The following is a 141,407-nucleotide window of genomic DNA, read 5'->3' as shown; positions in this document are numbered from 1 at the left end:
GCCCTGCTGCCCAATTTCTCATCCGTGGCACTGGAAGCGCTCGCTACCTGGAGGCAGTGAGGACCCAAAGATTTCATGCAAAAATCCATCCAGCTGAACAGGACTGTGGGAAGTGTACAAGCTTGCACTTCTTTTAACCTGGCTTCTGACTGTAAGAAAATTAACAACGGTTTAATTTTAGCATGGCCCAGTGATTACTTTTGGCATGAATTTCAATTGCATGTATCACCTTCAGCTAGCTGATGCTAAATGGGTTCAAACTTGACATTGTTTTGAACTGCCAGGCCTTGCTGCTCTTCGTGCTGTTCCTTTTTTGTGTCTGATCACAGGTTTCTCACACCTTTCTTTGGTTCATTGTCAAAAACCTTAAGAGCCCCTGGCAATTTCCTGTAGAGGAGTTAATGCACACAGCACTGCTCCACATAGCAGCCCTCCAAGCGTATGGGACAGAACCCCATCCCAGTAAGCAGGTATGGAAGATAAGCACAGTACATCACTTTATCAATATTAAATGCATTACTGATAGAACACACACAAAAGGAATCTGTGTAAGCATTTTTGTAACTTTATTGACTAGCTTTATTGCACGTACTTATTGAAGCCTCCATTATTTTACCCACCCAAGGTTTCCATAGTTATTTTTAATGCACATTAGAGATAACTTTCATTCCCATGACTTATTTTTTGCCCCCCTTTTTTAATGTAATGATTCTGAATCACCCAAGTAGGACATAACCCCTGAATTCATACGTGTAGACCATGCAGCACTCAGGGAGCAAGCCAGTGAGTGCTCTGCAAGCAGCATACTGATACTCCACATAGAGAGAAACATCATAGATCATTAACTTTAAACCTCAGTGGTCACTGAAATAAATATGTGAGACTGCAATTTTAGCTCAGTCAATCATAGTTTAACTTGATGAGAGCCAGGCTGCCTGGAATTCAAGCCTTTTTCTTCACTTCAGTTTCTTCCTTTCCTGCTGCTTCTTTCTCTTCCTTCTCCTCCTCTCCAGTTTCCTCAGCAGTTTCTTGAGACTCCTCTCCATCTTCAGCTGCTGTTTCTTCTCCTTCCTCCTCCTCACCTTCTTTGCCTTCTTCTGATTCTTCCTTTGCACCTTTCAAAGGCAAAAAAAAATTCCACATCTCCTACACTGCTTCAAATCAGCTCCCAGCTCCACTTCCACACAAGCCAGCATACCTGCACCCTTCATCCCCATGCATGCAGATGACAGCCAACCTAAGCTTGATGGGGCTAGCAGTGGATTTCTGTATGAAAGCAGGGACCTATCTAGGACACATAAAGGTGACAGACAAACCCACACAACTAGCTTACCCCAGATTTCAGATTGAGTTAAACACTTCATTTAACTCTTTTGAAAAATCAGTCCTGAGAAATACTAATTAACTGTAGGCTTATTGTTTAAGCCTTATCTAAATATTTGAGTTCAACAACAGCTTTTGCTATTGCTCTCCAGTTGGCTGTTCAGCCATTGCTTTACTGTAATGTTAACTAATTTGTGGAATATTTCAGTGGTAAACAATGCTTATCTGATATGTCTAAAGCCAGAGCTACACAACATTCCTTTATATTTTATCCTTTAAAAATGAGTTTATTAAATAAAAATAGGGTGGCAGCAATTAACTGGCTTAACTGGTTAAGAAAGCAGGAAAACTACCAGGCTACAGAAAGTGCTGCCTGCTGAGCCCATGGTTATGCCCCCAGAGATCAGCTAATGGCCCCATTTTTCCAGGCACTCCGATAGCATTTCAGGATTTTTCTTTCTTTTCTTACAAGGATATCTGTAACAGCTGAACATTGCTTGCTGCCAGATGAATACAGCATTACCTGCTTTTAATGTACTCTCATCTCTCTTAGAAAAACAGAATGGAAACAACCAACAGTTTCCAAAGGAATACAATCACCTCCATAATGTCTGCTACTGAACATTTACCTTGCCTTCTGTTCTAAATTCAGCTGTTCTTGCTCAAATACCATGGGCTTCATCCCTCCAATCTTTGTCTATGAAGGGATAGTGAGAGTTCTACTCATTAGAGCTAACTTACAGAATTTTGGGGTTTTACCCCTATATAAGCAGGGTGATGCATGGAAGAGAAGGCTTTGAAAGAAGCTGTAAGTACCTTCCTCCTCTTCTTCAGCCTCTTCACCTCCTGCTTCTTCCTCCTCACCTTCCTCTTTCTCTTCCTCCTCACCTTCCTCTGCAGGGGCTGCCTTGGCTTCTCCTGCTTTAGCAGCCTCAATTGTTTCCTCTATTTCAATCTGTTCTTCCTGGACATGACTGGAGTAGTACGTGGGGAAGGAACGGGCTGTCATCAAGTAGGAGGTGGACTGCAGCCCGCTGTAGGCAGACCTGCCGAAGGTGGGGGCAGTCTGGGTGTAGCCACTGGTGATGCTTCCAACACTGGTGAAACTGAGTCGGGTCTCTTCACCTTCCAGCAGTTTCCTAGCAGAAAAAAAAGCAAGCAGATGCATTAGCCACGCTGCAGTGTTCAGCAGACTCAATTATGGGCCAATATGCTTTGAGCAGCACAAGCCCTGGAGACTGCATGCTTGGGAGCGCAAATATAACCCCAGTAATGGTGTAGCAGTAGCAGCCTGATCTTCTAGGGAGAATTTTAAAGCTTCAGAGATGCATATTACTTAGAAATTAATAATTCCCACTGGAAGAAATAATGGGGAAAACACCCTAGGATTAGGTTTCTACAACAAGTATAGATATAGATGTGTTCTGATAACCTATATTGTTCCAAAGAACAGTATGGATGTAACAGCTCTGTGCCACAGTTAACTGCAAGACAACGTTTAGAGCCACCTTTAGTATTACCTTTGTGGCACTCATAGAAACCATTTGCTACTGGTATCACGGATAATTATTTTTTTTTGCTATTTAAAAGCAATTCTTGGCTTAGCAAGACACAGTTCTTGAGTTAGAAAGAAACCCCGTTGTTAAAAGTATCTAAGGGATTTCTAGTTCTGAGAATAAAGCCACCTGTATTAACAAGTCCTAATGATATAAAAGCATTTTAAAGTGAATAGATTTCTGAACTCCTAGGTAAAAACACACTTACACAGCTGAGTTCCTAATTCTGTATGCATATATATGCACAGTATGATGCTCATGTTTGCTATGCAGCACAGATTTTGCTTAACACAAGCTGTTACCTTAAAAGCTCTGCTTCTTCCAAACAGAAAGCCAATGAGAAAATCTGATTAAATTCTGCACTCTCTGCTAGAGGAAGGCTAAGTAGGAGTAACCATAGAAAGGAGAACCTGACCCATGTTATGACACATCCCCATCATACCTGTATGCAGCAATCTCAATGTCCAGGGCCATTTTCACGTTGAGCAGATCCTGGTATTCCTTTAGGTACCGAGCCATTTCACTCTTTGTGGTTCTCAATTCATTCTCTAGTTTGTTGATTGTATCCTGTTGGAAGGAAGAACACAGTAATGCAAAGACCTTTGTCTAGCAACAATGTCCTTGCTTGCAAGCAATTCCAGCATCCTCATCATTTCACCTTCCTGTCAGTAGGAGAACAGCTCCAAATTCCAAACTGCACAAAGCAGCACCACTTAGCAATGCCCACCTCAATGACACCTTCCACCCCTGCATCTCTATCGATAGCTTTATTCCCATCATCTAAGGAATAAAACTTCCTATGATTTAAGGGCTAAACCATTCATGAGCTGTGCATGCTCCATTATTTGACATCTGTGCTTCCCCCTCATGCTTTTTCTAACCTTAAGTGAATCCTCTGCTACTCTGTTGTTTGAGGACTGAAGCATCCACAAGCCGCATATGCCTCACTTTATTTCTGACATCTATGCATTCCCCTTATGCTCTCTCTACTACTAGGGCTATTTTCAAGCCAATTTTGATTATTGATTACTTAAGCACCAAAGCATCCATGAGCTGTGCACGCTTCACTTTATTTCTAACATCTATCCCCAGCATTACTGGGATATTTTAAGTGAATTTGTACTAATTCTCTTATTTAAGGACTAAGGCTGTGTGTCAGGCTTTGTTTTGCTGCTGGTTCTGACGCTCGTGCTTTCCCCCTTATGCTTTTTCTACCTTTCAGGCTATTTCTAAGCCGGTTTATAGCAGCAACCTTACGGTCCACAACACAAAGCGGCACGATGCCACGAGATAACGCTACGTGGCCGCATCCCCCCGCCCCCCACCCGCCCACCTGCAGCGCGGAGATGTCGGCGCTCTGTTTCTCCTCCAGCTCCTGCAGCTGCTTCTCCAGCGCCTCGTTCATGCCGCGGGTGGCCTCGATCTCCAGCGTCTTGGCCTTGAGCAGCCGGCGGCTCTCGGACACCTCGTCCTTGGCGGCGCGGACGGCGTCGGTATTCTTGGCGGCGCTTTCGCTGAGCACGGTGAAGCGGCTGCGGAACCATTCCTCGGCGTTCTGCATGTTGCGCGCCGCGAGCTTCTCGTACTGCGCGCGGATGTCGCGCAGCGCGGCCGACAGGTCGGGTTTGGCCGACACGTCCATCTCCACCGACAGGTGCGCGTACTGGATCTGAGCCTGCAGCTCGGCCAGCTCCTCCTCGTGCACCTTCTTCAGGAAGGCCAGCTCGTCCAGCAGGCTGTCCACGCGCTTCTCCAGCTCCGCCCGCGCCAGCGCCGCCTCGTCCGCCCCTTTGCGCACCTCCAGCAGCCGGGCCTCGGCGTCCTCGCGGCTCAGCACCTCCTCTTCGTAGCGAGCCTGCAGCCCCCTCAGGGTCTCCTCCAGGCTCTCCCTCTCGCCCTGCAGCGCCTGCTTCTCGCTCGTCGCCTCCTCGGCGGCCAAGCGCAGCTCGCGGATCTCCTGCTCGTAGAGGGCTCTGAAGCGGGACGGCTCGGCGTGCTTCTGCCGCAGCACCAGCAGCTCCGCCTCCAGCACTTTGTTCTGCTGCTCCAGCTCGTGCACCCGCTCGATGAAGCAGGCGAAGCGGTCATTCAGGTCCTGCAGCTGGGCCCGCTCCTGGCTGCGGATCGACTTGAGGTCGTTGCTGATGGCGGCCACCTGGCTCAGGTCGAGGCTGTCCACGGAGTGCAGGAGGGAACCCGAAGCGCTGGAGGCGGCGTAGCTGCGGCGCACCGACACGGAGGAGACGGGCGCGGAGAGGCTAGAATACGCCGAGCGCGCCGAGCTGTAACCGCCGCTCCGCATCGCGGAGACGTGCAGCCGCGGGCTGTCGGCATAGCGCCGCTTGTAGGAGGGGAAGAACGGGTCGTAGCCGTACGAGCTCATGACTGCGGGGGGCTCGGCAAGGGCTCTGCGGATCGGCGCCGCCCGAGCGCCGCTATTTATGGCCAGGGAGGGTGGGAGGAACGGCCGCTGGGCGGGGCCGGGGCGGAGCGCCGCGGGCGCGGCTGTGGTGTTGGTCGGTGTCTGCGATGCTCTGGGATGGTTTGTTCGGTCCGGTGCTCCCCAGGGACAGGGCTGAGCTGTCTGCAGGTTCTCTGGGGCTTCCTTCACCTGGCAGCTCCCTCGCGCTCGCCCCACACCTGCCCTGTGCCGCCTCCCTCAGAGCCGTGCCGCCATTTTCTCTCTATTCTCCCCTTCGCGCCGCTCTGACGGAGCCCCGGAGTTACAAAGCCCGACCTCGGACCGCGATATTAGACCATCACCGCAACCCCCTCTTGTACCTCAGAAACCCCCGAATGTGTGTATGAATAGCCCGTTTCTCCTTCCTTTCCCCTGTACGTTACAGTTACAGCGAGGGTCAGCCTTCTCCCTCTGTCCTCACCACGTGCCTCGTTACCAGTGGTTCCTAAGACCAGCTAATGGTGAAAGAAAACACAGTATGAGGTTTGTTGTACCAGCAACGTGTGCTGATTCCTGGCTACCTAGCTTTGCTTCATCCCTTGAAATACTCACAGAGGCAAATCTGCCCGAGGCTTGGACCATAAGGACTGAATATTTGGCATGCTCTGTCTACAGCAGAGACTAAAGCTGCACAGCTCCATCGCAGCTACCCCTGGCCCAGGTAATGAGCTGCTGTTAATTAAAATAAAACAGTATTAACATAGCAGAGTTTGCATCTGAACGGTAAAATAGGGAAACCTGGCCCAAATATTTCTATGGGTGCTGCAAAAGGCGTTGCTGTGTTGTCTCTCTGAGTCACAAGGGCTAATTTTAGTACAAAATATTTTCTTTCCATGTTTTGCTTAAGGAAGGAGTAAATACTGAAGCAAAGTTTACTAGAAGGAAGTACTGCAAAAAAAGTTTTCTTGCTCCCTAGAGAAAGGAGAAAGACCTTGATTTCATTGTTTTTCCTTCTGTCTTGTAGTGCTCTCAGAATATTACCTGTTGTTTGGTGTCACTTCCATAGGTTACAGTGTACTTAAAGATGAGGGGTATTAAGCTGTGAAAAGCAATGGTCCATCAAAGGCAGAAAGCTATAATCTCTTTCATTTGAGCTCATGCTTGATGGAATCAAGTATGCAAAGAGCAAATAAAAGCTCGCTCATTGCTCGTTCACAGTAAATCTGAGTTGTTTTGCAAATCTAAAATGTCCCCATGAAGATGGATGGAATTGCTCTCATTTTACAAGTGTTGCGAGTGAGGCTTCTACTTAAGTTTGATTCGAAAAAACCATTCCATGGCAGCTACATTCATGCATATTAGAACAGCTTGCCATTATTCAGGTATTAAATATGCAGGGCACAGCTGCACAGGTATGGTTTTATGTGCTAATAAATTGTAGCTTTAACTGGGTGGTTATTTTTCACTTTTGCCCCCAGAGAGGCAGTTTGTGTAGACTGCAGAGCACATGGAGAAATAAATGAGCAATGTAGGCACCGTAGCAGATGGGAAGATTCACAGTAGGTTTGGTTGGAAATTCAGTGAGCTTCTGAAATAACAAATAGTTATGGGATACTCGTTACTCTCTTCCAAATTCAATTTGAGCATAAGATTTAATTATTAATAGTATCGATTGCTATGCTATGTATTAATAAATGAACATACCTCAGCTTCTAAAACCCCTTCACTCAATATCCCAGGACAATAAGGGTTGTAGTTGTAGTCCATTATTATTCTTATTTGTATGTCTTTCTAATATAATTTTAGAGAGGGAAAATGATGGAAAACCCCTTCATCTTCTCCAGCAATGCCAAGATGTGAAGCCATGTCTGCAGGCAGCCCTGTAGTGTTGAATTTCAGCGTGACTCAGAGGTAAGGATGAGATTTTGTTACTATCATGAAGGGAAAACCAATGCTCATTGCATCCTACCTTGGAAATTCAAATTTTCAGGCACGGAGTTATTAACGTTGATTCTGGTTTTTGTGCTCTCTTTGTCTCTCTTTTATTCCTTTTTGCTATGTACCTTGTCTGTTTAAGACTGCTTTGAAAAAAAAGTAGACAGGCAGTCACTGAAGATGAGCTGAGTCACCCAACTGCTAGCATAACCTGTATTTCCATCTGCTGAAGTCACCTACAGCTGCTGTCTTGCTGTTTTAATTAGGTGTGAGTCTCACCATTTCATCTACTACAAACTTTAGAAAGAAGAATTGTAAGGCCAGGTTCATCCCTTGAAAACCTCCCCTGTATTGGCTGACCTAAATGAGAGTGGATTGCCATTAATATCATTTCTGTATTATTCAATATGATAAAATGGCAGCTGTGCAATCATTTACTAGTGCTGCGTAAGCAAAAGCAAATGTCTCCGGAACAGCACATCACTGTTGGCAAAATTCCCTTTCCTACAAGCATGAAGCCAGGAAAAGTTCAGGTCTAGGGCCAAACTTTCTCCTGTGGTAGGGCCTCATGAGTATCAGGGAATAAGCTGAGTGCAAGCAGAGTCAGTGAAGAATTCTCTTGTACTGGAAAACACTCAGGCATTGAAACCCAATGGGGTTTGTCTTTTGCTTATTTGTATCAAAGATTGGCTTCCCCAGCAGAAAATCTAGCAGGTGTGATTGGGGTTGGGATAGATGGGAGAAGCAACGTGCCTTGTCTGCACTTGGTCCTGTTTCAGAAACATAAAATGAGTTTGGTCTGCTCCACTTGAATTTGCACAAAAACTGCATGTTCATGAGCCAGAAAAACAAATACCTTGCTTATCCTTTTATTTTTTTTCTATTCTTTAAAAGCACAACTTGGAAAGTAGAGAATCAGGCATTCCCACTACAGAAGCTTCATAGCTCTGATGTGTAACATGCGACGCTGCACAATGCAATGTAAAATGAGAGGGTGAGAGCTTGTTGGGTGCGTGGTACCTATTTTCACAAAGCAGGCAGCTGAGAGATATTACACGTGGCAAAGTGTGATTAAGAAACTTGTTTTCTCAATTTTATTGCAAATCCAAAATTCCACACGTTAGCACTGACACCGTGTTTCATCGGTTGGTTTTTTTAATTGATAAGATTGATCAGAGCAGTTTTGAAGGAGAAGGGAAAGAGCTGGAAAAGGTCCACTGAAGCAGTTCATGTTTTGTGCCAGTACCTTCCTGCTGAGGGATTGCAGTAAAGCATGCATTCTGCTGAGCTGTCCCTATGGGTCCTTTTATTGATCTCAGCACAGAGAGCTCTGCTGTAAAAACTGAATAAGAGAATTCTCACTGAAGCTCCTGAGTAAGAAAAATCTGATTGAGGATTTCTGTTTTCCTACAATGTGTTTCTTTGTTTGTTTATAACTACTTCTCTCTTTTGTCCTCTTTGTGAGGATGAATGGGAACCTCAACTAATTTTCTGTGGGCTTTATTTCCACCTGTGCTGCAATTTCTGCATCTCTGAGGTATTTTGAATCTTTGACCGTAAGCTGAACGCACTTGAAAATCACTATTGTATGACACTTTTGAAAATCTGCTTCCTATATTCTAAATAGCCCTTTTAAAATGAGACAACGCCAACATGAATTGTTGAAGTCCATAAGGAATTTTGATCCCAAGGACTGGAATATAGGATCTGAAAGTCACAGAGTATTTATTTCTTTTGAACTGCTATTCGCTTTGTTTGCGCCACTACAGTAAGTGCCTGAGCAGCTTACATTATCTTATTAGCACAGCAATTCTGTTTTGCTGCACACAGTAGCATTAATTTGCTCACTTTGAGTTTGTTCTGCCTCTTGATTACAAGGACTAGAGGAAACAACAAGCCAGCTGAGCTCTATCAGTGAATCCTTCATTAGAAGATTCATTAGCTTTGTTTACTCTTTGGATTCAGGACTACAAAATCCGATTCCCTCCTGCAGTTTCAAGAGTTAGTTCTTAATTCCCAGAGTCAGCTACGTAGGTGATCTACTTTGGTTTGATTGCAGGAATTAAGTGTGAATAACAAAAAGTTACTGGAGAGGTAAGAAGACTACCGTGCCAGCTGCAGAACAACGTGCAGCAGTACAGCCCATTCAAAAAGAGATTATTTACTCCTTTATAGCACCTCATTGCATTGAATGGGCCCTTTGCCAACAACATGAGAAGTGAGGGGCTAGACTCCTAGCTGAGGGCCATTTTAGGAGCTTGCCTGCATTGGCAATGGCCCATCACTGCCCCTGAAGCCCTGACAGCTTAGGCTAGCTGAGGAGCTGAGCTCCATCTTTTCAAACGTGTTGTTTTGTTGTGAATGATTTCACCTGTCTTAAAGCTGTCAGCTGAAAAGTATTGTTTTATGATGCCATAAAATATGAAAGAATAATCGCAGACATTTCTCAGATAAATAAACTTCTGATGAATTGCAGCAGATTCCTTTTTGCCCCTCACGTGATTTGGTGTGAATTTCTGAGTCTGTGCTCATCAGTATTAACTCAGCCTTAATGGTTGTAACATCCCATTTACCCTGCAGTGTGCAGGATTGGAATCAGTCAGATTATGCAGTATACTGTATGTGCCCATCAATTTCCTCTGCACGGGTATTCCATGGCAGTAATGTGCTGGGGTTGGAAAAGAGCAATGGAATCAATGTCTGTCTTTTTATCTAGCTGACATTTGTAATTTCTATTGTGTTTTTCCTACCCAGTACTTTTCTAAGTCTCTTCTTGCTTGTTTTAAAATTGTCTTGGAAATATTTTTCCCCACATTACAGTGACATTGTAAAGAACATTTTAATAGTTTTCAGTTGTTGCTGTTTTTGAATTACTGTTTTTACCCAATTCTTTCTTAAGCTAATATTGAATTAAAATGCATGTGTGCGAGCTGGCTGAGAACAGTGTAAGTATCTAATATATCCTGAGCATCATGATTCAAATAGGAGTTCCACATATCTCTAAATGCCAAATTGCCAATGAATCCCAAAGGAATTTGCACCCAGCTCCTTAGAAAAAAATCAGTTTTTAGGATTCTTGCGGAAGTAGATGAGTATGTTGGTTACTGCACGTGCCTTCAGCTGTAGAAGCTGCTGAATATGTAAGCATACAAACCTTTACATCCCTGTGCTGTTACACAGTGGTGTTTTCTGCTTATGCTTGATTAGTGATACAGTGCAAAGAAGAGTCTGCATTTCCTACGCCGTTAAGAGTATATGAAAGGCTCACAAGGCAGCCATATGCCCTCTTTCCTTCCAAAAACTTTCCAGTATGCAGGACAATAAAAATGAAAAGGGAGACAGGTGTTTTTTTTTTTTTTTTTGTTTTTTTTTTTTTTTTTTGTTTTGTTTGTTTATAAAGTTTTTTTGTTTGTAAAGTGTTTATTTGTGATCTGCAAGCACGATTAAGAGGCAGTATCTTATATCTATGGTTTGTATGAACTCAAGCATAGTCTGTATTCCTCCTTACCAGGCTGTGTGCTTCAACTGATCAGGAATCTCAATGAGCAGCTGAGAAATTCATCCCCTATAGCTCATTTATATTTGAACTTTTGGGAGGTTTTTCTCCTTACCACATAGGTAGTAATAAGATTTATGTAGGGTATAAACAAATGCACTCCTACCTTTTCATACTTATATAATCTTTCCACGCACATATGCGCAAGCATTTCTTAGCAAGACATAAGCATGCCATTATTTAGTAGTCTGGCACATGCAGCTGACCATAAAACACAGATGGAAAGTCAGCCATAAAAGTGTCTGACTGTTGTACTGCAGTGTGTCCTCTGCTTCAGCTTCACAGCAGCGAGCTGAAGCACATGAATAAAAATGACTGAACTTCTGCAGCCAGTACACCCAATTTCCTACATCAGTTCTTGCATGAATCACATTCTTGGTACTGCCTTTGATAATCAAGGATGATAGTCAAGGGCATGCACCTGTTTGATGGAATATGGAATGCATCCCACTGCTCCAGTTTTACGCTAATATGGCTTCGCTGAAACGTTTGCAGAGGTCTGCAGAGGTTTAATCTCTGGCTCTGCTCCTAGAGAGAAAATGGCTTTGCAGCACTCTAATGCAGGACTATTTGTAAATTAAACTGCCTGGATGACAGTGCCCGTAAGGCTCTCGTGGCACATATTAGCAGTGAGGATTCAAGTGTTCTTGATTATAATTCTTAAGGGCAGATAAGAAGTTACTGGTTTTATATCTACCAATTTTTTTTCAAATAAATAGAAGCTTTCTGCTACCATTGAAACTGCTGTTAACTTTTCTTTTTGAATATGGAGGAGTAAAAAGAGAAACTCTGTGAGTCGGAGGCAAGTCTCAGGGTCTTCCATTCCTGAGTGATACAGAGGTAATTATTCCAGGTTTGGAGCTGTGACAAGTTCCCAGGCATCTCTCACATTGCTGTATCTGAAAAGCTATGATGTTATGTGACAGCCACCTCCTTCTGTGATAAAGAGCACTAAAATACAGTTAGTCTCTTGGTGTAGGAGAATATACCCAGCCTGAGAACAGTCTCAGTTTTCTGTTAGTAGCAAGAGCAAGTGCATGCTGAGGAACTTCAGGGAGCCTTGTGCAGGTAGGAAGCAATGCCTTCTGCCTCTGGGTATTCTGTCATCCTCACCTCAGGTCAGGATCTGTGATGCTCTGAAATATCTGTTCTCTTACATAATAACCTCCTAGGCCTTCCTGAGACTAGTGAAAACTGGAGAGCTAAATGTAGCTGTTCTTGTTTGTGCCTTCTCAGCACCTGCAGAATGTTTACATGAATCACTTTGCTGACTCTTCTCCGTTGGCTTAATCATATCACATTTTTCTAGTTTCTTTAATATAAATTCCTTAACTCTTTTCATTCTTTTGCCCTATCCAATCCTGTTCCCAAGGTAGTTCTCTCTATATTTCATTGTTACCAGGGGAGTTTGTTGCCTACTTTTTCCTGCAGATCTGGACCTGATCTCAGACCCTCAGGTTACTGACAACTTTCAGCACAGCTTTTACTTTTGTATCACAGAAACGTGTTCTTGAAACAGCCCCAGAAGCACTTGGCATCATAGCTGAGTTTGACATTGCCAAAGGCTACTCAGTCATTTGTTTGAATCCTCCCAAAATCTCTAAGGGTTGCTGTGGCTGCTGAGCAGATGGTTACAAGTGTTACCTTTTAAGTGGTAGCCTGCTTGGTGTCTGACAGCAGGACTGGTGAGATGTGCACTTCTATGAGCCCTGGTGTTTAACCAGTGAATTATTTGGCTTCCCTAGCAGGTGCATTGCAATTCAGATGAAATTCCTGCTGCAGCTCCAAGGAGTGCAGTTTCTGGATCTCCGGGGTAAGATAAGAGATAAATCTTCAAGGGTCTGCAGATTCACAAATAAAGCTGTCAGAACCAACTAGAAATGGTATTAACTTTGCTTTTCGAGGAGAGTAACTTGGCCATTTATTATAAGGTTGGATAAAGCTCTTGATGATGTTGTAGAAATAGCTTTGAGTAGACAGGGTATTAGGAAAGATGAGGCAGCCAGATCCTTTTATCTCGCATTTCTCTGCTTCTGTTGGTAGAATCTACAAGAGGATGTTTGTGAAGCTCTAACAGGGATATTTCAAATACTGCAGCCAAACATGAAAGGTCACGTTTCACCTTTCAGTACAGCAGGCTGCATTACAGAGTGATGGAGTTGGGTAGCAGGGTGAAACCCTTTTGTTTGCAGTGAAGGGTTTTAGGAATGGATTCTCCTGTGTTGTGATCTGATGACCTTTGGGAAAGCTGAGAGTTGGTTTGAGCTCTTTGACCTGCAGCACATCTAATTAATGGTTGTATGTCCTTGAATAGTGCTCTTTTTCTGGTAGGTTGGTATCAAAATAATAAAATGGATGTAAACAAGAAATAAAAAAAAAGAAAGAAAAAAAAAAAAAAAAAAAAAAGAGAGAGAATGGTTTGCTATAATCTCGTATCAAATATGTGATTTGCTAAGCTACCAAAGCAAGTGCTTTTCTTGCTAGCTCATGAGTTGCCACAGTTGGATCAGTTCAGGCATTGCAAACCCAACCTGTTTGGAAGTAGAATTCCTAGAACCTTTCAATTGACAAAGGCACAGGGGCAGAGTGACTTGTGCTTTTGGGAAAAAGGTTTCAAGCTACTTTTTCCAATTTCAGGGAAAGATGTTTTGTTCTTTCTAACAGCCATTGCAGTTTTTCGTTAGTTCCTTTTGTTAAATTGTCACGTAATCCACAATGTCTGATTCTGTTCTATCAACGTTAGGGACGTGTACCTCCGTGTGCCTGGGATGTGCCATTAATTCCATTTGTTAAAATGATTTGTGAGCATGGCAGGGCTCATTTCTACTAATGTCAGGAGAGAAGTGGAACCAGCTGGCTTCTTCCTGCAATTAATATGATCTTTAGATACAGGAACATCTGAAGTTTAGGTTAAGAACAGGAGGTTAAGTCCGGAGGTCAGACGCTGTTTAGATGCTGTGGCTCTGTGTGTTTTGCTAAGAGAAGCCTGTGTCAGCTCGCATCCCTGGAAACAGCTGCTCCTCCAGCACTGCGCAGCCAGCAGAAAACAATGGCTCTGTCTGTAGGCACAACGCAGTCAGAGAGGGGAAGGTGCACTTCTGGGCTGTCCCCTTCAGTACGTGTGTGTGTGGATGAGTGAGGGGGGAGGAAGGAGAAAGGGAGGAGTTGTTGTGTTAGTGCAGACCGAGCAGTGAGATGGGAGGCGGCCGATTGAGTTCAGTCCTCCTGGGTTTGCTACTGCTGTGCTCAGAGAAAAACGCATTGCAGATTTCATTTAGGCTGGCCAAGACAAACTGCATCTAGGGCTTGCCTTGAGGGGCAGAGTTACTATCCATATTATCTGACCTAAATCATTCCTTCAGGAGGCTTGTCATGCCTCAGAGCAGCCTGCCCTGGACTGAAAGTGCTGTGCACAGCGAGATGGGAAAATGCCTGAAGGAAGGGTTAATTCTGGATTTGCAGTTCCCTGGGGGTCAACCCCTGTGTTTGGAGCTCTGTCAGATCCTCTTGCTGGGAAATTACTCCCGTGGAGCTGCAATTTAGGGTTGAGGAAAGGACTGAAAGGGAACGGAAACTTTTTTTCCTGGGCTCTTCAAGCAATCTGCCTGCATGAGGTGACATAAAGGGCCTGAGATTGCTGTGTCACGGATAGCAGAGGCAGCTGCAACTTAAGGCGTTAAGTGAAGTTTCTCTGCACATCCATGGGGAAGGATGGGACATGGGAGGATTTTTGCAAATAGGAAAGGAGGGAGCAGCCTCTGTTGACTGGCCCTTGGCGGTGCCCTCTGCACGTCACTGCAGGGGTGTGGTGGTGGGATCCTGCACTGCTGTCTGAAGTGAGATTTCTGTACTGGCAGAGCCCAGCTATGAGCAGGGAGGTGAAGGAAGGGACGAAAGTGATTGAGTGGCTGCTGTGCAAGTGATTGGAGCGGAGCTTCGAGAAAGCATTACTCACTGCCTCTCCTCTGCTCCTGCTGGGGAGCTGCTGCTTCTGCAGCAGGTCCGGTTTCTGGCAGAAGTTCAGTACTGCACCAACTTTCCAAGAGAAGGGAGGGAGAGAGGAGGAGAGTCCCGCATAGAGGAGGAGCCACCACGGCCCAGGCTCCCTCTGGACATAAGCCTGACTGCTGCAAGAAAAGAACTGGAACGAGCAGATCTTCTCTTTCCTATTCAGGAGCAATGGCTGCTCTGCACCAACTTTTTCACAAATAACAGTAGTCGTCACTGGCTTTACTGCACACAAACCTCCCCCCAAAAGCTAGTGTTTGTGCTTGATACTGTGTAAAACTCTCCCCAAAGTAGCTAGAAATGATACAACAAGATGGGGCAGGTGATGGGAGTACCCAGGGGTTTAGAATGATTTTCTCCCAGGGGTGGTATTGCTGAAATACTCTGAGAGAAGGGTTGGGGTGAAATTGGGCAGTGAGGGGCATCTGTTTACCCCTCCCTAGAAATGAACATCTGTGAGGAAGGCGTTAAATCAGGAATAGAAAGGTAGGGTGCGTGTCAGCCAGGACAAAGCTAGTAGGAAGTGAGCAAATGGCTGAGAAGCAGCTGAGTGGGCTCTGTACCATTCACAGGTCTCTTCTTTGCTTCCCATGGCCTTTGCCAGGTGCTGCGTTCCTTGCAAGGTAGTGTTTGTGGACACAGAGTGCTTTTCCCCACTGAGTCCAGATTGCAGGAGCTGAGCCCACGTCTGCGGTGCGAGTGGGAAGGGCTATTTCCAACTCCAGTCTGTGTGATGGGGGTTAATTTCTCTGCCTGCAACTGACCTTCCTCACCAAGCAACTGAAATAAAGCACGAGATTCCTTTCCCACGCGCACCTTGCTTACACACCTCCTGCAGGAGAGCAGCTTCAGTCACATGGGTCTGTATATGTAACACTCTTTGGCCCTTTTGTTCCTTTTCCATCCTGTGCAAGTTATTGAAGGCGGTGGTTTACAGCTATGTGAGAATCAGACGGGGTGCGGGAGAGGAAGAGCAATCAGCTGCTCTGCTGCTCCCAGTGAGTAGGAGGTGAACGTGGCAGAGTGGGAGTTAATAGCTTTTCTGCAGCTCTGAGGGAACACGGTGGCATCTCCTGACTGCAGTGGGAAGATAAGGACTGGGGTATGGCAGCTTTGATGCTCTCTGGTGCACACGCAAGGGAATGGGATCCCATGGGTGCTCAGGGAAGGCAATGGGGGGGGAGGCTGTGATGCCTGTAGTTGTTTATTGCCAGGCAGGAGTGGATCAGCTCTCCGTGAAAGTGGGTCTGGCTTGGCTGCGGTCTCCTGCAGCTTAAAGGGAAGGGCGGTGACTGCTGCCACGCTCCCCTCTGCCGCAGGAGGATGCTGAGTCACTCCTGCAGCGCTGCTCCTGTTGGTTTGAACTTCCAATCCTTCCTCCTCACCGCAGTGAAACTGCTGGAGACAGGGCAGGCTCTTTTTTTTCCCCTCCAGCCTGACTTTTTTTCTCTCCCTCTTTTTATTTTCTTTTCTGGGTCCCAATCAAAGAAAGACATTGCTTTTAAACAAACAAACAAAGAAATATATGTAGCCACCATAAAGAGATGCTGAATATATTTTTTCCTTTGGTAGTGGATCTTTATGTTCCTCCAGAGGACAGCAAGTATATTTGCTGAATACAGAGAATGCTGCAGCAGTTTTCTTCTTTAGGGGAGCCCTGGGCTTTAAGTCAGCACTGGTTATCTAACGAGCAGGCATTTCTTGGGAAAAAGGCTGGGGTGGAGAGGAGATATGACATCTATATATTTTTTGCAAGCAGTAAAGTCCTCTGTACCACTACTTTCTCGTGTCTGCTATGCATGATGTTCCTTTAGCCTTTGTTTCCTTAGGGATTGCTCCAGAGCATCTCAGTGAAACTGCAGAGCTCCCAGTGTGCAGCTCTGGGGAAGCTGCTCTGCAGGAAGGTGAGCCTTGAGTCCCTGTTGCACTGAGGTAGGGGCGTGGGGAGAAGAGGGTGCTGTCTGATCGCTGTGAGCTTGCATAGAAAAAACTTCCCTTTCCAACTGCTGGTGGCAGGTAACATCTGCAGTGACTGGAATCCATTAAATGAAAGGTCCTGGTCTCAAAATCTATCTACTTGTTTGACTAAGCTTTCTCATCAGCGAATGATGATTCATTGCTTTGTGCCTTACACCTCCACACTGAACTCTCCTGTAATCTTACCTCCTTCATGTTATTACAGAGATAGTAGCACTACTTATTTCTTAAGATTAGCTCGTACTTCCTATTGTAAAATCCTGTTTTCATTTGTTCAGAACTCCTATATGTAATTTTTTTTTAAATTAACTTTTGCTTTAGAAGCCCTGCAGTCTTCCCAAATTTTAAAGCAGGACCTTGAAATTAAATGATGATGGGCTTTATTTCAGTTGTGTCTGTTGCAAAGAAGCCTTTTAAATATGATAATAAATATTTCCAGATCACTTGTAGAAACGCACAAATATACATATATATATATAGATACACTTATTCTCCTTTAGTGTTTAGTGCTCTGGACAGCATGCAATCCAATTTCTGCATGGATTAGCATTAGGTTTTCTATTTCTTTTTCCCATGGTGATCATGCTAATTTTAAAATGCATAAAATATTGACATACATGCAAGAAAAAAACACTCCACTGTTTAACTATTGAATGCCAACTCCTGCTCCTTCCAGTTGTAGGCAGCCCCACAATAACTCTGGCTCGTTGATTCTTCCCAGTCTGAAATCTAACCGTAGTCTTATAACAGATCCTTGAAAGCAGCAGTGTTTATCACCTACACAAAATAAATATCTTGATCATTTGTCCCTTCTGCTTTTAACTCCAGCATTAATTTTAGTTCACTGCTAGCCACAAATGTAAATCTAGCCAGCTGGCCTTGAGGCAAACCTGCTGTAAATCCCATCGTATCCTAATGCTATCATATTTGGGAACATGATTTTTGGGGGTAATTTGCTAGTGATAACTTCAATGCATTTCTGAGCTCTGCAGTTCTTGGGAACTGTGCTTGTCAGATGCAGGAAAAACTTGGTTTTTTTCATCCTGTATTTCAGAACCTGCTCACATAATTATTGTTTCCTTTTTCAAATCTATTTTCAGCTCAGCTGTTCCTAGCTGCAAATCTTGAGGAGTGTGCAGATGTTACACAATGAATAAGTCATCTTATGTGGAGGAAGACGAGAGGATTAAAGCAGACACTTGGAATTAGGAAATCTTTTTTTTGTTGAGTTCTGCAGTTTTCATGAAGTTATTTATATAGACAGAAGTATCTGTCTGCCTGAACGTCTGTTTCATCAGGCTTCAGTATCTCTCTGGAATAGCTTTAAGGGGATTACTCACGTTAATAAGGAGTGTGTGTAGCAGCACTGCAGGTCTTCCCTTCACTGTGTGTCTCTGTCTTCCTCCCACACTTAGCAAAGTCTCTGATCCTAGTAAACTGATTTAGAACATTTGGAATTGTTGCCTATGAATCTTCTCTGATAGCTAATGGGCAGATCATTCGTAGTGCACAAAAGGAGCATTAAAGACCCGGCTCTTGAAATGTAATAGTTTATCAAAGAAACAGAATTAAAGGATAAAGAAAAGGAAAGGGGAGGAGAAGCATCAAGGCTTTTCCAGCAATTTAATTTCTTTGTGTGTTTCTGTGTTTGACTGACTAACAGCGTAAAACATTGTCTTATTCTGGAGCTTTTCATCTGCAGATCTCAAGATGCACCAGGAATACTAATTGGGTAGCTTCAGAAGAAAGTTGAATTGTCCTACCTGAGTCGTGGTTTAAGAACATTCAAATGAAGAATACTTAGCTGTGTCTTTCCTGTAGTCTGTCAGTATTTGGAATGATTATGTTCAAGATGAAAACTCTTATTTCCCCTGGCTACTACACCAGACATGTAAACCTACCTTATTAAAGGACTAATTTACTTAACAAGGCACAAAATTGGCTTGCCATCCTATGAATAATTGGAATAAATATCTGCCATCTGAGCCCTTGCTGCAGTCACCAGTGCAGATTAGATTTGCAAGGTTTGGCTGCATCATGTTTTAAAGGGCTCACACACAGCTCACAATCTGCCTCGTGGGCCGGGGAGTCACAATGGGCCTCATCAGGAGCCCCTTTAGCACCCTGACCTTCACACTTGTGGAATTGGAGGTCTGGAACTAGGACAAGAATTTGGAAATAACTTTTTATTACATGAAATGACTTCACTGGGAGGGAAACAGAACAAACAGCAGAGTCCATCTGCTTGTTAGACAAGACTCATTAATGTCCAAGGCTATCTGCAGGATGTTGCCTATTACCTGCTGCCTTGCTCCGAGCTCAGCTTGGAATCTGTGATCTTCAGAGGCAAAGATGGCAGCGTGGCAGGAGTCTGTGGCAGACACAGGTACATTACTTCCCACAGAAGTTGGGCACTCATTTGAGGCTTTGGTTAAATCTTTCAATCTGCTGTTGTCATATCAACAAATAAATACAAAGAAAGACTCAGCATGATTGTTTATTTCAGATAGGTTGCCTTCAGGTTCTACAACTGCTGGCTTTCCCAATGAGATTGTTCCAACCACAGCGTTCTTCAAGGCAGTTCACTTAGAAGGCACATCATTGGACCAGTGCTGCAACTCAGATGATAGGTAAGTGCTGTAGCTTTCCTGCTTTTCTTGTAGCATGCTGTGAATTATTTATGCAATTTCTTTGTCCTGGCAGCTTCGAAGAGGGAAAAATGCTGTGCTTCATTATATGTGCTTCATTTATAGACCGAGGTAAAATTAGGTACAAAGCAGATGCATCAGCAGGTAGAACTGATTGTAAGCTATCATGAGGGGAGGTGTCCCTGCCTATAGCAGGGTGGTTGGAACTAGATGATCTTGAAGGTCTCTTCCAACCCAAATCATTCTATGACTCTATGACTGTGCACCTACATGGATCTCCTGCATTAGATGCATTAGATGAAATTGCAGCATGAGGAAATATGCCATAGCTCATCACAGTGGATCTGTTGGGTGTAGCAGGTATGTTTTTGTCTCACATCTCAGTGAATTTGGTGTTCTATTGGCAGAATAGCTTGGAAAACCCATCAGGTACGTACCAGTTTAAAGAGGTATTAAAGCATAAGCCTGACTTTAAAGAATGTAAAGTAGTCAATGAACAGTTCATTGGTGTGAACCAGCTGGCTCCTGTTTATACAGTATGTGAACTGCACAAAACATTAGTGCATGCATCCTCATCACCTCTAAGGGGATGGCTGGCCCACCATTACCCCTGTTTAGCACATGTGAATGGTACACATAAATACCAAAGAGTTAATCACATAATGTGGTTCTGCAATCCTCTGAGTTCCACAGAGCACCTTCTAGCAGTTTTGTAGTCCCAAAGATCTTTGTAGTTGTGGCTTTAAGTGATTTTCTGAGGATGTCCCCAGGAGAGTGGAAACTTGAATTTAGTCCAGTTTTACATCAACATTTTTACCCTAAAATGCCCTTTTCCTGTGGTGCCTTACTACTGGTTCTAGTGAAAAATAAGAGATGGGTACATATCTACATTCACAAAGTATGTGCATTTGACTTTTATATATAGTGATATTGTTGAAAGCAGGTGGTTTATCAGACATAGCCCCAAATTCTGCACATCTTTGCTTGTGCACTCTTTATTACTGGCTAAAATAATACCCTATAATTAAGTAGGCTACTAAAGAGCTTGTAGATTCTAACATATGCAGCTGCTACAACATTTTTAATTTGATTTGTTAAGGGGTAGAGACATCTCTATTAAGTTATCAGCCTATGAGAAATGTGGAATAGGAAGGACCATTAGCAAATGCCATATGCTAACCTCAGTCATGTCCACACTATAAGTTATGAACAAAGGCATATTCCCAAATGCAGTTAGCTCATATGGAAGAGACCTATAGGGTCATCACACCCATTGTTCATGTGGACTGAGGGAAGAGGGTTAGGTAAAGGAAAGAGGACGCAGACAGATGCAAAGCTGGGTGATGGATATGCCTGATTACAGCATGAACAATAGCTGAAGAGGAGGTCATGCAGAGCTTGCTGCTGCGAATTTACTCAAAATTTAATGAGCCCAATCTGCTACCTTTGCATCCAGCAGGAGTTTTGCCACTGATTGGAAAGACAGGAAAATAATGCCCAGTATCAGACACTGGCTAATATTAGCATAAGCTTTACTATTCCCCTTAAGAGGTAAAAAGCCACCAGTAAGAACACTTGCACATGCCCATGTTAGCACTTTACAGAAAGGTGGGCTGGTGTTAGAGCATCTTTCTCCTCTGCTCTAAAATGACTGCTCTACAGTTACACCTTGTGAATTATCCCTCAGATGTCCTGACTTTCAGTACTCTTCTCCCATGTAGTGGCCTAATTACTGGTCTACCTTCCTGCCCAGAAAGTAAAACCATAATCAAAGTGTCCTGAGGCTGCTCTAATTAGCCCTTAATTTCCAAAAACTAGGAATAAAACCCAATCAGACCCTTATTCTAGCTCTTTGGTTATACTGTTTCCTTCAAAAGCTTTTTAGGGGAGTTTCAGGTCTGTTTAGACTGCTCTAATTACATTATTTTGCTTTCACTTCATGAGGCATTGGGTATCTCTTCTCATGTTTGCTGGCTCAGGACAAGACTTCATTGTACCTCCACAGCAGAAATAACCCATCAAGAAGGAAGCTATCTAGAACATAATTACTTGCAGTCTTACTAAGTGACTTGGAGTCACATTTAAGGTTAAATTTCATCCTAGGTAGTTGTAAAAGCTGATTTGATTAATGGTATCATGCACAGAAGTCGCCTTTGCTATTAGATTACTGCTGCTTTTTTCCCCCTGATTTTTGCCAGTGTTTATTGATTGTGATGCTCCAGGCATAAATAAATAAACAAAATCACGTCCTGCTGTCCTGCCGCTAATCAATGGGTGGTTTTTACAAGCCTGCAGATCATGTTACAGGGGCAATAGCTAACGTGGGCTCAGCAGATGTGGCTGCAAGCTGTGATTTTTGCATGCAAAAGTGATTTAAAAATAAAACCATCTCCCTGCATCTGTGCTCTCTGGCTTTAAAAGTGGCCCTTCCTGCTCCATCTTTCACTAGAGGACAGCTGTTTCAACACCTTCCTATGCGATGTGGCTGCCACAACCACAGCTTTTCTGTGCTGTTCTTTGTCTCAGGCGAATAGAATTTCACATCACAAAAGCACACTGTAGCTCACCTTTGTGGGATGATGTCACTGGACAAATTGTTACAGTATGCACCAGCATGAATGATTAAATTATTGTTTTGCCCAATTCCTCTCCTGAAGGGACTAGCTGCAAGCAGCGTTGCACCCATTGCAGTTTTGATGGAGGGGAACAGTTTGGTGCCTGAGGACCACACATATTAAACTAACCTTCTATCCTAAATATCTGTCTATTCTATACTGTTTCAGTGCTCAGCAGTGCTTATTTCTTCACACCTGTGTCCTTACACTTGCTTACACTTAATACTTTCTATATTCTACTCTTTCACATTTGCAACAAATGTGTTCTTCTGAAATGCAAAGCTGTGGCAGAAATGGTTGTGTGGAGATGACTCTGTGATGACTGAAGCTGTGATGAATTTTTATTTTAGAATCAAGGAGGTTAACAAACATGAAAGAAAAAGCTGTTGAGTGGAACAGGCCTGTCTTATCAGGCTGCTAACATATTCTCAGCTTCATTTGCTTTGAATCACCGTGTTCCAGCAGACATCGTTTTTCAGCCCGGATGTTTTTCATTACTTTTAAATGGTAGGGATATCTGTTCATAGACCACAGGGCCACTGTGAGTAATGTTTTCAGAATAAGAACCATCCCAGAGGATTTCAGTTTTTAGTCACTGTAGCAGAAATCACAGCTAAGTCACAGCTTGCACCAGCGATGGAGCACCTGGTGGGAAGGCAGGATCAACCCAGGGGAGCTCAGGTGCATGCAGTGCAATTACCTGAAGGGCTGGAGCCAGGATCCAGCCCTCATTTAAGGGTTGGCAGTGGAGATAAGAGGATCTTGCTGGAGGTCTCTGCACACCTGAGGCCTTCTGAAGGAAAGCAGCCTCTTTCCTTTATTTTTGTGCCTACAGCTGTTGTGTTTGAGCAAATCCTCACTTGCTACAGCCTGGGACCTTGCTGCTCTGCTGTCATTGCTATGCTTTCCGCTGCATCACTATGGGCTAAATCTTGCTGGCTTCTATTTTAGTCAGAGCGTGAATAGGGTCAAGAGGGATTTGGCCTTATCTTTTTGTCACTGTAGTTGAGTCCAGCTGTGGGATGTCTGCAGAAACGTCAGTGTCAGTTGTCTCGCAATCAGCAGTGACAGCAAACATGATTCTGTTGTGTGTTTACAGATAACAGCCAACAAATTGACCTTATATATCAAGCATGTCAATAAATCAAGCAACTATTCTTCTGAAAAATAACTGCTCTTCTTCCTGTTCTCCCTTTTCTCTCTCCCCTTACACACGTGCTGTAGTGGTGCTAGCTTTAGACACTTCAGGTTTGGTTTAGATACCCTTCACAACCAAGTTACAAATCTTTCAGTTTTGAGTGTTTATTTTGAGGGTAAAAAGTCCAAAGTTGCTGCATGTTATTCCTATTTATGATTGGGCAATAAGGTCTCTTCCAAGCTGAGTTCTTTGCCTTCAGATGTCTTTTATTCCTTTACCAAAGAACAACAACAGAAAATACTTTATTTGTTATAAGTAGATTCACTTTCTCTACCCCATTCTGTATCATGATATTTATCTTATATGGTACATACTCTTTTCTGTACCACTCACTTCAGTATACTATCAGATCTCATCCTGAATTGTTCTCATTTAAATTTGATGTATGTTATGTCAAGTAATTTGGGAATTTTTTTTTTTTAATTTTTAGAACTAGGATAAAAATGAAAAACACTGAGGTGCCTTAGAGCTTGCATGTCTGAGACTTCAGCATTGGAAAGCATCAAGGATACGTTCAGGAATGGCAGACAACACATGGTGAGTAGCATCAGGGATATCTGGACTTTATTTCTTTAATGCCAGTGCCTCTGTATTTCTTGCTGGCATAATTTACAGTACCTTAAATGAATTAGTACCAGAGCTTCCCTGGTCTTGAAAGAATAACTATGCATCATCTTTGACACAGCAGCTAATCACATCCAAGAGAATTCTAAGGCATGTAGTCATAAATTCTGTTACTTAAGCTTAAGATAAAGATTGGTGGTGAAAAACTGGGTTGAGAGCCAAACAGAAGGTGCAGCTTGCAAAACATATCCTGGTGTTGGGGTTGAGTTCTGAAATTCACCAGGTCAAAGCATGCAGAAGTTGCTTTTAACTCAGGTGACCAGTAGTTCCTTCCTAAACTGTTGCACTCCCAAAGCTCATTAAACAAACCTCTAGGTCTAGTTGACCTCTAGGTCTCTTACCTTCAAGCCTTAGATCTGTTCATGTAGACCTCATTCTTGTTAAAGGCAAAATGACCAGAATTTCTAGTGGTTAGCCCCCAGATCATACTGGATGAGAAGCCAATTATTGGGTAACAGAAGCCAGCTTTTCAGGTATCCAATCAGCAACTGAAATGGAACAAAGTAAGAGAGCATCTTTAGCCAGCAGAAATTAAGCACACTATTTTTTATAGTGTCAACAGAATGAAGAAACTAATTTCTGGTCCATTTAGCTTTCTCCAGCCCTGTCCAGTAACACAGAGCCTTTAAGAAAATATCAAGTGCTCATGTCCTCCCCTGTTCTACATGGAATTTTCTGTTATTTTGCTTGCACTATTCCATTCTACAGCATAAAGTCCTACAACCAATTATCCCTGTTAGTAGACAAAGGCTTGCTGTCATTGCCAGTTATTGTGAAAGGCATCTCTAAATATAGGTATAAAAACTGTACAGCAGCCTTCCCTGACACTGCTTTGAATCTCTCTCCCTCTCCTATGTCTGTATAACCACCACTGATTCCACTGGCTAGGTTGAATCATTACTAAATTAACTGAGTGTAAAAGGAGAATCAGACCCACCCACTAAACAGAGAGCACTGTACTTTATTTTCATTCTGTTTGAAACAAGAGATTTGGTGCTTCAGCTGTCAGCAGTGAGACAGTAGTTTTCACCTGTGGAGCTCTTCCAGACAAGTGAGAGCACTGAGAAGCTACTGACAGCTTTTAATTTCTATTACTGGGAGCTTGAGGCATTGATGTGAATACAAAAGCACACTTTTGTGAGGTATGTGTGGCTTACACATAATGCCCCATTGCCATTCTTGTTTGTGTTTTCATGTGACATTTCTTCTTTGTTCCTTTAGCTGCATGCTCTCTAAAAGGAGCATCACTGCATTCCTCTGCATGGTGCTACACTTCATTTTGTTTTTCCCCCAGCAGCCTCAGGTGATTGGACTGTTAATGTAGTTAGGTAAGGAGTGGAAGGAAGGAAGAAATGTGGGCTCTGAAACAGAACGGCAAGGCACGTGTTTGTGCAGCACAACCCTTTTGTCCATTCTGCTTTGTCACTAACAAAGCCCCATGGGTTTCTCACTGTGTGCTCTGAGGCTCAGAATCTGGGCTGCCCTTCACAGGGTAGAGAGGATAATGCTGGCTTGGCTCTTCCCAAATTCAAATAGGTCTGACCTCTGGGACTGCTCCAATTTATTGCCTACAGCAGCTCCTTTGAAGGCCAGTGACAGACAACCTAGAATTGGTGAACTACAAAATATTTTCTCTGGATTTCCTTAAATCCTTGCATAGGAATTTTAGTCAGCATCAAGAAAGAAGAGACAAAGATGTAATAGGTGGATTTGTTTGGCAGACAAAACTTTGATGTTGGAAGAAATTCAGGTCAGCTGTGAAATGAAGATTTTAAGGAGTTTGTTTAGAAAATATTTCTGTGCTCCAGCTTCAGTAAAGTTCTACTTTTCCTTCATTCCTCCGGCTGAACTGTTTGCTGAGGGTTGACCTGAATTTACAAACAGCCGATCTTCCACCAAAAAATGCAGTTTATTTTTTTTTCAGTGACTTGAGAATATAAATTTCAACCAAGTATAACCAAAGAATTTGGGTGGAACCCATGCTTAAGTTTGCCATACAAATCAGATGGACTGGGGAAAACTGCACTGTCATGCAAGCCTTGTAGTGGATCTTTGCAGTGAACATCCAGCAATTAGGATTCTCAGGCAGGCATTTGCAAACCCCGTTCCTCTGCAGCAAACACTTGCAATGTGAAAAGTAACAAACCAAAATATTCTTTACAGATGCTTTTATATACAAACATATTGAGATTCTGAGGTAGGTGAATATAGATCCTTCACGTTCTGGTGCTTTTAGCTTGAACACCACAAAGTTTAATGCCTGCTTTTCTTTGCCCAGAGAAGGGTTAAGCTTTGTGTTTGCCGACAGCATTGCAGCAAAGGGGATAAAGTAAGCTTGAAGGGCAGAAATGATGTACTGCATCTTTAATAGGGTGTGTCTAATCCACTTGCTGCAGTCTCTGCTGCAGTGAGGTTCAATTTGGGCTCTGTCTGTCTTTGTTAACTCTCCTTATTTTATGATAATTGGAGATAGAACAAGAATGGCTGTTGATCTGAAGCTGACCAGTAGCCCATGAAGGGTGGGAGCCGTGGTGTAGCACACATCCCCAGCTCTGCCACCCATTGCTTAAACCAAAAACTTTTGTCAGTGATTCTGAGCTTTCGGTGAGTTTAAAGGTTCTGTTGCATACAGAAGGGGGCTAGGCAGGGATTTCTTACCCTGTTAGCAACTACATGTAGTCATCAAATGTGTTTTGCAGCAGTTGCTGAATGTTTCTGGATCGACTTGGCACTTATATAAAGGAGATTATTAGGCTATTGAATATCCCTGAGATTTTTAACAGTCCCTCAAACTCATTTTACCTGCAGTCATAAAAGGCTTCTTAAAGTGTTGAGAAGCAGGTGTTAGAGGATTAAAAGATCTTGAAATGTGTCCTCTGCCTTTGGGACTGCAGTGCTGACTGTACTGGGCAGGTCCAGAGCCACACACAAAGTCATTGCACATTGTATAAAGCTTTCTGTAGTCTCCTGAGTGCTTGCTCCCGTTATATATAAACATCCATCTAGGACAGAAGTATCATATTTAAAACCTGTGAATTTGTCTATTACCAACTTAGTGTTCGCAGCTATTTTTGTGTTCAAAGAAGACTTTTTAAAACTACCTTGTAATTTATTACTTCTCTGGCATATGGTGTTGCTATAAGAAGAGTTCCAATGTCACTAAATGTACTTGTGGTTTCACACCGAGATCTAATCCTTATAATTGAACTTCTGATCATAATGTGCATCTATGACTTGGTCTTTTTTCTACCGAGTCGAAGCAGTGTCAGCTATTTTGTGCATTGAAATCAAAAGGTGATATTTAACCAAATCTTAAATAATTGAGGCTATCATTTTAGTAGCAACTTGTGTATTCTAACAGACTCATGCTGCTAACACATTTGTATGCATGGGCTCCTGCAGAATATGTGGAGTCCACCAAAAACTAATCAGGCTTCTTGTTAATATTAAGGACAGTTTGCAAGACCAGCCTCTGTAATTATGAAGCAGCAGGCATAATTTCTGCTCATCTGTGAAGAATTCACAGTACTTCTGGCACTGAAAATGAGATAGCACTTGTTTAATCTCCTCCAATGTCGTGAGAGTTCTCTATTTGAAGTCCTGCAGAGACTTCAGAGGAGATTGCAGAACACGGAGTGGCTAGCATTTCACTTAGAGTTAGGGAGCACATATATTTCCAGAGGAAGTGCAGAGCCAGACTTCAAAGCTCATTGAGCAATGTTACCTCCGGAACAGCGCAAACCCCTTTAGATGACACAGTGCATCAGCCATAGGAGCAGTGAAATGCTGCTGATTCATCTCTATCTCTACTTTCTCTTACCTGAACTGGAGTGCCACCAAGCGTCAATCCGCAGGACGGCAGCAGCCCTGCCTGATCGAAACAGGCAGCTTCCAAACGATCCTTTCCAGGGAATGCAGTGTTCTGCAGCAGGTGGGACCAGAGCTAAAACATCACCTCTGAAACAGAAATACGAAGGCTTGAAGTTGGGATAACAGCATGGATTCTTCCAAAGCCTTAAAACTCACTGTAACTATCAGGAACAGATTTAGGAATGTTCTCAGCTTAAAACTGTTGGCTGATAGAAAAAATGGCTCAGTAGTTAATACACTGGGTACTGACCCTACAGCACAGCTAAGACCAGAAGGTAGTAGCAGGTGCTTTGTTTATGACCAATTCCTCACAATCCAGAGATGGAGTCTGAAAGCAAATGTGCAAAACTGGTGAGCTGGAAGGGACCTTATCTGTTGGCCTCTAAAACACTAGTCCTGTGGTGATAGATGGAGAAAAGGAAAGATGATACTAATACAAGATTGTGGCAGCCATGAATGATGAGACAATACATCATGTGAATGCATTAATCTTATGTAATTTCAGAGAAGGAAACTTGCCAAAACTGATGTAAATAGAAATCTGGAACATTTCTAGGTATATACCCTATTTGAATCTCATGTGGACTCTGCCAGGACTCACTGTGCTGGCTTTTTTTTTTTCGATAACACTCAAGGTGATCCACATTTGTCCTGCATTCCTTCCTCTGAGTTATAAGAGGGGTATAATGTCTGTATCAAGTAATCTGTATCACATCTGAGATCAAGTAATAGAAACGCTGTTCTCCTCCTGTCAGTAGAGATTTACTGGCTAATTGTACTGTGCTATTAAGCAGTGCTGTTAATAAGATTGGAATACTTGTTTAGGGAAGTAAGCCTACTGACTGAAATGAGAGTATGAGAGCAGATCCCACTCAGAATGGGGGCTGTAGCTAACTGAGAAATTGTTCCCTACAGTGTATTTTATGGTTTGCAATGGAACCTAAGTAGGCAAAAACTGGAAGTAGCCAAGCAGAAGGTAAAGCACTATGAATTTTCCTTCTTAGAAGAAGGAATGCAGAGAGCCCAGGGAAAACAATGGTGTGCCTCACCAGGAGATCTGCCTGTTCCCTGCAGTGCTGAAACAAACATTGCCAGGTTGGTGGGGCCAGGGATGGCTTCGTCAAATTGCAAATCAAATCTGCTTCTGCTTTCCTTCCCTCAAACAATATATTGAACTGCTACCCCTGAATCAGCCGTCCCATCTGGTACTCACTGAAACCAAAGAGCTGAATCACCAAACTGAATAGAGTTGGAGCTGGCTGCTTAATTGGTGGATTTATGTCTTAATATGGAGAAACGTTCAAAGCCCTGAGAGGTGTCAGCATGTCACTGAAGGCAGCAGAGTGGGACTGACTGACAGCAGCTGAGATCCAGCGCTCTCATTTGTTTTCTCATGCAGACTTTAGACAAGTAATTATAGATTGCACGTAAGCACACACACACAAAATGCTCTTAAGGACAAAAGACTCCATCTTTTTTGTGCAGTTTTTTTCTTTTATTTGTTATGCTGCGGTCTGGGTTAAAGGCCATCATCTGTGATCTCTCTACTTGTGCTACTGCGTAGAAGAATATAGGTCTGATTCTGGAGTCCTGCAGTGTTTAATCCTTCACTATGAGAGTTGGCAGTGGATCAGACGTTGTCTTGCTAAGATTAGTCTTCAATGTCAGTAAAGAAATAATACAATCAAGTCTTCCTCCCTTTCTTACCGTGCCGTTTTGATTAACAAATTAGTGTTTCTAGACCTCTGTGTTAGAGAAGACAGTTTGGGCAGTGTGTTGGCAATCTGTTCCTATATGATTTCTACACTAAACTCACTAATTAAAATCCAGAATAATAGGAAGACGGGGCTTTTTCTGATCTACTACAGAGAGTTACCATTTGCCAGCAAGTAATTTTATTTTCTTTTGCTTGGTTGGTTGCTTTTGCTTTGCCACAGGCAGCTCACATACCCTGAATGCCTGGCAACAGTGATCTGACGTCAGCCCAGGCACAGAGCAGCAGAAATAGTGCCTTGTCACTGTGTTCTCCTTGGGCGTGAGCTGCATTATGCTGTTGCAGGGACAGTCTGTCTTAAATCGCCTGCAGAGAGAAACGCCAATGAGGTGCTGAGCCCAGCTTGGGAGGGGGTCACAGGCAGTACTGGCCGTGGCAGCGTGGTGCATGCTGAGGGCACGGGTCTGAGCACAGCAGGAGCCGTTTCCTACTGGAACAAGTGACTCCTTGTCAGCTGCTGCCAACTGCTGTGCGTAGCAAAGTGGCAGAACTGCTGTCTTCCACAGTGCACAAAACCATCCCGTGCAAGGCAATGGTTCCCATTTTCTGTAGGACCCGTAGAGAATGTGCTGCACTGAGTCACTGCTCAGCCAGTTGGCACTATCACACCTCACCGGCTGTGCTGCTCCCACAGTGACTTGGAACGTGAAGTTTTACTGAAAAATAGGCAAGCAGAGTGCTCAAAATACAATGAGGATGGTGTAGTTTACAGAGAAGTATGCAGAAGTTATTTGTTGCATTGCTCTGAGGTTTATCTTCAATTTGCTTTGTAGGAATCACATAATCACTGTTTGAATTTTGAACTGCCTGTTCAGGCTTTGAAAAGCAAAGATGGTTGAAGTTGATGTGCTTGTCTATAAGAAATCCTTAAAGATCTTGATTCTACAAATGCCCTTTTTGTTTTCACACAGTAAATACTGAGAGTAGAACTGTCAATCAGTTACATCTCGTGTCATTTCTGTGTGCTGGAGGAGGTAGTTTTTCATGCAGAAGTTAGAAATCTCGTCTTTGCTGCAGAAATACTTGAGCTAGGCAAGTAATTTGGTAGGAAGCAACATTGCAGAAACTGAAATCCTGCATCCTGATTCATCAGTTGTACAAAATACATTTGTGGAGCAGTTTTCAACTGCTTTTCTTTTTCTCCTGCAAAGGGAGCAGGCCATTGCCCCCAGGTGAGCTGTAGCTTTGTCACAAAGGAGTCTGAGGGCAGAGAGCTCCGCAGAGCAAACTGTGCCCCACGTTGATCTCTTGGTGGCATCTAGTGTTTCCAATGTGTAACAGCATCTACTTGCAAAGGGGACTGCGGTAACCTTGAGGACTTCTCTTGAGATGAAACGTTTGTGGATCTCTTTTTGTGCCGCATATCAACTCCTGTGAGGGCTGTATGCTCAGACCTTTTAAAAGAAACGATTTCTAAAGCCCCCCTCCCTCTATCCCAGTGCTTTCCTTTGATTTTGGCACTTAGTGAGTTTTTTCTTCATCTTTGATACATCTGTCATTAATCCCCATTCTCAGGGATTTATGATCTCTGCTGCCCTCAGTTCTAAGCTGAGATTCTTTTCCCTCCCAGCAGCTGTAATAGTTTCGCTCCTCTGAAGGGATGAAACAATCTATTGGACCCTGTGTTAGAATTAACCTCATGCCTTTGAGCACTGAGACAACAGAAGGTGTCTGTGAATGTTACTGGCAGAACTGTGTTGAGGCTCCGTGCCCCTTTCATGAAAGGCAGAGGAAGAAGGCAGTATTGTCACAGCTGGGAGAAGTGGAATGTAAGCTGAGACTTGTGATAACACACAACATAGAGACTTCCCAGGAGCAGAGGAAGGAGGAGTATTGCTTTTATGCAAGGAATTATTGATTGCAGTCTGCTGAAGAGAAATATGACATTTGCTCACGAGTCCGAAGAATTATTGGAAGCTCATTTCCAGCCCTGAATATTTTGATTAAATCTGGCCACACAGCTCCCTGCTGAGGACACTTTCGGGAACAAGCTCTTCAGACATTAAAGATGTAAGAGTTGCATTAAAATATAAAATAGTCGATATCCATGATTCATCTGTGATGGATAGATACCACAGGCATTGCAAGAGGGCTTCTACTAATAGCCACTTTGGAATTAGCCAGTGATTCTTAATGAAAATGCCTGCCAGCACTTCCTCCTTTTAATCTTTCACATGAGCACAAAGAGGAGGGAGGACTGGGATCACTGGAACAAAAGTAAAATACAAAATGAGAGTTTGCCAGCATCTTGGTAGCTCCTGTTCTATTGCACTTGTGCCATAGTGACCCCAGTTGAGAGTTCTGGCCTACGTGGTAGGAAAGAAGCAGGAATAGAATGAAAGCAGGCTGAGTTTTTCCTACTGGTGTAAATAAGCAGAGTAAATGTCTGAGATGCCAGACTGCCAGTTGACCCAAATACATCCATCGTTGTACTTCATCTTTCAACTCAAGTGTTGCAAAATCTCTTTCTGTCTATGTAGAGTGCTAAAACCAAATTTCATCACAGCTTTCCTTGCTGTTCCATGCTTTGTAAATGGAGTAATTATAGATTCAGTGATCTTTTATCCTCTCATCTATTGCAATGAAGTGTCTCTTATGGGTGGGTGAATTGTGCCACAACAGCAGCAGCAATGTGTTCTCCCATCCTGAAATCAAGTGAGCTCTGTTTAATCTCACTGAGGATAAAACTGGTTTAATTTTCCATAGTAAATAGGAACAATATAGCACAACACACCCCACAGTATGTTAGCCTTGGAATTAAATATTTATCAGCTATACATTTCTACAAAACATTTATCTCCACAGCAATTATTCAGTCAGATAGAAGGAAGGAGCCCAGAAATATTCACAGTGTGAAATGGTGTCAGAAAACAAATATTGCCCTGGGGATGCTTTTTTTCTGTTTCAAATCTAGCAAAACTCTCTGCTCTCTTATCACAGTTCCAAACCATTCATGGAGCTGCTGTATTATACAGAAACAATGGTAGAAAGTGAGTAACTGTCACAATATAATAATGAATAGGCAGTTGAAAATATAACCCTATGACCATTTAGCTGTGTAGAAACCAGCAACTAGATGAAAGAAGAGTTAGCAGTTCATGGCTTTTTGGTAGACCAGTACCAGTGTGAGACAGGAGTGTAAATGAACCTAGCAGCTGTGAAATTCATCGTTCTTCATTTGATAGAGTTCCTCCTCCAGCCTCAATTTTTCTTGTCATAAAATAGCTAATGGGTAAAATAAAATGGCCAAAGCAGAGTATGGGAATCTGGAATCCTTAGGTTTGTGTTGCAGGCTCTGAACAAGTCTCTAATAATGGACTGATAGAAATGAGATTTTGCTCCTCACTTCACAGCGATTAGCCATGGAATCTAGTTCTAAATGGTGCTGCCATTGAAACTGTTCTTCCTCTATGATTTAGAGTGTCCCTTGAGAAAAAAACACAAGTGAAAATGGTTTATTTAAGCTCATACTCTGTATTTTCTTGGACTTTAGGCTGATTTACTGTGAAGAATGGAAATGGCTTTAGTTTGGAAGAAAGAGTTGCTTGCTTCTTGCTTTTTGTCATTCTTAATTTGTAAAGCTCCCATCAGTAGCTGAGGGAGTTCTGAATAACCCAGAATGTAACTGGGTACAAGACTGGGACACGAAGACAAATTTCCTTCTCTCTCCATCTCTGATGAAATACCAAACCAGTCACATGAGTTCATAATGACCGTTTCTAGTGGAAGTTTCTGTCCTGTTTCAGTCACGCACTGAAGATCTGCATCTTCCCCTCTGGCACAACATCAGCTCATGCAAAGAAGCACCAACATTGGTGAAGGACTGCTTGCTTCTATCAGCTGATGAAGTGTTCTGCTGTTTCCTTAATTGTGCTGACATTGCTCACAGTTTTATGGCAGGCTCCATTTAGGTAACACATAGCTCTTCAGATCCGTTGTTGACAGAACAAGGTTACAGAGATCTTTATCTTCACAGATTTTGCAATGAAAGCTTGAAGTCTATTTCTGTCAAACTTGCTTGTTCTGTTATTCCCTAGAAATAACCACAAATTTAAGTCTAGCAATTTTGATTGAGATTTTACCTGGGGCCACTGGCTTGCAAAACCTTTCATCAAACATGCAGCAATCTTTCTGAGAAAGGGAACAGCAAGATAACCTTTACCTATGCTTTCTGCTAATCTTTTTAAAAGGAGTTTGAAAGCAAGATAAAACAATTTAATATGCAGCTGTTGGGAAAGGTCTTGTTACCCCAAGTTGAAACATAGCAGTCAGGTGATCTCCAACTGAAGTTAATGTCACAACCCTATTTGTCATTGCTGAGACCAACATTTGAATGTCACAGCTCTATCTGTCATTGTTGAGATCAACATTTGGAGCATGAAGCGTGAAAAGCAAACAAGGCAGTTGATTTCAATGAAGCTGTGCTGATTTACATCCACTGAAGATCATGTCCACGGAATGAGTTACTAATGTGGCTTCCAACAGTAGCTCATTCCTGAGCTGAAGAGCAGAATTTAATGCTGGCCCACAGGGCTCTTTCTCAGTGCACGTGGCAGCAGTAAATGGGCTCAGGTGAATTACAGATGATGAAGATAGCTAGAAGCAGTTTTAAAGACAGATCTGTGAATGCTGCACACTTTGAGGTACCATATCTCCTTGCATTTTATATCAGGAACATTGAATTTGGGACTTAACAGAACCTACAGGAGTAAGGTTTTGGCCTGCTTGTATTGGTGCAGGTAAGTGAAAATGTTTCCGTGCATCATACAGCAGTGGAGATACTCTTAAGTGTTACAGACATCCTATTAACATTTGCACTTTCCTTGGCGTATTTTGCTTCACTGGAGTTTTGCAGCAATTGTAGAAGTTGATTGCATGATTGGTCCTTTGATTTGCATGGGTAGGATTCGTGTCTGAACAAAGGAAGAGATTACCATCTGGAGAAAATGCAGAGTAGATGGGAAGATTCTTCTATCAATCCTTACTAACAGACAGATGGAGGAGGAGTAGGGAAACTGCTTTGAAATTGTAATAAACTCAGACATAAAAATACAAAGCTATTAAAATGGAAACACCAACTAACTGATTACTCAGAACCTGTTCAGCTGACCTAGGGATACATCAAGGCAGACTTTTCCAAAGCTGCCTAAGGGTTGTTGCAGTCCCCATTCCTGTCTAATTGAAAAAGAGTCAGGTTTCAGTACTCAGATGGCTTTGGAATTTTTTGCACCAAATCATGAAACAGAGATGATTACTTTTCATCTGGAATTCCTTCTGAGAAAAAAGTGATAAGCCTGTCTAGTGAACCATTATGCTACACAGTGCTGTGTTACTGCAGCTCAGTAATGCATAACTACCAAAATCAACAGCTCTGACCATCAGGACTGAAGAAATGCAGGGGTGGCGTGGAGGAAATCCAGTGGAACTGCATAACTTTGTGGCTTCAGACTTGTCCCATGCTGGGGCTGCTGGTCATGCCAGCTGCTGCTGCTAAGGAGAAGCAAAGTCGTCTTGACCCCTCCAAGACTCCAAACTTACTCCACAGGATTTAGCATCTGAGGTACTTTCAAATTCCTACTAGACACCTTTCATGTCATTAAGCATCTGAACCCCTTTACAAATCTGTCCCCAAGACATGCATCAGTTTTGGAAAAGGAAACTCCATCATTACTTTTGGGATTTTTAGACAAAAGCCATAGCTTTACATAGCATCTTCTCTATCGGGTCTCTCAGAAACATTGCTTACCCACTCTTCTCCTCATTTGTCAACCCAAAATATCATGCAAGATGACAGTTTTTATCTCCCACGGAGTTTGCTACTCTGCCTTCTACAAAGAAATACTGTATGCCCTCCTTAAGAAGTGATTTGTGCTGTGTATAAATAAAACAGAGACAGGGAACACCCATTCACATCAGACCTTGGGTCAATGGGCTGCTCATAGAGCTGCTGTGTATTTTTTCCACTGAAGGAAGTGTTTCCTTCCATCGCTGCAGGAAGACAAAACAAACTGTATTTGCAGAAGAGCAAATCTTGCTTTTTCTTTACTCCTAAATCAGAGAGGACATTTCTGTATGAGTTTGTTGTACCTTAGTTCTATGTGATAATCAAAAGATGGGTACTGGCAGCTGTAAACCTCAGTGTAGATAAGGAACGCTTGCACTTTCTCACAGCTGTGTTGGTAGAGAACAATCCAGAAAAAACATTATTGGTGAAATCAGTGGTTTTGTTGAAAAGTTGCTTAGAAATATCACTGTTGCTTTAACAGAACAACAAAATGAGCCGACAGTGTGATAATGCAAGCTAGTATTGTTATACAAGCATTTGCCTTATTTGGGTAACGAAATATGCAGTGAAATAGTCAGCTACACATACATGTATCTGGGCTGCGAGATCTTCAGATAAAACAAAACACTATTGCATGATAAAACATGTACAGGCAGATAGAGAAAAGCTTCCATTGTAGTGTATGTATTTGCATATTTAATTGCATATATGGCTTCCTCTGTTGCTTTTAATTTATGACTTCTGCTGGTGATTGGAAAATGAGGGCCCATTTCTGATCTATACCTGATCATTCATCAGGTGGAGGGTTTGAATTGTGGTAGAAGGGTTTTTTGCTGTGTGGTCGTGCACTACAACTGTCCTGAACAAGAGTTTTATTATTTTCTCCACTGCTTCTCTTCTTTTGCTTAAATTACAGTGTGAGCTGCTTGATCCAAGTGCCACCTTTTTCTTTATCTATGCACAGAATCCAGCAAGATGAGAACTATTGCAGTCACCTGCCTGGATTCTAAGTGTTACCATAGGAAAAGCTTTCCATTGCCGTTTCCATTCACCCAGTGAAGGTCAGCACATTCTTCAGCTATTGAAGTTCTTACTTGGAACATAGGAGGGCACTAGAATTACATTTCTTCATCTCTAATTATGCACAAAGCAAGAGATGCAGTTAGGCAGTGCTTCAGAAATGTTTGTAGGACGCAGGGTTCTTTCTAACTTCAAGTTCTGAAATGCTCAGTTTAGAGAAAGGATTTACAGCTGTCAGATAAATGGCAACTATGGAATGTGAAAGTAATACAACATTCTCAGTGCCTATGAATGCCTGTGAATCCTGGTCACCCAAATTGCCCCCAAATTTGACATGTATATGCTGTACATAATGTACATAAATGCTGTAACATAACATCAATCTTGTGGGTTTGAGGTGGGATTTATGTAAAGAGAGATAATCTCTGCTGTAAACTTGATGATAATTTAATTATCTACCTTGCTGTCGTTAGAGGCAGAGAAGAACAGGGTCCAGGCTTTGCCATTAACATCCCTGTTTAAGCAGCACATAAGCACTGAAAGATAAAAAGAAAAATATTTGGTAAAATAAGATTAATAAAAGCCTTTCCTCAACAAAAGCTACTTTCAGTGGAAGCTGCAGCTTCCTGTTCCCTGTGCCCCCAACACTTGCAAATCATTGTATTTAACAAATCGTTCAACTATCTCCAGCTATTCTAGTTGCTGCTTGTCTGTCTTTCATGTTTTGCTCTGTTTTTCATTTGCTGCCAAGAATTTGCTTTACCTGGGCTGGAAAATACTGCTCAGTTCAGTCAGCTTAACTCTATCAACAGAAATCTTACAGTAAAATGAAGCTTTTAGGCAAGCAGACTCTCCATTAAAGAACCTCCAGCCAAAGGCCTTGGCAGCCACAATGTGGGTCTTCTTTGAAAACTCATGCCACTGTCTTCCTAACACTTTGCTGTTCTGGCCTCGGATCCGGCCACTTTCCACAGTCCCTCCCTGGTCATCTATGAGACACTCATCAAGCTGCTGCTTTATTTGGTGTGATGCTATGGAAAGCCATTAGGAATAGCATAAGGAAAAAGGGAAGGAAGCAAAGTTTATCAGCAAGGAAAGAGATTTTTTTTCCCCTCTTTCTAAAGAGAGTAAGTTTAACTAACTTTGGGTGTTATGATGTGAGGAATGTTTGGCTTGAAGTACTGAAGCTTTTACATGAAGAACACTTCAGGCATTGCTAAAAGAGCGAACAGCCTCATCCAGACAGTCTGGTATCAGAGCAGAGGGGCTCAGAACAACCACCACCCCTTTGACTGCCTTGATAGCATTATTGCATTGCTCTTTGGAGACCTCTTTAAGGTCTGGAGTGGTTGCAGCATTAACCTTATATAAGGAACAAGTGAATCTTCCAGAATTTGCAAAGGATTTGTAAAATATCTCAATATACCTTCTCCAAACTTTAAGAAGTTGTCAGGTGCCCCTGAGCTGGTGAGGGGGCCCTGGGCAGCACTGTGCAATTCCTGTCAGCACTCAGCTCCCCATGGAATCTCTATGGGACTACATTCAGTGGCACTATTGAATCTTCAGCTCGAGCAACTACAGGCTTTTATGGGTTAGAGCAAGGGCTTCAAGTACATCTCAGTACAGCATCTGATGCACAGGTGGCTGAGTTTAGTTAGGTTTTTATGAAAAACAAATGAGTTAACCAGTTCCAATTTCCACTGACATTCTCTGTGGAAGCTTCAGGTGCTGTGCAGGTATTGAAAGAGTCCACATTCAACCTCTAAGCTGCAGTGTTACAATGTTTGGTGGCTCAGAAGCATAGCTGGGAGCAGGTCAGTCCTGTTGTGAGCATCCCTTGGGAGCAGAGCACGTCACTGCAAGGCAGGGTTTGCCTTTTTAGTGAGGGTAACATTGCAGTGCATCACAGCTGGATGAGTAATGTGCTGTGCATGGGCTGAGCATCTGACCAGATCAGCAGGTATTATGAAAATGTTGTATGCTGGTACTGTGGCACGTGTAATGATATCAAGTGTACTTATGTTGGGCTGGCAAGGATCAAGGTTATTTGTTGGAGAGTGCAAATTACTAGTAATTAATTATTATTTATATTTCTCTACCACTTACAGGCGCCAGTGAAGATGAAGGCAAATTAAATTCAGTAGAAGCATAGATGGGAGAGGTATGTATGGGAAGCTGCTCTGAAGATGCACAAGGGATGCATCTGGGGCTCACATGAAGTGATCTGCCCAGGGCAGTGCAGCAGCTGAGCACAAGAGCTATCCCCAGTGCTTCTGACTTGTAATGTAAAGTAATGAAAAAAGCTGATCTCCCTGGATTTTCATGCTTCAGTGCAATGAAACAGGTGGTTGAGTTTTCAGGTATTCAGAACGCTTACAGTTTTCATCACCTGCCACGGGAGACAGGCATGCTGCAAAGGCAGAGATGACGTCTCGTTACTTCCCAAGGAGATGTAAGGACCCCGTAAGGACCGGGACATTCTCACTGCACCCCCGCTTAGAAATGACGGTGCGATTCTCAGTGGTGCTGCTGAGGCTATCGGCAGTGGGTGGTGCTGAGACGCAGCGCAGACAGCACAGCTCTGGAAGCCGGCCAGTCTGGTTCAGGTCAGAACCCCAGACCTGCACAGCAGGATCCGGGCAGGCACACAGCTTCTCTCTCCCTGTCACCACTTTTAAGCACTTTATCACGTCCCAGCTCACCGCACTTCAGTGCAGGCTGACATCATCAGGTGCCAACTCAAACAAGAACACCGGGTTTTTTTGTGTGTTTGGTTTCTGTTTTTGTTTTTGTTTTTTGCAAAGCGCAGCCCCGTGACCGCTTTTATTTATTTGTTCCCCAGATGCTTTGAATTCTTTTAAAACAGCCTTTTTTTTTTTTTTTCTTACTGATTTAGGGTTTGATATTAAAACACTCTTCTGGGAGCCTGGCAGCATCAGCACGGAGCGCAGCCGGGGCGGGGCGGAGCGGGGCGGGCCGAGCACAGCCGATCCGATCCGCCTCCCCTCGCTTCTCCCCTCCTCCGAGCCGCTCGGCTCGGCTCCGCTCGGCGCAGCGGGGAGGCTGCAAAGTTGAGAGCGGCTGTCGGGAAGTTCCGTAGCATGGCGGAGCGGGCCGGGCTGAGGCGGCGCGGAGGGGCGGAGGGCGAACGGCCGCTCTGAGCCGAGCCGTCGGGGAAGCGGCCGCCGGCATGGCCCGCTGGATCCCCACCAAGCGGGAGAAGTACGGGGTCGGTGAGTGCCAGCCCGGACCCCCGCCCCGTTCCCCTCCCGTGTCGCGGCTCCCGCGCGGCGCTTTGCTCCCCCCGCCCGCCGCAGCTCCTCTCTCTTTTCTTCTCCTTTGGATGCTTATTTCAGCCTCTTCTCTTTCAAGTTGCGGGTTTGCAGTCTTTGGACCCGCGCGAATAGAGGCAATGGTGCGCCTTCGGCTGCAGCCCGGGGAGCTGCGCTCAGCGCTGACCTTTGTGATTGAGGCTCTGCAGCGCTGTAACAGCGGCAGACGACGAACGGAGCTGCGCTCCCCGAAAGGAGATGCGCGTGGAAGCAGCGATGACAGGTTAAGAAGGTTGTAAGTTAGGATCGGAAACATCCCTGCTGGGATGACACCTTGTGCCTGCTGCCCTGCCCTCCTCATGGGGCTCACAGGGGATGTCTGAATGCTGGCTCCGTTTTCCTTAGGAGGAAGCAAACCCACAGACAAGTTCCCGTTTTCGTGAGAGCGTGACAAATTGAAAACCACACAGTTTTGAGCTCGATTGCAAGCTTTGGGCGCGGAACAGAAGGCAGGAAACCACTAATGACAGAAACAATCCCTTATAGTCGATTTCAGCTCTTATAGATCTTTTAACGAAGGGTGATCGTTTGTGCCCGGTGCATTCCACAACTGATGCAAGGAGAGTTTTTGATTGCAAGCATGCAGAAGGGTCGATTCCCTCAGGTCCTATGAGGTTGGTTGTTCAGTCTGTGAGCTGAAGAGGGAGGAACCCCGTCCTGCACGTTTGCACATTGAGCTTGAAGTGAATTATTTCCAGGTGGCTCTGCAAGGACTGCGGGTTCAGTTTGGCTAAATAAGTTCAGAGGAACTGCATGCAGCACAATCTTATCGAGGTATCAGTGAGGGTGTGGAATATCCTACAGCCTGAACTTTGTTTCTTTCTGGGTAGGGAACAGCCTGTTTGTATGTGGGAGAGCACGCGTATGACTTGGTGAGATTACTCTGGATGTCAGGGTTGAAAAATATTGGTATTATAATCAAGCACATATAGAATTGTAATCCGAATGGCTGAGCGAGATGTGTTTTATTTGTGTTGCTTTTGTTGTTGTTTTTAAAACATACCTTTCTGAGGCTCTTCTACCTGAAGAATGGCCTTGGGCAGGAGGATGAATCAGAGGCACTCCTCTCGTCAACATTTCTTCTTGCTTCCAGGGTGATTTTTTTGTGTTGTTGGTCTGAGCCAACTGCTGATTATGAAAGCTCCTCTCCGCAAAGGGCATTGGCTGGTGAGTAAGCAGGGTGGAGAACAAACTACCTCCTCCCTTATGTTACCAACCATAAGATGTGCTGGTAGGAAGTTCTCCATGTAGGTCTGTGTCTTTGCCAGCTGATCCTTATGTCCCTGAATGCGTTCATGGGCCCAACTGGTGTGGAGTTCATTGCCTTTATTTCATAACACAGCTGATAGGGTTAACCCACAGGCAGCAAGCAGAATTATTTATGCAGCGACAAACTTTGTCAGGCAGTGCTTGATACGTGGTGTTAATGAATCTTAATTCTGTCAATTTGGTATTCTCAGACTTGTCACTTTCCCTTCTACGGTTGTGCCCTGTGCTGTGCTGAAGCGTTGCACCCAGATGCCAATCCTCTTTGCTTCTGTGCTTAATTTGACTGTCAGAAATAACAGTAGGGTCTGCTCATCATAGATAGGTTAGGGGTGTATATGGCTGTTTTGTAGGGCCTTTAAGGAGGCTGTGATGCCCCATCCCTGCAGGCATTCAAGGCCAGGCTGGATGTGGCTCTGGGCAGCCTGCTCTGGTGGTTGGTGACCCTGCACACAGCAGGGGGTTGGAACCAGATGAGCGCTGTGGTCCTTTTCAACCCAGGCCATTCTGTGATTCTGTGATCCCATGAGATGGAAAAGGTCCACTTCTGTCTGGAAAACATAGGGGGCTTTGAGCGTTTTCTCTTGATACCTCAGTTTCAAGAGGCTGATGTGGATTGAAAGGAAACTGTGAGCTTCTCGTGTGGGTAAGAACTTCCATTCGCTGCTAGGGGGGAGGGTTGGTGGCTGTAAAGTATGAATACAGAAGGTTCACTGATTTTAGAAACAACAGACACATACTGTGATTGTTACCAAGCTGTGCTTTGGAAACTAATACAGAAAAACACAACCCTGTAAATCATACCAAAACACAAAGAAATTCCAAGAAGTTAACGTGTGATTCAGTGCCATGTGCCTAATGTTTGCAGTTCAGAATAGTTGATCATCTGCATCAGTCTACAGATCTGTTACTTGTGGGTTCAGATGGGTTTGCTGCCCTCCAGGAGTTTTGTTCTCAGTTGGTTAAGCCCAGAGACTGCCTTTAGCACCATTGATACAGATGGTGTATGGACTGAGTTTGAAGCTGCAGGCAGCAGAGAGGTTGGAAAACATCAAAATTGGAAATCACAGCATCCTAAGGGAAACATACATGAGATGCAGATGACTCACAGCTCCTCACTCCCAATGAATTTTCAACCCAATAACAGATCTGGGTTTGGGAGCTTCAGCTTTGTAAGGGGATGAAGATGCTGCTGAGGGTCTGATGGGCAGCATTATGCCTCTTGAAGCAGTGGGATTTCTGGGGTTTCATTAAGCTTCCTTGCAGTGTCCTTCACCTCTGGTTTGGGAAGGAAAGATGCTGAAGTTGGATGGTCTGCTCCAAATGAAATGAAATAGCCTGTTTGTGGAGTGGGGCTTCTTTAAAACAGTTGTCATTGCAGAGTGCCTTTCGTGCCAACTTTTTGTGTTGCAGGAAAGGATATCGGAATGACGCCCCAGTTTTCAGCTTCAGTTTTCTGCTTGTTTTAAAATCATTAACTTAGGGAATCCACAACGTAATTGTTTTTTCCTGCTGGCTGTAACACGGGATTGCATGAGCTTCAGCTTAAGTATTGCACTTCAGTTCTAAAAGCAATTCTTTCTTTAGTTATCATCTGCTCTTAACATGAAAGTGTTCTTTGAGGACTGGAAAAAAAAATGTACTAATGGCTTCAGCACCAAATATGAGAGAGTTTGGAGTCTGTGGAATCATTAACTATTCTATTCTGGTATAAATCCAGGCTGCTATCAGAAAAAGCCACTGCACCCCTTTTTCTGATTCCTACCTCGTGCAATAACAGTGTGAAGAAAAGGAGCAGTGCTGGTGTAAGCCAGCGCAGGGAACTGAGCCAGTTCAAAACCAGTTCAGAAAGAAAAAGTGCTGAGTTTCTAGCCAGAACAGTTTCCAGATGACTGTAACAGTGCATCAGGTACGTGGGCTTTCCATGTCACCTGTGTGAACAAACAGGATGAGAAGTGCTGTGTACGGTTCTGTGGTTGGTTTGGGTAGGTGTCTGTTCTTCAGATGGTCTTCCAGAGTGAGAAACCAGCTGGAGTTTGTTGGTGGCTTGCACTTGCATGCAGTGCTGTGGCTGTCTATTGAAATGTGTATGCACTCTGGTTTTGCAATAGGAGCTGCTCCATAGAGCTCGCATGCTGGGGCTGGGGGAGGACTGGGCAGGTTATCGCATCTGATCCTCTGCAGCTGGAGGCTCTCATGGAGCGTTCACTCCACATGCCACCAAATGGTTCAAGCCAGCAGCAAATATAGAGCTTGCAGCAGAAGTCTGAAAGCCACAATGTGTGTTGTTCTGCCTACAAAGGGCCAGAGAAACCAAAAGCATTATTTGCTGCCTGTGGTCTTCTCAAACTGTTACATGTGTAACTGAATATATTATTATGAGCCTGCAAAAACTTCACTGGTCAGTGAGGTGTATCAATGAATTCAGTGTATTTTTGTAATCTTTAGACTCTGAGCTAAATCATAATGTTTTATTCAGAAAATGTTGGGTTGGAGGGGAGCTGATGGAGCAAAGCAGTTCTGCAGCTCTGCAGAAAGTATTTGGGCTCATCTGGTGCATTTTAGAGGCAAGAAAAAGACTGGTGAACATTGGAGCAGCTTTGTTTCCCAAGCTTTCTCTGCCTCTTCACATCCCATTCCAGGGGTTTCTGTGTTGCATTTCAGCTCTGCACTCATGGGTGGCTCTTTGAGAGAGGATGGCTTGTTTTGACCCAGTTCCAAAGGAAACCAGTTTGCTATGGTTGAAATACCCTAGCCATGTTACCAATAGAAACTACCTGTTACAGGCACAAATAGCAGCCTTTCATCTGCAATCTATCATCTTTTATTTAGGGGGGGGGCATCAAATAGATTTTTTGGGTAAACTGACAGGTAATTACCCCTAGTAGTTATCGGTGACCTTTTAGACTCATTATATTTCTCTCTGCTGCAAGGAGCAGCACATAGGACTGCTCTTGCTGCAAAAAAGTATTTACTCTGTTGAAATACCATGTGGTGGTTGAGTTACAATCGGCTGCGTCATGTCTTAGGAATGGCAGTAATTTTTCAAATGTAAACCAGTGCCTGCCAGCTACAGTTGTGATTTATGTGAGCAGAAATGCAGAGAATCAGGGAGGAAGAGAGAGTGGTGCAGAAGATTTTCTTACTAATGGTTTGATTTGTGATCACTTCTGATGCATTTGGCCATCCGGTATTGGCTTCGTGTTCAAACTTCATATATCTTCCACAAAGTAGTCTTGAAATACAGCCTGTGATCACAGGAGTTGCACTACTGATTGTGGTACTTCACGTCAAATTAGAGCAGATGTCATATTTGTTTCAACTTGCTGCATGCTGCCCTATCTGCAGACTGCTGCTGAGTTTTAGGTACGCTCTGTGGTGTCCCACAGAGAGAAGGGCTCCAGGAAGATGCACGTTGAAATAGCCCAGATGAAGGAAAACTCTGTTACCTTTTGCAGGAAAGTGTGCTTAAGGATCTGAAAGTAGAAATTCAGAACTGCTTCACATCGGCTGCATGTGAGATGTTGCTTTCGAAGAGAGAAGGAAGAGGAACAAAACATTTAAATTATTGCAAACCCCTGCATGAGTATCATTCTTCAGTGGAAGGGTTATTTTGTTGTAGGCTAATCAGTTAGCAGTAAACTCAAGCAGAGTTGAAGGGCTGCTCATTGCCACGAGGACGCTGTCATCCTCTTCTGTTTCATTCAGCCTCATTCAGCAAAGCGCACTGCACTATTTGCTAACAAGCAGATTGGCAGCGATTTTAACAACTTTTCTTACGAGCTCTCAGGCTCAGCATTCTCACGCTGTCCTTCCTGATTTCTGCACTGTGTAGCGACAGCCTTCCAGTGGCTTTCACTCAACAAAAAATAAACTTGTGTGCTTTGAGATTTGTTTGTACGGGCATTCTTCTCCCCTGCATGGCTCTGAAAGGAACTTCCTCTCTGCTCAGTCAGTAAAAGAGGAGCCTACATGCACATCCAGTGCATGGGAAGTCTTTATATAGAAGATTCTGGGAGAGCCTTGAGCTCTCTCCTGAGATTTGTTTTTCATGTTGGCATATTTTTAAGTTTTGCTCCAGCTTGGTAGAAATTCTGAGTTACCCCAACAGAACAGCTCAGCTACGTGTAGAAGAATGGATGCTTTTAATTTAGTTTCTGAATTTAGCTGCTGTGTGTGAAGTTCATTTGGTGTGTGAGTTGACTGTACGGCTTCTTGCTCCCAGGGTCCTTGCTCATTTTTGTTATTCCATGTTAGCCTGAGTCTGTCTTCTCTTGCTTTCAGTGATTACTGTTTCCTATGTAGCTCCCTGTGAAACTAATCGTGTGGACTTCAAAGGCACTGCTGACAAGAACAAGACTTATAACCGTTCCTTGCCTTGTTCTTACTTTGAAAAGTAGGTGTGATATTTCTGCAAGCATCTTGTGACTTTGGGGTGCTTCGGTTCTTTGATATCAAGCCTAAAATGTGACTGCAAGCCTTGAGCTTAACAATGAACAAACCTCCAGATCTGCTCTTGTGAGGCATCCCAAACGGCCACTTGCCTTCAGGGGCTTTTGCTGAGCCGTCTCCTATTAATTAGGTGCAAGCCTAATTATTCAGAGGTGTCAGCAGGCTGTAGGTATCTGCAGCCACTCGAGGTGATTGTGTGAGTGGTTCTGTATTTCACACTGGTCTCTTGCATATTCTTGCAGGTCTTTTGCTATGGGGCTGTATTTGCTGGCACAAATGCAGTTAGGAACTAAGGCAATTTAAAAAAAAAAGTTAAGACAAATTCATAAATTGGAAAAGCTTCAACCAAGAGCTTATCAATCAGGAAGAAATAGAGGGAAAATAATCTTCCTGTGTCATTAGAAAGCTAAAAGATGCGCAGCGGAAGTTTCCCAAAGTTCCTTTAATTTAAATCAGCTTTTCTATTGCCAATTAACTCGTACTTAACTTGACTGATAGGACAGTTTGAGGTCAGTGCTTTTTGGGAAGGATCCTGTATAAGCTGCCATGGTTAGATGCAAACGTGGCCAGGTGTAAAAGCACCTCAGTCTGAAGACATAAATGCATTTATCCCTCACTACCACATGAGAGCTGTACTTTCATATGCACTGCATCTCATTTATTGTAGAATACCTAATATAATGTAATTAATTTTGGTCCATTTATCAAGAAAACTGTGCTAATAGAACTGCAAAACATAAATAGGAATTGCTGGACAGCTTGCTGGGCAGACAGTTCAAAGACTGAAGAAGTTGAGTGCTCGTTGGGTCAGTTGCAAATACAGTTTTTCAGCCTAAATGATAATGAATGTCGTTTTGGTACAGATTGTACCTCCTAGAAGGATCTCCCAGGAGTGGAGGACAGAATGCTGTTTGAAGGATGGCTTGTTCTGGCAGCCTCTGGAATCTCTTGGAAAGGTGTCTGGCATGTTGTCAGGATGGATGTAAAACAAGCTGTGATTGTTCCATGGAGAGTCTTCAGCCACTTCTTACACTCAAATTTTTGGAGGTGTTGCTACAATAAAAATGGACGTTGGTTTGGAAAGTGCTGAATCTGGCCAAAATGTTCACAGAGACCCAGTAGGAATAGTGATAATTCCATACTCTTGGGAAGCTTGGAACCTTAATCCTCCTTAGTGACAAAGCAGTTCAGCTTCAGCTATATAGTTCTAATATGGTTTCAGAATGTCATGAATAGTGGCCAGTTTGCTTGGAAAGAGTGTTTTTTGTTTGTTTGCTCTTCATACCAGTAATTAGCTCACATTAAGAATAGGTGAGAGAAGGAATTAGCCCTTATTCTTGCAGCACTTAAATTGCTCTGACAGTGTAATGGGACCTTCGGGCTGCCTAGAGATGCAGCTTAATGTGCAGGAAAAAAATAACGTAAGAAAATGAACGGAAGGCTGCTGTACCTGATTCCAAACTGTTTATCTCCTTGCAACTTGTGCTCTGTAGTTACGGTCTGTTTTCCCTTTGCTTGTTACCTGAGACACGTGGCAAGGTGAAAATGCTTGGGGTGGAAGGTCTCTGGCCATGAGGAGCTGTGTATCTCACCGTGCCACCTCAGTTCCCTGCGTGGGCTGTGGGTCGTTCTGCAGATTTGAATCAGTGAGACCACAGGCATCCATGAGAGAGAGATCCACGTGGAATGGGAAATGCTGAAGGTACAGAGGCCAACTGAAATCCCTATGGGTATCCCTATTAGAAACACTTCTTGTGTTAGCCCTGCCAGCATGACTTAGCTCAGGGGAGTTTGCACAGAGGTGCTGTCTGCTGGCAGCAGAGAGGCTTTTGGCAGCATCTCCTCTTTCTTGAAATAGAGAGGGCCAAGCCGTGCTATGAATTCATCTCATGCAAATTGTGGCAGAGCTCGTCTGTCTCTTTCTGAGCTCATGGATGGGAAGGGGAAATTATCAGCAGCCTGGGAACACTCATACACAAATCTCTGTCTGTCTTCCTGGTGAGCTGGGTTTGCAGCTGGTGGAATGGAATCCTTTAGCTTTATTCTCCCTATGGGTCTCTCAGCTTCAGTTCAGAGTCACTGTGTGGAGGTGTGATGCCAGCAAGATGCAATCCTGAAGTTTTAACTCAGGTGAACTTTATGGTGAGGATGAGCCTGTAGGCACACTTGGACTCTGTGCTCAAGTGTTTTACTCATTAGTGCTCCTCTCATCTCTGTCTTCACTCCCTCTGGAAGTTATGCATACAGTGAAAACTCATTAGATAGCAACACTGCATTCTGTACAGTAGTATTTCCAAGTTCTCTTTTTCTTTCCTTTGATGTTTTGCCCAGTAAGATCTAGGACAGTAATTTAAAGCCGGTGGCAAATTCACTTAATTCTTTTGAAAGTGCCTCACGCTTTCAAGTTGGGAATTAGCTGAGTGGTCCCATTTATCAAGGGATGGCTTTGGTGTTGGGATTTTGTTTCTGTTTCTACACATCTGCTTGAAAAGTTTGTTTCAGAAGTTACTCTAATTTCTGTGTCTGAATGGAAGTTGCGAAGTTGGAGGATTCTGGTTATATGGAACTCTTGTGATACCTTTGTAAACCAGACTGGTGCAGTTCAAGCCAGTGGCAAAACTCCTGATTTCTGTGGTCCCCTAAGAGATGAAGCAAGGTTATAATGATTGCTCGAAAGGACAAGGCTATGATTTGATACGTTTTGAGGATCTTTCAGGCCAGGTCCTGTGGCTCAAAGAAGTGCAATAAACCTGCAGGGCTCAGAAGATGTGACCTTGGAGAAATACTGAGCACCCTTTGACACTAAGATCTATAGGGCACCTGTCCTTTGGTGTCTGGTTCCTGTACCTCACTTGGGAAGGTCGCTGCCATGAAAGCAGTTGAATGTGTATCTTGGTTAAAAAAAAAAAAATAATAATTCTAATAATTAACACACCAGGAAGGTGTGTTCTGTGAAGTGAGAGCTGGTGGAAGGTGCGGCTTTGATAACTCTGGGATCTGAGATTTCTCTGTAGTGCAGCAGTAATTACAACATTGGCAGCTGTTGTTGCACCTTTCAGAACTGAGTACCGCTCAGATTAAAATGGCATCTTGGCGCCATTGGCTTCTTTTCTCCCTTGTTAACTGAAGGATAGCTGGCTTGATGAATGAGCAAAGAACTTCTGGCAGCTGGATTTTGAACCACAAAGTCATGGAACACCTTCCAGACCCAACAAACTGCGTGGTCATCTTTATGCACTTGGATGTGAGTAGGTTGGCTGCTCCTGCATGCACTCGTTCCAATGGACGCAGACGTGCTGTTGCAGTGTTATATCTGCACACACTGATCTAGCATATCATAATGCTTTAACCAATGCTTTGTAGTCTCTCTCCTAGGCACTGATAGAAAAGTAAGCCCAGAAAAGTCACTGTTCATCTGAAAACTGACTCTGAAGTCTTTTCAGTGTAGCTGGGGGTATCAGTGTGGTTCGGGTCACAGAAGCAGCTGCAGTGGGCAGAACAGCTTATGCTGAGATGACACTATTGCTTGGTATCCAAATAAGCATTATGTTCTGGATTTATATCTCTGTCCTTGATTGCAGTATAGATGTACCACAAGAACAGAATCTTCTTTATTTTCAGGCAGCTACTGTGGTGTAAACAATTTACTACAAATAATTGAAAAGATGAGTAACGGTAATTCTGTAGACATAAAAAGATGGAGCTTATTTCTTTTTTCTTTATATTTGTATGTCCTTTGCTTCAGCGGTTCTGAGTTATCTCAGTTTGTCTGATCTGAAGCTACTAAGGAGCTCTAATTAAAATCCATGGGCTAATTTGTCTTTGGATCTGCCACTTGCTGCAGAGTATTGTTGTGGTATGGAGTGTGGTTTTAGTCGGTGGGGTTGAAAGCCATAAGAGGCCATTAGATAATCCTGCTGGAACGCTGGTGTAATGCTTGTGAAGCCATTCCTATTCCCATGGGCTGAGGTTGTTAAGTTGGGTTTCTGCAAAGCAGACTTTTAAGAGATTAAACCATTGATCCTGGCATATGATCCCCAGTCTGTGGTGGGGAGAGAAAGGAATATCCTAATGTTGATGATGGCGTGACTGAAAGAGGAAATCTTTCCCAGTCCCAATCTGGCAGTGAGGCTATTTGTGCAGGGCAGACTCTGTTAAGCCTCAGATTGTTAGTCTTAGCATGCTTTTTATCTACTGTGCATCTAGAATGGCATTTTTCTGAGCTTGGCAGGTGAGCAGCTACCATCTTTTTTTGGATTTGGTTTTTGACAATCGTAGGATGGAATTCTGAGCGTCAGAAGCACATTGAGGACCGTGTGAATCCTCTTGCTATCATAACAGTTCTCAAAAGAAAGGAAATAATAGAGAAACAAACAGTAACAGAATTCAGCTTGGGTCATGCCATGTTCTCCTGTGCTAACTCAGCTAACTCAGAATGATTTTATGAATGAGTGAAAATTCTTCCAGATGTGTGCACATGTGTGAGGTCAACCCTGGAGCAATAAGCGTGCAGCGTGTTGAGAGCCCACCTCTGGCTCATGAGATGGTTTGCTCTGGAGCCGAATGGTGGCTGATAAGGAAAGCATTCCTGTCCAATAATGCCATTGTTGTGAGTTGTTTGCATCCAAAGTGCTAAGCATTCACTCAGAACTTTGCGGAATCAACGCTGAGTGTCAACATCAGCCAGTTCAGGAGTAGTCATTTTTTGCATAACAATATGTGTGGTTCGCAGTGTTGAACCACATCCTCTTATTTTTATTTTTTCAAACTGCATATAAATCTTAATTATGCTGTTTTCAGTTCTTCAGACATAAATTCCTGGGCAGTTACAAGAAGGTTTTTGCTCCGACATCAAAAAGCCTTTGTTCCCAATAAGAATTAATTCCTTGGACAGTTCCTTGGTTTTAAATAAAACCACTGTTTTTTTGGATATGTCTTGGCAACAGACAGCATACCAGGCTTCTCCAAATGGGGCTGTCCAGCCTAAATGCTGCTGCTTAACACGGGGTTGGTGCAGCATAAAAGCACATACTTCTATTTCCATACAGTAGTTTTTGACTCCTCTGTTGAAAGATGTAATGAGATGAAGTCTGGTTATTGCTCCAGCACTGAATGCGAGTCTTTGTTCAGAGGAAGCAAGGCACAGCCCTCTGCTATCAGATAGTGGTGAGGGCAGGCTTCAGAGAAGTGGCATTTGGAAGCTGTTATCGTGTCTTTGTAATGGGTGGAGGGGTGGTTATTTTGAGCCAAGTGAGAGATAACAGATCTTGCAGTGTTTTCCAGGCCAGTAATCCACATTTCCAGTGCATTTAAGCAAGTTACTCTACTTCGAATTGTACACAAAATGTTATGCTGCAGTTTCTGCCTCCTTCATTTTAGTTTCAGATGCTATAGCTAAGCTTCCCCTTTAGAGGAGTCCTGCAAATGAGTTATGGTTTTAAGATTAAAAAGGGTCAAGGAACTAATAGTTGGTTTTCATCTTTAATTGCTATCTTCAGATTAATTGCATGTGCTGTTCAGGTTTTTTTTTTTTTCTTGGTTTCTTTGCACATAGAAGAGAACAACTGCTACCCATCCCTGGAGGTGTTCCAGACCAGCTTGGATGGAGCCCTGGGCAACCTGGGCCAGTAGCAGATCTGGAGGTTGGTCCCCCCGTGGCAGGGGGTTGGAACTTGATGATCCTGGGGGTTCCTTCCAACCCAAAGCCATTCTATGACTCTACCTGCATGGCGTGTTGATATTAATTACTCTCTGCAGGACACGGCTCTTCCAATGAGGGCAGGTGTGTCTGCAGCACTGGAATTGGCTGCATTGCCACCTTCCTCCAAATGGCTGTTGGTGTTACGAGCTGAAGGCAATGAGCCTGACACTGTTTCACTGAAATATTTGCCAAAACTATATGTATAATTGTGCTTTGCCTGGTTTTCCACCCCATGCATGACACTGAGGCTTCTTACTGTTCAGGAACGCGCTGTGATTAATGCAGTGCCTTCGTACGCTTGGAGGAGTGACATAACCAAACCTGCTTTTCCCATCCTAACCCCACGCTGTGCTGGCCCGTATCAAACTCTGCCTTCAGAAACTCACTGCTGGCCTTCACGTGGGGCCCTGGCAATGCTGGAAAGCCCCAGCTGCCTCCAGGGCTTCCTTTGCAGCCCTTCTTGCTGGCGATGACTGCTGGGTGATGTTCCTGCACTGAGCAGCGTGTCCCAACATCCAGCCCTCCATCCCAGTTGCACAATGCTGGTGGAGCTCCTCCCGCTCTGTTTTGGGGATCTGCCTTCTGCCCTCAAGCATGAAAATTGCTTCTCCTTATCTCTCCCTGCATAACTCTGCCTGCTGTCACCGGCCATAAAGTTATCAGCTGCCCTCTTCAAACCAGCGCCAGGTTTTGCTGCTCTGCCCTTCCCTGCCAGTGAAGTGCAAGGGCTGGAGAAAATAATTCTTAAACTTGCTTTTTGTTTAACAAACTCCTTCACAAGAATGAAATAATGCCATACGTTGCCTGTAGTGATCATTAAAACCACCCAGTATCTCTTACCTGGATCATGATTTCTTTCTCTGTCTCTTTCCTCAAAATAAATTTGTTGAGACTTCAATGCTGCTTTTCTTTCAGGGTAATAAAAGAACAATTACTGTTCTGAAGTGAATTTCAAAGGACAAAATCTCAGCAAGTTTAGCTTGAAGGGAAAAGATTTATGTTCAATATTCCTACAAATTCTGGGGCAGAAGTCCCTTATTTCTTCCCTTCTTGCTGCACCATCAGGTTTTTCTATACAGAATTTCTATTTTTTCATGCTATGACAGTGTTTGTTATGTGCTGCTTCCTTTCTCTTTCAAGTTGAAAAGGGGTCAGATTAAATACACACGATGAAGAAGAGGCTAACTAGTTCAAATAGCTGTGGATGGACTGTTTCAGAGGGGTTGGCTTGAAGCAGCAGGAAGCATCAGTTGCAAACAGCAAAGCTCCCAGGGAAAATATGCCAGCAATTTGTCTTTTATAACCTTGCACATAACTGTTGGGTAGGAGTTCTTATGTACACTGGCCCTCTGTTCTTGTTTAATTCAATCTAGCAAAGCGAGATGGTACAAATCTTGCTTTTCTTTGATGTTCAGTGGTGAAAGCATGTTCATTTGGCTTATAAACGCTGTCTGTTGGGATGGGAAAGCTTTCATGGGAAGCAGGGGGAGAGAAGGAGCTGCAGTGGCTCTTTCTGCTGTGGCTGTTGTGTTATTTGAGGAGAAGGGAGCTGTGTTGCTTCTCCCTCTTCTTGTGCTCTTGGCTTTTGAATTAGCTGTCTGTGCTCTCCAAAGAAAGGCTGCTCTGATGCCCGCCCACCTTTCTGCTGGGCACTTGCTGCTGGTCAGACTGCTTTTGTCCAGAGCTGAGTGGCACTTTATGGAAAAATACAGACTTGCATTTATATAATGTCTGTTTGTCCCCAAAAAACCCAAGACATCTAGAAATCCCACGTGGGAATCCCTGTGTGTATAAGCATGTGTGCATTCCTAAAAAGCGGAGCACAGCCATGAAACCAGAATTCCAAACAGCATTTAAAGACAGAAAGCGAGGCAGCCTGGTTGTAACCACAGGAGGAAACTTCACAGGATAGAATGCAATCAGCTGAGCTGGAAATTGGCTGAGGTGCTGTGGTTTAAATCTCCTAACTCTGCCAGTGCTGAAGCATTGTCAGTGTCTGTCCATAGGCTTTGATGCTTGAACTCCACCTGGGGAACGACACCTCCTGAGCACTGCAGCATCCCCAGCTAGGAAGCCTGAATGGTTTTATTGATGCACACCACTTCCTGCTGCACATGGGGGAGATTTGGAGCTCTCCCATCCAGCCCTGCCTTAGGGCTAGGAGTGATTTGGCAGGGTTACTGCAGCAGGAGGCAAAGCTGCAGGGAGTTTGGTCTCCTTTGGGTTGGGCGCTGCACTTTAAGCTGACCTCTGCAAATCCTTGCAGAATTATTTGCTGCATCTAGCAGAATGGTTTCTTTTTAACTGAGCTGCATTCAACGTTAACCAGTTCTTCTCTCCAATTAATTTGTGACCTCGGCATCTGTCAATACATGCTGGAGCTCAATGGAATACTCTGAACTCCTCCTGCGTATGTTTGTGTTTTACTTTGCCCTTCAACATTATACAAGTTTTTCTGCAAAAATATTGATGGAAGTTTCTACTTTCGGGCCTTTTCTGGGGCCTTTCGGTGTCTGAACTGAATATGCAGCTCAGCAGTCCGTTCTGATTATCTTGGCTCACAGCTCTGCTGTGGGGAGGGAGGGGAAACCTGGATGTTGGAGTAATTAATGGTGTAGGAGCAAAAGTCCAGTAACACACCCATAGCCCTCCGGATGACTGTGTCGTAGATTGCACGTTGCACACGTGGATCTCTGCAGGCACTGGAGGGTACGGCCAGCATGACTTGGAGCCACCATGAGCACGCAGTGCCCTTGCAGTGTAGGAGCATCTGTGACCAGCGTTTATTTCAGATCCTGCAGGGGATTCTCACAGCCTGCCAGCCTCGCCTGGATTATTTATAGCTACAGTATTTTAAAGAAAGTTACCGTCTGTGAGATAATTTCCGGCGTGGTGAACCACAGTCGTTTGTTTGTGCTGGATCCTGGCCAGGAAGCAACGCACCTCATCGTGACGGAGCCGAGAGGTGCTCGATGCGAGTCGCCTGACGTAGGAGCCTGAGTTCGTGTGTTTAATTTGCAGTGTTCTTCACGTGCTGAGCCTCTGAAGCCAGATGAATTTCTCCATAGTCCTCTGAAAAAGTTTGTGCTGTTCTTGGGATAAAGCTTTCTAGAAGCAGTTAGAGATGTAAATGCAGTACATTTGAGAAGGCTCTGTTGCTACGTGTAAGAGGTGGATTTTATCATCTGTTCTTACACACCATTGTTTGAATACATAAGATAATGTCGCTAAGGAGTGGTGTAATGTGACTTGATTTATCAATTCATTCAACAGCAGCAAAGCGCTTTCCTTGCTGCTTTATGCACCTTTTTACTTTTATTGGTTGGGAAGCAAATTCAGCTTCAGCTTTCTTGCCTTGTCAGGCCTTGAGGAAGCTCTGAGGTCAGCTCTGCTTTGCCAGGTGGAAGGAAAGTTCCAGGGACAAGGCAGTTGAGAGGCATGGGCTTCTGGACTTAATCCTCTTCATGCTGGAAATCCGATAAGCATTCAGATTAGCTTTATCTTTGGTAGGGATTAAATTTGCAGAGAATCTCAAGTTTTCATGCTGAGGTTCTTGTCTAGGAAGACCCATTTGTAGCAAACAGCCTGAACTGTTTGATACAGCACAGTGCCACTTGTGCTTATGACAGAATATTTATAGTGTTTTACCTGTGCTTGTGAGTGCTGTGTCATAGTTAGCCCTGTGAAATGCTAATAAAAAATGACAATTATCTAATTGATCCAAAGCCTCTGCCTGGGGTAATAGAGACCTCTGGGCAGCTGTCATGGGCCTTTATTCCTATAGGTAAAAGACTGACCTGGGCTGGTAAGAAGGATGTTTGTGAAGCTTGCAGGAGCCAATGATAAAATCTGGACATAGATACGCTGCACACAGTGTGCCATACATACAGGATAGCTTACTAACTTTAGAGCACTTTTCCAAAATCCTATTCTGCCTTGGACAGCTGATAAGGTACAAGATCTCAGAATCTGATTACCTCAAGGTTTCCTGATGTGTTTTTCAACTCTCTCCCATCTCCTTCCTTTCTAGCAATCTACAACTATGATGCTGTCCAAGATGTGGAGCTCTCCCTGCAGGTCGGCGACACTGTTCACATTTTGGAGATGTACGAAGGTAGGTTGTGAATCACTCCCTACTACTTCTCAGTAGTTCATAAAATGGTCTGGGTTGAAAAGGACCACAAAGATCATCTGGTTTCAACCCCCTGCTGTGTGCAGGTCGCCAACCAGCAGCCCAGGCTGCCCAGAGCCACATCCAGCCTGGCCTTGAATGCCTGCAGGGATGGGGCATCCACAGCCTCCTTGGGCAGCCTGTGAACAGTGCATCACCACCCTCTGTGTTCTTGAAACTAAATATAACAACTCAGCATTTCTAGGGTGCAAACTTCAGATCAAGGTTTTGAACTTCTGATACATCTCCCATGCACAAAGCTTGGTGTGTGATGCTTGCTGGATGCGCTTAATTATTTTTTTTTTGTTAAAGAGTATTAAAATACACATCTCTGCTGTTCCTGGTAGAGGTTTGTCAAGGTAAGATTTCACCAGCAACTCAAGGCAGCACTGTTGGAGAAGGAAATGCTTTCCCTTCTGGCAGTTCATTCCTGGTTTTCCACCACACCTGTTTATCTCAGCTCCTCCTTATGCTAGGCCCAGTGCCTAGTCATGTGATGAACCAATCCAGCTGAAACAAGAAAAAAATAAGTAACTTTTAACCCCAATTAGTTCTTTGATCTGTCACAAAGGAGGTGGTAGATGAAAGAATGGAATGAAGCCATTTAATTAAAGAACAATCTAGTACCTACTTCATTTGAAATGTTGTGTCTGCGCTCCCCAAAGTCTAAATGCTCTTTCCAAAATAAAAATGTGCTCATTTTCATAAGCAGCATCAGTTTGGAAGAGACTCTTTGTACAAAATTTCTTCAGTATCACTGCTGTGACGAGCTGCTTGTTGAGCAATGTGTTCTCTTTCCATTTCTCTTTGTGACAATGGAAATGGGCAGCTGGTTCCCCTGTGGCACAGCAGACTATTTAGCATTTAGACTGATATATGTCAAAGTGGGGAGTATTTTTGGAGCTGGAGGTGAATATCCTGCTTAATACAACTAACTTAGGAGCTGCTTTATCAGTAAAAACTGCTGTAATGAAAAGGATGCATCTTGCATGATCCAAAATGTTGGAGCATTTTATTTCTTTGTTTTGTATAGGGGGGCTGTTGCTCAGCCCTATTGCTTGGTCTGTAATAAGCTGTTCAACAGGAGTGACATTCAAGAATAGGAAATGAGTAGATCCCTTTTTTACCTGAAACGTCCCACTTTGAAACTTCAGCCTGAGAGGACTGATGTGTAAATTGTTGGGGAAAGCAAATGCATCAGAGTTGCTTTCATATGCTGAGCCATCAGTGTGGCATCCTGGCTTGTGGCTGAGGACTTAGAAATTCCTGCAGAACTACTAGATACTTTTCCTGGAAACACAAGCCAAAAATTTGAGCCACACATTTATTTGTGGACCCAATGGAAAAAATACAGATTGTCTGAGATGGTGGCTCTGCTCTGGGACTGGTCTGATTTCCCATATAATTCATCTTAAAAACTTAGAACTCACTCTGCTTGGAAGGAAGCTCTGCTGACTTATTGTCTCTTTTGCTTTGTTTCCAGATATTTGTAGGTTGTGTTTCTGAGAATTAGTGTTCTTAAAAGAATACTTCCCTATTTCTTCTTATGCTAATGATGTCTACTTAGAAACATAACTCCAGTGTAATATAAGTGGGTTTTTGTTCCTGTAATCGCTGCTCTTATCTGGATACACAAGTCTCAATTAAAATAAAGTTCCCTTTAATCAAGATGTTGGCTTTGCAAGAAAGGCTCAGGGATGCCTCATTCAGTTCTTCTTTTGGGTGTAAGTTATCCCTGCAGCTCTTGGTGTGTTCTGCAGGGAATTAAGTGGGTCAGGGTTGTCCAAAGGGTCTTGTGTAATGGTAGCAGTGACTTGGAAAATCTTACTCCTTCCTATTGTTGCCTGTGTCAGACTGCACAGGAGCATCTTTGTGAGTTAGCAGAGGGCTGTTGTACTACAGTTCCCTTCCAGCTCTGTTGTCTAGAAAATTCTTCCATTTTTCCTCCTGGTTGAAGTCAGAATGTCTCTGTGTTCAGTGAAGGCTGTCTGTGCGTGAAACAGCCTTCACTTGAAAGCTCTCTATCTTCTGCATCTGGGTTTTGGCTAGCTCTGGCCTTGGAGAATTGGATTTAAGAAGTCCAGAGTTTGTTTCTAACAGTGAGGCTGCAAGGTTGAGGCTCACGCTCAGTTTTGTGTTAACAAATGTTATCTGACTCTCAGCTGGCCAAATAGCTTCAAGACATAACAGTGCTGCAGCTCAGCTGCTGGAGGAGCTGGGTGAGAAGCTAACAGCAATGAAGTGAATTTAAGTCGTGGGTGTAGTTTGTGGTGCAGACCTCTGTGCCGAGTGAAACTGCGATGTTTTTCCTTCTTTCCCTGGATAGCCGTCTGGCTGCAGGAGGGCGAGAGATCTTTGTACAAAAATGACTTCTTCCACTTGTAATAAGATAAATAGCACTTATCCTGCTGTTTGCTAAGTATTGCAAGATTGGGATCATTCTGCGGAGTCTGAGAGGAGAAGGAAACTTGCTGCCCTCAGAGCTTTGAAGACTTTCTTCAGGGCAGACTTCACTTTCTCTGGAAGTTCGCCCTTGAGTGGTGGTGAGCGAAGGAGGGTACATTTCTGTTCAGAGTTGAATCTTCCCTAATCTGCAATATATATCCTTACTTTTATGCAAATGGGAAATAGCCACATCATGGATAGAAGGAATGTGTGCCCACACGCTGTGATTCAGACCAGTCTCTTCTCCCTGATGCAAATAAGTTTGCATTGAATATGTTCCTGGTTTAGGTCTTTGTTCCTCTAACTGCAGTCAGCAAACAAAGCAAACCCATGTTTGTTCTCCAAGAGTGAGAAACTCTGGATCCATGACTCTGAATTGAATCTTCTTTGCTTAAATAAATGTATATATATTTTTAAAGGCATCTTCTTTGCCTGTTGTTCTCTTAAATCTCCTTGCCATTTTGATGCTTCCTGTGCCAGCTGACTGATCATAATCATCTTGGATCGGTGATGTCTATCTTGATAACTGAACACCATGATCTTTAACCTTCATGTTTTCCAAGAGGTAGGATTGGTGTTTTCAGTTTCCTAAGACTCTACCTGCATTCAGAGGAATCAAAAAGGGTTGCTCCAAGAGCATGGCTAACAGATTTGGGGTTGCTGAGTGTCTTGACTTTCAGAATGCAGATTTGCATTCTGTAGTAGAACTGTATAGGAGCTGTGTGTGCATAGCTGTCTTTGCCTCTGTGCTCTTCTGTCAGATGCTGCAAGCAATAATTCTGTGTTGGGAATTCATAAGCTTTGCAGAGCAAGGATTGTCACTCTGAAAATGGATAGCACAGGGTGGCCCGATGTTGTATTCAGCCCAATCAGTGTAACTCAAATAGAGGATGTCAGTTCATGCTGCCTTCTGTCTGAGGACCAAGCTTCCTACAGACAACAGAAATGTCTGCTCAGTAGCAGATCTCGAGTGAACACGATCAAGAGATAAATGCTGTAGGATTGCACTGAGAATGACAATGTGTACTTAACTGCTGTAGATAGGAAAAAAAACTGCTTTTGTTTCTCTTTGACAGGCTGGTACCGAGGATACACGCTCCGCAATAAATCAAAGAAGGTATGAGCTCACTTGTCAGTAGCTGATTTTCATTTTGCACCTCACCAGACCCCATCCAGCACTGTAAAGGCTGTGCTGCTGCTGTATTTCTGTTGTATGCAGGTCTCCTGACCAATACCTCTTTTCCTCAGCAATAGAAATAAATGCCCTTGAGGTGAATGTTTCAGACCCATTAATGAGGTACTTCCCCAATGTAGGCATGCGTAATGCAGTTTGAAGTGAGGAAGTTGACTGTTGTATATCTGTATATGCTAGCATATTGCTTCATTATTACAGTCTTGGACATGAACACATCCAGCATTAACTGTATGATTGAGCTAACTATATGATGGTGAGATCAGGATTTTAATTTGACTTAGAAAATATCCCAAAAATAACACACCTATGGATCACAGCCAGGCTGCTTGAGGTTTGCAAAATCAGCCTGAACAATGCATGGAATCTCTTTTCCCATAGGAGTCCTGCCACTTCTCATGTGGCAGGACTTTACTGAATCCATTTTTCAGCCCTAAAGGGGAGTGAATGCTCCTAGAAGGGTCAGTTCTGTTAAAGCTTGGGATTCCTACAGATGCTGTCATAAGCTGTGAGCTTTCCCAGAGAACCACAAATCCACTCTGTAGCAAGTGCATTGGGTACAACTGCTAGTCTGCAAGAGCTTACGGTGTTTTGCACAGGAAGATGAGTGTCAACACAGAGAAGCAACAGATTAACTTAGCTGGGGTGCTAACATCAAACAGAAGGCTTAAACACTGGCAGAGTTCTCCTGTATGCCCTGTCTGGCTGACCTAACACCTTTCTGTTGTGGGTAAACAGCAAATACCTGCTGCTTGTGCTCGTTACCCCTTCCCCTGCTTTTTTGTTGAAGGCACTTACATCATATGCTACAGTGTAATTTGTTGTTTGCTTTCACTTATTCTATTTATTTATTTTTAGGGCATTTTCCCAGAAACATATATCCACTTAAAAGAGGCAACCGTGAAGGACCGGGGGTAGGTTGGAGCTTTTTGAGATGTGCTCTGAGAACAGAACCAAAGAAACACCGTTTCATTTTGTTGTTGTTTTAAGAAAACACATTTAAAAAGAAAGCAGAAACTTTAGTGGTTGTTGTCATGAGTTTTGTTACTAGACTGTGCTAAGCTTCTGGATCTCGTTTGTTCTGAGCGTGGTACATCTCAAAACATCTGTGAGCAGAGAGGCAAGAGAATACTGTGTGCAAAAATAAAAGAGGTCTGTTAGACAAGTTAGTGGCAAGACAGGACAGACAAGTTACACGGAGCCCTCTGGGGAATCCTGCAAATCTTAACGTGTTCCTGCTCACAGCCAAGGAGCCAGCAGGAGTGTGGACTCCTTCCTGTCTTGGAAAACGCTGTAGGAAGTGACTCCTCATTTGATTCTTACAAAGGATTCTGTGATGAATCCTGTGTGCGGAAAATAGCAGTTGCAATAGGAAGAGATTTAAGAAAGTACTTTTTTCTTTTTTTTTTTCCTTAAGTGTATGTGGCCAAGTTACCACTGGAAGCAGTGATTGCTGAGAACTTCTGTCCATTTAGCAGTGAGTTCCTGGAATGGATCCATTGAACGTAACAAGACAGAAAGAAATTGGAATCATTTTCACATTAAAAATGGATAATGATGTGTTGGAGAACCAATGGAACAATGTAGAAACTGTGTGGAGTTCATACAATTCATAAGTGAATTGTATGAAAATCTAGGCTGCTTCTCCAGTTATGTATTTACAACTGAAAGATGTTTTATGACTGGGTATGGATATTAATTGTAACACCCTCTTTCTGTGTTCTCCATCTTTAGACAACATGAAACAGTGATTCCAGGTGAATTGCCGCTTGGGCAAGAGCTTACTTCCACCCTGAGGGAGTGGGCAGTTATCTGGCACAAGTTATATGTGGTAAGTCTGTTTCAGTGATTGGTGTTTGGTGGATGAAGTGGAAGAAGGGCTGTGCCGTGCGGGTTGAATTGCAGACAGCTTGCAAGTCTTTTAAAGGCTCTTATTTCCGTATGTGCAGCTGGAACCTGTGTGTCCATTTCTGCTCTTAAGAAAGGCTGAAAATGTTCAGCCCTCCTCTAGATAAGATCTACAAGCACAGAGGGAAGGGAGCTTCAATCCATGCTACAAAGTGTTCACTGTACGTAAATAATTGGGTGGTGATGCAGCACTGATGAAGACTTGACTGTCAGCATTGACCTGGCACAAGTCACACTCAGCATCGTGTGTGTGCGAGTCACAGTTTACAACCTGAATGAAGGTTCCTGCCTTCAGTATGAGGACAGAATGTCTCAGTGAAGTTAGGTGAGAACCCATCATGTTGTTCTAACGTTTAACAAGTAGAAGCTCTTTTTCTAGACATAGTGTAAGTACTGAATGGAATGGCTCACCCTTGCCGTGGAGTGCCTACGGGCCAAAAAGTCACGGGATGAGAAGTGAGCTGGGGTGGTGATCTGCTTGGTGGCCTGGCCATGTGATAAATCACTATGGAAAAGTCAAACCAAGTTAGTGCATGGATTTGATAGTTTTGCTCAGATAGGTGAAATTCTTGCACAGAGAAGCTGGTGTTCACAATGACTCGCTGTCTTTCAAAGGTGGTTGTTAAGGCATGCTAAGAAGAGTCAAACGATTTTTCTTTGGTCAGTAATGAGTTCAGCCTGCATGGTAGTGTGTGCTCTGAGACTCTAATTAAGATGAGAGAATTATTTTAAATTAGCTCTAACCATTCAGTATCCAGAGCAAGCTTTCCTATTGAAAATGTAGGGCCACAAGTATACTTTGTTTGTGGTCTACAAAACCACAAAAATTCATTCCACCCTCTTAATTTAATGAGAAAGCATATGTGACATTATTACTGTGTGAAAGCAGAACTTTTGATCCTGGCTTTATTTATAGGCTTTTATTTTTTTAATGCATTACTTGTTTCAGAATCTCTTTTTCCTACGAGCAGAAATCTTTCGCGTTCCTTTGATTAACCAACATAAGTCTTAAAATAGCCTTGGAAAATGTTGTGGTTTGAGATGGATTTATTTTATTTTCCCTTGCAGTATGTATTAAGAGAAAGAAGAATAAAGAAACAGGACACCACTGAAGGAGGAAGGGGATATTTGAGGACAGAAAGGAAATACAGAGGATTTCTTTATTTGGCAGCGCTTTATTTCCCCTTAATTTCTGTGTTTTTCTGCAGATCTTGTACCATCGGGTCTATCTCTACTGCAAACAAATACAAAAATGGGTGGCACTTTTAGCTTGGGCTGGTTAATAGCAGTTAACAAATGTAAACAGCCGGAGAGATAACTCAGGTTTAGCCAGCTGCCAAATTGAGGCCTGCTCTGAATTTCTCTAAAAGCTCACCCGAGTTGCATTCCTTTAGGCGACTTCAGCTGCAGGTTAACAGGGCGCTTTTATTTCTTCTTTCCTAAATACACCTGCTGTACCTTCCCTTTATCAACTGTAGACTAACCCAGCTTCCCCCAGAGCCTTCACCCAACTCCAGTGGAAGATGGGTCCCAGTTCGTAGCTGCCTTTGGGTTTCTGTTCTGAAGGGGCAAAATGGTGTCATTTCATCTTCTGCCTCCTTTACAGAATGGGGCAGTAACTTCACTGAGCCTCTTTGTCAGGTGTGTGTGAGCAGTTGGTGCTCACAGTTAAACATTAACAGTTGATACCACACGCTGCCATTAGTCAGCTGCTGGTGACTGTCCCTGCAGTACACAATTGACCAGTTCCTGCTTGCTGGTGGTAGAAAAAAAGCCCCATTCTTAACCACCATTTTAGAGCTGCATAACCATAAACTTTGTCCCAGTAGAGCTGATGTAAGTTGATTTATGGCACCTTCCTTCTGAAAATGAGCTGCCCTTGCAGCTGGCTGTGGGTCAGAATTGTTGTAGTGCCCAGCTAACTGGGTGCTGGTGAGTGAGGACAGGGCCTGGCTTCCTCCTTCAGTCTAACAGCTGATGCTTTAAAAGGCTTAATTACTCATCTAGGCACGTTCTGCTGCAAATATGGTTATTATCACATCACTATCCACTTTGTAATTACACTGTCAGCCTTGGAATCTGAAGCTCTATGAAGGAGGTGTGGGTAACTAATTTTTAAGATGTGGAACCAGTTAATAGCATAAAAAATATTTTCATTAATCAAAGATGATGACAGTAGAAATGGGAGAAGGAAACTTCACAATGCAGGTTTTGATGTCCTCTTTATGATTACAGATGCTGCATTTGTAACAAAAGATGAAAATGCGGCGACTTTGGCAAAGACAGATGAATACCTGGGTAGATTGGGCAGGTGGTATCTGGGGAGCTTCCTTCAGTCACATGGTCTGATTGCATTATTTGGTTGATCTCTGCCTTGGTGGGTTTTGAGCAACCAGTGTATAGAATTTTCAGAAACCTCTGTTGCCATTCTGCCTTTGCTAGTGCTTAAAAGCATTGTGTGATTCACAACTGCATTTTGCAGTCTGAATTCTGTGCAAACGCAAACAAAAACGAGTGCTCTGAAGAGCAGATAATCTTCACCCTTATTTGCTGATAGGCTCCAGTCAGGGAGATGATTGTGTTTCAGCAGAGCTACTCTGGTTTCCATGAGACTCTTGTCTGGAGGTCAGGCGTGGGCACAGCAATCCACTTGTGAGCTAGTGGTGAGTAGGAGAGGAACCTTGAAATACTGTGGCAGTGTATCTCAAATACTGCTGCATTTTGTTGCTGTTCCTTTTATGCGTAATAATTGGATTGAAGTGTTCTTTAGGCTGTAGAAGGTGTGAAGAGAAAGCTTATGGGCTTCAGTGTCATTATTATTTCTGTTTTGGTGTCACTGTTAGACTTCTGCAGGTAAAGAGTTTACCATAGAATCTTAGTATCTAAATAGGTGAAACAAACGGGAGGCATGCATAAAAAATGTGAGGCTATGTCACACTTTCTGAGAGTGACAGACCCCAAATCTTGAGGCACTTAAACCTTGGCAGTGCAAAGTGCTGGACAGTTTTCCCCATGGTTTAATCATGTTGTGTCATATGAAGCCTTTTGCTCAGATATTTTTAATTAAATGCAGCTTGTGTGGTGGATTCAGATGAGCACACTTCAGGAAGTTATCTGAGGTTGTAGTTTTCAGTTTATTATTTATGAGCTTAAAATGGTCCCTTTCCTTCCTGTAGGATAACAAAACAACACAGTTTCGTCATGTCCAACAGTTGACTTACAGCCTGATAGAGTGGAGATCACAGATACTATCTGGGACTCTTCCCAAAGATGAGCTGGCTGAACTCAAGAAGAAAGTCACTGCTAAAATTGACTATGGCAACAGGTAGACTCCAAACTACATCCAGAGGGCAGGGGAGGGTCCCAGATCCCACTGCAGGCTCTGGAACTGTTTTGAGGATGGATGTAAGTGGCTATTAATAGAAAATGGTGTAAAGAAGCACACAAGAACAACAGTGAATCAGGCTGTACGTTTTGCCTTGGAAAGGAGGTGATTGCAGCTTTCTGTTCCCATCAGAACGTGATTAATGTGACAGGTGGGCATGTAGCAGTTGGCTCTTCATATGCCAGCATTCTCTTTAAATTTGGCAGCAAAGCTTACCTGTCTTAATTCTGCAGAGATGCTGGCACATGGCTGCATTTCCCATGGAGCACAGTTTGTGCCCGGCTGACTGGAGCTGGGATTTGGATGCTGGTTGTGAACTAAACTGCTTTATCAGCAACTGAGCAATACAGTTCTATAGGCCACCAAAACGACATCTTTCGCTGGTTTATACAGAATAGGGATTGTCTCCAATACTCATTTATCTACCTGTCAGACTTGATTCAGGTCAAATAAGTCAATTAAAAAGAAAGCTTATGGCAAAGAATAATAATTAGCCACAACCCATGAGCTTCATAGAAATACCTACCATTTTATGTTAAATACACGTAAGTGAGAACAAGATGTCATCTTAGCACAGAGTTACATGGCTAATTATTTTTCCCTTTAATGGGGAAACTGGATATAGGGGATGAGGAAGTTCTATTTCTGAGTGGGAAAACCATTAATGTGATTATTAGAAGGAATAGAATCAATGAATATTGGCAGCCTGGTGCAGCCCACAGCTTGATCTGTCATTTGTGCTCTCTCAGTCACCTTTGCTTCTTACATACCGTGTTGCTGCTTTTGTCCTCTGGTTTGCATGCTACTCAGGATCCTGGGTTTGGACCTGGTTGTACGAGATGACAATGGGAACATCTTGGACCCAGATGAAACCAGCACAATCTCTCTTTTCAAGGCCCATGAAACTGCATCCAAAAGGATTGATGAAAGAATCCAGGAAGAAAAGGTACATCTCTTGCTGCTGGCTTTACCCTCCTCTCAGAACTAGTACCTGCTGTGTTTGTACGTTCCTCTTAGGGATATTGTGCTACTTTGGCAGCAGAACTGAAATGTTTTATGTTGTTTTTAATGGGAGCACTGTTCTTCTTTGCAGTCCCTGCAACAGAATTTGGAACTCCGAGGGCAGCCAATATTTAACACAACACACACTTACAGCCTCTATGTAAACTTCAAGAATTTTGTCTGTAATATTGGAGAAGATGCAGAGCTCTTAATGAGCCTCTATGACCCTGACCTCTCCAAATTCATCAGGTAGGGTGTTGGGGTTCTTTGTGTACACATGAGCAATTTAGTTGTTCTGAAGAAGCCAGTGCAAGTTAGAAAGCAAGAATCAGCAGAGAAGTGTTTTCAGTTCTGTTGGTTGCTGCTCCAGTAGTGATTTGAAAGGGGATTATTTAACTTCAGCTAAGAAGTGAAGACCATGAGCACTTGTACTCTGCTTCTTAAAGCTGGGTGTTTCTGTGATACAGTAGTGAAATCCCAGATTGTGTCTTTTATGTTCTTTAATTTCCGTTTCTTTCACTGTTTTGAGGCATTTGATTCATTGCTTCTCTTTTGATGTGATACACGCATATTGTTTTCTGTCAAATTAGTGCAAGTTCACACTTAAAAGCTGGCTATCTTGTACCAGTCAGGGAGGATACAAGGTATAAGGAGGCCTTTAGGTGTCAGGCACCATCTATCTCTATCACTGAAGTTATCAGGTGTGAAGATGCAGTCAGCTGAGAGTAGCCATTCCCCCTGTGCCTGGCTTCTGCCTTCAGTGAAACGAGCCTCTTGAGAATCATGTTGTCATTGCATATTTTGGCAGAGCTTTTCAAACACTCCGAAAAGATCAAACTACTCTGGGATAATTGGAATGTTAGATGTTGATTTTTGCTTTTTTTTTGCTTCATTTGTAGTGAAAATTACCTTGTTCGTTGGGGCAGTAATGGGATGCCTAAGGAAATTGAGAAGCTAAATAACCTTCAAGCAGTCTTTACTGTAAGTTGTTGTATTTTCATCCTGGAGATTCTTCCCCATGCTGCAGACATTGGAGTTTGGGATTCTTTCCCCTTCTTGCCCCTCTGCTTCTAGTGGAAGTGGCAATTTAGGTTGGTTTTATGGGCACTTATGATCTCATGGGCAGCCTCAGAGGAATGCTCCTGAGAAGTATTTTTTTTAAGAGTGTACAGTCTAACAAAGCAAAAAGCTCTCTGTCCTCTTCTCCCCTGTTCATAGAGCAGATTGATGTAACTTTATTTTAAATAACTTCCAGGATTTAAGCAGTTCGGATTTGATCAGGCCGAAAATCAGCTTGGTGTGTCAGATTGTGAGAGTGGGGCATATGGAGCTGAAAGATGGGAAGAAACACACGTGTGGACTCCGGAGGCCCTTTGGTGTGGCAGGTATGGCAAATTCAGACACAGAAGAGAAGAGTGTGGTCCAGTGTTTGGGAGGCGAATTAGGAAACATAGGCTGTATGCCAGCAAACCTGTTAACTCTTTCATGTCAGCATCTCTTGAGGACTGAGAATATGATGCTGAGCTGCTTGATACTCCTTTGAGATCTTTCAGTCACATACATGAAGGTGACACGCTGTCAGTGCTCGCTTTTTGGCTTGTCTCCATCTGAATAGATAACACACTGCTGTCAGTACAGTGGACTTTTCAGATGTTTGAAGAAGAGGGATTTGCTCCCCACAGCTAATAGGATAAAGATGGATTTTTTCAAAGGAGCTTTGGTGAATGAGACATCCAATTCCTGTTCAGTTGCTGTGATGGCTTGTGAAGAGCCTTGCTTGAGGTCCCTGGGGAAAACAATTTCAAAATAATCAGCATTTGAAACCTAAACGTTTGGAGAGGTGTTGTTTTTTTTTTTGTCTCGAAATGCCTGAATCCCAGCTGTGGTTGTTTTTTTTTTTTGTATCGTATATTCACATTCACTCCCATGTGCTGACTTCAGCACCAATAAAAATATGCTTGTTAAAAAGTTAAAAGGATGAGAGTGGCCTTCTGCATTGCTGTCACGAGTGGTCTTGGACCGAAACAAGCAGCTTTTGTTTCCATTCTGATAGGGAGAGCTCTCTCTGTGTTCTCTTTTGCCACTTGGCAGAACTGTGTGTTGGGTTTGTGTTGTTTCAGTGATGGACATAACAGATATCATACATGGGAAGGTGGACGATGAGGAAAAGCAACATTTTATTCCATTTCAGCAGTAAGTATCATACTTTGGAGTTCATCACATATCTGGCTCTTTTAAGGCACTTGTCCTTCAGAGAAGGACAAATTTGTACGGCAGCCTGGCAGCTGACCAAGGTCTCTACAAATAGATTAGCTAATGGCAGTAGTCAGCTTTTTGCAGGAAAAGATTTTTGTTGGTCCTCTGATGCTTTTGTTCCCCTGGATTTACATGTCTATACAGTAAGTTACTCAGGGAGTCTTAGCAGTGCTGCTGGAGTTGGTGGATATTCATATTATATGAAGGAGGAAAGAAGAGCAGAGAGCAAAATAATGTGGGTCTGGGGGATGTGGCCTTAAAAATTGTCATGGAAGTGAGGCAAGGTTTTGAGGAGCACCTGAGCAGGCAGGGATCATTGCTCCTTGTCAGCTTGTGTGGCTCCCTGGGCATTGCCAGCCTGTAGCTTTTCAGGGCGAGTCAGAAAAGAGTTATAAAGAGATTTCTCCCTCTTCCTGGAAAAGAAATTCAGGCCCCATTGTGATGTGCATTTCTGAAATGTTAGAACTTGTGTGTGTTCTGCCTGCTCTCCCATTGCTCACTTTCTCAGCACATTACAGTAATTAGAACGGAGCTTGTTTGGGTAGACTCAGCTTATTACTGTCCTAAATATAGTGATCCATTTGGTGTAGCTTATGTTGTTGCAAGATATTTTCAGGGGAGATTGTTGTATGTCTCTACCATTTTAGCACCTGCAAGACTGCAAAAAAGGATGTATTTTAATTTGCAGAATAACATGAGTCTCCTTTTTTTTTTTTTAACCCTGTTTTTCTTTTCTTATAATCAGATTGAGTTTAGACCCAAATCTTGTTGCCTCTGCAGGGGTGGGGAGTCTGTGGGGATGTTTATATGCTTTAGTTCTTTGTTGATAGTGTGAGAACAGGAGTGTAATCTGGTTCCACATCCAGGCTCGCTAGATGTGTTTGGCAGGGAGAGGTTCAACACCCCTGTGGTGTCATTAGTCATGTTAATTTAAGGCTGGTTAATGAACATAATCTCCTGGGGGCAGCTCTGAGGCCCGGATGAAGACAGAGCTCAGTTCATCTAATGGGAGCAAAAGACCCCACCTGCTGAGCTGCGTGGTTCCCCATAGCCATAGCTGCTCTACAAGGCAGTCTGTGGATGGAAAAAGGAGCAAAGTAGAACTGGCTGCCTTTGTGGTTGTCCTTAAGGCTGCTGGTTCAGCATGCTACAAATGTATTCACAGAGCTTTTAACTAGGGACAAATTATTTATCCTAATCCTAGACTAGCGGTGATGAGAGTTCAGATGTTTTTTTTCAGTTGGGTTTAGGCAGGTGAAGAAAAAGTCCTAATTTAGAAGTAATTACACTACTTGGAAAACAGTTAGCTGTTGGCCAGCCCTTGTCTCGCAGAGCACATGGTGTTAGTTTATCCACTTCCCAGTCTGTTGTTGTTCTTCTCAGGATTGCCATGGAAACATACATCAGACAGCGACAGCTAATTATGTCCCCGCTGATAACTTCCCATGTGATTGGAGAAAATGAGCCCCTCACTTCTGTCTTCAACAAAGTCATCGCTGCAAAGGAAGTGAATCATAAAGGGCAAGGTACAGCAGTCAGGCAGGACGTGAAAAGCTGGTGTGGGGAAAGGTTCCTCTTGCTTACAGAGGAAAGTAAATGGCTCATGAAAGTCCAGAGATCGATGTTTACTGGAGTTTGCTACCTTCACCAAGCTAAACCAATGTTCTTTGTACCAGTGGCTGCCACCCCAGCACTTTGGGAGCTAGAGAGATTAAAAATAGGATCTGTTCTTACTTGAGTGAAAATATACCCTCCTTTTCTAGCTGATGCTTGCAACTTATGTCATTTTATTTTGTTTTATCAATTGTGGGCATAAAATATTTTTAAGTGAACATGACTGACTGCGTATTCCAGGTACTTTGTACTGGATTCTCCTGCTCTTGTATGTCTGGTTTTTACCCCAGTGAGCAAATGTTACCCTTCCTTTTTTTAGGTCTTTGGGTCTCCCTGAAGCTGCTTCCTGGTGACCTAGCACAAGTTCAGAAGGATTTTTCCCACCTTGTAGACAGATCCACTGCTGTGGCTCGCAAAATGGGATTTCCTGAGATAATTCTTCCTGGTAGGTCCCACATTCTTCCACTTTTCTGTGGAGTAGAAGAGACATGTGAAATTCTGGAGTTTCTGCCATGAACAGGTTTATTTCAAAGATAGCTTAAAGCCAGTTTGTTTTTACTTTTTGTGATATTTCAAGGTGATGTCCAATTTTTTTGTGTGAAAATGCCTTCTTTGAGAAATATTGAAAAATGATAGCATCAGTCCTCCTTGGAGGAAGATCTGTCTTTAGTTGAAAAGATAATTTTGTTGCTTACAGTTCTGACCCTGCTTTGCTTTATCCATTCAGAACTACTTTAGACCTACACAGCTCACTGCATTTAAAAAGGTGTTGCATAAAGGCAGAGGTCTCTGAAAATAAAAATACAGTGGTACGTTGTAAAAACTTTTCTGCAATTGGAAATGAAGATGAAATGGTGTGATGTTGGGTGCCATGAATTAGCTGCTGTCAATAGCTATGAAGAGGAAAAGGATGATGTGTTACCCTATGATGTTAGATATTAACTGGGGAACTTCTATGACTCTCCATACAGTAAAAAGAACTCATTGAGTGCTGTGGATTTTAGGTGATGTTCGAAATGATATCTATGTCACTCTGATACAAGGAGAGTTTGACAAAGGGAAGAAGAAGACTCCTAAGAATGTAGAAGTCACCATGTCTGTACATGACGAGGATGGCAATCTCCAAGAGGTATGATGGCCTTTGCAGAGGAGAACAAGGCTGCTCATTTGGATAGTGGTAGCTCTGGTGCATAGGATCTTTTTCATTCTTCAATTTGTGAGCAAGGACTGCATGATACTGAACAAGAGAGATTAGAGGTGATCTCAATGAGTGATTTGAAGTCACTAATTTTCTATGTTATTATCAAATGTGAGTAAAAAATGAAGTGACACAGATCCCTTGGTTGGAAAGCATGGATTTTGAGCAACTCCCCAAGCTCTATGCTTTGAAAATTTTCAACCCCAAATACCTCCTGTCTTTCATTCTAGACCTCACCTTTTCTTTTCCCCCCCTACCCTCATTTTTTTTTCCCAAAGAAAGCTATCCATCCTGGTGCTGGTTACGAAGGTGTCTCTGAGTATAAGTCTGTTGTTTATTATCAAGTCAAGCAACCATACTGGTATGAAACTGTAAAGGTAAGAGTGCATAATTTATAATCTTGCTTCTTTGCGTAGAAAAAGGACCTGATTTAAAATCAATTAATTAAAATTGTTGTAAAACTAATTTAAAACTATAATGTCCTGTAAATTGATGATGATGTCCCATCATTTGTAGGTATCCATTGCAATAGAGGAAGTCAGTCGTTGCCACTTAAGATTCACTTTTCGTCATCGATCATCGCAGGAATGTAAGTGTTCAAAGAGAAGCCCAACAGAGCACTGCCCTTTTCCTACTCATTGAGATTTTTGAGTTTCTGCAGTGCTGTACCAGTTTGCATTCTGCTTGTTTCCAACGTTGGGATGTCATTGGAAGCAAAGACAAGTAATTGAAGCTTTTTATAGCCTTAATAAAAGATTAAGTGCTGGTTTTGTTCTAAAACTGGAGTTAAATAGGGAGCAGAGCATTAGCCCTCTTGGAAGACTTTTGTCAGTGCTTCTCTGTGTATAGCTATGCTTTTAATTTCTTTTGAGACCTTCACACAGTTCAGTCCCATTCAGTCTAATGATCTTACAGGAGGTTTTCTGATTACACTGGTGAAAGGCAAATGAGAAATTTAGAGCCAAAACTTCGGCAGACTTCTTCAGAACCACGTGAAACAGGATCAGTAAAGTCAAACTGGTCTCTTGGAAGAAATCTTTTAAGGCAGTTGAGAAATGCAGTGACACGCTTTTGCATCCATAGTCACATGTCAGTTTGAAAATCCCTACCAAAATCTGTGTGCACAATTGTGTTTGTCCATCTATCAAAAAGCTAGCCACTGAAATTGCGTGGAGAAGGAAGATTGATTCAGAGAGGAAGTTTTTTTCTGTAATTGCAGATATCAGCCAAGTGCCCTGAGATGAGCTTTCTGCTGTGGATCATGAAGCATTCTACCTCCAACACATTATCTTGTGATGGTGCTAAATAAAGATGCTTCATGAATTATGAACAGTATGGGCATAATTAAGATAATTCCTAATACATTTTTTTTCTTTATACTTATAGCAAGGGATAAGTCTGAGAGAGCTTTTGGCATGGGCTTTGTGAAACTGATGAATGCAGACGGAACAACGCTACAGGATGGCAAACACAACTTGATTATTTATAAGGTAGCTCTGGCATTTGCTGGCCTCACTTTGGTGTAATTAATGAAAGTGTTTCTTTTGACTTACTTTATGTTTTTCTAAGCAATGTAAACACTGGTGTATCATTGTGGGAATGTTAAGTGATTCCTTTCAGGATGATGGCAGAGTGGCCTGTTTTTGTAAGTTATCATCAACACAGCTTTAAGGGATAGGTTTTCTGACTTGGGCACAAATCTGGTACGTACTAGTGTGTGTACAATGCTTTTCTTCTCCCGTTGTTCACTGGACAGCAAGCAGCAAACAGGCCTGGTGAGCACCTCATTTAGAAGATCAGTGTGTGACAGGGAGAGAGATATGGTGCCTTTCATCACAGTAAGAGGAAGAAGCAATGCATTGCTGTAGAAAGCTACAGTGGGATGGGGTGGGTTGAACTCCTACAGTGTGTGGCTTGATTCACTCTCTAAAAGAGCTGAATTCATTGGCAGGAGGCAGGCAACTTCTATTCCTTAAAATTAGAAGTCCAAACAATGCAAGTAAATGACCACAGACATGAAAGTGTGTTGAAAGCCTTCTGTGGCTGTCCCTATGTTTTAAGTGTTTATGTGGATAATGTATCTGCAGATGAGAACTGCAAGAGTTCAGAGAAGTGCTCGGTGTGTGAGATAACCCTCCTCTTTCTTGTGGTCAACCAACAGGGTGATAACAAGAAAATGGAAGATGCAAAGTGCTATTTGACTCTTCCTTATACGAAAGTGGAAATGGAGGAGAAGGAGACCCCCTCAGGGAAGAGTCTGCACCATCTAGCCAACTTTACACCCAACAAAGACAGTACAAAAGACAGCTTCCAGATTGCCACTTTAATCTGCTCTACCAAACTCACCCAGAATGGTAGGTCTTTGTTAGCCTCCCAGTGGTATTTCATGCTGTGTATTTGAATTTAAAAGGGCCATTTCTTTCTGCAGATGTCTATGGCGTTGTGGCACATGTGAGCATACTGCTTTAACTTTAATCTTGCTGCTTCACACATCAGTGACAGCCCAGTCCCAGCATTGTTGGCACCAGCATTGCCTTTATTTGCTTTAGAGTTCCTGCTCTAAAGCAAACACAGAGCAGAGCACAAGAAAAGTCATGTACTCTTGTAAATGTCCTGGTTTGAGGTGTCTTCTCCTGAGTGAATGAGACTCCTGCAGAATTGTCTACTGGATGCTTTATGTTATCAAAGTACATCAAGGTTTTCCATTAATAGCAAAGCTGACTTTCTTGCCAAGACAAAAGAGCCACATCGAGGTAATTTTCTGCACAACACGGTGTGACTTTTCCTTGTAAGCTGATTCTAAAAATAACCTCTAGTACTTATTCTGTACTATTCTACAGCCATTAAGTCAGCTGTGTTGTTGTAATCTGTTTCTAATTGCTGATGTTCTGTCCTTGCTAGTTGACCTGCTGGGTTTGTTGAACTGGCGTTCCAACTCTCAGAACATTGCCCACAACCTGAGGAAGTTAATGGAGGTGGAAGGAGGAGAAATTGTAAAGGTATACACAGAGATTTGAGTCTCCTTGTTGTGCAGATACTTTGAAGGTTTATCACTGTGTTGTACCCAAGAGCTCCCTGTGTGGGCTAGGGATAATTGTTGTTCTAGCTGCAGAATAATGGCTGGTTAAACGAAGCAGTAGAGCAGAAATGAAGTGGGGACAATCAGAGGTGATAAGAGCAAGGAGGATCTTTTCTTACAACTGAGAATAGGATGATCATCATGAGCAGCATGTGAATGAACATAAGGAATGAACATAAGATCCCTTTAAAAATGGTCTTTTGTGTATGACTTCGCAGTTTAACTGAGCTAGGCTGGAGGGGAACCACGATCCAAAAGAACAGACTCCTGTGCAGTGTTCCAGTGCTCCTTTCTGACACTTTTGCTATTCATTCCTCTAGTTTTTGCAAGACACTCTTGATGCACTTTTCAACATAATGATGGAAATGTCAGAAAATGAAACCTATGACTTCCTTGTGTTTGATGCACTGGTGAGTGACTTTTTCCATCAACGTTATTAGAAAAAGAAATCAACAAAAACCAATGACATGATTGGAGACTGAGTTGTGTTGCAGTTAGTTGAAGATTGTGCATCTCTGTATCATCTCTCTCCTTAATTTTTTTTTGCAGGTATTTATTATTTCTTTGATTGGAGACATAAAGTTCCAGCATTTCAACCCTGTACTTGAAACTTACATTTACAAACACTTCAGTGCAACTCTCGCATACGTGTAAGTATTGTAACCACAAACCTACAGACTGACCTCCAGGCAGCATCTCTCTGACACTGATAGTGAATTAAACTAATGTGGTCACAACAGCATAGACCCCAGATGATTGGTTTTTGTCCTGTTCTTCTCTGCTTCCAGGAAATTAAAAAACCCTGCAGTTAGCTTTTTTACTTTCTTAAAAGTTTCCGTTGTCAGAATTCCTTTCTGCAAGGACAAGATGCTGCTGGCTTGGCAAATGCTGCATTAAGGGCGTGTGATTCAGACTGTCTTTTGACCTGCAGTACTCACACTTTATTTTTATTTTGTGCGTGTGTGTGTTACAAAAGGGTCTTTGTGTTTATCAGCCTGCTTTCCTATCAAAAAAAGGCTTCTTGCAGTCAGTCTGTATGGAAGATGTCATTGTAAGTCACTGCAGGGACAGGGGAATTGATCAAAGAGGATAAATTCATTAAAAGCCTGATCTAATAGGTATTGCTGCTGCTGGAACTACGTAGAACAAATTTGCAGTGCTTCACGTTCAGAAATGCAGTTGAGGATGGTGGGAGTAATTTTGTTTTCCCATAGCAGTTGCATTTTTGAACTTCAAAGCTGGATGCTGGTAGTGTGGAAGCAGAGCAAGTGCAAAAGCTGTCATATACTTATCTATTGCTCACACACCACTTGGAGTGCTGGGAGTTGTTTAATGAAGAGGATTTTGGTTGAAGGACAGTAAGATTCCCATCCTTTAATTCAGGAGAGACTGGATAGTGAATAAGTGCAACTTTAGTGTTGCTTGAGAAGCACTTTGAGCTCTGTGTAGCAGAAAGCTGACACATGCAGAAGATGTCAGTCCACTTTAAAATAGGTTTTCCAAATCCCTGATTCCTTTATTTTAGGGAATAAGAAAAATACAACTGGGATTTGTAGGTAGATATGGCAGCCGTGGTTCATCCATGGAGCTGGTCATAAAAACGTGGCACCCAAGGAAGCCAAAAGCTTCAGAATAAAATAAGCTGTAAAGAATAGCTTCTGCTTTGGGATTGTTAGATGTAGGTCCTCTCTGGAATAACGAAGCTGAACATGCACAGAAATTTAACTCTGTCTTTATTTATTCCCCTTTTTGATTCTCCAAAGGAAACTCACTAAAGTGCTGAACTGTTACGTGGGAAATGCTGATGACTCCAGCAAGACAGAATTGCTGTTTGCTGCTCTGAAAGCCTTGAAATACCTCTTCCGATTCATCGTTCAGTCGAGAATATTGTACCTGAGGTGAGCTTTGTCACTGCTATCTTCACTGTGTCTCTTCATGGAAGTCAGTGCTTCCAGCCAGTATCACTGGAGAGAATACTCTTCAGTTTTGTTGAAACTCATTTAAAGACAGAAATGAGCGACTTGATTCTTGGAAACCAAGTGGATTTTGAGGCATTGGCAACTAGAGAAATGCAGCTTTTCTGTTACAAGTTTCATCAGGAAATTACTCCTATGGTAACTGCAGAATCCCAAATGCCATTTTTGCACTCATTTCTTTGTAGAAGAGATAAATATAAGATGTTCTTCCCAACTATAAAATGATATTTCAGCTGCTGTGACTCTGCTAGCCTAGATTTACGTGTGTAACTACATTGCTTTCTGTTTTTTATAGGTTTTATGGGAAAAGTGAAGATGGTGATGAATTTAATGATGCAATACGCAAGCTGTTCTTCTCCTTCAATGTCCTCATGGACCGTCCTTTAGAGGAGGCTGTCAAGATTAAGGTATGCATAATTTGCAGGAAGAGCTAATGCCTTTTATTACATCAACTGATACATTTGGGGGAAGGCAGAAAAAGGGTCAAGCTTTGAGGTGCATAATCCCATGCAGATGAATCACACCAGAATCTTCAGAATGTCTGTTGCAGTGCTGAATGTGAAAGGAAAAAAGGCATTTAAACCATAAAATTTATCAAATGAAGATGTGAGCTTCTTGCTGAAAACCCTACAGCAACTGCTAGGATGAAAGCTAACAACCAAGATGTAACATAGCATGGCATGAAAGGCTCTTCAACCACTGGTGCCAAGTGATGGTGATGCAAATGTTACACCACTACAGAAATGAACATAATCCTGAAATGAAAGTACTGAAAAAGCAGATGGTTCCTAAAAGCATCTTTGGTTGTGTATTTGCTTGTTTTTATGGCCTGGACTGGATTATGTACCTTGTGTTTGGGCTCCAAGGAGGAGCAGAGCAACCGTGCAGTAAGCCTGGCTAAATTGGCAAAGTGAGTCCTCTAGATGGTTTATTTCAGTTCTTCTAACTATGTGCCTTTCTGTGCTTAAAGGAAAGATTGATTCTAGACTTCGAGTGAGTATTTGGGTCATTTGAAGTCCAGCTTTGATTTTATGATAAGCAGAGTTCCTGCTGGCAGCAGCCATGGAGCATCACCCAGAGGCCTTTGGTTACGGTTGCACCCAGGTGCTTGGATGCTATAGAATCTATAAAAGCCACATTGTGGGAACTGTTTAACATATTCCTCTGTGTGTGGACGTGCTGAAGGAGCTTAATCCCTGGAACTGCAGGATGTTTGCAAAAAAAAACCAACCAACTTGGCTCTGAATTCTTCCTCCTTCACTTTTTCCACTCTGTGCTGCAGTTGTGTAGTTGCTGGAGGCTTTTTGGATGCATAGATTTGATCTCAAGCCAGATCTTTGCAGGTGTCTGCATATTTGCTCTTGACAGAGCTAGATTTGCCACGTGAGCCATGGGCATTGCTGTTGAGGCTTTACACCCTTCCAGAATGAACTGCCCAATCTCACTCAGTTTCCATGTGTGCTTTCTGTCTCTCTTTTCCTTGCAGGGTGCAGCTTTAAAGTATTTGCCAAGCATCATCAATGATGTCAAACTAGTCTTTGACCCTGTTCAACTCAGGTAAGCAAATGAAGTTTGTCCTCCAAACTCAACTCATCTGTTGGGGAAAAAAATAAGAAACTTTCCTAAAAACAGCTGCTCTGATTACGATGTGCTCATGTGTGCAGTGCGTGATTTCATAGGAAGCTCCTTCCAGGGCTCTGGAGGAACTCAGATTACTTCAAAGCAGTCTATGCCATTCAATTGCTTTTTCTTAGGAGCTTTGAGAATCTGTTCTAATCCAAAATTTAAGGACTGGAGAGCCATGTGTGGAAATGTGCAAGTTTCCAATTCTTAATGAGTGCTTCTGAAGTAGACTGAAATGTGTGACACAACCTTGGTCAGAAAACAAAACAAAAATTGTATTATTTCAAGAAATTCATGACACTGTGGACTTCTGTTCTTTGGCGTTCGTAGCTTTACCAGGAACTTCCCTTTCATGCTTCCTTGTTCTGACACGGATAATTTGCTCTCAACAGCAGACAGACAGCAAATGTACATGGAATTTAATTTAATGGAGTCTAAGATTAACATGAGTCATCATTTGTCATGAAAGGGGCATCTGGAAGGATGTGCCATTGTGCCTAGCAGTGTCTTAGGCTTCAGCAGTGCAAAATTCTGCTTTCATTTTGTATGATTATTTTACCCTGGCAATGGAGGATGTACAGTACCTCCTATTTACAAGCTTTTATGGCATGTTTATTGCAAATTTTACTTTCAGAGCCTTTTGCCTGCAGTTTTTGGGTGCTGTTCAGTTCTACTGATTGCTTTGCTAAGTTTGTACAAAACAAGTTAATAAGAAAATAACAATTCAGCACAGGGGCAAAACTGCTCTACTTGCCCAGGTGCAGGGCAGTGTAAGTGTGGATGGAAACACGCTGGGTGAAAAATGCTGATGTTCTGTTTGCTCTGTGGTTTGCATGTTAGCAACCTCTTCGGCAACTTCATCCAGAGTATTCCTGACAACCAGTTGGTTCGACAGAAGCTGAACTGCATGACCAAGATTGTTGAGAGTGACCTGTTTAAGCAGCCTGGTGAGTAGTGAATGGAGGTCAGTGGTTTCTTTGTGGAGCTGTGCACCTTTGCAAACAAAAATGTCTTTCACATTTACGCATTTAAATCAATCATCAGCAGTAGTCCACAATTAAATCCATCTGCAGAAATATTCCTCGCCTTAGTGGCTCCAGAACTTGAAACTTTTTGTTGTTCAGTGTTTATGCAATGTTAACTATGGTGAGATCCTGATGGAGCATGTTGGTTTAAAAATCAAGGAAGAGTGTGACCTGTTTGGTGTAACACATACCATTATGGATTATTTGTCTCTCTTAGTCTGTCAGAGTGGGTTAAAGTGTATGTTTTGGTGTCAGAGCTAAAGTTAAGAGCAGAAAGCTGCAGTGTGCTACTTGTTTATATGGACTGCTGAAGAACCAACAAGATATGGTGCTGTGTTTCATTTTCAGAATGCAGAGATGCTCTTCTCCCTCTGCTAATAGACCAGCTGAGCGGCCAGTTGGATGACAACTCAAACAAGCCCGACCACGAGGCCAGCTCACAGCTACTGAGCAGCATTCTGGAAGTGCTGGATAGGAAAGATGTGGTGAGCATGATCTCTCAGGGGTGCAAATTAAGGTTAATTCTGTCTTTTCCTTAACTCCTCAAAAAAAACCCCAATGCTTATAGAAATTTTATTGTGTTGCTCTGTATTTTTTTTTTTCAATCTCTTCACACAAAGTAGCTGTGTCCAAAAAGAGGTCATGCAGAGATTGAATTGGTGGTTATTGCTGTGTGCAAAGAAAAGTTCTTTCCTTCCTAGGAACCAAAATGCACTTCTCAGTTACTTTGGTGGCTTGGTGGATTATTACAGAGCCACTGATTTGAGTATTTGGTTTCTCACTGAATAGAAACAATGGTCATTCAGTTGGGGAGTACAGTTATGCACCCTATGAGTCATGGGAATTAATTCTAAGTTGCTTTGAAAAGAGTAATTTGAAATGAAGGGACAAATGTCAAATAAAATTGTTCAGCTCAGCTGTGCTGGGATGAGCCAGTGAAGCTGGAACAGATGAACTGTGCTGTTACCTCTTCTCTAAGCCTATACCAACAGTACTCAAATCAGCTGTTGCTATGTAGTAAGTCATCTTCTTTGCATCCTCAGATAGCAATTAAGCACTGCTGGGGCAGTCCTCCCACGTCAGGGAGCTCTTTATAGGACAGTATATGTAGAAAATAGTCTGATTTTCCTTTTTGAACACCCCCAGGGGCCCACAGCCAAGCACATCCAGCAGATCATGGAACGCCTGCTGAGGAGGATCAACCGCACGGTGATAGGAATGAACAGACAGTCTCCACACATTGTGAGAGCCCTTTCCTTCCTTCGTTTACTACATTCCCCTCTGTAATACTGGAATTTATTCTCCTGGGAGGTTTCGCTGTGTAGGGTGGTTTGTGAAATCGTCACTTCCTGCAGCGCTTCTGTGCCGCTCCAGCATGGCTTCTGCTCGCTGTGTGTGGATGGGTGCTGGGACTCAGATGGTTCCATTCCAGCCGCAGATCAGCTGAGTCACAGTTGGCTGTGATTCTGAGTTCCTTTGGGCCCCATGCACAGAGAATTTGGTTTCAGCCCATTTTCTAATGCACGAGGAATCTCTGCTCAGAAGAAAATGCTCTTTTGCCACCTTTGCTAAAAAGGACTAAGTGCTGAAGGATTTGGCATCTCTAAATGGGAATTGTGGTTACTGTGTTGCATCTTAAAAGTGTAGGAAGCTTTATGTCCTGATTTGCACTGTGTATAAGTGTGCAGAAAGATGGAAAGATTAAGGGCAAGCATAGATAGCCATTTCATAGGTTTAAGTTCAGGTTGTTGCTATTACCAGCATGTCAGCCGTAGGAATTACAGATGGATATGATCAACTAAAAATGTAGTGATTCATATATATGTACACACACACATAGATAAATATTCATTCTGATGTTTAGAGGATGTGTTTTTCTTGCAAACTGTGATCCCTGGGTGTAAAAGAAAGCTGTACTCTGACTTAATTATTGAAAATTAGGAATTGAACTGAATGAGGGAGAGGAGAAAGCAGCCAGACACACAGTGCCAGGACAGACCTATATGTGCAGCATTGGGCCTAGTGATATTTGATTGGGTGGAACCCTGGAGCCAGGTGCTGCACTTTGAGCTTTGGGGCTTAATACAGAAAAATAATCAAATGTTTTGGTTTTTTATATTCTAGGGTATTTTTGTGGCCTGCATGACAGCCATCCTGAGGCAGATGGATGACTACCATTACAACCATTACATCAATACTTTCAAAACCAGGCAGGACATTATTGTAAGTCAGCTTGGCTAAGGGATTAGCTTAGTCCATGAGGAATTATTTTCTCCTTCTGAAAGGTCATTGCAAGTTACTGTATTCATTGTAGAGTGATGAGAATGCATTCATCAGCAATGACTTCTGTGTTCCTAGAGCTACAACCAGTGGGGATATTTTCACATCACCGCTGCTGGACGTGAGCAGTTGGGTATGGGTATGGGTATGGATGTTGCTGAGACTTAAGTCTGAGATATTAGCATTGGTAGCATTGATAAAAACATGTTTAATAACTTTTCAGGTCCCTGCAAGTAAAAGGTCAGGAACCAAAGGAGAGAATGAAGATGTTCTCACTGTGTGACTTTTTGATTGTTTCTTTATCTACTTCTTTCTAGTTCATCCCACCTCCCAGCTTAATTAAGAGACTAGAAAGCTTTCAAGTGCATCTAAAGTGCATCTAAAGAAAAGACAGCAATTTTCAAAATATATCTGCATTAATTTCTGAAAACCAGGAGGCCTTCTGTTAATGAAGTCCTATGGGATGATAGCTAAAACCCTAAAAGTGAATTCTAATTTAAACCAGAATGTCTTGCTTTAGTGGGTGGCAGTGGAAGTAGTTCTCTCCCTGTTACATCTGTGTACAATTCATCTTCTCAGAGACTTTCACTATAAAACCAGGGGGCACATCAGGGTTTGATTGTGGGGGGGAGTTTTGGTTTTTGAGGACTTTAGAACCAACTGTTCTGACTAGGCTTGTCAGCAAACTGCTCTAGGAGAAGTCAGAACCAAAAGCAGGATTTATTCAAGTCTCCATAGCACAACGTGTCTTTGTGCTCCTAATTTTGCAACTTAAGGTGCTTGCGTATTGAGATACTGCCTGGGAAGGAGCCAGAAGTTGTGTTCTTCCTGTAAAAGATACATCAAAACCCACACAAAAAGGGCTGTAATTCATTTTGGATGGGAAGGTGATGCTTTGGTTCCCTATGCAGCTGGAATTGCTTGCAATCTGTTGAGCAACATAGCCACCTACAGGACACGCACATTTCTGTCACTTCTGCGCCCACGGGGCTGATAGTCAATAGGAGCATTCAGCATCTAGTTTTAGAGCTGCTTTTAATATATTTTGCAGATATGTTTTATGAAGAGTTCATTAGAAAACAGAAATCAAGGTGCATCTTGTTTTGCCCTTTCAGCTCTGCATCTTCTGCTTGAAATGGAGTATTTCTTGTATGTTTCTGTGTGTTTATGTACAGCTTCTGCACAGAGACTTATCAGGAGAGTGAATTTATGTAATTATTAAAGCTGCCTGAATATAGTTTAAAGAGGTATCGATCCAAAATACCAACTTACAATTGCTGAATCTCAGTATTCTACAGAAGCAAGACTCCATTTGTGATGATGTGCAAGTTGTTAATGCCAATACAAAGTTGCATTATTTTTGGTATTGCAATAATTGTTTCTCTTGCTTTCTGTTGCTTACTGTTGGTTTTTACATGCTTTGTTTCTTTTCAGCCCTGGCGTAGCATCATGACTTGGTTGGTTTAACACAAATAAGTTGATTCATATCCTCAAGGTGCCCCTGGACAAGCCCAAACCTTTCAGTCAAGCTCTGATTTAATAACGCCTGGAGGGTTTTCACTGAGGCAGCACCAAATGCCCATTTCTCTCATCACATCCGAATTGCTTGCCAATTCTACAGAGCAAGCTGTTCGACCTCACAGAATGATTTTTTTTGGGTGGTGTTCTTTGCAAGGTGGTGATTTCTTGTGTGACCTTTGTGTCCCTCTGTTTTTGAATGCTGATCTGTCTTTGCAAAGAACAGAATCTATTTAAATTCCCACAGTTAGCATTTTTGTCTGTAGGGACCACAATACAGAGAGATCAATATTATTGATATATATATCTCCTTTCACTCATCCTGTCTTTCTCCTTTTTTCTTATCCTTGCCTTGTCAAGGACTTCAGGTGTGCTGACATTGTTGGGGGCAGATTGACACTTGTGCAGAGTGTATCTTTACTATGATAATATGCTAAACCATGCACCTGAAGCTCTGCTAATTACCTCTTTGTAACAGCATTTCTCAAATAAGACGTGGTTGGAGAAACAAAAAATATGTTCTGGGTTTCCATCTTTATAGAAGGTACTGCATAGGGCTGCTGTGCTGCTGTTATTCAGGCTTCTGGATACAAGTGCTCAAATGTTGGTTTTGCTTTTCAATCCATCTTGTGCACCAGAACTCATTACAGCATGGCTTAATTTGGAACAGTAAAGGTAGATTTAATTAAACAGGAATAATTCCACAGAACCTGATCTCCTTCTGCAATGGAATGGATGAAGATGTCAGAAATAATTTAGTTATTGGAACATATTCCTGCAATGAGAGATCCTTCTTAGGAGGTACAGGGTATAGATAGGTAATCAATACAGTAGTTAATCACTGCAGTTGCAAATGCTTACATTTCCCTGTACTTCTGTGCAAATAAAAAGGCTTCTCATTTCAACCTGTGCTTTTTATTTTTCCAACAGGACTTCCTGATGGAAACATTCATTATGTTTAAGGATTTGATTGGAAAAAACGTCTATGCGTCTGACTGGATGGTCATGAATATGATGCAGAGCAGGTATGCAGTGCTGCCATTTTAAGTCTGATTTGGAGTCGTCTTCCTTCTGAAAGGAGGGTGGTTCCATGCTCACAGATTCAGTGTGCTGGCCTGCAAATCCAGATTCATTTCTGTCCTGTGATACGAAGTTTGTCATAGGGCTGCAGTGTGGAGGAGGACTTGGAGGTGACAAATTATTTGAATGCATCAGTGTTGAGGGTAGGCTGAGCTCTGGAGGAGGAATCATCTGGAACAGCGCTGCATTCATACAGACTGAGCCAAAATGTGTTTTGTTTCTTCATCTGCCTCCAGCTGAGGTTAGAAACAGAGGAATAGCTTCTCCTCAGTGTCTCTTTACTGCAAAAGAATTTCTTCCCAAATCTCATTTGGAGACGTGCTCTTTTCAACTGAGCTTACCTTTAGGAGACATGTAAACCCAGAGTACAGCATTACTTTTTTTTTTTTTTTCCTCCAAAAGTCACCTTTTCTTTGATATTTTTACCTCTTTCAGGGTTTTCCTTCGGGCAGTGAACCAGTTTACCTCTGTGCTCAACCGCTTCTTCCTGGATCAAACAAATTTTGAACTCCAGGTAACAGTTCCGTTGTTTCTTGATTTTCTTTTGGACATCAGTGTTTCCTGAGGGGCATGGAGAGCAAGCAAATCCCACTGCTGCCAGTGGAAAATGTCTGTAGAGTCAGCTGAGTCACTGCATTCTGAATTACAGAGCAGTGGTTAGTGCAGCAGTGAGCACAAACCAATGCAACTGCTATAGGATTTATAAGGTCAAGCTGAGTGGTCTGTTGGCTAAAGCTGAATTGTGCTTGACTGGTTAAAATACCATGGGATGTCACTTATTGTCACTTCCTTAGGCTGGAAAGTCCAAGGTAAAAGGGGTGGTAGATTTTAAGTTGCTATGGGGTCTCTTTCAACCTAAGATTCTATGTTGGCCAAGACAGACTCATCTGTGCTACTGCACTTATTTGTTGGTAACCTTCCTCGTTAACTGTGAGATCCACAGCATTTGGACCTGTGTGTCTGTGTTGTTTTGTTTGCTGCTTTTCCTTTGCAGCTTTTCCTTCTCCTATTTTGGACTTGTTTCTCTTCCACAGCTCTGGAATAACTATTTCCATTTGGCAGTGGCCTTTCTCACTCACGAATCCCTCCAGCTGGAGACCTTCTCACAAGCCAAGCGCAGCAAAATTATCAAGAAGTGAGTTTACACTTAAAAAGTTACCAGACCTTTTTATTTTTAGGCATCAGCTTTGCAGAGGTAACTTCAATAAATAGGCCTTCATCTTTTTCTTCTGCTTCTTTCTAGGTATGGGGACATGAGGAAAGAAATTGGCTTCAAAATAAGGGATATGTGGTATAATCTGGGTGAGTTCCATCTAAGGAATTATCTTTGTTCAAGCTGTTAAGCTGGATTTCTTATAGCTTATTTCTTCATATAAGCTTTTTGTATTTAATGTGGGGAAATACATCTAAGTCCAGCTGTTCAAAAGGACAGAGTTCCTTTTCCTTTTTCACTGAGTGACCTTCAAAAGCTGATCCTTTTTGGCGTCCACTGATGAGATGATCTTCAAGACATTCCTTAAAACATAACAAAGGAAGTTCTACCATATGAATGCCAGGAGGAGAATTTCCCAGGGAGCCTTGTGATACGCATTATTCATGCAATTTAGTCCTGTTCTCTTTTTTTGGACTGTTTTTGAGTGTTGGAGTTGGAGCTGCAGCGCATGAATGACAAAATATTACCAGCAAAAAGGCCTTCTAATCGAAATGTCAGAGTTTTATGGTATTTATTTTATTTGAGTAATGCTTTGCACATTTGAACATCTATGCATCACGTGACTTCAAGCAACCATGTTCCGTTAGGATGTATCTGACATCACCTTTCTTGCAGGTCCCCACAAAATAAAGTTTATTCCAGCAATGGTGGGGCCAATCCTGGAGGTAACTTTGGTCCCAGAGCCTGAGCTGCGGAAAGCTACCATTCCCATCTTCTTTGATATGATGCAGTGCGAGTACAACTTCAGTGGGAATAGAAACTTTCATATGGTAAGGGAGCCCCATGTGTTAAGGGCAAATGTTCTGCTGTGCATTGGGCAAGAAGGAGAAGAGAATATTTGAACAAAACCAAACAAGCCAGAACAAAACTACTAAAAAAAATCCAAACCACCAAACACACAAACATTGTGCTAAACACTTTGGAAGTAATTATTAAGTGGTTTTACCTTGCATGTCTTTAATAGATAGTAAACTCTTCTGTTTTAGTATCTTTCTGTATTTGCAGATGGGAAGGGTTGTGAGTGCTGTTTCTCTCATTATGAAATGGGGAACAGTTACACAGAGCACAGACACAATTTGCTTTTGCTTGAGGCTGTGCAAGTCAAAGGACAGAGCAGGGAACAGGACCTGTTCTCTGAGTTCCAACCCTGTGCTAATTCCTCTGGAAGTTCCCTTTTGTTGCTACTGAGAAAGCACCAGACAGAAAGGAAGAAAAAGAGGGTCTTCTCTTTAGGACTAAAGTTAACTTATCTCTGCAGTTTCAAAGGTCTTTTTCTTCCATTTTTCCTCTGGGGATATCAGACCTTAACGTCTCAGCTGGCAGACGGGGGACCCTCTAGTTATGCTGTAGACAGACTTCTCCCTGGAGATGGATAGGAGACATCCATCCAAGAGGCAGCCACCTTGGCATTTCAGATTGTTGTCAGATGTGATGTGCATCTCCCTGAGCACCAAACTCTGTACAGTGCAGACCCCAGCTTCACTGTGTGTATTGAGATCTTTCTTCCCTTGAGGTCATCAGTGTTTGGCATGGTTGGCCCCAGGGTCTCAGGGGTTTTTGGAATCAGTAGAAGGAAACTGGTTATTTGGCATGGATTTTCTGTATGTAAAATTTGTGATATTCTTCATATTTTGGAACAGGAATGTTTTATACCTCAGTAATTGACTTATAGCTAAAGCTATGTACTTGACTTGCTTTATGTAGCAGAGCGTATCTTCATGGCTTGTTCTTGTTGCATAAGAAGTTGCTTCAATTAGCAGTCACAGCTTTTATGTTGATCAGAGGTTGGTGACTGGCCCTTAACTGGTGGTAGTAGAGCAGTTTCTTTAGGGTGAGTGAATCATCATTATCATCTATAGCTGGTCATTAAAGTTACTTTTCCTTCATGGCAAAACTGAACTGCTGATTGATGGGGAAGAAGGGAAGGCACTACCCAGAGCATCAGTTTCCAGTGTCTGTGGGATGAGAAGGGGAGAACTCATATCTCCCTGCTCGATCCTTGTCTTTGCATTTTTGTTCTGGTTAACAGTGAAAGCATTCTCTAGCTTGGCTTGTAAAACCAGTGCATAATGGTAGTTCAGAGCACCAGCCACAAGCATTGCTGATCATGCCTTATGGAGCTGCTGTCCACTTAACAGGTTTTTTTTGCCTTTTCAGTTTGAAAACGAGTTAATAACCAGACTGGACCAGGAAGTTGAGGGCGGCCGAGGGGATGAACAGTACAAAATTTTGCTGGAGAAACTGTAAGTTTTATAGTGAAGATGGAGGCTCTTTGTTTACAGTGTAGCTGGCTATTTTCTTAAAGCAAAGAAACAGAAACCCTAATGTAATCAGTGGCTCCTAGTCCAGTTGGAAGCCTGTAACTAGTGGTGTTCCCCAGGAGTTGGTGCTGGGTTGGATCTCGTTCAACATCCACATCAACGACCTGCATGAAGGGATGGAGTCCACCCTCAGCAGGTTTGCTGATGATGCAGAGCTGGAAAGAGTGACTGACACACCATCATTCAGCAAGACCAGGACAGACTAGAGGGTTGGGCAGAGACAAAGCTGCTGAGATTCAACTTGAGCAAGTGTAGAGTCTTACCTGGGGAGGAATAACTGTATGCATCAGTACAGGTCAGGGGCCGAGCTGCTGGAGAGGAACTCGATGGGGAAAAGGGCCTGGGTGTCCCAGTGTACAACAGGTTGACTTCCTTGTGGCCAGGAAGGCCAGTGACACCCTGGGGTCAGTCCACCCAGGCTCAGAGCTCACCCAGTCAGGGCCTTGAAGCACCAAGAGTAGAGCTTGACAAGATGAGCTTTGACCCGTCCAATTTGGATATCTGACCTGGACATGTTGCCTTTCATCTCATTGGATTTTGTCTGCAGCCTCCTGGAGCACTGTCGGAAGCATAAATATCTCTCTGCTTCTGGAGAAAAGTTTGCTTGGCTGGTCAGCAGCTTGTTGGAGAACCTGCTGGACTACAGAACAATCATGCATGATGAAAGCAAGGAGAACCGCATGAGCTGCACTGTCAACGTGCTGGTATGGGAAGGCTGGGTTTGGATGGGGTGCAGCTTTGGTGACCTGGCTTTTGTGTTGTGGTCCTGGGGTGGATTGGGTGCTGCAGTAGGAATTCGGTAACCTCAGTTTGCCATGCAGAGTAATTCACTGGACAAGTAATTTCTTTGTTGGTCTCTAGGAAGAAAGCCATCAAGTAAGAGGCCACTAAAATAATTTTTTTAGGATTTTAGATAATATTCTCTGTTCCTTTTGGGTAATTACGGGTCCAAATCAGGCTACCATCTATTGGCAGCTATAAAACGTAGGTATATAACCCAAAAGCAAATCATGTGTCTGAGCCTTGCTTATATGGTAACCTGAGGTCCTGAAATATGGGCAGGAAAAATGACTAGCTGATAGCTTGGGAGATGTGAACTTCATTCCGTGCTCCACTGTGAAGAATAATTGTGTACCTTTGGACAAGTTGCTTTCTGTTTTTCCCTTAGCCCCTTTTTTAGCTCCATCTTATGTCAGGGGGATTTGAGGCAAATGTACCTCTTAGTGGCAAAGTGATAGCAAACATCTTTGAAATCTGAGATTGATCCATAAGTTACTTGTCTAGCAATGATTATGCAGATCCATGGTGGTTTACATCAGTTGCACTGTTTCTTTCTCTACTTTTTGGCAGAATTTTTACAAAGAGAAGAAACGAGAGGACATTTATATCAGGTAGGCTGACTCCTTCCATAGACCTGCACAGAAGCCTTTACTTCCTCGTTTTTCATCACACTTACAAAGCAGTCCATCACATAAGGTAACAATTGCTTTGCATTCATTTAGATACCTGTATAAACTCCGGGATCTGCACACGGACTGTGAGAACTTCACTGAGGCCGCAAACACCCTCCTCCTCCATGCAGAGTTGCTCCAGGTAATGCACTGAAGGCAGTTTTAGTTTCCTTTATCAGAGGATGGGTTTTAGAGGAAGTGCATGCAGAATAAAGAATGCACACTTTTTTTTTCCTTTTTCTATTTGTTCTTAAAGAGACTTTGCAAAAGTTAGGTTCCACTGGTTGCTAAGGAGCTTCCTAATGTTGCAAATTACGTAGCAGCTAAATGCAAAAATATTATTAGCATCGATCTATTGCATGCATTTGGTGAACAGTAAACTGTAGAGAGCTGGGTGGAAATGCCCATGTCAAGGTACTGTTTCTTCCACTTCTGTGTGAACAGTAAGTGCATTAGCATGTCACTGCAATTCGGATTTAAGTCAACTTCAGTTAATCTATGGAAGAAGTGAAGTGAAAGAGCAGACAAGTTCACTTAGTGTTTCATTCGGGGACCTTAAGCCACAATCTCACACTTTTTGCAGATATATTGGGACTTAACATCATTGCAGAACTTTCTTGTCCTCTCTTAGCATTGATGCCTGGTTTGTCATGAGTGCATCCATGCAGTAGGTTAGTGTGTCCAATGTGAAGATTTATTCGTCTGCATATATTCCAGTTCTTTCAGCTTTGCCTGTTTTCCTCTATGCTAGTGGTCTGAGAAGCCATGTGTCCCTCATCTGCTGCAGAGGGACAGCTACTACGTCTACTCACAACAGGAACTGAAGGAGAAGCTCTACCAAGAAATTATCTCCTTCTTTGACAGGGGCAAGGTGAGTTTCTGTGGTGTTCTTGGGGTTCAGTGGTGCTTAGATTGGTGAAAATAGCTGCCAGAAGTTGTTTGCAATGGGAATAACAAGCCGTGATGATTAAGGCCTGGCTTTTAAACAAACCAAGCTTTAGCATGAGCAGCAAACCTGTTTGTCTCATGTGTTTCAGTCCTGTTCCCTTGTTAGTTGAAGGGAACTAACAAGTTGTAAAATTAGTCCTATTCTCAATACTGTCTAGATGAGAAAACCACAGGTATTTTCCTTTCTTTTCCTGGCTGATGGCTTTTGTTACTGGTATGGTGGTTGTTTTTAGTTGTTTTTTTTTTGCATTGCAATAAATGTGGTTTATCTGGCTGATAGCAAACTTGTGTCAGTTGCCTTTTGGGTGGATGGTTCTATGAAGTCTAAATGAGACAGACCCAGGGAAGCCTGGTGAATGGGATAATGCAGTGCAGGAGGAGAACACATGGGCTTCTCTAATTTACTGACTGACAAATGTGAAAAGCTGTGACTGTGGCAGTCATTGCAAAAAATGTGCAACGTGGAGTCGAAGAGAACATTGGCAGTGCATTAAACTGCTGCGTGCATTAAAATCAGCTGAATTTTTGTGTGACTTGCATGTGGTGGTGAATGCTTTTAACTGAATCTTTTCTTTGTGCTCTTCTTCCCCTACTTCCCTCCCTTCATCTTTCTTGGAGATGTGGGAAAAAGCCATTCAGCTAAGCAAAGAGTTGGCTGACATGTATGAAAACAAGGTTTTCGATTACGAGGGACTCAGTAATGTCTTGGTAAGAACTTTTCCCTCTATTTTTTGCAGGCTGCTAATTGCTTAAATTAATATCATTGAGCAAGATAAGCCCCAGACAGAATTATGTTAAGAGCAAACTAACATATTGACCTTTCCAAAACCATAGGGTGTTTTAGAAGAATGTTTTCTTGAATGTTTTCTGTCTTTAACAGTATGTGGTTTTGACCTTGCAATTAGCATGACAATATTGTGTGAAGATGTTTAGCATCCTTAATGTTAATCAAATAAGCTAACGTTTGCATAGCGTGTTATCAGGCTCCATAAATTCATTGCCTTCTCATTCCTGCTGTAAAATTGCTGTGCATCAGCGCAGGCCTATAGAATGGCCTTGGTTCTGAATGACTTTTTCTAATTGCTAAGAATGTAACCAGATGGTCTTTATGTCTTTTCATATGAGAATCATCTGCCCGATATTATTTCTGCCAGTTCTCTGACATTTGTCACCATTTGTGTCTGCTCGGCTTTGGAATATGTTTACTTTTAATTTGTGTTACACTGGTGAAAGATTCCAAGTATCCTTCTGGAATCCCAAAAAACATGGCATTGTTCTGCAGACCAGGAGATGGAGTTGATTCTGGCCCAGGCAGACCAAATATTTAACCAAGTAAATGGATAAATATTGTCTGTAAGGAAAAAAGAAATGGTAGGAAGTGTTCTGTAGGGGAAAGCTGGTAGATCAGCTCTTGTCACTGGGAATGCGAGCTGCAGCCTGCCAATGTCACTGAGCTCTCCAGAGTGAAAATGCTGACTTTTCTTTTTCAGAAAAAACGAGCTACTTTTTATGAAAACATTATGAAGGCAATGAGACCTCAACCAGAGTACTTTGCAGTTGGATACTACGGTCAGGGTTTCCCCTCTTTCCTCCGGGTAAGAGTTGCTCAGTACTCAACATCTGGAGTTGTGGGTACCCTAAAATCCAGAACTCCCCCAGGGGGATTCAGATGCCAAACTCTTTTTGTCCTTTGAATGCTACTGAGAGATAGGAACCCCTGAAGTATTTCAAAACTGTTCAGCATAGAAAAAAAGACAAGTTAGAGTCTGATTTTTTTAATTTTTTTTTAATTAACTGCTTTATTAAAGTTGCTGTAATGCAGTTGGGTCTGTTAGATCGCTGTTGTGTTGACATACGAGCTTAAACAGAGTCTACCTTTGGTATTAGTATCCTATAAGCTACTTCAGAATTATTGTTGCTGTTAGAAAATGTGCAGCTTGTAAAGAGCTTGCCCATCTCTTTTTAGTCTGAACCTTGTTTTAAGGACAGGGCTCGTTGCATTGCTCAAACACATTAGTGAGAGTGTGGTCCCACGCAGAAGAATTAAAATGCAGAGATGCTTCCTGTTTGAGATTGCTGCTGAGCACTGCTGGATGTGTGCTAACTGTAACAGGAGAACCCAGCCAAAGTGAGTCAGATGGGCAGGGTGCAGCATACTAGAACATTTTCCCAATTATTACTTAAAATCAGGGAACATTTACATTTCATATGTTTCTACTGTTAAGCTAGGAGAAAATCTTCCATCTAAACCTCTGTCACCTCTTGATGCATGTTTGGAAAGCTCTTTCTCAGTGCTTTTGATGTTAATTCTGAGTGGTTTTTTTTCTGCTGCCCATAGAACAAAATTTTTATCTACCGTGGCAAGGAGTATGAACGGAGGGAAGACTTCAACCTGAAGCTCCTCACCCAGTTTCCTAGCGCTGAGAAGATGACCAGCACTGCCCCTCCAGGAGAGGAGATCAAATCTTCTCCTAAACAGTGTATCTTTTGGTTCTGAAATGCTTTGACACACATCTGTCTCCTTCCTGGAAGTATAGAATTACTAAGCAACAGATCAGTAAGCGAGGGATTTGCTATTCCAGGAGAACCTTGGAGCAGACACCGTGCATGAAAATAAGATGATCCAAAACTGCAATGGTCACCTTAGACAGGAGATGACTTGGTGCTGTGAGAATTAAATGAGTTGCTGTTGGAGTGAGAGCTTTGCATGTTGCAGGGAAGGATTTCTTGTACCCATCTCTCAAGCAGGCAGTGCTGACTGCTGTGTGTGTGATCCACTTGGTGCGTCCAGGTGGAAGACATAAATTACAGGCAGTGCAGGTGGGAGGAGGGAGGTATGCTGTCTTCTTGCCTGCAGTTCACAAGCTTTTATGAAATGCCTGTTTGTTTTTTTTTTCTTCCTATAAATTGCTTTGTAGGAAACATGAAATGATTTCTTTATTCTGAGGAAAGCTGTTGGGTGAGCAGCCCTCCTTATTCTTATTCCTTTGTGCTGGTTGAACAGAATGCTGCTGGGCATAAGATCTTCTTTCTCATCTGAGCTTGCCCAAGTGCAATTGAGTGAAGATGCTTCAAACTCTTCTGTTTGTAACTTCTAGTCTGTGTCAGATATGCTCCTGGAAGACACATGTTAGTGAACACCAAGCTGCTAGGCTTCTGGCCTGTGTTGTACAGGCCAGGCTAAAGAAACTGATGGTCTGCTTTGGCCTTAAAACTCTGTGTACAAAGGCGCAACTCAAGCAGTGATACCAGATGCTTCCCTTGCTCTAAGCCTGCCAAGCACTCAATCCACATAGGAAATTAAAATTCATTCAAGGCCAAACTTGGTATCAAAAAATGCCTTCTCTGTTGCTGCTTTGTTTCAGCTACTTCCTTTGCATCTGTTTGTGTTTGTTCTAATGGTTTTGGCTCGAGATGAACCTGAACTGCAAGATTTGGATCCAGATCTGAACTCTCCTGAAAGTTTGGGGGTGTTTGGTTCCGGGTCTTTGGCATGGCCCCATCGTAAAGGGGAGCAGCTGCACAGCTTGGATGTGGTACAGGTTCTTCTCGGACTCTTACAAACACCGTCTGAAAAGATGAGAGGTTTGAGTGCCCAAATCACTGTTATATTAGGCAGGGCTTGAAGGTTCTGTAGTTTGTTTTAATTTCATGTTTGTTTGGTTTTATGCTGGAAACCTCCTTGGTCTCGGGCTCTTTTTAACTTTTGCTTGAAATCTATTCTCCTGCACTTGTATGATATAATGCCCTGTGCTTCCTTTGGTTGTTTCATAACAGTGTACTGGAGCTAATTAAGCTGTTCACCATCTCAGGGAATGCCTGCACACACAAACTGGCCACTCTTCCACCAGTCTGGAGCTAGAAGCTGTATAGAATGCTCAGCAATGGCATAAAGCCCAAGCTAATAAGCTCTCCTGAGAGAAGGAGTATATTAGCTTGTGCTCAGTGCTTGATCAGCTGTAGCTGTGTGGTTTCGGTCAGGCTTGGCAAATATCCAGCTGGCTCTTCAAAGCGGGCAGAATGACCTTGCCTTCGCTTTTAGAATACCATATAGAAATATCCATGGTGGAATAAAGGATGTAAGGGGCTACCCTACCCACCAGTAAAACATTGCCTCTTCAGAGTAGGATTGGCAGAAATGGTCTGTTAATGTGAGCCAAACTCTCTGTACTTCACTTTTCCATACAGATTTTTACTGTCCTGGAAGAATAATTGGGCAGGTAGAGGGAAGAGATGGATGCATGCATTACAGGACCTTATACACGATCCTGTTCTCCTGTCCTTAAGATAGAAATCTTTAGCACCCAGGTTTCCCATGCATTTCACCAGGGGAATTTAGCTTGCTGGAAGCATTCATTTAGCCCTTATCTTTTTCAGGACTTTTAGTTTGTGGGTAGCATACTGACCACAACAAGCAATATGAATTCTGTTATTGTTGATCAACACCAAGTATTTCTCTTCAAACATGACAAGAGCACAGGGAATTATTGAGAAATCTGATGTTTCATGAAAACAGAAAGGACACTTTTCTCCCCCTTTCTCTTTTCCCTAAAGAATTTGTAGTTTTTCATCCTTAACTGTAGCATCTCAGATGTGCAGTGCTTTATAGTGAAGCCTGTGATGAACCTGCCACCTACTTATAAAGACAAACCTGTTCCTGAGCAGATCTTAAAGTAATTTCTTTTCCTTTTCTCTCAACATATCCTCTGTGTTTTTCTCAGTGCAGTCACAAGATGGAGTGTATTTTTGTCTCTTGTAAACTCGTATCCTGTTCCAGTCTAAACTTAATTATTTTTGAGGGCAACAGGAGAATGGTGATGCGAGGAAGATGGGTGGTGAGAAAACTCACTATTGTCTCTGCTTCTTTGTAGCTACTACAGAGCAAACGAGGTACAGCAGTTCACACACTCACGACCATTCAGAAAAGGAGAAAAGGACCCAGAGAACGAATTTGCTGTGAGTCCTTCAGTTTTAGTACAGGCTGCCTCAGTTGTCAGTGCTATATGTGAACTGCTTTGTGCATTTGCTTATTCTGCCAGCGGCGTTTGGAACAGCACTCTAACCATTTTTCTTTCACCTGTGGCAATAGAGTTTGGCTGTTAAGGTGTAGGAGGAGCAAAGGGTTACGGTTCACGTTGGTTGCGATCTTTATGCAAAGATAATGGGATATATTGAGGTATTCTGTACCTGTGCTCAAACCCTTGATGTAGGATCCACAAATACTGTGTTTTTTGGCCATAACATTCTACAGAGTGTGGTCTGGTGTCTGCTGGTGCCTGCTATTGCCTGTGGGTGATGTAGCTGTCCTTAACGAGGCCAACATTTGACTATGAAGAATCAACTTCAGGCCAACTTTTTAGATGAATAGCTTATTTCCTTGCTGTCTGTGAGGCATTCTGTGGCTCACATGCAGTGGTTGGGCATATTGCACGCAGCTCTGGCTAAATGTACCATAATCGTGCCTCTAGTAGTGGTTTATGTGGAAGACAACTGCCTTCTGCTGCCTGTGTTGATACCATTTGTTGCCAAAACCCCAGTCAGTGAAAATGAATGTGTAAATCTTGCCAGCTTAGTGCTGGAAGCCCACGTTCCATGCTGTACTGCAGAAGAGGATTGAATTGCAAGACCAATGTTTTCTTTACGTCTTGTAATTTTTTCCTTCTAGACTATGTGGATAGAAAGGACAACCTACACGACAGCATATTCGTTTCCAGGCATCCTCAAGTGGTTTGAAGTCAGACAGGTTTCAACGGTGAGTTCTGCACATAGATTGTTTTTCACCTTCTGTGATCTTTCGTGGAATGAAGTCTTGCCACACTCAGGACTGGCTGTTCCACCAGTGGCAGGGCACACCAGTCATTTGTCTTCTGCTTTCTCCCAGGAAGAGATCAGCCCATTGGAGAACGCCATAGAAACGATGGAGCTCACCAATGAGAAAATCAGCAACATTGTCCAACAGCACGTCTGGGACCGGAGCCTTCCTGTGCATCCTCTCTCCATGCTCCTCAATGGGATTGTGGACCCGGCGGTCATGGGGGGATACACCAACTATGAAAAGGTCTTTTCCACATTTATTGGTAGCTCAGTTTGACTTCCTCAGTGTTGGAGGTCTGGATTGAAGCATGGGACGTGAAGGTGGAGTTTTCAGCAGTTACTCGGATGTAGTGTTGGGTGTTTCAGTGTTAAGTTTCAGTGGTGTGTACTGCCGCTGAGTTAAGGAGAAGTCCTCCTCTTTGAGGCCATATTTACATTGGTGGTAACAGTGTGGCCCTACCTTGTGGGAGCCTGGTGAGGTGCTTGGCAGTGCAAGAAACAGAAGCCAAATAGCTAACATTTCTCCATTAATACAGAATGGAAAGGTAAGGGAAGATTTTTCTGCCTAGCAAATCATCTCTCATTACAGCATCGCAGAAAAGAGCAGGTATTTCAGGGGGAAAAAGAAGAAAAAAAGAGAGGGAATGTTTCTCATCCATGTTTATTCAGTTATTCAGTTGACATGGTGTGTGTTCCTTCCTTCTGTGATGTTAATTTAAGCTGTTTATTCCCAATATTTAGCTACGATCTCCCAAGCAAGAAATGCATTGCTTATTTCACTGCACTGAATGGACGGTGTTAAAAGATGTTTAATTCTTCTCAAACGTGTTGCAGTCACACAAAATGAAGTGAAAAAGTTGAATAGGAGAGGGTCTGAAATACCTGGGGTATAACTGGAGCTGCATGCTTCACCAGTGGTGAATTTGGCCCTGAATCCTCCCATTTCATGAATTAAGGTTGACATAAAGTTTAGAATTACAAAAGTGGGAAAGCAGCTAAAACTAGGAAACACAAAGTATCTGTAACCACATCTGGAAATACTCATTTCTGGTTCACATTTTCCTATTTCAACTGGAGATCACTGCAGAACATTCGGCTTTTGTGGGCGGCTGAAAACTTAAGTTTTAATTGTTTCTTTGTAGCCAAAAGCCAAAGTCTGCATTTTTAACATGTGCTTTCTTGCAATAATTAAACACTTTCAAGAAAAATCCATTGGGACTTACCCAGCCATCCCTTCATGGCTCACCTCCTCTTGACATCCTATGCCGAATCCTACCTCTAGCCCTGCAAACACTTGTGCATGCAGTCCAGTTAATGGAGTGCAGAACTTAAAAACGCATGCAAAGGCTGAAATAGACCAGAGAGAGTGTTTTGAAACCAAGTGAAAAATTATTAGGGATTTTATCTAGGAAAAGAAAAATGAAATTCTTCTGACTGGGAACTGTGATACATTTCAGGGCGATGCTCTGCAGCATATAGTGTGAGTTGGCACAGTTTTAGGATTTCAGTCGAGGGAAGTCTATATGTGTTTGTTCAGCTTTTAAGCCATTGCCAGATTCTGTTGGTCTGAAGGTAGATGCATGGGAAGTGTGGAGTAAGGGTGCTGAACTACGAGTCAGCATCTCTGCAGTCTTATTTCTACTGACTCTTCGTAGCAAATCCCATGTGAAGTGTTGTACATTGGGACTTAAATGCTAGATCTCAAGGAATCCATCGAGAACACTGTCCTGTTCACTTTCCTGAGACTCCAGTTATTTGCATATCTTTGTGTACTGTGGTCACTGAGTGCTAAAAACAAACTGAGAACACACAGGCTGATTCTGCTACTCGTGTTTGGGTGGCAAGTAATATAGCTTTGATTATTATAGCTTTGATTATTCAAGCCAATACCAGCAGAGGGGAGTTTTGTAACTTACGATTTTCACTGACAATACAATGAAATCTTCATTGAAGAGCTGGCTCTGCAAGCAGCATCATGTCTAAATCATCTTCTCCCTTTGTTTCAGGCGTTTTTCACAGAGAAATATCTTCAAGAGCATCCTGAAGATCAAGATAAAATTGAACTGCTTAAGCAATTGATTGCTCTCCAGGTACCACGTTGGCAAAGATAGAGATGCACTATGTATGAGTGCAGGTGTTTTTCCAGCTTTTTTTTTGAAGGGAGAAAATGCAACTAGATACTCTGAGAGCAATCTCTGTATGTGAAGAATTGATTTTTATTTTAAGAGCAGTTATATTCTAAAACTGTGGCCTAGGATGTTTCATGTAAACTTACAAAGCGTTTTTTTTTTAACTTTTCCTGAAGTCATTAGGCCTAATGTTTTCTCAGTCTGACCATTGAAAGTTGTCTGTTTTCATCTGCAAAGCAGTGAAAAATTGCCCTAAATTTGCAGATCTGTAAATGGCCCCACAGACCAATCTGTGTGTACCTCTGTTACAGCAGAGTGCAGTTAAAGCTGCTTCACACTCACACAGCTCTGGAAGCTGAGTTGTGATGCCTGAATGTTTAACGTGCCTTATTTTCCAAAGCAGAATATGGGATCTGAGTATGGAAGAGGGAACCATTGGTGTAGGTGGGGTTCACATTTCTTGGTAATACATACACACAACTAAATAGACTGCCAGGTTATTGTAGTATCACAAGTTATGAGTCAGTAACTGTGTACTTTGACTGCTTTTTTCTCCTGTGCAAACTTAAAACATACTGATTCAAGTCCTTTGCTTGTATCTGTATGACATGCATGGAAGATTTCTTGCTGGAGCAGGAGATCAGATTTGCCCTTTCATTTCCCTGTGTTGTTCCCGCTCTCAGATGCCATTGTTAGCAGAGGGAATAAGAATCCATGGCGAGAAGCTGACAGAGCAGCTGAAGCCTCTGCACGACAGGCTGACAGCCTGCTTCAAAGAGCTGAAGAAGAAGGTGGAGAAGCAGTACGGTGTAATAACTTTGGTAAGCACAGTCTGATGTTTTGCCTCGAAGAAACACAACTCTGCCCATACAGCTTCTGAGTTCGCCTTGTGTGATTTGTCGTGGATGTGTTTCTCTGCAGCCTCCCTCCCTGACCGAGAGGAAACCAAGCAGGTCAGGCTCTGTCGTGTTGCCCTACATCATGTCTTCCACGCTGAGACGGCTCTCTGTCACATCTGTGGCCTCTTCTGTGGTCTCTACATCTTCCACGTCATCTGATAGCACTTCCTCCAGGCCAGGTTCAGATGGGTGAGTAGTCAGCCTTTGCGCAGGGAGATGCCTTTGCTAGAGTGGGTTTGTTTCTTTCAGAAGATGAGATTTGTCTAACTTCTAATTTTGTAATTAGAAAAACCTGCTCTAGTAGCAGATCTGGAGGTTGGTGGCTCTGCCTGTGGCTGGGGGCTGAAACTTGGTGATCGTTGGGGTCCCTTCCAACCCAGGCCGTTCTGTCGTTGTATGAATTAGTTACTCTTAAAATGAATGGCAAGTTTAATCGTAAAATGCCTGTCTGGCTCCCTCTGCCAGTGGATTGTACTCTGCCTTTAAAAAAAGAATAAAACTCAAAATTGCTCAAGCAACTGAGGACAACAAATTTTGCTGAAAATTCTGTGGTCCTAGTTTAGTTTTTCATGGTAATCTGTTCTGCAAAATAAGAGAGAATGGCTTTTTGACAGCACATGGAATGTCTGATGATGGAGTAATATTTTGTGTTTTTTCACTCCTTTGGGCTGAAGATCTATTCTGGAGCCTCTGTTGGAGAGAAGAATATCAACAGCTTCCAGAGCTGAAGAACTGCCCGTGAAAGAAGATGGTGATAACAGGATTTGCAAACTGAAGCGGAAGGAATGGAGTATCAGCAAGTCCCAAGTTATTGTGGAGAAGGAGCCAGAAATGGAACTGACTTCCAAAATGGTAATGCAACAACAAGAGAAGAATAGCAGTAATAAAATCCCAGCAGGAGATTTGTGTTTCCATTTCAGCCATGTTTGTCATTGGGAACTTCATTAGATAATGGGTGGGGTTCAAATACCAAAAGCTTGGTCATCTGAGTAATTCCTGCTTTTTTATTTGGAATATTTGTGTCACAGACCAAACTACAGTTCGACTTAAAGTATAAAAACTGGAAGTATGTGGCACTGATGTTTCATCTCAGTTCTCTCATTTCTTCTAGGAGATGGAGGACTCCAGTACACTCAGAGCTGTGTAGAATTGTTCTGTTTGTATTGGAGCAAGCAGATATTGCTAGCCCACACAAAAATGCAGCTGGCAAGCCAGATGTTCAGCTGCTGTCAGTCAGCATCACTGCACAAATCAAATGTACTGCATCAGTTTGGTACTTTGGGGAGATGAAAAAAGATGGTATGCTAGTTAGGTCATTAGCTTGGCGCTTTGAGAAACAGGTTTTCCAAGTCTGCACTGTGCTCCAGACCTCCTGCATGAGAGCAGGAGTGTTTATTCCATGAGAAAAGTTTTTGCAAAACAGGAATAAAAGAGAATTACACCCCTACAGCTAAGACTGTGTTGCACTGTCAGAGAGTATGCAGCAATGAGGCGTGTTGGTATTTAAGCTGATGGCTCAGTGACAGTGATTTGACATAACACAAGTTGTATAAATAATAAAAACCCATCAGCTCTTCTGATTCCCTTTCCTTGACCAGATCTCAGCTGGATCTGGCACGGATAGGTTGTGTTGCTATAGAATGAGGAATTCTCATCAAATCTGAGTGATGCTGCCAGCATATTTCTGAAGAAGGGGAAGTGTGGTTCTAGAATCTTGCCATTTGGTGTTGATAGGAAAATCTGGGATTGTAAATATTAGTGATTCAGAAGGCCTGGCCCTCTGCCTTTGGAAATGGTGCTGTTGAATTAAATGGGTTTAACCCACAAATCGTGAGGTCAGCTGCTGATTGCTTCAGTAAGTAAAGCTAGATGGAAAGTTTCTGGCAGAAAGCCTGTTTTATTGACTGCTTCCCTGGGACAGTAAGGCATGTGTGTGCAAGACTTTGCTTTGCAGAGAGCTAAGAGATGCAAACCAGAACACCCACCCGCCCTTCTCACCAGCTCTCTGAGGGCATGTTGCATGTGTGATAAGCTCACTGAAGTATATGAGCAGTTAAGGGTTATACTCATGCTGAAGAACGTTGCAAAGTATACAGAAAGCTTTTTTTAATAGCTGGTTTGTTCCATGTCTGCGTAGTGCAGCACAGGAATCAGGCAGAGTGATTTTATGCAGCTCTTGAATAAGCTGTGTGGGAGCCAGAAAGCCAGAGGGAACCAAAGGCTCACTGTATGTCCAGCAGCTTTGGGCTCTGCTCATTTTATATTCACTGCACACCAGTGTGCACTCCTTAATGTGCAGTGAGAATTGCTCAGTGAGAATTGATCTCCAGGAGTTCAGTGAGTTTAATTACATATGTAAGCATGACAGCCTTCTCTGTAAAGCAATAAATAATATTTAAAGAGGCTTGAATAAGTTCAGGACTCTGTAGTCCATGTCCAGAAAGAATAAATTTCACCTTTGTCTACTTGGCTGGAATGTCCTTTGGGCTGCCTCTGTGTTCAGGCATGCAGTGCTGTTAGGAAACCGGGGCACTGGGATTGAGGTGGAATTCAGATGGCCGAATGCAGCTTTTGATGTCTCTTGTCTTACTGACACTTTTAATTAATAGCATTGTGAGGAGGCAGGTTTGCTAATTGGAGGCACTCTGAGTCAAGCTGGCCAAAGCACCACCTATCACTGCAGTTACCACCAAGCTGAGTGTGGTGTTTGGTTGCCCACCTAAGGGCCCCTGCACAGCTGTAGCACTTGTGACAGTTGGAGTGGCTCAGTTTACCCCTTGGCATCAGTACGTGGATGTCATTACAGCCATTTAACAGTCGAGGCTTTGGGAAGAGGTCCTCAAAGATGCTGGGTGCCAGCTCCTCTTCCAACTGGCTGTAGGTTTCCTTCCCTGGCATCTTCCTTATTTACTGTATATATTGATGTCATTAAAAACAGTTTAATATTGCTACCCGTTTCCTGAGGTCCCAGAGAATTCTGAACGTGTCACAGGAGCACAGTGGATGCCTTTTGACATGGCTTAGCCAGAGCTGTGGTTTCACCTGAATGCACCTTTGTCTCTTACACACAGCTCTCCTGGAGCATCTTGGTGCCTTTGTGACAGGTCTGATGATCTGATACGTGTGCAGCAACTTTGCTGACTCCTAAAGGCTTTGTTTACTCTTTGTTTTAAGCAGAGCACGTCAGGAAAAGCTCAAAGGCCAAAGAGTCTTCAGTTAGGAGACAACAGGCTGACTTTGCTTCAGAGTTCTTCTCTCCAGCAGCCAACGCCTCTCAGCCCACCTCCCATCACTCCCAAAACCCCAAGAACCCACAGTAAGTTCTGTAATACAGCAATTGAGCCGTATGGGTTAATGTAACTTTGCTGAGGTCACCTCACTGGGGAGGGGAGGAGGGAAGTAAATCAAGTGGGATGGTGACAACACGTGCTACTGGAACACCTGAAGTGAATCCACTGAAGGGAACTGCATCCATGCTGCTTGGTGGTTTTATTTGGCTTCTGAGCAGATCTCTGGCTGAATAGCACAACCCTGCAGGCTTTGTTAAACATTTTAAAGGAGATACTGCTCTGCAGCTTGGGCACTCACCTAGGTAATGTTGCACTTGAAGGAAGAGTTCATCTTGAAGAATTAACAAACTGAGTAATTAGCAGTTACCTCCGCTAGGCTGTGTCATTAATTCATATGCAACATATGAATAAATGAAGCAACATATGAATAAATGACCAAGGTAAAAATGCAGCTGTATTCTCACCACTGCTGGTTTCCTGCTGTTCTTGGTGTGAAGTTTCTCACTCTACCACTGCTGTGTTTCTTAAATGGATTGAAAATCATATGTAGGATCTTCTTCTTATGTGGATATAAATTCAGAATCCAATGTTTCTGAATAACAAAGTGAAGAGATAAAACCTGTATGGGAGGTTTAAAGCAAAAAGTACTTATTGGGGTAAGGGAGTAGGGAGGAGAGAACCAGGAACACAAACAAATGTAGAAATACTACGTAAATAGAGATCTGTGAAAGGAATACAAAACCTCATAGCAAGCAGTTTTAATTGCCATTAGTAGCAGGACAGCTTCCCGAGAATTCTTCTGAAATTTCAGTACTTATCTACCCCATCAACTGGAGTTAAAATCAAAGTGAATTCTCAGGTTGAGGCCCTGGCTGAAAGGAAACCCCAGTGAACATTGCAGATGTGATAATGGATTCAATTTTCTGTTCTCTCAGGCATGCATTTTTCACATAAGCTTAGATTCATTTGATGGAGACGGAATCCTTTGGGGCATTTTGAACTTGAGGGAGATAAAACTTTGATTCTACTTTGACATCTCTTTTCAGATTTGGCTGCTAGAACAAATACATGCTCAATTCATTCTCCCACTCCTTTTCCTCCTACTTTAATGTCTTGTCTTACTCTTCTTCTAGGTTTTCCCTCATTGCAGTCGGATGGATTGCCAGCTGCTAGCCTGCAGAGCACCCCACCCCCACCTCCTCCCAAGAGCAAACCCTATGAGAATAGCAACCCAAGGAACTCTGTGGAGGTAAGGAAATGAGAGCTGACGTTTCTCTGGAAGGCAGCATTTCAGAAAGACACCAGTGAAATTTTCCAAGCTGCTTCTCAGATGGTGCTGCTTGGAACTTGTCTAGTCGTTTTTCTGATTTACCCCCTGAAACCACAGACGAATAAGAAGTTTTGAGAGAGTGCTGTCAAATGCGGCCCCATTTTCAGGTGGTGACTGTGCTATCCCTGATTAGGCAAACTGTGTGGGATGGGGCAGGGAAGAGTTTCCAAAACATGATCAACATGTAAAATAGTACAGTAATCTTGTTTACATACTGCCAGAGATGGATTTGTGGAGATATTCCACCCCATGCCTTGCGCAGAATAAGTCAAGCACCCCAAATCTTTACACTGGCTTCTGTTTGTAGTCAAAATGTTTTCACTATGTGCCTATGCATAACTCACACCTATTAAATATTCAAAGGATTATGTAAGAACAAGGTTATGTAGCATAGTTGAGTCTTCTGCTCTTGTGTGGGGCTCTTCTGTGGCCATTTGGGGAGGTATCCCACTCCTTGCTTCATCCATAATTGGCACAAGGGCACTTAATCTCTTCCGATTGGTTCCTGTTCTGGATTTGTGCCTCATCTCAGGGATGTCTGTCCTTTTAGTTTCTTATTTATGGCATTCTTAGATATTCAGAGAAACATCCCCTCTTGGGAAGGTTGTTTATCCCTAGAAAAGCAATATATCTGGAACTCAAAGCAGAGCTTCAACCTTGAGTAAAATGCCTCAGCCAGGCAAAAATGTCAGATAATCAGCATTGGAGACATCCAATGGACACAGTTGTGTCAAAACCATTTCACCAGCTCCTGAAATGTTGCTGCTTCTGATATGAAAGTAGTTGCTTACCACCGTGCAGCACAGTTCCTTTTGGAGCCCTGACAGCAATGTCTTTCCCAGTGCTACTGACAATTGTGGAGTACCTAAGTAATAAGATATGGATTTTCACCAAAAGTAGTGAATTTGAAGAGTGATGACACTTCCCAAATACGTTACTTCCACATCACAGAATGACAGTGCAGCAGTTGATCATTTATTTCTCATTGACAATGGCATCAAGTTTTGAAATGTGGGATAAGTGGGATGTTTTCTGCTTCATTTGCAAATAGACTCTTTTTCTCAGAAGGGGCATTGGAACTGATGTAGGTGGTGTGGATGGCGGAAATGTGCCAGCCCTGTGGGAGTTGCTGGTTCAAGAGGATTAATGAAAGAGCCCCCTTCCCTTGAGTATTGTAAGAAAACTAATTACTAACATGCTTTGGCCACAACGTTGACCTTGGCTTATAGCCAAATGGATGGATTTGAAGGGCTGTAAAGAGAGATTGTAGAAGTGTTTTCTGAGGCGTTTGGCTCCTTTTGCTGTTCATGTAAAGTTGAGCGTGTCCTCAGTTGGTTAAAATAATCATGAAATCTTGGTGCTTTCAGCTAAGCAAGGGGTGAACCACGGGAGTTTCTTCTTCACCTGGCCTTCATTTTTCATGTGTTTCCAGGATGTGCAAAGGGACAACTTGAAAGGACCCATTTAGAGTGGTTTTGTGCAAGAATTCCACAACCCCATGTGTTGGGCAGGAATTCTGTGGCTTGTTTTAGCAGAACTTTCTGTTTATGGAGTTAGTTGCACCATTCTGATTTGGAAGCATTTTACATCCCTTTGGTGTGTGGTGCAATTCACTGGGAGGTCAAGCCAGCAAGATAAAGATGGTTGAATCCTGAAACCCCGAGAAATGGGTTTATTTCCATTTTACTGATAAAACTTGGGACACTGGGCAAATAACTGGCTTGGTCAGGCTGTGGGTCTGAAGCAAGCAAAGCATATTTACGGCTAAAGATTTCTCTAACAACTAAAACATGTCTGTTTTGTTACCTCTGGGGGATGTGTCCTTCTTTGCCCCTCTCATTGATGGCATGAAGAACTGAAAGGATGAATTCAGAGATATGATCCTGAAAGAACAATCAAGAAGCACAGGAGTTTTTGCTTTGCTTCTGTTTGGTCAAGCCGAATGTCTTTACTTGCCTGGTAATGGTTTGTTTTTCCTGTGTGTCTTCATTTTATCTTCTCAGGTTGCTCCACCACTACCGAGCAGACGTGAATCCAAACCTCCCCCTCCACCCCCAAAAACCAGAAAATCCAGTGTCCTCTCATCAGAGCAAGGATTGCAGTGAGGATTATAGACTTGCTTGTTTAACAGCAAGTACCTAGAGAGAGATGGCTGCTTTCTCTTCACTGACGTGCTGGGGTTTTCTACCCTAAAGACTATTGATCTCAGTTGCCATTCCATTTACTTCCACTGAAGTTCTCCCTGGAAAATAGCAAAAGGAACTCTGAGTGTAACTATATTCCCAACCTCTGATTTATTTTTCCAATAATGAGACACTAATTACAGAAGGGAAGAAGTCAGCCTACTGGAATTCTTATATTAGCCTTGTCTGTCCTGAATTTTTTCGCTGATGCAATTTCAGCGGCTCATTCCTAATGTAAAACTATCACAGTAGTGATTTGAAGCCAGTGCTTCACCGAGGTAAGCCACACCAGTATGAGATGTGTTCTGCAGTGTTTTCACATGGGTTCATTCCAGCTTTATGCTAAAGCACAAATCCCTCCTCCTGTTGCTGTAGTCAAGCCCTGATTTGCATGAAGTGAGACGGATCGCAGCCGTGCAGCGTCAGGTGTTGGTGTGTGATGTGTGGTCTCTTAAGATTCGTGATTGCAGGCAGAGACCTGAGCATTGTGAGCAGGGTAAGAAACCTCTTTTCTGCTACTCATCATATGTATTGAAGATGAAGTGCAGACGTTCTGCCTTCCCCGTTTCTGCTCAAGTGGTGGCAGTTGCTCACTCCCAATGGAGAGTTTAGGTTTGCCAGTACTTAATCATAGTTTCACTGTTGGTTCTGGTTTTAACACTACAGAGCAGCTGATATCCCTTCCTTTGTTGTGTTGCTACTTTGTTTTGCACCTGGGACAAAGGCTTCGTCTTCATGCTTTTTAAATAGGGTGTAGAAAGTGACTTTTCTCCTGTGAATGTCTTAGAATGAATGGAGGTTGTGTTGGTAGCAGCACTGTATTGATACCAGCAACTTGGGGAGGATGGAGTGTGTACTGTAACACTTACTTTGGCTGACCAGATCCTCACAAATAGAAATAAATATCATCCTCCCTCTCCCCCACCCCATTTAGGGCAATACTTGCACTTTGTTTTGTAGCTTCCCTTGGTCTGATTTGTTCACAGCCACTAGACTTTAAGGAACCACTTGGACCTGGGATTTGTGGAAGACTTGACAATCAACCACCATGCTTCCTGTTGCTTGGATTATTACAGCTCTGTAGCTTTTTTTGCGTTGGAGAACAAGATAATTATGTTATTTATAAGTATGTTATTAATCTGCTTAATTATTCTCTCTTAGTTATTTATTTCCTGCTCTCTCAGGATGTCAACAAGTCTTTTCATTTTATTTATTCTAAAGAAGAAAAATGTCCTGATCTTGGGTTTTAACCTTTAAAAATTCCTGCCTTTCCTCAGCTCAGATGGAGCACAAATATCTTTACTCCATGTGGCCCAGATGGGTTTTGTGCAGTGCTTAAGCTGGAAGGAAGTTTGATTGAAAGTTGTCTTGCAGCGTGCATTTCAGCACTGTTCTACCACAGAATTACCTTGATCATCCCAGCAGTAGCTTCAGCAACCCGTTCTTGCTGTGTGGAGCAGGACCTTCCTAAACTCTCCATTTCAGAACTCACTGCTTGTGAGGAACATCACTGTTACCTTTTCAAGCAGCATAATTATTTCTGATACACCCCCCCAGAGTTGTCACTGCCACTTGGTGCCACATTTATTTCATCCAGCGAACAATATTGCTTGTTACCTGTCACTGTCATTAAGCTCCTGATTATTGGGTATAATTTATGGAGATGCATTTAAATCCCTGCTGGGGATGTTGCTCACAAGATACCATTTTTTTGTTTTGTTTTGCTGTGGCTTGTTTCTCTTCTTACAGCCCACTGCACCAGTCTTCTGCTCACGTGACTAATGTGAGTTTATTGCCTTACTGAAAAACTCAAGTTGTTTGAGATAGGCTTTAATTAGGTTTAAACTCTTTTTCAGATAAAAAGAAAGAAACCCTATTCTGGCTATGAGGACCAAAGTTGCCCTTTCGCTTGTTCTTATGTGTTCCTTTGTCTTCTGTGTGACTCCAGTTAAGGAAACCTGCAGGAGCTGCATTTATTTTACAGTGTGTATGGCTCTGCAAACAGATTGCACTCATTAAAGGGTCAGATCAGATTCCCATCACAGCAGGATGGAGACATCGGGGAAGTTGCACTGCAGTCACAGTTGTGCTCACAGCAGCCCACATGCAATTGTCTTCTGGGCTGTTGCCTTCTCAGGGGAAATCTTTGAAACCTTTCTGGACAACCTGAGCATGTTTCAGTGCCTCTGCTGTGTGTGTAGGACTTGTCAGCTCTGTGTTACATTCCTGACCACAGATGCTGCCTGACTGGAACACCACAGGGTTTTCTCATCCTTCATTTTTGTCCACTTCTCCCTCTTGTAAGCAGTATCTCCCTTCTGCTGCTGTTGCACAAACTGAAGGATCCTCTGAAGCTCTTCCCTTGAACAAGAACTTTTGTCTTCAGGTAGGGTGAGGTGTGAGTGATAGAAACCTATACCTTAACACCACCTTTTGTAATTCAGTGCCTTGCCTTTGTATCTGCCTGTTCCCTCATTCTGAGGTGCTTTTCCTTTCTAAAGGAGGTTTGCTTTTAACTCCTTTAGTAAGGCAGCAGGAAGCTCAGCTAGTGGCTTCTCATGGGCTGACAGCACAGTGATCTGGTTTGGTCGATTCGATTCTAAATGGCATTTGAGTCATAATTGCCTGCTTTTCTGATCTGTTTTATTAACTTGAACTTGGAGATGTACCTTGTGCAGCCAGTGGGTATTTTTCCTGCAGCAGGAAGCTGGTCCATGCAGAAAGGCCTGGGGGAAGCCTGACCTTGGGAATAGTTCCTCAATGTCCCTTTATGCAATGCTTCTGAACTTGAGGATGTTTGGTTCTGCCTGCCAGTCAGTATTACTGATTGTGAAGAGTTCTGTTCTTACCTGATACAAGTCAGCAGAGCCTCCATAGAGCTACAGATGGGATTTCTGTGCTGTGGCCGAGTGACGTGAGCCTTTGTTTGGGCCAGTTTTGGAAAACAGCTTTGTCCTCTGTGTTGGGTTTTTAAAAGCAATTGGGCATTTAAAGGTGTAAGCACAGGGCCTGGCTGGTTTTAATTAAGGAGAATTTAGTGCAAAATTCTACCAGACCTCTGATTTTAAAACTTTTTTTAACGAAAATGTTCTGCTCTTTGCTACAAGTTCTGATATTTAACCTTCAGAGACTGTTTAAGATCTCACTAACTCATTTTCAAGATGAGAATCAGTGTTTCACATCACTCAATGTCATTGAAAGCATAGGACTGAAAATGGGAGTCCAAGACTGATCCGTAATGGCGATCTCCACGCAGCAGAAGTGAAAGCAAACGGTGGCATTTGTGCCCAGCTCCTTGCTTGGGATAAGATCGAGTTCCATGTGCAGCCTGCGGAGGAGACAAGATCTGAATCCCATCTCAAATCCATGCTGTCCACAGCTAGTGGGGAATTTCAAGTCACAGAGAGGATCTTTTTTTTTCCCTTTGGAGAAATATGCTCAACACTTGCTTTCTGGAGCTTGTAATTAAAACTCGTCACGCTGTGACAAATTCCTTCAAAAATGTTACAGGCTCTAATCCGCATCAGGGAAGAGAGAAACAGACAGCTTTCCATTTCAGTGGATTATTGGATTAGGAAAGGACACCGATTCCACTGAGAGCAGCTCTGTGATCTGCAGCAGCAGAAATGCCATCGTGTGCATGTAGCAGTTGTTGAGAACCTGTATCCAGCCCCCACCACGCTGTGCAGCCCACGAGCAGCAGGTTGAACTTGCAGTGATAATGGCTCGGATTTCCTCTCCTTATTTATTTTTATAATTGTAAATGGAAATAAGAAGTTTTGAAATGTCTGTAACTTAACTGTAACCTTTTTCTCAAATGTAAAAACATTCCTGACTACTACTGGCTACCATTATGTTTTTTTTGTTTCTTTTAATTAAAAACTTCTCTATCTTATGTTTACCATTGCAGAGTACATTATCCAGTGGAATGGCATGAGCTTTTCCTGGGACTCAGTCAGGAAAATCAAACCACACATGGATGTGATTTCATTTCTTGCGCAGTAGGAGGTGGGCTGTTCAGAAGCACGTGAGGTTCACCCGATTCTGCTCCTGTTCATGTTCTCATTAATCTTCACAGTGCATTGCAGAGTGTATTTAACTGGTTTTGATGTGAGGATGGATATCCCAGTTGGAGCTGAGTGAGGTTCCTGGCGTGGTACGACCCTAGCATCCATGGTGTCAATGGATGTAGTCGTTCCCTGTTGGTATTGTAAAGATTTTAATGACATGAGGAACCACAGGATGTGTTTGTTTTGAGTTCAGGAGAACATGGGTGTTGTGTGACACGTCCTTGTTAACATTTAGAGATGCTGCGTGTGATGGTTTAGTTAGGAAACAGCCACCTCTACAGACTGCAAATCTTTTTTTCCTCTTTTCATCCCCTGCAGTTGAAGCAGCAGAAAGTATGGCTTTTAAACTGGCTCTGAAGGAAGGGTAGGAACTAAACGTGGGGAAAGGAGGCTGCATCTCTCTGGGTAAATGGCATAGGATTCACTGTAAAGCAAGGTGTATAATTATTTTTTTCAATGCATTAACTATTGTAAAGTTTGTAAATACCTTTTTAATATAAATGTAGTTTTTATGTGTGAACCAGTAAAAAAAAAAATGAAGCATACAAAAGTCCTTCATGTGTGGTCTACTGATGTGTGAGCAGAATTCCATTCCAGCAGTAAAATTATTTGTAATTCGTAATGAAGTTGTACTACTGTTGAGATCAGGCCATGCCCAGATGTTGTGTGTGGGAGTGAAACAAAAGCTGTCATTATGGAATGCAAAGCTGACCCCACAGAGCTGATTCCCCTCCACTGGACTGCAACGTGTTTTCTTTTACCTACAAGCAAATCAGCTGGACATTGGTATCCTCCACTATTCCCCACTGATTTCACAGTATTTATTCACGTATTGCAATCAAAGCAGAGGCAGGAGGAACTGTTTTCAACATTGCTTTGAAATTTTATTCTGGGACTGTTGTTGCCTTTGTGGATTTAAATCTTCTTTCTTCTGGCTTCTCCTTCGATCAGGCTTGCCTGTAAGCACACACCATATATTATTTTAAAAGAGAAGAAAGAACTTTGATGATGGAATTTTAAAGCCTGCTCAGATGCTAACATATTCCTACTGAGGTCTCCATTGGAAGGAGGATTAGAATGACATAAATCTGACCCGACGTGATCTCTCTGCCACCTGCCCATGGATCTGATCATGCAGTATAATGTAACTGACACTTAGAATAGCCCTTTTCATCCCAAAGTGTGTGACCAGCTTTACATCTGTTAAGGGGCCCATCGCCACAGCAGCTCTTAGAGGGCAGCCCAGCAGCTGCAGAACACTCCATTTTGGCATGAATTTACACAAAGCATCACTATGCAAAATGTCTCCGTCAACTTAAGCAGCTGGCCAAGATACCAAGGGGAAGAAAGCGGTGCTTGCAGAAGTGTTACAGGGTGGGACAGTTGTCCCGTTCCCATCTCTGTATACATTAGTTCTTTTTGAATGGAAACAGAACTCCTGTGTCACATCCTGCTCGACCTGGTCTCCTATTTGTGCATCTATTTATGTTGTTCCCTTGGAACTGAGAGCCCAAGGTGTTTTGGGTGGAAGTTCTCGGTATATTATTCTTTCCCTTTTGTATCTCAGCTCATTGTATTTCTGTCCTCACTACTGGCAGCTCCAGGAAGTGATGAAGGCAACCTGCAAAGCTGTTTCCATGGGCTGGTTCGTTTCCTGACACCTTCCCTCTCATTGCATAATGCTCCCGTGTCAACTTCAGCAGTGTGTTAACATTGGAAAACCTACATCTGGAAAAGCTCTAATTTGTTTTCAGCATCATTAAGCAGCTAGAAGAAAGCCACACATTTCAGTCTATACCACAGGAACAAGGTATGCCAGGCGTGTGCTTGAGCGTGTATTCAGAGGCGAGAGTTATGTAACTGAAATTTTTTTGTTTGGGCTTCAAATATTAATTGTAGAGGGAGAGTTGCAACTTTAGGACAACTCAGAGATATTTCCCAGAAAGTGAGGACCATCTGGGCAGGTCAAGGTGCTGCTGTATTGTTTGAAGAGCACTCTTCTGCTTGAGAGTGTTGTTTGTGTGGCAGATCATGTGTATGTGAAGTCTCTGCTGTCACTGCATTAGAGCATCTAATGGAAAATACATTTCCCAGTCCGGGGACCTTGGGAGCAGCACTTCCATATGGCTCAATCCTTCAGCTGGCAAAGCGTGCCTTTGAAGTTAAGCATCTGCGAATGCTGCCTACATTTGTATGAAGGAAGTACGTGCTTGACTTTATTTTGGTTTTAATTCAGTAAGTAATGACATAGTTACAGCAGGAGCATCAGGATTAATGTGGTCATATTCTAGCGCCATAACTTGGACATACTGAGAGCGATGCAAAACTGGGGTTGCCACATGTGAACTAAGCTTTCCTGCCTCTTCTACCCCACCACTCGCACCCCTCCACCCCGTGCTTTGCCAGCCTGGACTGGTCTGAGATTTTCCCACAGCAGTTAGAGAAAACCACGCTACTTACCACAGTCTCCTTCAGATTGCTCAGCCTGGGATGCTGGTATGATCCAGGGCATTCAGCCTTCTGTGCTTCCCCAAGATTTTCCATTTCATTTGCAATCTGAATGGGGAATAAACACAGCCTTCATGAAAACAGATTTTTCTCCGAAGGCAAATCTCCCCAGGTTAAAGGCAAAGTTTCTACTGCACAGTTGCATTTACCTCTTTCCTACATGTTACACTTGCTATAACAGCTGTAGAATGTTGGAATTGTGGTTACAAGGGAGTACATGTGAAATATTAGAAAGCATCAGAAAAGCCATTGGTGGACAGAACCTTTCCCATCTGCTCTGTGGTTTGAGTCCTTCAGTGAAGCACTTGCCATCGAATCCCGCACCAGCTGCCAGTGCCACATTCTCATGGAGATGGATGGATGTTGTCACAAAGCAGATGATCAGAAGGGCAGCTCAAACAAGGGGTGGTGAAGTCAGGTTTGACCTGGAATCAGGCTTCCATCCCTCCTTTAGAGCAAACTGACGAAGCTTTCCGTCTGTCACAGAAGCACTGCTGTGTGCGCAGGGCTCTCTGTCGCTGTACCACCACAGCACGGTCTGCTCTCCAGTTCCTACTTGACACAAAGTCTACACGTGTGTTGTATAATGCACACCAGTGTGCTGAGAGAGAGACTCCTGTATAGTCTGTCACCTCTGGTAGTGCCACGAGGCTTTTTGCTTGCATCTAGTACAGATAAGGGATCGGAGCAAAAGCAAGAGCTGTTTTACAGTCCTGAACTTACCTCTCGAAATGATTCCACCAGATTTTCAGCATTCCTTTTTCCTCCTGGTTGCAGGCCATAAGACCAGTGTTGAGCCAAGCAGATTGCCACAGACATGGTAAACAGGAGGACACCAGCCAAGATCTTCCTGGACTTCTCCATTCTGCGATGAGAGAACAAAGCGTATTTATGATCCTGCGTCATCACAGCTCAATTTTTATCTTACAGAATCACCCCAGTGGCACTGTGCCTACGCGTGGGTCACAGCTGGGTTCTGAGCCCCTCAGAGCATGGATCAACTCATCACAAAGAGATTTGACATCTGAGACATTTGGATAGAGATCTAAATTGGGATTTTTGAGCACCCTTTCAGAGCTTTAGGAACCCCTGGACCTCGAAGGTTCAGTGAAAATCCATGTTGATATTTGACAGACGGGTTTGGTGTAGGCAGTTTCTGTTCTAAGAAGTGCTCTTTGCAGTGCCTTCTAATGCAAGTTCCTTCCAGTGCAAGCATCTGTAAGGACTGAAAAGTTGAAATGGACATGGCTGTTCAAGTACATTACCTGCTTGCAGAGAGAAGCTGCAGAACTGCTCCAACGCTTCCCTGCTGGAAAATGTCCCGTGAGTTGGCTTCTTGTCTCCCTTTATATCCAGCCACCCCACCACCAAACCCTTCACAGCAGGTAACGCTGCCTCATTCTATCCTACGGACTGCAATTTTGTTCTTAAAGTTGCTGTCGTGTACTAAAGAAGTAAAGCACATAATTGGAGCAGCTGGGTGTAGCTGTTACCTACAGCTGTTTTCTCTTAGAGCCATGAAAGTTACAGCTTTCCTTTTAAGAGGCTGTAAACCTGATGTTCAAACCTAGCTGGCTGCTGTTGCCCCATGGAAAATAAATAGACGGTCTTTCAGTGGCTTCTGGTTTTTTAGCAATAAGCAAAAGCTCTTCTGTGGGTTTGATTTTCTGAAGAGTTCCTTACAGGAGTTGAAATGGATGAGGAATTCAGTTTATTCTGTCTATATCAGAAGGAAACAGACCTTCAGTGCATAAACAAGAGGTTGCACCAGCACGTGGCATTTTGCATGCTCTTCTGCAAGTCCTTAATGCTTAAATAAAAATGCCTTCGTGTTCTGTGCTCTACCAAATGCAAAGCAGTACTAAATGGATCAAATAGACCCGATGATGAGGTTGTGAGTGCTGAGGAAGGGGCTCTCTCGCTTGAATAGGACCCTCTGTATACATGTAATGGAGAATCCTGTTCATATGGATGTATGTGTATATACAGATGCACACATACATGGGTGTGTGAAGTTAGGCATTAACGCTTATGGAGCTTTTTGTTGAGACTTCATGCACTGCAGCTTTTGAAGAGGTCGTGGTGGCCATCTGCATTCAGAAGTCAAATTCAATAATTTTGATGGCAGAAACCTGTTTTTTTTTATCCACCTGGCCACTGTTCCGATTTGCTCTGCACTGGTTTATGTGCAATTGGGTGTATCATGTTTAGTGGTGTTTAAACATCCTCTCTTCCTGCCCCTGTGACCTCTTTGAAATTAATGGATTAAATGTAATTTAATAAGTAAATAGTTGAAGGAGGATTTAGTGACTGCAGCAAAGAGCAATTCTTCCTGCTGTAATGCTCCTACTCACAGCAAGAGGAGCCAGCAGCAGTTCAGCTGATAAACTGATCAAGCTGTGAAAATAGTTGGTTTCAGTGGGAGAAAGGTTACCTTAGCGTAGGCAGATCACTTGAGAAGGGAGATTTTCTGTTTTATGACTGCTTCCTTCCCTGCTCTTCCTAGCAGAAATTAACATTACAAAGGAAATGGAAGATTTTGCTCATCCTGAAAGATGGCATTTAAAGAAGGGAATGGGCCTGCTTAGCCAGGTAATTGCACCTCTTATTCACCCACCATCTGAAGCCAAGTCTGCCAACCTGCCCTCGCTGGCTGCCAGCAGCTGTGCTCCTCAGTGGGGCTCCTTAGAGCTGCTCCTGCAGCACATCAGAAGGAAGCGCAGCGGTGAGCAAACTGTTCCCGTCTCATGTTCAACTCTGGGCCCAAGTTACATAAAGGAGGTGGGAGGTTGGGGAGAAGACTACAGCTGGTTCTGGTTGCCCACAAATATTTCCACAGCCCCACGTAAAGGAAACCAACAAAGGACTCCGATTGTGGCAGAGGTGGAGCCCATGTGGAAGGCTGATCCAAGGTCTGGGAGAGCTTCAGTCAGAAGAAATCAAAGAGTAGAGCTGGGTTTTGCACGTCAGCTCTCCGTCTTTTCTAACTTCTTGTCCTTCTAAGTAAAATTAAGTAAGACAAAGACACCTGTGTATTTCCCATTTTTATTAATGCAATTTGAATTAGGCTGGAACCTGCATGTTCTGAATACGCCACTTGAGGCTGTTCGTACAGCTCTGTCATAGCAAAAGAGGTACCTTAAATTCATCTGCAAATGAATGATGCCCCATGCAGTGATTATTTAAAACATAGTACTTCAGTGAAAGTTCAAATATATTTTATACACAGTGATTATGAAAATATATTTTCCCATACAATATTTTACTTCTAGCTACAAAATATGATAAAGAAAAATAATTCATTTGTTTCTCTAGCCCTAGGAATCTTCTTCTTTCTGCAACACATCAATCAGTGAAAGTGATGAGGTGGGAGACAGGACTCCAAAAATCACAAAGCATTTCCCTATGGATGTTTTTGACCAAGGATGGGGTGTTATCCTAGAGCCAAATTAAAGAGGCCAGGGAATCCAGAAAAGAAATCCCAATTCGGAACCACAGGGCTGTAGGATTTTGAGTCCTGGAAGTTCACGTGATATGCCCGAGTATCATCAAACTCAACTTGATAAGAATCCCACACTTCCCCAAACACATCATAAACTGTTCCTAAACTAATCTTTCTAGACTGATGGCAAAGCAGCATTTTCATAGCAACCACTGAGACAACAAATACAACATCAGAGGATGGGAAATTCTGCACTGCATGTAAGAGACAACGCACCAAAGTAACTGGGACTCAAACCACTGCTAACAGATCGTGATCTGTGTTAGGATACATCTGTTCTGGACTTCAGTAACAGTTCTATTTTCATAGATTCAATGTTAGTTTCAACTTTGGGGTACTTTAAAGAAGCGTCTGAGGTAAGAGTTCTTGATGCACCTTTTTTGGTATAGGTTATGTGCTTTTTGATTGTGTACAAAATAAACATTAGATGAGAACTCAGCTTGATACTGCAGTGGAAACAGCTTATGAGATGAAGTGCATCACCACCTAAAGAAGTGCTGTGAGACTTTCTGCACTCCAGAAGTCACATAATTCCATATTTGACTCACATGTAAAGCAGCTGTGGAAAGGGCACTCCACCCATCCAAAGAGGCTTTCACAGCCACTTTTAAGCAGGCCCAAAGTGGTATACTGACATCTGGCTGGGGAAAGGATTTTGCCCATGTGGTCAAGGATGCAGTGGACAACAGTATTTGCATAGTACATGGAAGGGAAACAAGTGCCATTTACTCATATACTGGAGGCATGGCAGGGGAGAAAGGAGTGGGTGCTATGGCTGCAGCGCTCATCTCTGGTGACAGTGGATTGGATTCTCCTATGTCCATTTAATCCCCCACCAAGAACAAAGAAAATGTACAGGTACTCCAGGTTGGGAATGGACAGGACATTTGAAAGCAAGAGAGTGTTTCCTTAGCAGCTGTAGTTGATAGTGCAATCGTGTACTAATTTGGAAAAGATTAAAAATGCAATCCCAGTTTTAAACAAGGATGGTTTTGTTATAACCAGATCTGCTGTGTATGCAGATCCCTTCAGTGGAAGCAGCTTCCACAGCACATTTAGAAGATAATAAAGCTGTTCTATACCTGAATCCTAACTACTACAAGGCAATATATTACCTATGATGACAGTTAACTACTGTTTTCAACGTAGTACCTGAAAACATCGTGTGGACATTACCTAAACCACATTCCACTTAATGTACTGTGCATGAATGAAGAGACTAGTGTATTTACAGTTAGTCTAACTGTAAACCTGAACTTTGATGCTACTATACATGAAAAACATCTTCTATTCATATTGCAGCTACAGATTTAATAAATAGAATTGCATATATTGTGCTTTATAAATTAAAATGAATTCCAAAGTGAGGCAATGTTTGTCAACAAAAAGCCACGCATGCTGATCCTAGAACCAGTCCACTTCCTCACTCTGTTTTCAGAGGTAGAAACAGCATTTATCTATTTCTACCTTTTCAGTTAAAGCTCCCTCCCCAAAAAGCAATCAAAATAGTTTACTTAGGCACTACTGCAAATATAAGTTGTCTAATAACCAATGCTTCTAACTTAATGAGGGGAGGACATGAAGAAAGTCACCATGTTTTGACTCCTTTGTCTTTAGCATGTTCTCTTCCTTATCTGACGCTCTGAGACATGTGCAAAGGTGTCAGCATCTCTTCAAAAATAGCTCCTTTCACGTTAGATCCCCTCAAATTAGCTTCTTGTAGATCACAACCTGAAAGATCACAGTTCTAAAGGGTAAAAGAGATCGAGTATTAGTTGAATGCACACAGAACTCGGGGTTCAAAACTTTTAATGCATTTATGCAGAAGCCACTTATGCTTCTGTAACTTCAATGTCCTTACTTTGTCACAAGATACAACTAAAACTACAGTAAGGCAGTGACTGCTTTTCACAGTAACAACTGGATTTGGTTTTGCCGAATGCCAGCAATCCCCAGAATTCTATCAGTTGACCATTTAGCTTATAAGAGGAATTGTAACTCACTTCCAAATCAGTTCCTGCTAAAGTTGCTCCTCTAAGATTACAGTTCTTTAGTTTGGCATTTTTCAGTGTTGCAACTCTGAGATTAATTCCTGTCATTTGACTGCCTTCCATGTCAACACCTTTCAGGTTAGCACCTGGAACACAAAAGTACTTTTACAAAGGAAGAACAGTTAGAAACACGGGATTCCAGAGAAATGGTTTTTCAGTGCCATGTAAATTGGTATCTACATGTAATGATTCTGCAGTTGCACTCAGTCTTATGTACATATATAGCTCTTCTAATGTCAAGATGAATTGTGCAAACCACAGCTCAATCTTGTACGTAACATATGGATCTTAAAACACATGCAACTCAGTTTCCAAGAAATACTTAACACACAAAAACCTCTTACCTTCCAAATTAGCTTTAATGCCTGATGGGTCTTCAAAATTGCACCCTTTTAGAGATGCTCCTTCTGCATTGGAACACAACATCTTCACCCCCTGGAGGTTTGCACACTGATAGAGATAAATGCATCAGTGAAATTCATGCAAGTGCAGAACTGAACAACGCCAGAAGTAGTCAGACTGTAGCCTTCATTTATGTTTAGGAAGTGAATCTACTAAAGCACAACAGCCTTACTGTTTCAAGGCAGTGTAAGAACTTGGCGTTACTTCATTGGGACAACAGGTTGGAATTACCTGCTGTTCCACACCCTCCTTCTCCTCCCCTCTCCCCAACTTATCCTAATTCCTCTTAAGATAACAGGACAGCCCAAACCTTCCACAGCACAATTCTTACATCGAGCACCGAACCAGAGAGGTCAGCTCTTTCAAGATTTGCACAACATAAGTTGGCATGTGCGAGGTTGCAGCGGCTCAGGTTAGCCATCTTGAAGTTGATGTACCGAAGATCTAGTCGTGAAAGATCTGCTCCGCTGAAATTGAGACCCTAAAACCAAAACCAACCCAAAAGTTACAGAAGGTAAGGCGCAGCTCTGAATACAGAACAGTTCAGAGCATCATTTCTTACATGCAAAGATACGTGCATGCACAACAAGAGCACCTATGCTATTACATAAGATTAAAGCTAATGCGAAGCTGTAAAGCACTGACTTTAGTTATTAGAGTGCATCCTACATTTAAATAGAACAGCTCAACAAACTGATCTGAAGTAAAGCAGCCCAAACACTGCACTCAAATTTCATACTAAAGTTACTCTGCTTCTTGGAATCAAAGCTCAGTTAAAAAGAGGAAGGCAGGGGTGGGGAAGCACACGCTTGAATTTCACATCATCACATGATGCTGCAGGGCATCCCAGCACCTGACACCAACACAACAGATCGAGGCAAACTTTGCATTTCCACACCTGGCATCGCAGCTCAGACTTGGTTGGGGTTGCCAGCAGGAATCGCACAAACTCTTTTCGAGATATAGGAGAGTGGTCCTCTGCTGGCTGTGAGTTCTGTTGAGAGAGTTGTTTAGAAGCTAATACGGATAGGACTAAATTATGTATTGCCTGGAAGAGCAGGACATGCACATCCATGTATAAAAGCAAGCAAGTTACCTTAATAGCTATTTCTAGATGTTCAATTAATGAATCGATACCAAAAAACCTGGCTTCTTCCAAAACACCTAACAAAACAAAGCAGTTATTTGTTATTTACACAGAGCCTTTAAATGAGATACCACTCTTCCCTTGTTGGAAAAGGCAATGCACAGCCACGCCAAGAACATAAGCTTCAGGTTAATCCAACCTTGCTATCAGAAGACTGCCAATTCAACTGACTTCCCCTGTTTGTCATAACTCTCTTTTAGCTACAGTAACCAACAGATGAACAGAGCATCTGCTGAACCTTAGGAAATGCCTAACAAATGCATGAGCTAATAGAACTGTCAGCCATGCACATCATATTACACTGCAATGGGACAGAGGAAAAGCGAGCTTCCAGTCAAGGAGAAAAAATGAATCTCAAATACAGGTATTAAGATACCAAATCCAGGGCACCGTTTGAGAATAAATTCTCCACAGTAAAACACCAAACATTTAGATAAGCAGACACAAACCCCAGTGATTTTATCACATTTACCTCAGGACAAAGTTAGACCTTTAAAGAATATTAATGTAGGAGGTGTCGTACAGGTAACACCTACCGAGCAGATTGATGCCATCGTTTACAATGAGCTGCCCGTGACGCAAGTAGTTCAAAATAGGCTCAAAATACTCTGGGCTGCGGTCAATTAGGAATGCTCCTCTGTGATCTTGCTTATTTCCCCAAGCATCTGTTGCCACAAAATACACATAATTAAATCTGAAAGCGTTTGCTTCAAGTTTCAGATTGTTACCACCAAGGGGTTACAGGATTGAAGCCTCCCACATGAAAGGGCATTTCTTAGAGAGAAGGAAGGAAAACAGGAGTGGAGGGGAAAACCCCCCTTGCATCCAACCCCTTCCTGCTATAAATAGCTAAAACACATTTCACAATGTGCCTAAGAACCACTGCGAGAGCAAAAGCAGCATTAAGACTGGTGAACACATCTCATTTGGTGTTCACAAAACCGAGTGAAACACAACAGTCAGGAAAGTCTAAACTAGAAAAAAAAAGAGTCTGAAGTATCAACTCTGGGTGGGAGTTCTATTTTCAATTCATGAGACGATCGTATGTTGTGCTTTGATGCTTTAACATACTTTTAATACTTTAACACAGCAATAACCGTTAACTTAATAGTGCCTTTTACCTGTTTGGCTACTCGTTAGCTTGAAGGGCGAGTTTTACTTCGAGATACTAACCTTTATCTTTAAACATGTGGGCCAACATACTGTCAGGTTCTTTATTAACCAAAGTACTCCTAGAAAATAAAGGCAGTGCAATTTTATTTTTCAAATGGAAAGTTTTGCTACAAGACCCATTTGCTGGAGGGAATGCATTTCCTTGGCACCTAGAAGGTAATCAGTGCTGTGTGATATGCATTCCAACTCTGTACTGATTTAATTTCAGAAGAGAAAACAAAACACACTTCTGATCTAAGGCGTATCAAAGGTATTTTAAATACAAAGCACTTCGTTAGCTGAAATGTTCCAGGAATAAATGCAGGCCTGTTCAGGCTTTTCACCACTCTTAGCACATGTGAACTGTTTAAGCATTCATTTCAGAACGGTGGCAACAAATGCCTATTATAAGCTGCAGAAGGTCTCCTACTCCATAGCAAATGACTTCTCTTGTTCTTCCTCAAGAGCATCCAAAGTCTCACTACCTGAACACACACCAACTACTACAGCAACCTTACTGAAGTTAATTTCAGCTCAACTAGCCCCATTTTTACCGTGTGGTGGTGAAGTATCGACCTCCAACATTAAGTGTTAACCAGTCTGTGTGTGCCCCTGTTAGCTCTTCATGAGGTCTTGCATCGGTCTGAGGATCTACACAGGTGATAAGAACGCAGATGTGAGAACTGTGAACATTTCCAAATCCTCCATATGGTAACTAGGTTTCTGAAAACACTAGAAAATTAAAGTTTAAACTTACACTAAAGGAAAGCATAGAATCATAGAGTGGCTTGGGTTGGAGGGACCTCAAAGCCCACCCATCTCCTGCCACTGCCATCATCAGATCAGGGTATCCAGGGTTCCATCCAGCCTCACTTGGGGCACCTCCAGGAATGAGGCACCCACAGCTCCCCTGGGCAGCACTGCCAGGGCCTCACTGCCCTCTGAGTAGAGAATTTCCTCCTAACATCTAAACTAATTTTTCCCTCTTTTAGTTTAAATCCCTTTCCCCTATCCTGTCACTATCTGCCTATGTAAACAGAAGGCTGAAGAATTAGAGGCTTACCAATGAACGGTTCCCCTTCACAGACAAACAGAACATCATCATCTCTGGAAGGGGACAGGGCAGGGGGAAGAGAAACAAAAAAAAGATTAAACAGCTTTTTGTTCATCGAAGCGACATTGGGATCCCCTCCTGATTAGTTTCAGGTACATGACAATCGGATACCATTAGTTAAAATTAAGAACCCGATCCCTCTCTTAACTTTGCAGGTTGCAGATGACTGCAATTCTACCAGCTGCACTAGAGATGCTACTGATAGAGACCCGTATCAGCCAGGTAGGGAACAATTCTGATATTCAGCAGCTTTAGTTTTATGAGATAGTTCCTTTTCTTCCCACTCTGAGGGGTTAGTGTTACACGAAGCCAAAGCCATGCCAGTTTGTCTCCTTTTCAGAAAGTCTCATCCGAGAGCTGAACAGACTATTGGGACTTCCTGGCATTTGTGAATCCACTCTGAGGGACATTAAAAAGCACACAATGCAGCTTGCATCAAATTCAGATTCATCAAAATATGATGTTCTGTAGGCAGCATTATTTTTTCTTGGGGTGAGTATTCCATTGAGTATACAGGCTGGAAAAGATCTGGTTTTATGAAAAGCAGTTGTTATTCACAGAACAGCTTAGGAAGGGACTTTAAAGACCATGGAGCTCCAATCCCTCTGCCCCAGATCAGGCTGTCCAGGCCCCTCCCTGTCCTCCCAACAACTGCAGGGATGGGGCATCCACAGCTTCTGTGGGCAGCACTGCCAGAGCATCACCACCCTCTGAGTAAGCAGCTTCTTCTAACACTCAACCTAGATCTCATCTTTCAGTTTAACGCTGTTCCCCTCTGTTCTATTACAGCATGTAAGAGGTCAGTCCCCCTCTTGCTTGTAAACTCCCTTCCAGTACTGAAAGGCCACCATGAGGTCTCCTTGGAGTCTTCTCAAGCTAGACATGCCCATCTCCCATCCATGATTCAGCATTTATGGGATCAATCTTACCTAATCAAAGCAATATCATCGATGAGACCACCTTTCCCATTGTAAACACTGGTTGCTTTGATTCCCAGCTTATTGCTCGCCACAGACAGCAAATCCGACAGCGTGCCATACACAGCCACCACCTGCAAGGAGAAGGGAGCCAAACTGGGGCTGCTGCCATCCCAGAAAAATGTTGGGCCTTAAAACCCATTGCTTTCACTACAGACGCCGCCCCACAGCTCTGAGCAGAGCGGAAGGAGGATTATTTACCAGCTGTCCAACAGAAAGCACAGCACGGGAAGGCCGCAGCACATCCCTGACCTGCTCAGGGCACGGCTCCATTAGCACAGCACCACTGAAGAGGAGCTGAGCTGCAGAGAGCCGCAGCCAGAAGCTCGGGGCTCTCCCTCGCGGTCCCGCACACGGCCTGAGCCCCGGCCCGGCCCCAACCCCAGCCTCCAGCGCCCCAGTCGCGGCCGCAGCGGCCAGCCCTCCAGTCCCAAACCGAGCAGAGGAAAGCAGAACACCTCAGAAATCCACACGCAGCTTCCCGAAGCCCACCCGCAGCCCGCAACCCCCGCCCCTCACCTTCCCGTTCCGGGGACTGCCGTTAACGAACAGCGTGACCCGCCTCATGCTGCGCCGGCGGCGCCCCACTCCTCCTGCCGCCGAACCCGGAAGGCAGCGGTCCCTAAGCGACGGGAACGGAGACCAATCGCAGCCGAGCCACCGGCCAATGAGAAACGCGTCCCACCAGAGGGGCGGGGAAACGATGGGTAGGCGGGTTGGAGGGCGGGGACAGCGCTGCTAACAGCCAGTCAAAGGAGGAGTTGGGTCCTTGAAGCCGAGCGCTGCCCGCGATTGGTGCGCGCTGTCACGCGGATGCGGCTCGCGGCGCTGACCGTTGCTTTCAAAATGGCACCGCGGCGCGAGAGTAACGGTCAGTGAGCCGCCGCGCTTTGAACGCGAGAGGCGCGAGCGGCTGAAGGGGCGGAGGGCAGCTGAGGGCGGCTGAGGGCGGCTGAGGGGAGCGGGGGCTGTGGTGAGGGGAGCGGGAAGCTCTGAGGGGTGCGGGAATAAAATGCCCCGTGTTGCCGCTCCGCCCTGCGCTGCCTTGTCTGCTCGTGGAACCGAACGCGTCGCCGCGTGGGCTGCTGTGGAAACGAAAGCTCCCGGCCCGTTTCCCTGAGCTTTAAAATCTGAGAAACCGAATGCGAAATATGTGAGCGTCCTAAACAGCTTCCCCTCCCCTTTGAACTGCTCGTACTTGTTGTAAATTGCGATGTGATTGCGTTTAAAACGCGTGTTTAAACGCGGGATTTATACGTTTGAAGTAAAGCACGGCCCTGTTTCCTTGGCCGTTTCTGTGTGCTCTGGGCTGAAGGCTTTCCCTGTTCCCCCGTCGGGGAATTCCTGGCTCTGCAGTCATTTCACATCGTCGGAGGACTCTTTTCCTTATCAAATAGCTTAAAACTTCTTGTCCTTTTTGACAGGGAGCTGCCTTTGTAGGAGAACAAAGAGCAAGTCGGCGGTTTTTTAGGCTTAAGACTCGTTGTGGTCAAAGGTGATAGATGCTGTGCTGGAAGCTGACAGCAATGAGAGCAGAAATCCTGCAGTGAAGGAAGAGATCCCAGTCAGAAGAGCGGAAGCTTTGCAAAGTGACTGAGCCCAAAGCCTAAATGGCATCTGAGAAAGAGAATGTAAGCAATGGGAGAGAGCGGGGATCCCACCTCGATGCAGGGGATGCTGAGAGCCATCAGGGCACAGAATGCCCCTCTGATACTCCAAGAAGGGCTGTGGTTGGTGAAGCTGCCTGGCCACTGAGCAGCAAGGAGAATGTTTCAGGTAGACCCGTGCCTCTGGGAGATGAGTGCTACTCGACGCCTGCAAGAGTCAAAGCAGAAGAAAAATCATACCGTGGATTATCAGAGAAACAGAGGAGGATAAGTGTTGATTTTGCAACTGTAACAACTGCTGATTTTGGGATTACTCCAGAAAGCTTTGTTAATGGATCTACAGGTAAGGCAAGGCTGGAGTGATCAGTGCTGTCTGTTGTTCTCTGAGGACCGTCCAGCCCAATCCCTTATCAAAAGCTTCCGAGTTCAGTCAGGTTCATGGTGACCAGCTGAGTTAGAGTAAGTCCAAGGGTAGGAATTCGACTTCATTCCCTATTTGCTCTAATTCTGTTTTACTTTTCTTCTGTTCTGGTGATCAGCTGTCAGTGAGTTTAATATGGGAGTAGTCAGGTGAGCCCTGCAAGTACTGTTTGTGTTTCTAAATTCGCAATTGAAAAACAAAAAAAAAACCACTTCAGTTTCTCTATTGGTATACGGTATGGTTGCTTTTTATTCTTTCTTATTTTCTTACCTGGAAAAACAGAGGCCCAGGTCTTATTTTTCTGTTGTACGCAGTTTTAGAATCTGTTTTCAGGGACTTGATTGAAGAACAACATGAAAGAGAAGGGCTTGACTGGATGATCTTGTCAATCTTTTCCACCCTTGGTGATTCTGTGATTCTCTAACTGTTTTCTGAGCCAAGCAGCTAAATAAGGTTGTTTCCATAAATAAACATAAAACACTCTTTAAAAAAAACCCCAACATTAAAACAATGTTCTGCTGTGCATCTTCACTGTATTTTTTTCCCTCCTGCCTCTGTTTCAGCTAAGTCTCCAGCTGCACTAAAGCTGAGACGAAGATCAGCCATTGGAGCCCGAGGGTCTCCAGAAAACAATAGCCTCATTCAATATCTTGCTCAGCAGAAAAGCAACAGGCAAAAAGAAGATTTTGCACAGGTGAGGGTCGTTCTCAAGTGTCTAATGCATCATTTTAATTCCCCTAGGGATCAATATGCAAGTCTTCCAATTTAACACCTGCTGGCAGAAAGAAAATAAAATCCAAGGAAGGGATCAGTAGAAGAAATAACTGTGGCCTTATTTTGTTCATTTTCCTTGGACACCTTATTTTAAAATAGGAATTTGATGCTGGTTTTGTTTCTGTAGAGTCTGGAATCTTTTTTGTCTATTTTCACTTACCATAACCTTCATTTGTCTGCATTCACCGCACTTAAATATCTGGCAAATTAAACTTGGACGGTTCAGGTTTAAGTAAATACTAACGTCAGTGATGTTTCTTTTTTCTTTTTTTGTTTAATTTGAAGTCAGACTTGTTTTTAATTCAAACCAACACAGACTCACAGTAAATAAATTCTGGAAATGGCCTTAGGGGACAGATTAGAAAAGAGAACAACAAATTTCTTGATGCTGTTCCTTTTTTGACCATATGAGTAAAGCAGCACTGAGATAAAATACTTGCTTCTTCCCTGAGTGTGCTTTATGCCAAAGGTATGAATAAGAACTGAAAAAATTGCTTGTCATCTTGGAAAAAGTGTCTGCTGACACTGATTTTTCTTTTAGCAGGCTAGTCCTTGTCAGTCTGCCAGGTCACTGAGGAGCAAAATGGATATCTTTCAAAGAACTTTTAAGTCAGTTCAAGAGGCTGAAGGGAAGACGGGTTTCTCTGGACTCTCACAAGTATCTGCTGCTCTTCGGGAAGATGGCTGCTGTAAGTTCATTGATTTAAATGTTAGGGCTTCCTTTCAGCCAATAAATATGAAACGACACTGAAAATGTTTTCTTTTGTGAGAGCTGATGATGGTTTGGGAGTTCTTGCTTGGCTTGAGGTTTTCTTGATTGTAACTCTTACCTGTCTTCAATGTGATGTGAAATCTTCTGTTCAACAGCTTTTAGGTACATTTAGAAATTGGGTTCCATTACTGTGAATTTCCTTATTTCCTAATTTAAAAAGTACATATTGCAAAAGCAAGTCAGGGCAACGCTGTGGCAACTGTGAGAAGGCTGTACTGCTGTGATTCTATGCTGGTCTTGATAGCATTTATAGAACTTTTTTATTTATTGAAGATTTGCTAATGTTATTTTCAAAGTAGAAGTAAAAATTTCATGTTTTTTTTATTTTTTTTTTTTTACTAATTCAAAAAATACCTTCTTTAATCTTTTGTGCGTGTGTGAAGAAACACAAAAATAGCATGAACAGAATAATCTGAAATTGGTTTATTTTTAATCACAGTAGCTCAGAACAAAGCACCTGTCACAAAAGAACACAGTCTGGATCAGAAGAGTGAAGCTTTCATGTCTGACTGCAATGGAGCTGATTTCAAAGAAAATTTGAAAGAAAACTTGAGCAATAGCAATAAGTCTGGTAGGAGGTTATGCACCATCTTGTCTTTACAGCCCGATGTCACTGAACCGGCTGCTCTTTCAAAGGTATTTATCCACGTGTGGGCAAAGAAAGTAAACTGCACAGCAAATCTCCCTTGGAAGAATTTGCTTTGTGAAGGGAAGCAAAATCTGGTTAGATGCTGTGTTATGGATGGTGGGAATGCTGTAAGCAGCAAGGTTATTCTGATAATTACAAAGAAGGCTCATGTTATGCTATTAGTAAAATTTCAATATGTGTAAATTCCTTGTGAGTCCACAGCTGTGTCTCTGTGTGGCACGTTGAATTCACACATTTGTCAAACACAGATGTCAGAAATGTCAGTTTTGTGAAGAGCTGCACAAAACTCAGCAGATCAGTTTGACCTCTGCCTTATCATATGTGTGCTTATTTGTATCATCTTTCTGTTCTTGTAACTTCTCTAGGAACAGACTTATAAGCAAGGCGGTCCTATCGAGTATTCGGAGGCTGTTCTAATTAGAGATATCTTAGAAACAAGCCGTGGTAAGAGGATTCATCACTATTACTATCTTGTTATATTCTTATTAAAGAAAGAAAAACAATTAGAATGTATCTAAAGAGATGTTTGACAAGCACTCGCTCCATGCTCATCATCTTGGCTACAACTTTTAATGCAGCAGAAACCTGAAATAAGTTTGAGATAAAAGCTAACGGAACATATAATGACAGGGAAAAAAATTACTTCATATTGCAGTCCATTCAGCCCTTAATTTTGTTGTTTGGGCCGTTCTTAAGGAAAAAATACAGTTGAGCATTTTGTGTTTGTGAAGCAGAGGGGAGTGAGAGACTCCTAGGCAGAGAAATCCTCCCCAGAAATCTTCATGTAATGCTCAATTTTCACATTTTTATTTCATAAATTGCTCAAAATGTGAATGTAAATATGGCACAACAGCAGCAAAAATTCAGAGAATGGATTTTTCTTGAGACACTGAATGTAGTTGACAGCCACTGTGGAAGGGTGTACACTGCTTTTCATACAGCTAATGCTGAAGGCTTCTCAGTTTTACTTCAGTCTTTAATTTTCTTATGTACTTGCTTTAAAGATTTCAGTCCTGCCCGTATCAGTAAAGAAATCAGAAGTAATGTCATATCAGATCAGAGCAGGAAAAAGGTTAACTTTGCAGAAGAGCTGGCTGTGGGGATATATGATGGAAGCGAGCCGCCTGTCACACCGCTCCAAACGAGGGCTGCTTCGTTAACGGAATCCACGGCGAGCGGCTCCCAGCTGCGGTCTGTGCTGAAGAAAACACCAGTGAAGCAACTGATGGAGTGTGTGAAGGTTGGTTAATTAAATCACATCACAGTGGGATTGATTCGTGTTTTAAGATGCTTCCTGACTATTTGTATGCACTGGAGATGGTTATCAGTGGTTCTCTGTATTGTGGTCGGTTTGAAGCTTTCTTCTTATGCTGATTATAAAGTTTGCCTTCAGAGGGAGTTATTGCCGCTTTTGATATGAGAAAGGACAGTCCTTAAATGGTACTTAATAGGTTCTTTTATCACATTTGATAGGAATGTTCAAACAATGCTGCTCACAGAGGAGGAGGTGAATCTTTTACACTCTGTGATCACATCTGTGAGGCGCTGCAAACAGGTTTGATTCAGGTTTTTTTTTTTGTTTTTCTTTTTTTCTTCCATTGTTGTTCTGTAAATTGGAAGATTTGCAAGATCTGAAGGGCATTATGGATTAACCACCACTGAAGTAGCTCATAAGTGGTAACGTATGGTGTGAAGTAGAAAATGAAGTTACCAAGGGAAAAAAAATACACTTCAGAAAATATTTAATATAAAAAATAGTGATATTGATACCAATATTGCAAAAAATCCTGTTATTCATGAGATTTTAGTTACCAGATACAACTTGAGAGATAGCTGGTGTATTCTAGACTTCTATTTTCTTTTTTCGTCATTTCTTGATATTATAGTAATGCTAAACTAAAAGTTCCTGTAGAATTGATGTCTAAGGGCAATATTTTGCTGTTTGGTTGGTGGTGATTATTAAAGGGAATGTTAAGACCTGTAAAAAGGCCTTGAAAAGTCTCTGTTCTGTGAAAGCTCTGCTTTAAGCCTGCTAAGCAGTCGCTGTATTTTATTGCAGTGGAGAGAACTGAACAGTGCAGCCCCAGAAGGGCGAAGAAGAAAAAAGTGACTTTTGGAGAAGATCTCAGCCCAGAAATATTTGATAAAACTTTGCCTGCAAATACTCCATTGCGCAAAGGATCGACGCCGGTCTGCCGCTCGGGGTCAGCACGTGGCAGCCCTTGCACGAGGGCAGGGCTCCCAGAGGAGCCATTAACTCAGCCAAACTTCGATTGCAGTGATGTAAGCTTTCGTTTTCTTTACAACTGCACAACAGTTCTCACAGCTTCTCACAGCTCTTTAAGGGTTCAACATATTACCTTTTTTCCTTTATCTTACAGGAATGTATTGAGCCTCCTCAGGAGGTGCAGGAGGGCTCTGTTGTTTCAGAAAAGCTCTTACCTGTTGAAAATACAGAAGGTAACCTTGAGTCGTATTTTTGTCATTAGACGCTACATCTTTCTGTACCTGAAAACTGAGAGATGACACGATTGTATTGGTTTTTTTTGTTTGTTTGCTCTACATGGGATATATTGTGCCTGAAGTTAAATGCTCTTCCTTTCCTGTAAAGGTCATTGCAGTAGCTACCAGAGTTTGCCTAGTGTTTAGATTAACTGGACATTATTTGAGCTTGTGTTTTTCCACACAAGAGGCCGATCTAATCAGGCTTACTGCTTCAAATAACTGGGCTTACTATCTGGATTTATGATATTGTGGTACTGATGGTTTTAAAATAGTGAGCAAAGCTGTAAGAAAATAGAGGAGGATATTTGTAATTTTGTGTCTCAAAGAAAACTCGGTGTTAATTATTTTGTTACTGAGTATTATTTTGTTCTGTTCTGATCTACTTCGTAAAACAAGTTGGTTTTTTTTTAATCTCGCCATGTTTGATAACTTTTTGTGCACAAAATCTTACTCAAGGCTAAGATCTAAACATGCTGTGCATAGTGTTAAAATGGTGTGAATAATTTTCTCAAAATATGATTGAATTCTGTTGATCTGAACCAATATTCTTATTTTCTTAATGTATAGAAGCAGAAACTGACAAATCAGACATGAAAACGACTCGCTCCTCTACTAAAAGGAAGGTGAGGTTCTTCAGTGGTGGGGTTTTGTTTTCTCTACTTCTTCCAACAAGGATATTTTTGCATATCTGTTGAAGTACATCAGAGCTTTTGCATCCTCAGATATGAGAATTATAGATACCCAGGTAGATGGAAATATCTCCACTTGGTGCAGCAAAGGAAATCTCATTTTTGACAGGAAGTGGATTTTCAGTTATTAGAAACAGCTTGGATTACAATCTGATGCTTAAGTTTACTATTTCTGTTAACTGTTGCAGGAACTTTTCCAAAGAGTTGGCAAAGTTGGAAGAGAGATATCCATAGGCTGTCATGGGATCAAGGGCTTCGGTCACTGACACGTAGTCACAGAGGGCTTCTTAGGGCTGTTGCACGGTGTTCCTTTCTTGAGAAAATAAGCATGCACTTAATTCACCCCAATAACTTCAAATTCCTACTCTTCAACAGTACAGCACCATTTCCGAGGGCACTGACTGTAGCATCTCCAGAACAACCAGCACTAAGAATGCTAAAGACGTTAAAAATCCAAGGAAGAATGAACTGCAAAGACCAAAGAGTGTGACTGCCTCTGCTGCCAAAAAGAAGCAAGTAAGTGACAGCCCAGTGACATTGGTGAATGCTGCCTTTATTTCTCTGTCCCAACATCTCACACAAGCAGTCTTCTTTCTTGTATGTTTTCCGTGGTTATTTTGATGTTTATGTTAGAGATTTTCTAAAGGATGTTTTTGTTTCCTGTTGCTGCCAATACTTTCCTCACCATGTCTGTCTCTTGTTTTCCTTGACTTACCATCACCCCGTATTGTTTGGGCTGACTGGCAGGCTTTCAGTGCTTGTAGGTTAAAGAAGGCACTTCAGAACTTTTGAGACTTCAGCTTGTGGTTCTCTTGTCAACTGCACACAGCTGATAATTCTTTGAACTTGCCCAGTTGTGTTCCAGTTTGCTTTAAGAGTTACAAAGGTGTGAGGCCTCTGAAGTATTTGAGCCTTTTGTGTGTTGGAAAGGAGAGCAAATAAAACTGGAAATAGAAAGTTTTGATCTGAAAAACTCCTTGATTTCTTAATTTGGTGAAGTCAAAAATCAGATCTCATTGGAGAAATAATTCTTTATATTGTAGTTTTCAGATTAATATGAAGAGAGCAGAACAAGCAGGGCATAATTTGTAGGGAGATAATTATTTTCCATAAAATGCAGTAGTGGTGCAAATTACTTTGTGGTGTTTTCCAAAAGGATCCTTATATTTGCATTGTGGTCCTCTTGATCTCTTCAGAAAACAAAACGCACAACCTTTGGGAAAAGAAGAAAGAGAAAAGTGAAGAAATCTTTATATGGGGAAAGAGAAATGGCTTCAAAGAAACCTCTTCTGAGTCCTATCCTTGAGATTCCAGAAGTTTTCTCTTCTTCCTCATCTCCAAATTCACCAAAGACAATTGCACATTTTCCAGGTGATGTATTCTTTAGTCTTATTTTGCCTTAGTCATTCCTTTGCTTTTATTCCATAGCTATTTACAAAACAGTTCTGTGCACAGATAAAGAGCCCAGTATGCATTTTTCACTTTTAATGGCTTCTGGAGTAAAATGAAGTGGAAATAAATAAAGCAGAGTCCAAAGCATCTAATAGATTATTAGTCTCCAGCTGCATAAATTTAACTCTTCCAGGGCTCCAGTGAAAAGATCACCACAAAAAAAGATTCTGTACTTTCACTGGATACTGACAAATAGGAACATGATGTGCAGTAGCTTTCTGGGGAGCTTTTTTTAATGCTGTTTATGTGGAATGCTTATTTAGTAGCCTTCTATGTGGTAAAATACTAGAAACTTTTTATTGTAATACTTCAGAAATCGTGCACTCACAGCTGGAGCCAAGTAACCATGTATCATTCCTTGTATTTTTAGATCTTTCCATACCCAGGGATGTTCATAATGATGTTCAACAGGAGCAAGTGACTGAAAGACTGAGAGAGAAAATCATCCCTGTTATTCATGTGTATCCAAGCTCTGAGGAACTGGGTGCTGTGGAAGAAGGCAGCCCCAGCAATACAGTGTTTCAGGTGATCTGAAGTCTGTTTCTGATCTACTTAATGTTAGTGCTAGAAAGTAAGTCTTGTGCTTGGTTTTGTTATATTAAAAAAAAATAATAATAATAATTAGCTGTTAATGGTCAAACAGTGAAAGAGGATGCCTGGAGAGATCATGGAATCTGCATCCTTGCAAGGAGTCATTCTGAGCTTGGCTGAACAGGCCTCAAGCAGCATAAACTGCACTCCTCTTTGGAGCAGGTTCTTTCCAACGTGTGGGGTTCCATGAATTTGGATTTTTTTTTTTTTTAAGTTGTTTAGCTTTTATTTTTGAGAATGACTCAACTTAGTGAGGAAATCTAGAGCGCCCGTTTAATTATCAGCTGTTTGAAACACATTTTGTATGGATTATTTTTGCCTCTAATTTTTTTTCTTTGCAGTTTCCAAATGTGCCAGACACAAATGATGTTCTCAATACATATTTCCAGCAAGCTGAAGAGACGGCATGTTTAAAAGGGAAAACAGAAAGTGATTTCTTGATAGAACATGAGAAATTACAGGGAGATTTCCCAAAGAAGGAAGAGTGGCTGTCAGAGCTAGAATTTCCAAACCAAGAGGACACTGATGTACATGAGACTCTCCAAAGAACTGAGTGTCCACCTAAAAGGTCTTCAAGAGGTAGGCCACCAAGAAGAAGAAGTAGCAGTACTGTGAATATTCCTCCTACTGAAAAGTCTCATTTTGAAATGGCTGGAGAGGACCTTCAGTTTTCTTTTGATGTTGAAGAAGTTTTATCTGCTCCACAGCTAAAAAGTAACTCCTTAAAAAAGCCCTTGAGAAGAAAGTCAAGTATGAGCAGTGAAACAAGTCGGGTGAGACGCAGCATGAGACTACAGAAAGATGCAGAAATTGAAGGACTTGCATGGATTGAAGTAACCAGTGAGATTCTGCAGAACCCTTCTCTGCTAGCTCCTGCCTGTAAAACCAGGAGAAGAAAAAGCACATCTGTCCTGACAGAATCTGAGAATACTCACCATCAAGAAGAAAATCACATCCAGTTTGCAGCATCAGGAAAGGAGAACAGTGAATCTGTTCATGTTGCTGGTGGTCCTTGCAGAAGGAGGAGGAAAAGCATTTGTGTATCCACACCTCAAGAAACAAGAACTTGGTTTCAAACCAGGAAAAGGAGCATAACAAATTCTGTATATAGGAGAGACAGCAGTAGCCAAGAATACTCTGAAGAAATGAACATACCTCTTCAAAATAGCATTACCACGTAGTGAGGTTTCAGCTGCCTCTCATTTTCTTAAGTGAAGGTCAGTATTAGATTCTTATGTTCTTTTTGTGAGTTTGACTAGAAATAAGATACTAATTCTCTATTTCACTTAAATTGTTACTTGTTATTTCCTTATTAATATTCTGAGTAACTTAGAACTGATTTTTCATTTCTGGGCCCTTAAAATCCTGTGTGTGTGCTGTGCATACACTGCATAATACTCAGCTGACCTGTCATCTTATTGTTTCAGTACTTCTGGTTTGAGCAGTGTAAAAATAAGAAATGGTAACTGCAGGTCCTGTTTAAATAGTTGGTGTTGCTTTCATTTCTCATTCTGTTCTGTCAGCCCCAGTGAAATACCTGTGTCACCTTTCAGTAAATAGAGCTTCCTGCTGAAAATGGTCTCTTCTGTGACCTTGTTTTTACCATTATTGAGATGGAATAAAATATTTCATGAACTTGGCTGCTTCTATAAAGCTGGAAAGCAAACAGAACAGTTTCATTTTTATGCATGTTTTACTTTTCTCTACAGACATCATCAGCTTTTCCTGAGACACGAAGTCCTAAAGCAACGTGAAAGAAACTTCACTAATTAAATGCTGTTCATCTTGTACTTGTATAGAGACATTACTGAAGTTGTCAAAACAGACTCCCTGATGTTTTATTTTGGGCTTTGTATTTGTGTCACAGTGCAATTTTTAGGCTTGGAATAGAGATGGCCACGGTTACTTGGGCTGCTTTGCTGTGATAACAGGATTTTGGCTTACCAGGAGAGGGCACTCTGACATGAGTTTTGTGGTCATAGCTGAATTATTTTGAAAATGCAATGTATGAAGTCTTTGAACAGATGCTGTGTGACATCAGAACTAAGTAATAATAACTGCTACCATTTAACGTTCAGAAAAATCAAAATAACAAACTAAGCACTGAAATTAGTCAATACCAGAGAAGTGAAACACTTAGGCACTGTATTCAGATATGACTTTACATGTGGAAATCATATAGCACTTTAAAATACAGCATTGCTCTCTAGAGTTGCAGCAAAAATTTTAAGGTCTACCTGTTAAATCACGCAGCAAGGCAAACCTTTTGAGGCTGTGAATGTCAGGTTAAAGATCTGCCTTAAACAGGTCAAGCATTGAGATATCCTGAAGGGAGAGGCAGTAAATTAGCATGGATGATACTAGAGGGCTTAATCTGCCTAGAACACACTTCTTGTGGTGCTGCTGTCCTATGCATCACTCACAGCAGCAGTGGAAGAGTATTCTCCCCTGAGGTTCCTTGGGTGGATGTGTTAAGTGCACTTCAGATGTGAAGTGTAAATAAAATCAGAAGTAGAAGAGCCAGGGTAAGAAAAAAACAAAGCTGGGATTTGCCTCCTGGCACAACATGGTCAATAAAGAGTTGGATGCCACGTACTCAATGGCAGTTTGCTTCACATGAAGGTGAGGTTGGAACCTGCAGAAAATAAGAGGTTACAGTAACTGGGTTTAATATGGAGGGGACTTGAGAGGAGGCAAGTCTTCAGTTATGCAGAAGTGTGGTGGAGGTTAATGGTTGGTTCTTTGTCACTACTAAATGGTACAATAAATGTTTTTAAATTAGGAAGAAAAAAAAAATCTGGTTAAGCAGCAAGAGGAAGCTCCAGCACCAGAGATAGTAGATTGCCTTGGGAAGCTGTGGAATCTTTTTATCACTGGAGGCTTTTACGAACAGTTTAAACAAATATCTGTCTGAAATGACATACGATACTTCCTTGGGGTAAGGATGGGGCCTGGACAGGCTCTCAAGGTCCCTTCTGGCTGTGTTTGCTGATTGCTAGAGATTAGGGTTACAAAGTGAATTGAGACTGGCTAATATGAAGGTCTGAGCCAGAATTTGTCATGGAATAGGGAGTAGATTTGCTGACTTTGAGGGCTGTGTAGCAAGGGAACTAACTGGGGAATCAGGGAAGAGCCCTTCAAGTGAGGTAATGAGATGGTCCTCTAGTATTTTAAACATTCAGCTCTCACATGATTTGCTCTTCTGAGGCAAACCATCTCTACAGACCCCAACAATTGTGGAACCTATGATTTGATGGCTGTGGTGTTACACAGAAGTGTGGACCGCAGAGTGAACAGTGCTGTTCTGAGTTACCATTAATCTTTAAAGGACCAACAACTTTGCAGTCCTTATCCAGCGAGCAGAAGTACTTTCCAGGCTGGTCTCTTGCCTTTATTTCTGAGTAAGGATATAGCAATTTAATTGTAGGTATACTGTGTGCAAGATGTTTTAACTGTGTAGTTCTAGTTTTCAGCTATTGCAGCACTATAAAGAAATCTATGGTGTTGGACAGTCTCTTTCAGCTCTCATTTGTTCTCCCTGTTTTTCCAAAGGAAGAGAGGGTTATTATAAAAGGCCATTTTGTATTTCAAAGTATTCACCAACCTTACATTTTGCATTGCATAGACATGAAATGGCTTCAAGTAGCTCTGAGTAGACACTGCCAGGGAACTGTGTTCAGCTGATTGCCATGAATCGATCACGGGTCTGATTAACAGAACAAGTGGTGAGTCCTAGAAAGGCTGATTATCTTGCCAGTCCAATGTAATTATGATGTCACTAATAAGTAAAAGTAATCATATTGCTTTTGTTTACTCTGTCCTATGAAGCACAGTCTTCATGTGTTTGTAGATAGCTGACTATGCAGGAGCTAGCAAGAAGTACATCACACTTGGGATGGTCTTTTCTTAAATTTGCATTATGTTAGTGAGTCAAGAATGCAAAGAACAGTAATACACATGTTTTCATAGAATCATTTGAGTTAAAAAGGACCCTTAAAGGTCATCGAGTCCAACTCCCCTGCAGTGCACAGGGACACCTGCAGCTCCATCAGTGCTCAGAGCCCATCCCCTGACCTTGGCTGTCCCCAGGGATGGGGCATCCACCACTTCTGTGAGCAGCCTGTGCCAATGCCTCACTGCCCTTATTTTAAAAACTTCCTCATATCCATTCTAAATCTCCTCTCTTGTAGTTTGAAACCATCTGCCCTTGCTGTGTCACTGCAGACCCTGCTAGTCTGCCCCCTTGGTTCTCACAGCCCTTTTGGATACTGGAAGGCTGCTATCAGCTCTCCCCAGAGCCTTCTCTGCTCCATGCTGCGCAGCCCCAGCTCTCAGCTTGTCCTTGTAGGGGAGGTGTTCCACCCTTCCTGCAGAAAACTTTAAAGTGAAAGAGCAGGGTCTTTATATTATTCTTTCCCAGTCATCATTTTATGCTAATATTTTGCCATACTTAAGAATCAGTTACAAAAATGCAGACTATATTTTCAAGTTTTCTCACGTGTGATTTAACAGGATTAAAACAACTTTCTCAACTTGGTAGTTACTGTAGGCAGAGAAAGTAAACAGTGAGAACAACTTGTGCCATTTTTCTGATTTACTGATAAGCTGTATTTTAAAATAATTGTAAATAAAGCTTCGTGGCTTTGGTTTATTTTTCTCTCCTTGCTTCTGACCAATTTGATAAAGTGGATATTGAAACGCCTCCGTGCTGCATGTAAATGTTGCTATTTTATAGTCATTTAATTGTGATAACTGTGTGGTTCTTTAGAATTTCGTGCTGTAGCTTTTCTTTCCAGCTCTGCATCCTCTAGCACTCACAATTCACTAAGACCAGGGAAATAATAGTGATGAGGTGACCTACGCACAAAGAAGCAAACAAAGTAGATCTACATAGAAGGAGATGGAGAGAGGAAGAAGAAAAAAATAAAGCCAGTGAGGTATGCCAAGTATAGCTTAAGCACATAGGAACAGGAGTGGGCAGTGGAAGAAATTTCATTTTCAAGCTAACAGGTATGTAAACAATGGAAATAACTTGGAAAACAACTGCAGTGTGTGGCTGAAAATTCCTTCAGATTGCACCCTTCTAAGATCAGGAGGTAAATAGTGCAAATCACAGTTTTAACTCGCAGTAAGGTGAGGTCTCACTCTGCTGTGTCCCTGTGGAAAAGATGAAGTTGTGCCTTTAACTTATAGACAAAAAGGCTAATGTATTAGTTTTGTAATTAAGTCCTGTAAATTGTGCATAACAGAGCAATTAACTACTTTAACCAAGCTTTGCAGGGAGAAGAAGAAAAACCTATGTGCACTGGGAATGAGGGTATGGAACATATTCCCTAACTCAAACCTGAAAAACCTGGTGTTAGTCTTGGGTTATTTCCAGTGACCCCTTGACTCCCATCTTCCTGCCCCCTGCACAGATTTGGAACTGGTCAGCCATTTTTGTTTTTGGAAGGGAGAGGAGACAGATATAATGAATGGCTTTTATTGTGCAATATTTCAAAACCTTTTTGACTGCATTCGGATGGGATGGAAAATGTTCTACCCTGTGCTGCAGCCAAAACAAACAAAACATATTCCCTAAACCTGGATGTGTGTTTCACTCAAACTGGCAGTAGTTAGAGCTCTACTCTTAAACAAGAATTCAGTTTGACAATTTTTAGGCCTTGTTCAGCTGAATGTAGCAGCCAAAGAAAATACTTGGAAAAAAATTAAATAATACACATATTTACAGCTTGCAGGTGGCATTAATTTTTGCAGTTCATACTGTTTAGTTTTTTAGAATCCTTGTTGGTTGGGATATATTGTAAATGTTAAAAAATATTCTTGTCTCTTTTTTTTTTTTTAAATGAGGGTTTAAGAAAGGAAAAAAAAAAAAAGAAAATAGTCATTCTGAAGGAAAACACGCTTTATGTAGCTCCCTGATGGGTGATAAATAGCTGTGATTCAAGGCTTTAAAAGTTTAGGGTCTACCAAGAAACTGAAAATTCTACAAACATGAGACCCAGCAAACCAGCAGTAAAACCTCTTGACAGAAACCTGCTATGGACTGGCTTCCAACTCCACTAAAGTTTAGTTTAAATACCCTCTTTATGGAGGAGGCTTACTGCTGGTTTTTGGCACTGCCAATCAGTTCAGTGAAGACCTTGCTGTGTGTTACTGAGATAATTCACGTTGTGCAACGTGTTTTACAGCTTGAGCAACCGTATTTATTATTAATAACAATAATTTTAAATTTAGACACCTATGCCCAGAGGCCTTCAGGTATTGTAACAACGAAGAACTGAAAGCATAAACTATTAAAGCAGACACCATGCCTGGACAACAGCTCCCTGCCAGCCCTGCAAACAAATCTTCTGTTCTTCACAATCCCACCCTCCAAGCAAAAATCCCTTTGTGCAAATGAAATACAAAACTCCAAAGGTTTTTAAGTAGATAAATGGCCCTCACTTTCAAAATCATTATGGTGAAATCATTGAAAATACAAACAAGGTATCTCAAAACCTGAAGAGATTTTGCTGGGACAAATGGTGGTCGTTCCTTGAAAGACCTGATGATGTAGTAAATTAAATGAGCTCAGAATTAGAAGATTGGGCTTTTTGGTCCTTCTGAGGTCAGGGTTTGATTTTTATGCTGGTTTTGAATTAAGTGTTACTCAGTTTCCTTGCTTTGTTTTTTTTTTTTTTTTCATTTATTTGCCAGTATTGTAGCGACAGGATGAAAAATAGAAATCTAATATCAGCATTACAGCAACTGAGTTATACTGAAGATACTTTTGAAGTCGTGCTTCGCTCTGTCATAAATAATTTGCCAACCTTATAGAAATATTTGGACAAACAAATGTGCTCAGTGCCATCCTCAGAAGGTCAGTAATACAGAGTTTTGGAATTCCTGTTTGAAGTATGACTTGGAGATGCTCAGTGTCTTCACAGGTACTATTGAGAAAAAGGAATTATGTGGTTACTAACATTAATTTATGATTAATAAAAAGGTCCTTTCATGCTCCCCTCAAGAAAAAAATTGTGAGTACTCATGGCACGTTTGGCAAGGAAAGTTTTGTGAGGTTTATATAACCAGGACGTAAGGTACATATAGCTTAATGCTGAGCAGTGCATAATATAAGCTAGAGGATATAAACCTTAAATGTACTTTGGTCTCTTGCATCATTCCTGCTGCTTGCTTCTCACAGTAGATAGACATCTGTTGTACCTTGCTGAGTTTTCCTGTTTCACAGCGCTCTGCTGTCCCTGGTTTGGAATGTGACAAGTTGGTTTGCAGAGCAATGGTCCAAAAAGGGAAGCAATGCAGTTGTAGCATGGAGAATATGTGTATACACAAGATAGCAAATGGAAGCATTGCTTCTAGGAACTTCCAGTGCCTGTAACATAGTGCCTCCGAGTAGAGCCACAAAAAGTTTAAGGCACAACCAGAGCTTTGGTGTTAAGTGCCTTGGGATTGCACTCTTGTACAGGAGTTAAAGCAAATGATAAGGCCACAGACAGAATTAATTATGTGGTTTCACGCTAACACACAGAATAGCCAAAGCTACAAATTGTTCCTCTTTTATTACAAAGAAAACCTCTGCTCCTGAAAATGTCTTTTTTTCTCATTCCGTTAAGGATCAGCAAGAGCTGGACGCTTGAGTTGGTAGTTGAAGAGAAGTCTTAAACTAAATCCTAAAACTTTCCATTTCCATATTTTTAGTGTGCTTTTCTCTGCTTTCAGCATTGAATGCAGTGCAAGTAGTATGACTGTGCCAAAAGCTGTTTAAACAATATTAAGATGTTTTCTTCAAACTTCTCCCTAGGAAGATACTCTTTTTTGAGAGGAATGTTTTCCCTAGAGCATTACATCATGAATTGGTTCAGTTCTTGGAGTAAGAAATTGGACCAAATGGTGGAGAAGGTCTCCAGGGGAAACATACTTATGCTGTTAAGTATTCCCACCAGAAAGCTTAGAAACCGCTTACATATTACCATTCTGTCCACATTTAGCCTTTCACCTTGCTGCAGCTGAACAGAGAGGGTAGGGGGTGGTTAGGCTTTTTTAAAGAAACTTGAAACTGCTTTGTTTTTGTCATTACAGGGTTTTATTTTTTTCCCCTTATTGTATCTTGTGAACTGAACTCTGATAAGGGAACGTCTCATTTTTGACAGCAGTGCTGGGTAAAGGAGCATTTGTCTTGTATGCAAGCTGTTAAAGAAATCTTAATTACGATATTTTCCGTGGAAACTTCGGATTTAGTTTTTGTTTCAGGATTAAAATGAGAGGAACCTCTGAGAAGAGCGGAGGATGGAGTGATTTGGGTGGATTTGTGGGAAGGCAGCCTTGTGAACAACGTCTGAGCTGGAACAGTTTTGTGTTACCTCTTGTGTACGGGGTGGTTCTGCATCAGAGATGGAGGCACTTGATACGGTTTCCTTTATCAAATGAAAATAGCACAAGAAGGAACGTACTCCTCATATTTAGTCATGCAAATCAACAGATTTTTTAAAATATAGCAGTTGTACTCCGTAGAACTGTTCTTTGAAACCTGGTAAGCCTGCAGTTTCATAAAGGTCTGCATTTTGTTTTTCAGACAAATTAAGCATCTAAAAGCCTACTCAAGGTGCAAGTTTGATTAGGAAGCTTTCAATTTCTTCCTCTTTAGTTCATACAGTTGCATTTCAGGGTCTGAAAACGCATACTCACGTAATGAAACTTAGAAGGCAGGTATTACCAGAATAACTTCCTAAACAAACATGCCCCAGGGCAGGGCACACTGGTGGTTCATGAGTGGCCCAAATGGTGCATAGAGCTGAGCTAGAAAGGAGGCAATACTTCTGAGTCATGTTCCCATGGTAAAACATGTTCTACCACCCCGGATTTGACTGATGGACAAAAAGATGATTTTTGTGTCCTGAGCCTTTTGTCAGACACCTTCAATCACTCCTTAGGAATCAAAAAGGAGTAAGAACTTAATTAAATTTCTATCCTCCCTCTCAAATGTTGTGATACTCTATAGCTGTAAGGGGCTAAAGGGAAGGTCAAGCCCTGGAAATGCTTTCTCTGTTCCTGTTTGATATCTGTGCTTTCTAAACGATGTTTTTTTTTTCTCATTAAAACAAAACCCAAAGAACGGGCAGACTTTAGCTGTTCCTAACAAGGAGGACCATTAAGCTGGTCCAGCTGCTAAGGGACTGGTAGTAAAACTGATGACTGGAAATTGGCATGGGATTGTAAAATTCTTCTGCCAAAATAGATTGGAATTATGTAATCATACACACACTAATTATTGTGTGTGCTGGATTCCGGTTATGAAGTCATACAGTAGATAATGTATGATTGGAAAAGGAGATAAACTGAAATCAATGGACGTGCTCATGTTGGCTGCAGCGTGCTCCAGGTGAGCACGTATCACTGATACTGTTTTCTAATATAAAAAGGCTGTGATTTTAGCATCAGTGCTTTGCCCTGTAGTCCCAAACCTTCATGTAAATGTAGATGACTCATTTCTGCCATCTGATAAATGTAGTGAAGTTGATAAGGTGCCTACTTCTGACAATGGCAATTCCCACTGCATCCAAGCTCTCTAATGCAGCAGATGGGGGTACTTGGTTTGCAAGACTTATGCCATCTCTGGAGCAAGTGACAAGTCATGTTAGCGTTCTCTAATGTGGGTGCTGCTCTGAAAAAACAGATTTTGGTCCCTTGCACAGCATAAGCAGCCATGAGGTAGGAGGAGAGCTGCTGCATTTCCCCACGAAATCCATGCAAGATAGAGATCCTACAAATGTTTCTGATTGGCAATTAGCTTTTTGTGGAGTAAAATTATCACCAGTAACGACATTTAGGCTCTACAACGCTTTAGTTTTAATGCACAAACTCATTCCAATTCAACAACTGTCCTTTGCAGCATCTCCCAGAATGTGCCTCTTAATACATCGCTTAGCAATTCTGAACTGTTAGGAGTTTTTAGTAGGATGGTCACTTAATCTTCCTGCTGCTGTTAACAAGAAGTGAAAAGATACATTTACTTGTGCTTCCCTTCTCAGCCATCTTTTCACTGCAGAACAAACTTCTCAAAACTGCTTGCACCAGATGATTTAGCAGTATGGCCAAATAGTCCCAGCTTGATTAAGATGGATGATAGCTGCATTTGGAGCAATAGTAATTAAGACTCCCATGGCAAGCGAAGAAAAATAACAAATTAATCTAATAAGAACTTATGGGGAAGCTCTTAAAATGAAAGGCATACTTAAAATCCAGAACTCCTTAACACAAGTAAAATCTTATTAAAATGTGAAGAGTTATTAAAAACCAAATTAATTTCCCTGTGTATATTTCAATATTTGTACATTTTCCATTCTTTTTAAAATGCATTAAGACTCACAAGGCCTCCATTTTTCAACACAAAATGGATGCTTTCAGTTGGATGGCAAGATTTCTTTAAAGTGAGATTGACTCTGCAGTTGTGTTTTAACTCTCTTTTGATCTGATATTTACTTGCATGGGACAAAATGTGCTTCTGTCTCAAAAACACTTCTACATTGCATTTTCTGTCTGCTCTGCTCTGTCCCTGTGATAAGCATTACAAGGACTGAGTTCTGCACTTGTTCTGCTCGTGACATTCTGGAGCTCTTTGATACCGGCCAGCTCGCTTCATAGCTTTGTGCC

General features: G+C 42.5%; 4 protein-coding genes across 12 annotated transcripts; 2 read left to right on the top strand and 2 right to left on the bottom strand.

Moving 5' to 3' along the window:
- Window positions 1–581: 581 nt before the first annotated feature.
- On the bottom strand, window positions 582–5,262 carry NEFL (neurofilament light chain). Its single transcript, XM_042836165.1, has 4 exons — window positions 4,213–5,262; window positions 3,322–3,446; window positions 2,140–2,462; window positions 582–1,115 (listed from the first exon to the last, which is right to left on the bottom strand). The coding sequence occupies exons 1-4, from the start codon at window positions 5,260–5,262 to the stop codon at window positions 943–945; spliced, it is 1,671 nt and encodes a 556-aa protein (XP_042692099.1). The 3' UTR covers window positions 582–942.
- A 34,155-nt stretch (window positions 5,263–39,417) lies between these two features.
- Window positions 39,418–113,974, top strand: DOCK5 (dedicator of cytokinesis 5). 7 transcript variants are annotated; one of them, XR_006171633.1, is made up of 53 exons: window positions 39,418–39,523; window positions 55,072–55,155; window positions 58,734–58,774; window positions 59,708–59,763; window positions 60,584–60,680; window positions 63,934–64,082; window positions 64,953–65,088; window positions 65,236–65,393; window positions 66,044–66,125; window positions 66,400–66,529; window positions 67,265–67,337; window positions 68,784–68,926; window positions 69,334–69,459; window positions 70,019–70,143; window positions 70,491–70,589; window positions 70,729–70,801; window positions 71,599–71,702; window positions 72,374–72,566; window positions 73,114–73,211; window positions 73,612–73,701; window positions 73,841–73,941; window positions 75,055–75,189; window positions 75,563–75,674; window positions 76,754–76,824; window positions 77,731–77,837; window positions 78,264–78,400; window positions 79,062–79,157; window positions 80,040–80,138; window positions 82,644–82,738; window positions 83,229–83,307; window positions 83,828–83,928; window positions 84,037–84,095; window positions 84,622–84,776; window positions 86,164–86,249; window positions 86,875–87,031; window positions 87,678–87,718; window positions 87,830–87,920; window positions 88,530–88,649; window positions 89,345–89,434; window positions 90,217–90,321; window positions 91,065–91,206; window positions 93,318–93,399; window positions 93,598–93,682; window positions 94,392–94,478; window positions 94,608–94,784; window positions 96,547–96,630; window positions 97,353–97,490; window positions 97,591–97,757; window positions 98,243–98,420; window positions 100,743–100,884; window positions 101,992–102,107; window positions 104,192–104,649; window positions 108,282–113,974. XR_006171633.1 is itself a non-coding variant. In XM_042836209.1 (52 exons), the coding sequence occupies exons 1-52, from the start codon at window positions 39,481–39,483 to the stop codon at window positions 104,291–104,293; spliced, it is 5,637 nt and encodes a 1,878-aa protein (XP_042692143.1). In that variant the 5' UTR covers window positions 39,418–39,480; the 3' UTR covers window positions 104,294–113,974. The 7 variants fall into 7 exon arrangements, 2 of the variants coding, with proteins under 2 accessions (XP_042692143.1, XP_042692144.1); XR_006171632.1 differs by having other exon boundaries at window positions 104,747–113,974; XR_006171631.1 differs by having other exon boundaries at window positions 104,192–104,867.
- Window positions 113,975–113,980: 6 nt separating this feature from the next.
- Window positions 113,981–121,904, bottom strand: KCTD9 (potassium channel tetramerization domain containing 9). Of its 2 annotated transcripts, XM_042836213.1 has the most exons (12): window positions 121,814–121,904; window positions 121,247–121,368; window positions 120,267–120,310; window positions 119,758–119,854; window positions 119,225–119,283; window positions 118,588–118,716; window positions 118,001–118,068; window positions 117,803–117,898; window positions 117,236–117,385; window positions 116,847–116,952; window positions 116,455–116,588; window positions 113,981–116,198 (listed from the first exon to the last, which is right to left on the bottom strand). In XM_042836213.1, the coding sequence occupies exons 1-12, from the start codon at window positions 121,859–121,861 to the stop codon at window positions 116,082–116,084; spliced, it is 1,170 nt and encodes a 389-aa protein (XP_042692147.1). In that variant the 5' UTR covers window positions 121,862–121,904; the 3' UTR covers window positions 113,981–116,081. The 2 variants fall into 2 exon arrangements, with proteins under 2 accessions (XP_042692147.1, XP_042692145.1); XM_042836211.1 differs by having other exon boundaries at window positions 117,803–118,068.
- A 222-nt stretch (window positions 121,905–122,126) lies between these two features.
- On the top strand, window positions 122,127–134,780 carry CDCA2 (cell division cycle associated 2). Of its 2 annotated transcripts, none has more exons than XM_042836146.1 (16): window positions 122,127–122,165; window positions 122,719–123,244; window positions 123,886–124,016; window positions 124,641–124,785; window positions 125,308–125,504; window positions 125,883–125,961; window positions 126,522–126,757; window positions 126,991–127,072; window positions 127,577–127,800; window positions 127,899–127,977; window positions 128,590–128,645; window positions 129,087–129,227; window positions 129,908–130,082; window positions 130,534–130,688; window positions 131,096–131,971; window positions 132,464–134,780. In XM_042836146.1, exons 2-15 carry the CDS (start codon window positions 122,905–122,907, stop codon window positions 131,933–131,935), a joined length of 2,880 nt encoding a protein of 959 aa, XP_042692080.1. In that variant the 5' UTR covers window positions 122,127–122,165; window positions 122,719–122,904; the 3' UTR covers window positions 131,936–131,971; window positions 132,464–134,780. The 2 variants fall into 2 exon arrangements, with proteins under 2 accessions (XP_042692080.1, XP_042692079.1); XM_042836145.1 differs by having other exon boundaries at window positions 124,638–124,785.
- Window positions 134,781–141,407: the final 6,627 nt, after the last annotated feature.

Source organism: Centrocercus urophasianus, unplaced genomic scaffold (assembly GCF_019232065.1).
Source record: "Centrocercus urophasianus isolate 14NV4802_14NV808 unplaced genomic scaffold, USGS_Curo_1.0 seq_58, whole genome shotgun sequence".
In the NCBI taxonomy this organism is placed as follows: Eukaryota; Metazoa; Chordata; class Aves; order Galliformes; family Phasianidae; genus Centrocercus; species Centrocercus urophasianus.
Note: the sequence above shows the minus strand (reverse complement) of the source record. Positions and strands in the feature narration are given on the sequence as shown.

What these genes read in the sequence shown, in the direction of transcription:
- CDCA2 (XM_042836145.1), top strand. Translation starts at nt 122,905, where the DNA reads ATGGCATCTGAGAAAGAGAATGTAAGCAATGGGAGAGAGCGGGGATCC. An exon ending in TCTTCGGGAAGATGGCTGCT is followed by an intron (nt 124,786 to 125,307) that starts GTAAGTTCATTG and finishes TTTTAATCACAG; the next exon opens with TAGCTCAGAACAAAGCACCT. An exon ending in AACCGGCTGCTCTTTCAAAG is followed by an intron (nt 125,505 to 125,882) that starts GTATTTATCCAC and finishes TAACTTCTCTAG; the next exon opens with GAACAGACTTATAAGCAAGG.
- DOCK5 (XM_042836209.1), top strand. Translation starts at nt 39,481, where the DNA reads ATGGCCCGCTGGATCCCCACCAAGCGGGAGAAGTACGGGGTCG. An exon ending in GACCTCTCCAAATTCATCAG is followed by an intron (nt 65,394 to 66,043) that starts GTAGGGTGTTGG and finishes CTTCATTTGTAG; the next exon opens with TGAAAATTACCTTGTTCGTT. An exon ending in GGAATAGAAACTTTCATATG is followed by an intron (nt 84,777 to 86,163) that starts GTAAGGGAGCCC and finishes TTGCCTTTTCAG; the next exon opens with TTTGAAAACGAGTTAATAAC.
- NEFL (XM_042836165.1), bottom strand. Translation starts at nt 5,262, where the DNA reads ATGAGCTCGTACGGCTACGACCCGTTCTTCCCCTCCTACAAGCGGCGC. An exon ending in CCGACATCTCCGCGCTGCAG is followed by an intron (nt 3,447 to 4,212) that starts GTGGGCGGGTGG and finishes TCCTTCCAACAG; the next exon opens with GATACAATCAACAAACTAGA. An exon ending in ATTGAGATTGCTGCATACAG is followed by an intron (nt 2,463 to 3,321) that starts GTATGATGGGGA and finishes TTTTTCTGCTAG; the next exon opens with GAAACTGCTGGAAGGTGAAG.
- KCTD9 (XM_042836211.1), bottom strand. Translation starts at nt 121,861, where the DNA reads ATGAGGCGGGTCACGCTGTTCGTTAACGGCAGTCCCCGGAACGGGAAG. An exon ending in TCTCTGGTTCGGTGCTCGAT is followed by an intron (nt 116,953 to 117,235) that starts GTAAGAATTGTG and finishes TATCTCTATCAG; the next exon opens with TGTGCAAACCTCCAGGGGGT. An exon ending in TAGCAGGAACTGATTTGGAA is followed by an intron (nt 116,199 to 116,454) that starts GTGAGTTACAAT and finishes TTTACCCTTTAG; the next exon opens with AACTGTGATCTTTCAGGTTG.